The sequence below is a fragment of the Macrosteles quadrilineatus genome, unplaced genomic scaffold (assembly GCF_028750875.1).
Source record: "Macrosteles quadrilineatus isolate MER2022 unplaced genomic scaffold, UCM_ALF_1.0 Scaffold_15__1_contigs__length_3749704, whole genome shotgun sequence".
NCBI lineage: Eukaryota > Metazoa > Arthropoda > Insecta > Hemiptera > Cicadellidae > Macrosteles > Macrosteles quadrilineatus.
Window position 1 is genome coordinate 3,219,064 of NW_026542608.1, and position 144,179 is coordinate 3,363,242.

Consider the following 144,179-nt stretch of genomic DNA (forward strand, 5'->3'; position numbering starts at 1 on the left):
AATTGAGGTGATGCAATACACTTATGTAGGCAGTCGCAGCAGTCGAAGCCGGGCATAGCGCCTAGAGTTTCATGAACGCAAACCGTGCAACGAGTAGCTAAATGAGCCGTAGAGTAAGTGAGCCATCTAATATTTTGAAGAGGGTTCACTTACTCTACAGATCATACTGCCTATGATCTGTAGTGTAAGTGAGCCATCTAATATTTTTCTGCAGGCTCGTATAGTATACGAGCCTATTCCTATAATTTATATTATTCATTATTTTGGCTCGTATACTATACGAGCCGATTCCTGAATTATCAAATAATTCTTACGCTTGGCTCATAGTCACTATGATCTGTAGAGTAAGCGAACCTTCACCTTCATACTGTATTTTTAAATATAATACACGAGGCTCATAGTCACTATGATTTGTAGAGTAAGTGAACCCTCTTCATTTATTTTTTATTTTCGATAGGCTCGTATAGTATACGAGCCTGTAGTGCAAGTGAACCTTCAATATTATTTACAAAGCTCGTATAGACTATGATCTGTAGAGTAAGTGAGCTGTCCCCCAACAAATGTTCCTCGCAAATCAGCCAGAACAAGAAAGCAACGGAAAAGACTGGACTTATGAATCAAATTTAGTGGGGAAGAAACTGTTGTATCTCTATGTTTCAAATGCTATGCATTTAATAATTTAATCATCTGTTAATTTCCAAAATGTGATTCAATTAATGTAAATAAACCAGTGACAAAATAAGGCTCATTTTCAACTTACATTTATTTAACTATTTATTTCAATATATAATAAAACTTACAATACAACACCATGCGTATGCGACCTATGGTAATAGCTTATTCCCTATATGGGAAATTCGCTAAAAGGTTGGCAATGCCTTGATATTTTTATGTTTTGTTCTACCCACACAGTCTAACATAAATTATTAAGTGAATAATTATCGTGCAAGCTACCTCAAGTATTCAAATGCCTCTCAATTTGTCATTAACCCACCACATTACTGTCATTAAAAGATGGAACTCCAATGTCACCGATACTGGAGCCCTATTTTTGAAATGGTTGACTGTTGAGTTGAGTGTCGAGTCATTCTATTTCCAATCGTTTCGTATTTTTGAAACGATTGACGGTGGACTTATACAACCAAAACTACTCAACACCTATCGAGCTGTTGAGTGGAGGTTGACTGCACTTTCTTCTTCCTCTCTTTCGGCAAAAAAATACTCTTTTTGAGTCGACGCCATATTGTTTTGTTATTGCTTTAATTTACTAATTGCGATTTAGAGGTTATGTATTTGTTGTCAATGTCTTAGCACCCAATACTTTATGCGATTGTTAATTTTATTTACTATGTAAATACTAGACTATTTAATCTATTTACTTTGTTATAAGACTATTTAATTTGTTTGAAATACACTAGGCATACTAATTGAACTTATTAAAAGATAATTATTGTTATTAGACCTATGATTTAAGGTATTAAAGATTGTGGTAGAGAGAAACAATATCATAGTTTGTTTCAATACCATTCACCTAAAAGGGATCAAATTAATTTAAGTTACGATAAGCTTTCAGTGCAATGGCAAATAGCCATAAGCTTTAACCAAAATAAAAACACAATTAAAAATAACATGAAACAAAACGATGAAGAAAACTAAAATAAGGTGATGTGTTCTGAAATAGATACGAAGAAAGCAAATAATAATGTATTTAGGATATGCCTAAACTTATAATGAGCTACACACCATAAAACAAACAAACATCCATAGTAAGTTTTATTTTTAATACTTGTAATTTTATACAGGGTGTCCCGTAACTCTCTGGACACTTGTATATAGCGTTATTCCTTAGGTCAAGACAAACACATTTCACCATAGGAACATGGGTCTGTGGTGTCTAGTTTACCGACTGTCGGTATTTATGTGTTTTTTACAAAAAAACTAATAACTCTTAAACGGTTTCATATACAGCTTTGATATTTTGCAAAAATGTTAATCTTATTAAGACCTACTATCGTTAGAAATTATACTAAAAAATCATTAACCGTTACAAAATGCCGGCCATTAAAAATATTTGATGCCAAATTTCACGAAAACCGTTAGATTTACAAAAAAATTGCAAGTGACAAAAAAGTTTGTAAATTTTATGTAGTTTTCAATGATACCTGATTTGTTAAGATTGAATAAATAATAACAGAGAAACGTGTTGTTTTCTAAATGTATGACCACTTTTCTCCATTTAAACAATGCTAAACAACGTAAAAGGAGTATTAGCATTGTTTAAATGGAGAAAAGCGGTCATACATTTAGAAAACAACACGTTTCTCTGTTATTATTTATCCAATCTTAACAAATCAGGTATCATTAAAAACTACATAAAATTTACAAACTTTTTTGTCTCTTGCAATTTTTTTGTAAAGTTAACGGTTTTCGTGAAATTTGGCATCAAATATTTTAAATGGCCGGCATTTTGTAACGGTTAATGATTTTTTAGTATAATTTCTAACGATAGTAGGTCTTAATAAGATTAACATTTTTGCAAAATATCAAAGCTGTATATGAAACCGTTTAAGAGTTATTAGTTTTTTTGTAAAAAACACATAAATACCGACAGTCGGTAAACTAGACACCACAGACCCATGTTCCTATGGTGAAATGTGTTTGTCTTGACCTAAGGAATAACGCTATATACAAGTGTCCAGAGAGTTACGGGACACCCTGTATAAGGTACTTTTGCAATCACTAAGATTAAGCAAGACATAACCTCAATCTCTCAAGAACGGAGTTGACAGTTTACCTCAGTATCTCGAAATATGGTAGATTGAGATTAGCTTATCCAGATTTTAGAGTAAGAAGAGGTAAAATCGAAGATCACAAAAACTCTGCATTGTGATTGGTTTAAAATGACGTCATCTGAATTTCGGGCGGTCGTATGCTCTACATTTCCAAAACGAGTCACTCAACTAGTGATTTCCAACTCACTTCCAAACTGTTGGATTTAAAAAATACCAAATCCTGTTGTTGGTTGAGTTGAGTGTTGACTATAGAGTCAACTGTCAACGATTTCAAAAATAGGGCCCCTGGTGGTGTGACAACAGGACTGAATTTGACCTGGGGCCCTATTTTTGAAATGGTTGACAGTTGAGTCTACCGTCAACACTCAACTCAACCAACAACAGGATTTGGTATTTTTGAAATCCAACAGGTTGGAAGTGAGTTAGAAATCACTAGTTGAGTGACTTGTTTTGGAAATGTAGGCATACGACCGTACGAAATTCAGATGACGTCATTTTGAACCAATCACAATGCAGAGTTCTTGCGATCTTCGATTTAACCTCTTCTTACTCTAAAATCTGGCAGCTAATCTCAATCTACCATATTTCGAGACACTGAGGTAAACTGTCAACTCCGTTCTTGAGAGATTGAGGTTATGTCTTGCTTAATCTTAGTGATTGCAAAAGTACCTTAATATAAACTTAAGTATTAAAAATAAAATTTACTATGGATGTTTGTTTTAGGGTGTAGCTCATTATAAGTTTAGGCATATCCTAAATACATTATTATTTGCTTTCTTCGTCTCTATTTCAGAACACATCACCTTATTTTAGTTTCCTTCATCGTTTTGTTTCATGTTATTTTTAATTAGTTTTTTTTATTTAGGCTAAAGCTTAAATGGCTATTTGCCCTTGCACTGAAAGCATATCGTAACTTATTAATTTGATCCCTTTATTAGGTGAATGGTATTGAAACAAACTATGATATTGTTTCTCTTTACCACAATCTTTAATACCTTAAATCATAGGTCTAACAACAATAATTATCTTATAATAAGTTAAATTAGTATGCCTAGTCTATTTCAAACATACCAACAAGGATAAAACCCTTGATTAAATAGTCTAGTATTGACACAGTAAATAAATTAAAATGCAATTAATTACAGAAAACAATCGAATAAAGTATTGGGTGCTAAGACATTGACAACAAATACATAACCTCTAAATCGCAATTAGTAATTTTAATTAAAGCAATAGCAATATGGCGTCGACTCAAAAAGAGCAATTTTTGCCGAAAGAGGAAGAAGAAAGTGCAGTCAACCGTCCACTCAACAGCTCAGTAGGTGGTGAGTAGTTTTGGTTGGATAAGTCCACCGTCAATCGTTTCAAAAATACGAAACGATTGGAAATAGAATGACTCAACACACAACTCAACAGTCAACCATTTCAAAAATAGGGCCCCTGGTCCGTTCTGGGTCCAGGCGCAGCCATGCGGATAATTTCAGGGGTACGACATTAGGGGTGAGGTTTATAATGTCCAAATTTCACAAACTCCAACGTCTAAAATATTAAATAAACAGTGTGTTTCATAACCTCCAAACTTCATAAACTCCAAAACTATAACTTTCAAATAAGCACAGTTTCACAATGTCCAAATTTCACAAACTCCAACTTTTAAATATCAAATAAACAGAGCGGTTCATAACCTCCAAGTTTCATAAGCTCCAACGGTACAGTCTCTGCCATAAGTCAATCGAATTGGCGGGATACCGAGGCGGACGGGCCGAATGAACCACTCTGTTTTACACAAACATACATTCACTCAACCTGCTCTGCTACACTTATTTGTTAACATACAAATTTCAAATTGATACATTATTTTTCTGGAAAAACCAGTGCTCATTACTATGTAGCTAGTTTTTACCTTAACATAATTTTTATAATTTATTTAGGCAAATTAAAACAGATGATTGTTTTTTAACACCATAAAAAACATGAAAAATGTAGTAAGCGAGGACCTTTTTTATTTTTTGGTCAGGGAAAAAATTCCTGCGGCAAAGTTTTAGATCAAAGTATGAATTTTATTTTTTATTTGAAGCTTTTTTTGATACGGAGCCTGCTTGTATCATTTTTAAGCGATTAAAAATTAGGCATAAAATCGCTTGGCGCGGCATTGGCGCTAGGAGTTTGGCCGGCTCAGCATCAGTTTACGGGATATAGAAACTGAGTTTCTAGCATTTAATTATCATTATATTACATCAAATATGTCATTACATTACGAAGAATGGTAACTTAATTTACAGGCATATGTTTGTGCATTTCAATGCTTACCGGTAGTCTATAGTTAACAAAATTCTTTGATATAAATGCTTCCCCGATTGTAATTTCGGAAATTGTCTTCGTGAAATATGAAAAGGCATTTTTATAAAGATGTGGAGATAATTTAAGTTCTTGGTAAAACCCACTGAATTAGCGACCTGGCCCAGTTATTATTTCTACTTTAATTCTCCTTTCGTTAAGGTAAACTAAATTAGTGTAAATGCATCCCTTTGACTAAACTTTTTGAGTCACATATTTGGGGTTAACACATATTTGAGTCACACAGCTGAGTGTTCTTCAATCATAAAATGCACGTATAATCAGTAGTTGAGCGCTGGCGAACGGTGCCTGCTATCTGACTGTGGCAACCACTGTAGAGACTTCTGGCTCAGATTGTACCGTTGGAGGTTATGAAATTTGGACATTATGAACCGCACTGTTTATTTGGTATCTTAACGTTGGAGTTTGTGAAATTTGGACATTGTGAAACAGTGATTATTTGAATGTTATAGATTTGGAGCTTATGAAAATTGGAGGTTATGAACCGCTCTGTTTATTTAATATTTTAAGCGCTGGAGTTTGTGAAATTTGGAGTTTATGAAACGCTCCCGACATTAGGACTGAGGGAGATCTCCCTTGCCGCGTCGGTTTCTTCCCGTTCTCCCGCGGCCAGCTCCCTTGTTCCTGCCCTCTCAGACACACCCGGCTGGTGTATCCCCGGCTGGTTTCGAACCGGAGACCTCCTGAACACCAGTCCGAAACGCTATCAACTATGTCAAGAACACCGCTGAAATAACTTCGTCTCGTTACGGTAATCGTGTTGCCTCAAGAGAAGACATTAGCCACTCACTATGACGACCCACCCTTACCCTTTAGCCATTTGTCCCTCCCATTCCAGTGACCCAGTCCAAGTTCCCACAGGCAAGGATCAGCTGTCCTATTTGGCAGTTGGAAAAAAACTGTCAAGTCAAGTAAGAAGCAGAAGCAAATTATGATGACGGACGGGACGCACAATTTGTTTTTCAGGATTAATTTTGCCAACAGTGTCATTTAAAGGCTTCTGATTGACTATAAAATTAGTTTTGTTTATAGAATAAAATTATAAATGCCTCAAATTCGATTTTATATTTTTTTATTGTGAAATTAAATCGTCATAACCTAACCAAACCATCCAAACGTGCTGACAATGAAAAAATCTAATGAAGGTTTATTAATCGAAAAAATAGTTGTGTTCATAAAATAAAATTATAAATGCCTCAAATCCTATTTTATAATTTTTTAATTATAAAATTAAACTATCATAACCTAACCAAACTAACCAGACTTGCTGATAATGAAACTTGAACTTGAGATAATGAAAAATCGAATGAAGGTTTTATTCGAAAATATGTTTATGTTCATAAAATAAAACTATAAATGGGTCAAATTCAATTTTATAATGTTTTAATTATAAAATTAAACCATCATAACCTAACCAAACCAACCAAACGTGTTGGGGTCTGACTTAGGGGAGGTACGAATGAGGCATTTAGTTCAAAATTCCTCCGTGAACAGCGCTGTAGTAGAGAGCACTTTGGCAATGAAGGTTTACTAATCGCAAAAATAGTTCTGTTCATAAAATAAAATTATAAATGTCTCAAATTCAATTTTATTATTTTTTAATTATAAAATTAAACTATCATAACCTAACCGAACTAACCAAACTTGCTGATAAAGAAATAATATAACAAAAGTTTAGTAATCGGAAAAATAATTAATAATTTATTAAATAAAACTAGAATTTGCTCAATTAAAATTGTATAATGACTTAATAATAAAATTAAACTGTAATAACCGAACCGAACCAACCAAACTTGCTGATAATAAAAAAATCTTGGACAAAAAGTTAATGCTACCAGCAGGATTCGAACCCGGGACATACAGTATATCAGCCCGGCACGCTAACCATTAGACCACCGAGGCCGATGTATACCGACCGTTTTGTTACGGTAATGGCGTTCCCTCAGCTAATAAGAAGCCCACAGCTGTCATCGTAGCCTCTTCTATACCTCCCCTGAGTAAATACCAAACGTGTTGATAATGAAAAAGTCCAATACAAAAAATTGTGCTATAGGTGCCCTGGCCCACTCCTTTGAAGTCTGAGCGCGCCGCCCGGCCCCGCCACCTCCCCTACTTCCCCCCTCGATGACGTAGCTACAAGGACACTCGCGGACCACGTGGCTGCTACCCGGCTTATTAGTCGCGTTTCTCACCGCGTTCTGTCATGTGTGTGTTACAGTTTTATAGTAGTGTTGTTGGTGATAGTGTGTGGTGAAATGTGAGTTGTACTCTAATTGTTTACGATGGTTGTTAATTGTTCTGTAGCAACGTGCGCAAATTATCAAAGAAAAACTAATGGTGTTGTTTATCACACATTTCCTAAAGATCCAGCGATCAGTTCTATTTGGGAAATTAAATGCAAAAGGGCAGATCCTATAAATAAAAACAATGCTAGGATTTGTAGTGACCACTTTCTTCCTAGTGATTATGAGGACGATATGAAAAACAGACTCCTTGGCTTGCCACAAAAAAAGATTTTGAAAAAGGGTGCTGTTCCATCGATCAACTTAAATAGGACGAGTGACGAAGACCACCATGAAAACTTAAGGTATGAAAGACACAACAATCGTATAATTAAGAAAGCAGCTTTAGATCGCTTAAAAACGTTAAGCCCTAAAAAACCTAGATTGGAACATGTTGAATCAATGACAGAAGATATTGAAAGTAATTCTATTAATGTAAGTAGTAAAAGTATTAACACATCATGTAGTCAAGAGAACATCACTGATTGTTTAAATTGTTTAGAAAAACAAAAAAAGATTGAAGCCATTGAAAGTGAATTGCTCGCACTAAAAAGCGAACTACAAAAAGCTAAACAAAAAATTAAAGTAAATGCAAAAAAATTTAAAAGGTTAATGACAACTAAAACTAATTTGAAAATGGCCTTAACCAAGCAAAAAAACATTTCAGTAAAAAGTTCGAAATGTAATAAACAGTGTCATTCATTTTTTAACAATGCTAAAAAGATCTTTACTGCAAACCAAATAAAAGCTGTTGTTAGTAAAAAAAGTACAGTGAAGTGGAACTCTGATGACATTTCTAGAGCTATAGTTTTAAGAGCTCTCAATCAGAAGACCTATGAATTTTTAAGGAAAAAAATGAACTTCCCCTTGCCTTCACCATCAACTTTAAAAAGATGGTGTTCAAAGTTTCAATGTGATCCTGGTCTTTTGACTAATGTTTTAGAACTTATGTCTAAAAGCTCAGAAACAATGACTGACCTTGAAAGAACGTGCATTTTAAGCTTCGATGAAATGCACATCGATAGTAAAATTTGTTACCACGCAGGTTTCGACCAAGCTCTAGGACCCTTCTCAAGAGTCCAGGTTGTTCTGGCAAGAGGCTTAGTATCCCCCTGGAAACAACCTGTTTACTACTCTTTTGATACAACGATGAATAAAGATATATTGTTTAATATAATACAAGAATTAGAAACAAGTAATATACGGGTTGTTGCTGTTGTATCCGATTTAGGGGGCTGCAATACCTTGTACAAAGAGTTAAAAATATGCGTTGACAATAACTCTTTTGTAAACCCTGCTTGTGCATCTCGAAACATTTACGTTTTTGCAGACATGCCTCATTATTTTAAATTAATGAGAAATCACTTATTGGACAGCGGCTTAAAGTTAGGGGACGGAACTGAAATAAAAGTAAGTTTACTTACTGATTTGTTAGAGAAAGACAAAGGTGAAATAAGGCTATGCCATAAACTCAAACCGGAGTTTCTAGCTTTAAAGGGAAATGCAAGGCAAAAAGTCGGCCCTGCTAAAGCAGTATTCTCACACACAGTGGCTAAGGCTATATTGGTGCTGTTAGGTAATAATAAGGCTTCAGATTTCTTCGATTTAATGGACCAATTTTTCGATCTCATGAACAGCAAAAGATTGTATGGGAATAACCCTATGAATTTCGCCTTTGGCATTGATGAAAATGTTTTTAGAGATCAGAAGAAAATATTAGCAGAAGTTGAACAAACAATTTCAACAATGAGGGTCATTGGAAAGAAGAACATCCTTCCTTTCCAAAAAGGGATTCTCATGTCCATCTCCTCACTTCTGAAACTTCACGAAGATCTAAAAGAAATTGGCTTGAAACACATTTTAACCGTGAGACTAACACAGGATGTATTAGAAAGCTTGTTTGGGCAACTGAGGGGAATGGGAAGATTTAACGACCATCCAACTGCCACAGAAGTAACATACAGGATTAAACAACTGTTACTTTCTAATAAATTACCTAAGCCATCTCCCAAGTCGAACCAGCTTGTTGAGGATGATAAGACATCAACTAGCACTTACCTAACAGCTGAATTGTTAGACTCTGCTTTCAGTGCTAAAGAAGCCGATGAAGAAGCCGATAAGCAAGTAACTCCTCTTGATGAACCTCAGCAGGTCAAAATCACAGAAACGGTTGATGAACCATTTGATGAAGACGAAAGTTTTTCTGCTGACGACTTCCCTATTGGCCAAGAAAAGGACTGGGCTGAACAAGAAGCTATTAATTATATTGCAGGATACGTAGCGTTCAAAGTCAAACACCTTGACCCAAGCTTGGGAACTGTTACAAGAAGTCTTCTACCGCAGAATTCAACCCTGGAGAAAAGCTGGGTATCATCTATTTCTCGTGGAGGTAAAAGCTTTAATTTACTAAATTAATAAATAATGATTAATTTTAGCGAATTTCCCGTATAGGAAATTAGCTGTTTTGTTATTAACGTAGTGGTTAATAACACTTTATTTACTTGTACTTTACATATGCTGGCATTTGAAATTCGCTGATTATTCATGTTTACTGCGAGTATGAATATTTTTAGTTATAACTCGTTACAGTTTAACCTAATTCCACAAATGTAATTGTCATATTTTTTAGCCTCTCCGTAACTGACACACACAAAACATATTTTGTAATTATTAGTTAATTAATTAATTATCTTGTAATAACTAATACTTATTGACTCTTGGTTTTTATTTAAAAAAACAACTTCAAGTATAACTTACCTTGAGTACAGATTAATTACATACATAAATTGAGATGGAAATTAAAAAATGCATAGTTGCGACTGAAAAAATACAACATGTAACTGAAACGGGTCATTATATTTCAGGTCTTACGGAACCATCAGATGGATGGAAGAAGCAAGTGATGCTATTTGAAAATGATTTCAAAATGCAACATGGCAGTGGCCTTGACAGGGAAAGAAAAGTAGTGGCAAGATTCGAACAAGTATTAAAAGAAAAGTATCCCAGTGTCTGCCCGATGGCAATTAAACTCTATGCTAAATTAAGGACTATAATTAGGATTAGGCATCTGAATAGACTGAATAAAGTAGTAGACAATAGAAAAAGTACACAAAAAATGTCAAAATGGGTACAATCAGGGAACAAAACACCAAAGTAATTATTTTGTAAGTTGTTTACCGTATTTTATTACATTTATGTAAATTAAAAATATTCACAGCACCAATGCCAATGTTTTTATTTTTCAGCCATGTTTGCCTTAGAATATTATGTATCCTATTTGTCGGTGTTTAATACATGAGGACAAAAGTTGTTATTCTTCATGAGCTATCTAATGTATACTGAGAAAATATCATTAAACTAAAATAATATTATAAGTAAATGAATATAGCAATGTACCCTTTTGGAATATACTGTTACTTATTACATATAACCGTATGTTATGAATTTAAATCACATTATGAAATTGTAATACAACTGAAGGATTTTACAGTATTACAATACACTTTCCGTTGTAGGCATTATACTAGTTAGATTTGATCTATTTTATTACTGTAAATCTTAAATGTATTTTAGAAAAACATTTATTAAGTTATATCTATTAAAAATATTTATAATAATATGTTAAGTCAATTGTTGTCGCAAAACAATATGCGGCAAAACGCGGTACGGCCGGCCGTGCGTCGCCCCGGGACAGCAGTTAAATGAAGTTTTGTGTTTTCATTGCATTACTGATCGAACCAGCAGTTTTATAAAAAAATGTTTGCAATAAAAGTTGTAGATAATTTAATTATCTACAACTTTCTCGCTGAAAGTTTGTCTCTACCTCAAAAATAAAAAAAGTTTACGCTTACTTACATTTTCATGTCACACGTTTAAAAATAGGTAAGTATTTCTTGTTATTACAAATCACAGACATTATTAAACCAAAATATATTTGCACCGTTGGAATCGTCAATTCATGCAGAATAGAAATATATAAGTTTGATTCTAATTCCATTAACGTAGAGAGCTGCAGGACAGTGTATTTGCAACGCAAACGCAATACCAGGCGCTGCGTGCTGGCGGCGTGTGGCATCGTTCCTTCTCATGACGTCACGGGGGGGGGGAGGGGCTGGGAGGGGCTGGAGTCACTTTTCTCTGCTCCGTGGGCTAGCCCTTGTTGGTTAGTCCTGGATTCGAACCCAGATCCTTCGGAATATCAGCCCAGCTCTCCATCCACTACACCACCGAGGCCGTTGACGTCGATCCGTATCGTTGCGGTAATGATATTCCCTCAGCCAATCAGAAGCCTCAAAATAATACTGTAGGCAACACTAACCCTGAAATAAAAATTCAGCGGACGGCACGGAATGAGTCACATAACCTCTTACCGTAATATTATTATTTATTTTTATTAGCCTAGTCTACAGTCAGGATTTTATCTTATGCTCCTTTTTGTACTGACAAATAGCATATTATGCAAACTTATTAAGTTTGATCGATGGCAACGATGTATAAGTTAAGATGTTTTCTTAATGTGAATGTCAGCATTGTATTCGCTTAGGCCATTTTCTTTTTTAATGCAGCCAAAAACGTACTTAGTGATTGAGTTGGGATTTATTTATTTACATTTGCCCCAGTAGATAACCTTGTGATACTTCTTTGAAATGTCTCACAATCCGGTAAGTAATATAAGCATGGCTTAACTTTGGTTAGTTTGGTTAGTATCATGTAATGAGCATAGATACGGTAGGTCAACCATCGACGTTCAACATCGATGGTAACATTTATATCAATGATGTCAACCATCGATGTAATTAAATTACCGATAGCATCATTGCAAAAACATAAACGATACTTAAATACTTTGGTTATTGTTACTGACCAAGGGCAACATGTCCCTTAGACAGGACTGTTAAGGGGACTGTGACTGCCTATCTTATATAATGTTATCTATGCTACATATCTAGAGAACTATGACAGGTAGAGCCTTAATTTTTTTTTTATTTTAAAGGCCATATGTTTATCTAGTTCCTCCTAGAAGATTTAACCCTCCGAGTGTCCATAGTTTAGGCCTTAATGTCCACCTATTTTTGGCCCCTTTGCAAGGTTTTATTAAAACGGATCTGAGAAGCTTAAAACAATGTTAATTCTAATGTTCTATATACCATTTTGTTTGGAAAATCATGGGCTTCAATATTATATATAAAACATAAGGAACATTTTTTCAAAAAAAAAAATTTTAGGTAAAAAAAAAATATAATTTCGAAAATTTTCAAAAAAAAATAAGTTCGCGCTCAATGAAATTGTATAAATTATAGGCCTATAAATATTTGAAAATAGCCACTTTGTTCTAAATTTAATGAGGATTACAAATATATAATCATATAGCGAGGTAAGTTATCAAATAAATAAGTTATGAGCGAAAAACGGATTTCAGTACATAGCGTTTAGCTAAGAATGCATAGCCTAACCATAGCTAGGAATCTGGCTGATAATTTACATCAATATCACTACCTACTTCTTCAGGATCATCAACCAGCACTTCAAAACCACTTAAATCTTCTTATAATGCACCACGTATATCACTACTTTTGATTTTTAACACTAAAACAATGATAAACGTAATAAAACACATCAGTCATCGGTCCGGGGGAACCTAGCTGTTTACAAATACACGCACGTCAGCTGTCTGCTACAATATTTTCGGAACTAAAATGAATAGCGCTTAGAGACAGACCTCTGGAGAAAGCTTAGAATATTACGGAAAGAACGATACCTAACTCGATCCAGTTCAATCCGATTCAGTCAGTCATAGAGCCTTCGCCGTAAACGATGTTTGTGCGTCTTAAAAGCGACGCGTGACCCTACACAAAGTGTGTTGTGCGTCGTTTTTATGACGCGTGACACTCGGAGGGTTAAAAAATATATTTACACCAAGTGTTTTTTTTTTAATTTTCAAAAAATTACAATTTTTTTCCTAGAAATTTAGTACAAAAAATTTTTTTTACGACTCGTGGGTGTGATAAATCAAAATCCTTCTGGGAGGAACTAGTATATTAAGTATTAAATATGTGGTAAAAATTTGGATACTCTAGTCCTACAGATAGCTGAGAAAAGTGACATCAAAGTTATAAAAAGCTAACTTACAGGAATCGCAGAAAACGTAGGCCCATGTGCAAGATAACTAAACAATGTTTTGTTACTATGAGACCAGGTAACTTAAAAACATTTTCTTTTATTTTTTTTACTAACTTCCAGTCAAGCTAGGAAAAAAATAATTATACCGTTGTAATCAGAATATTTTAATTAATAATAAAAGACCAAAAAATAAAAATGTCAATTGTTGATAATTTTTACGGTCACAGTCCCCTTAACCCTCCGAAGTCCGAGTGTCCCTTGTTTTGGCCTTAATGTCTGCCTATTTTTTGCTCATTTGCAAGGTTATATTAAAACGGATCTGAGAAGCTTGAAAACAATGTTAATTATACTGTTCTATATGCCATTTTGTTTGGGAAATCATGGGCTTCAATATTATACATAGAACATAAGGAACATTTGTTTCAAAAAAAATTTTTAGGTAAAAAAAATATTTTGGAAAACTAAAAAAAAAAAAAATAGGCCTAGGTTCGCGCTCAATGAAATTGTATAAATTATAGGCCTATAAATATTTGAAAATAGCCACTTTGCTCTAAATTTTATGAGGATTACAAATATATAATAATAGGAAGGAAGTAGATTTGCAAATAAATAAGTTATGGGCAAAAAACAGATTTCAGTATAGCGTTTAGCTAAGAATGCATAGGCCTAGCCTAACCATAGCTAAGAATCTGGCTGATAATTTACATCAATATCACTACCTACTTCTTCAGGATCATCAACCAGCCCTTCAAAATCACTTAAATCTTCTTATAATGCACCACGTAACTTATAACTTATAACTACTTTTGATTTTTAACACTAAAACAATGATAAACGTAATAAAACACATCAGTCATCGGTCCGAGGTTATCCAAGCTGTTTACAAATACGCACGTCAGCTGTCTGCTACAATATTTTCGGAACTAAAATGAATAGAGCTTAGAGACAGACCTCCGGAGAAAGCTCTGAATCTGTCAAATAAAACGATACCTAACTCGATCCAGTTCAATCCGATTTTGTCAGTCATAGAGCCTTCGCCGTAAACAGAGTTTATGAGTCGCTGCAGTGAAACAAAACACTACACAAAGTGTGTTATGTGTCGCTGCAGCGACAAATAACACTCGGAGGGTTAAGCCATAGAGCGCTAATTTTGTAGGGGAGTTGTTGTTACATCTTATCAGTTACAAGACTCATACAGTATCATGTTTCGTGACTTTAATCAATAGTCCATAGGCCTATATGGCTAATGGCAACTAAGGGACTTGCCTTGCAATTAACAAATAAATGGGGGTACACTTCCATATCTGTTGGCACAAACAACTGAATGAAAATATTGATTGATATATTGATTATTCGATATATTGATTGGTTAGGCCTAGTTAGGTAAGGTTAACCTAATCAACTAACCAAACAAATTAAACAATCCAATAATCATATTAGGCCTGTGACTCATTCGGTTATTTGTGCCAACAGATATGGAAGTGTAGCTATCAGGATGTTACTGTACTACTGATAGTCGTAGTACAGCTCATTACATACAAGCTGGCACTTGGCCGATCACTACTAGTATCTAGTTCAAAAACATTATGTCCCGTTATATGGTTTGCACCAAATATCCTCGCGACCCATATGAAGGCACCCAAGTAGCCTACATTTACAAGGGGAGTCAACCCCGTGAGGCAGCAGAAATGTTTGCAGCCCGGTCTTTTCCCTACCTCCACCCTCCTCCCGCATACACTGCCCGCGCTCTGCCAAGTGCCAGCTTAGATGTCACGAGCTGTACTTACTAGTGCGAATGTTAATCCACACCAGGGAGTATCGATCGCATCCACAGATCATGCCTATAAATATCCATAATTCTTGACCTCCAAGTATCTGGATTACAGGACGATGTCACGGTCCCAGTCAATTAAAACATCAATATTACAAGTGTTATTAGACATATTTTTTGTATTTTCAGGTGTTTGGTTATGTTGGCTTAGGAAACACGCAGTCTCGCCAGTCGCCGGCATGTTCGCCGGTCGCTGGCTTGCAATTAATTGCAGCACTAGCAGTTCAACGCCAAATTCTCGTCTATTATTCCTCCTCCGCAACTCGCGCGGTCCACCGATACCTACCGTACTCCCTACGACTGCCCGTGCATCCATCTGCCTGCGGATAGCATCTATTTTTCATTGTGTGATTAATTTAAGCACATTTGCGACAAAGCTTAGCAATAAATTATACAGGGTGTTCAATAAGGGTGGGGGACATATTTTTCCTAGTGATTCCTTGGGTAAAAATAAAGAGAAAATCAAGAATAATTTTTTTCCAAAATCGCTTTGTTAACCAGATATCCACCATTTTGTATTTTTTACATAAACATTTTTGCATTTTAATGTTTTTAACTCATTTTTATGAAACTTGGTATGCATGTTAGGTAGAAGAGACCCGTGTTAGAAAAAAAGTTCATCTAGATTCAACCTACAATTTCAAAATGGTGGCCGTTTAAAACTTTTAAACTTAAATTATTCAAAACTGGCTGGTTTTATGAAAATATTCCAAATACAATTTTGTTTAGAATTTTTAATTATCTATCAAACGACACCAAGTTCAAAAAGATCAAATAAGAATTAGCTGAAATATTAAGATTTTCAGTTGTAAAAGGGGCAAACCTGACTATCTTCTGCCTTATTCTACCCCATTTTATCGATACAAGTTTTAGCAATAAATTGTATTCAGTGTGTAGTACTGTAATAGAGCGGAGCGAAGCAAAGCTCGTTGGGATCGGCTTCAATACAAACTTCCATAGACACCAAACAAAAACACAATCACTCAAAATGGCTCAACATATTTTAGCCAAACTTTCCAAGATGCTTTGTTTCCACAAATTGGAATTCGGAAGATTTAAAACAACTAGTTAACCGCCCGTGCTCTGCCACGGGAATATTGTCAGCAATAAAAGAAATAATAATTAACAAATACTGTTTCTCTTTGTATTTTATTTAGGGGTTGTTTAATTTTTTAGGCCTACGTGAAATAGAACTGATAGTTTGCATGTATAAACTATTTTATGTTAATCAATATCAAACCGATATATTATTTTAACCAAATGAATGTTTTATATTAATTCGAGTTTCATTTAAAAAATTAATAGTATACGAACTGGGCAATGCTGATAACCTAGTAAGCAGCCATTTATGCTATTTATTTAGATAATTTTCTCAAGTATATTCCTATATTTGTCGTTTTTTTTTTCATTAAATTTGTTGTATGGAATAAAGATAGTCACTTAGCCTACATGTAAATCACGCATCAGCAGTTGGTCGCATTTCACGAATCTTTGACCCATACTGTGAGTAAAAGCTGTGTTTACGTCGTATATATAAAGTTGTGCATACTTTGATCAATGTTAGAGGGTATTAACGGTCCAATTTGATGGAAAAGGAGTCGTGGATTTTAAAACTATATAGACTACCACTACCAGAAAGATGTTGATTCAAGTGAGACTTAGAACTGGCCATTACAAATGCAGATTTGTATTATATTTTACTCAAATAGTTTTTTGTCTCTTTTGACCCTTAATACTTTTTTTATAGTCGCTGTTGATAAGATTTTCCATAAACTCAAAATGTTGATAAGGAGTTCATTTTACCCTCCCCCTTGTGACAACATAAGGAAAAAATATTTGTGTCCCAGTTAGTCTGTTCTGACTCAAAATTCATAGCTTTGCAGTGTTGACAAATCCAATCCAACGACCACAATTCAAAAAATTGGTATTTTTTAGAAGGGACTTCCAGAGCACATTTAACACCATCACTGCTCTTTACCTTTTTAGTTCGTTGGTTCTCTACATGTTTTTTCGTTCTGTATGTCTCTTTACGCCCGGTTAATGATTGCCTTTTCTTTTTCTTTTTGTACTTTCCACATCCTGGGGTGAATGATAAAGTTTTATAGCGCTATAATGACCCGAGTCAACATTGCCATTAAACATCAAGTCAGATACTTCTTCGCCAGAACCGAAATCGTAAGTCACAGTTTCTCAAGCAACTTCCCTGTGTAGGCCTACTCGAAAAAATATAGTTAGGGTATAGTTCACTGATAAATTGTAGTTCCAAATATCAAAGCGTACTCGCCATCTCGAGAAGGTAAAATTTGGACGTCGAACACTGATCTTGAGTAAGATTAATCACTTACGATTTAAAATGTTTGTATGTTTACCAATCATTAGCAATTATCTGTACAACTTGCAAGCGGATTTCCCTATGATTGTTCTGGTGGCTATAGAGAATAAATTATATTGATCAAAACAATAAGTTTCCATCCCCTACTATGGGTATTATTTCACATTCCATACTCAAACTTAAACTCAATTACCACTTTCCTTCAGATCACTTTGCAGGAAAACTAAAACATTTCAAAAATAAGTTAACAAATACACTTTCCTTGATGAAAATCGTGTGTTTACAAACAGAAACTCCAAGTTTAATAATTGCATACTGAATGTTTGGTTATAAAAATAATAACAAATGTCTGACAAACATTAAACAGCTGACGAATAATTTATAAACTGTGTATTATATTCTTTGATAAGAATTGTATTGACTTGACCTTTAAAGGGCTGTAGGTCGTAGCCCTTAGAAAAAACGTAAATTCTAAGGAAGTTCGGCAAATCTACACACTATCCCCTTTAATTTGAGACATAAATCTTGTAGATCGGTCCAGTAATTACTGAGAAAACAGTGTTACAACTGTGTATTAAATACATAATAGACTAGTTAGCCGCCCGTGCTCCGCCACGGGAATATTGTCAAATCAAATAAAATCAAATCAAAATCATGTTTATTTCAGTAAGTAAATACATCGTTACAATACTTTGCCAGTAAAAATTTCATAGTTATGCAATGATATAAATAAATAAAATAATATACTAACATAGTCATTAAATATAAAAAGCCTCTCACATAGGCTACTACCCGTGCGTGAGAGATTTCCGCTATCAGGAAATAATAATATTAGAAATTAAAAAAAAATAGATAAAATAAAAGACATAATAATTAACAAATACTGTTTATCTTTGTATTTTATTTAGGGACTGCTTTTTTATATGAAGTAGAACGGATAGTTGGGCCTGTATAAACTATTTATGTTAATCAAACCAATAGTTTAACCAAATGAATGTTTTAAATTAATTCGAGTTACATTTGAAAAATAAATGGTGTATGAACTGCACAATGCTGATAACCTAACAAGCTACTTATGCTATGGAGATAATTTGTTAATGCATATTCCTACATTCGTTGTTTTCTTGTTCATTACATTCGTTGTGCGGAATAAAGATAGTAATTTAAATCACGCATCAGCAGTTGGCTGCATTTCACGGATCTTTGACCCATTCTGCGAGTAACAGCTACACGTATACGTCGTATAGGCTATAATATAAAGTTGGGCATACTTTGGTTCAATGTTAGAGGGTATTAACGAATCCGATGGTAAACGGAGCCCTGGATCTTAAAATTATATAGACTACCAGAATGATGATTATTCTAAGTGAGACTTATAAACTCACCATTGCAAATGCAGAGTTGTAAGATCTTATATTATTTAAATAGTTTTTTTTTGTTTCTTTTCCTACTTTATTAATAGCCTATGTAGTCCATGTTGATAAGATTTTCAATGAACTCAGAATGTCGATAAGGAGCTAATTTTAGGCTACCTTCCCCTTGTGACAATATAAGGAGAAAATACTTGTGTCGTGTCCCTGTTAGTCTGTTCTGACTCTAAATTCATAGATTTGCAGTAGCAACAAATCCAATCTAATTCAAAAGAGTTGGCGTTTTTTTACGAACTTCCAGAGCACATTTAACACCATCACTGTTATTTACTTTTTAATTCCATGGTTCTCCACGTTTTTTTTTCGTTCTGGTTGTCTCTTTACGCACAGTTTCCACCTTTTCTTTTTCTTTTGTACTTTTCACACCCTGAGGATTATGATAAAATGATCAAATGTATATCACTGTAATGACCCGAGTCAAATTTGCCTTTAAACATCAAATCACACACTTTTTTCGCCAGAACCGAAATCGTAAGTCACAGTTTCTCAAGCAACTTCCCTGTGTGCCTACTGGAAAAAATAGTTAGGGTATAATTCACTGATAAATTTAGTTCTACATATCCAGAATACTCGCCATCTCGAGAAGGTAAAGATTGGTACTACTGAACGCCAAACACTAATCTTAAGATTCATCATCACCTACGATAAAATGTTTGTATGTTTCCCACTCATTAACAATTATCTGCACAACTTGCAAGTGGATTTCCCCAGGATTGTTCTGGTGGGATAAATGATTTTGATCGGAACAAACAGTTTCCGTCCTCTACTTTCGGTATTATTTCACGTTCCATCCATACCCTAACTGAAACTCAATTACCACTTTCATTTGGATCATTTTGCATGAAAAGTAACACATATTTCTAAAATACAAATTTATATTGTAGTTACACGTATTCGTAATCGCCATCTCCAGAAGGTAAAGTTTGGTACTGCTTAACGCCAAACACTTACCTTGAGTTATATTGATCACCTATGATAAAATGTTTGTATGTTTCCCACACATTAGCAATTTTCTACACAACCTGCAAGCGGATTTCACTATGATTGTTCTGGTGGCCGTAGGGAATAAATTATATTGATCGGAATAAACAGTTTTCGTCCCCTACTTTGGGTATTATTTCACTTTCCATACTCAAACCTAAAACCAATTAGCACTTTCCTTCAAATCAGTTCGCAGGAAAACTAATACAGTATACGAAAATACAAAATTTACACCAAAACATAGGCTACAAATATTGTTTAAATAACACATTTTGGTATAATAAGTTAACAAATACACTTTTCCTTGATCGACATCGTGTCTGTTTTTAACAGGAACTTCTAGATTAATAATTACATACCGAAAGTGAGGTTATAAAAATAATAACAAATGTCTGGCAAACATTAAACAGCTGACAAATCATTTATAAACTGTGTAATATAATCTTCAATAAGAATTGTATTGACTCGACCTTTGAAGGGATGTAGTGCTTAGCCCTTAGAAAAAACGTAAATTCTACGTAAGTTCGGCAAATCTATGCATTACATCCTTTAATTTGAGACATGCATCTTGTAGATCGGTCCAGTAATAACTGAGAAAACAGTGTTACAATTGTGTATTAAATATATAGATTTAAATTTTTGATAATCTATATAAATAAATTACAGTTTTGTTTGTACATTGCGTAGAATCATGCAGTTTTTGGTTATTTTTACGTTTGATAGCCTAAGAAAGCCGAAACGAGTCTTCTAAATTTCTGTCTGTCTGTCTGTTTTTCTGTCATCGTGTCCATTCTGTCTGGACTCCAAAATGTAAGTTTTTTACTATGTAAAAGATAAAACATTAAGCAAAAATTTTTTTATCAAACCATCATGAATTTTTAAAGCTTTACGTTGTTAACGTATAGTACATTTTTTTCATTTTCGTGAAAACAATAAATACTATTAGTAAAAATGGCAATGATAAATATTTGAAGTGAATAACTATTGTACATTATTACCAATCTAATTTGTCTTTAGTACTTCGTTTCATAATTTATGCCGTAATTTCAACACCGTTTCGAGTCATTTTCGGACTCTAAGCAAAGCAAATGTCATTCCCTATGGCATTTTCACTTCACGATAAGTAGGCATAAATACGATTATCTCAAAATTGGACGACACTATCAAACATTTCAAATAATTATTTTGTAAGTACTTTGCTTTGGTTGGTTAAAGCGTAGAAAATCCCCTAATTCTATTCTGTATTTGTGTGTGTGTATGTCTGTTGGTTACGCATTAATGTCCTTATTTCTCAGCGTTTCGTGGAAAAGTCAAGAGCAGCAGTTTTAAATAAATAGGTACAGTATTCTCAAATCAACACTTTTACTAGGCTATTATGCATGTTGTCGTATTATCTATCTATCTTCTATATTATTAACTAGCTGTTGTACCCGTGCTTTGCAACGGGAAGAGGACACAAAATAGAAACATTTTAATCTTAACATCTGTTGCATATAATAGTTACACATCCGCCAACGCTTTTAGAAACAAAATTAAACTTGTATGGCCTTAATAGAAATGTTTACGTTATGACTTTTAAATCTGGTAAGTAGTGGATACCACCATTTTGGTTTTGGTTAATTTTAAATCTTGTGTAGGCTGATATGAGAAAAACTGACCAAATCTTCGAATAAAACTTTCACATACATGATTTACCTTCATCTCCCTTAGTTACAAATCTTTTTATTTATTATTGACATTTTAAATTTTAATTTTAAAGTTGCAAAAACACTAATTATTAAATTGAAATGAACATTTTTAAATTTCACTCTTCTTCATATTAAATCACAAAAAATCCTTCCATCTTCATTTTCTTCACTCACAATAAATCATTACTAAGTCAGCTGTTTTAAACTTTAGAAATATTGTTGTGCCTTATCAATACAGTCTTTTGAAATATTAAAGAAACTATATATATCTATACAATAACAAATTTTCAACAAATAATTTAGCATTAAAGACAGCAGACAAAACTAATATGATTATCAAAGCATTAAAAAAAAAAAAAATTATAGCAAACACAGTATATGTTTCCAGGGCCGTCGCGTGGGTGGGGCGACCAGGGCGACCGCCCTGGGCTCCGCGGTCAGGGGGCGCCGCGGCAAAAGTAATGCAACAAATTTAAAAAAGTTAGGTGCACATAACGTATTTTGGAAAGTTATGCATAACCACGAATACTAGTTCTATTATTCGTGTGTGTAACTGAATGTTGAATATTACGTTGTATGCCTTTATCGAACAAAATTAATATTATTTGATACCAATCACTTTATAATTTGCGATATTTTCCAAATTAAATATCAATATAGTATTGAATTAAATTCAGTAATAATAGCCTAAACAACCAACTCCACTGTGGAGTTAAAAGCTCTGTCCCAACTTAATTATCTTAATATATTGCAATGTCTTGATTATCTTAATATTGCAATGTTGCTGTTCGCGGTGTTGCTCTGTACACGCAGCAGCCGTATTCTATTTTTAATTCACCCGACCGGCCGACGGTCGACCTTGGGAACCACCCCTACCCCAAAATTATTATTCTACTCTACAAAAATATCAACAAACAACTTAATATACAAACCAGTTCTTTTTAATCAGTTCCATCATCCATTTCCTTTACATTTTCACTCTTACCATTAAGTAAACATAGTAACAGATATTTCATTGATTTTAGAAACAAAAGAACACTGTGTACTGCATAGTTTTATGATATTTTCCTTGGTTTAATCAGTGGTGTGGCAAAACACAAATAATAAATTTATCAAATTTTATTTGATAAATTTATTATTAATGTGTTTATATACATATAATTATTAATTATAAATGTCTTACATGAGTAAATGTGAACTGAAAGCTATGTTAAGATAAAATAAGAGTAATTTGTATTACCATTTGATAATTAAATACAGTTGCACATATACAACAGATTTTAGCACACAAAAATGACGTCCAATTTAGTGCTGACCGTGGCAAAGGAGGAATTGAATTGACAAATTTTATCCTGATAATTTCTGGATCCAAGCCTCACAGCCCTGTTTTCAGATTGGGAGTTTCCAATAACTTCCTGAAAGTATGGCGAATTCCGCAAATGAGGTAAACAAACCTTTCATTTAAGACAACAAAGAGTAAAAATTTAACTGTCTCAGCCAGTCTTTTCTTGCTTAAAACTAAGCCACCACAATGTAAAAATTTAACCCATTGGGGAAGGAATTAATGCGCTACCTGCATCACCCTCTGTCGGCAATTAATTTTACCGAATTTGTAGACTTTTACTCTAACTGCTATAGAAAGAAAACCTTCTTAGGTAATAAATTAATAATTCTTTCACCCCTTGAACGGTAAAATTGTCTACAGAAAAGTGGTAATTGGATAGTCAAAGTTCTAAACCAAAAAATATATGTATATAAAGAGTATAAAAATAAAAATTTTAAAAACAATATTTTGAAAGTAAACTTGATATACAAATTCCAAGATTAATCCAGACACCAAATAACACTACTATTATAAAGGTCAATCGATTCCCTACGTAGAAAAATAAAAAGGTGTGTCCTTTTATAAGTAATAACATTTTTTTTAAATTGTTTGTTTACCTTATCGCAGCTGATTTTTAGTGATATGTAGTTTCCATGGCAACACAAAATTGTTTGTTATTCGCTAAAGTATATGAGTAAATACGCAAATCAAGAAGCAAGATATTTATAAGCATTATAATAGTAAGAAGAAACAAAAAGGGCAAAAAATAATAATAACAAAATAACAAATGGCGCTGCCTAGCGGTGACACGAGCGGCTCTCGTAAGTCGGCCGCCGGGCCTGCAGCGGCCGTACGAGTAACGCTCGTAAGTCGGCGCCAATGGGTTAACGTTCATTTGTCCGAGATTGGATGAATCACCACGGCGGTACTGCCACTCTGTATCCGTCAAATTGGGAGGTTGGTGCAAGCGGTCACGTTTGTGTTCCCTCCAGCCACTCACAGTTCTTAGTCTTACTGGTGGCATTTAGTTTTAAATTTAGATAAAATACAAAAGTTAACCAATCAACAGAAAACACTACAAAGGAATTTTGATACATATTGTAAATAACATTCTTTGTTTGAAGTTCATTGTTGGTGATGGTGAGTTAATGTTGTTCAAAGGTTTATTGCGGACATTTTCCATCACGATTGTAAAAAAACAATACACATCGTTTTGGGATCTGGAATCTGATCCCGTCGTCAGGTGAAAAAACTTAACTAACACATTACAACCATTATTATTAGGTTGGGTGTTTGTGTATTGTTAGTTGTAATGTGTTAGTTAAGTTTTTACTGTCCGCAATAAACCTTTGAACAACGTAAATTACATGATAATATGGTACTGTAACGGGTAACTGCCCTGTGAATAATCACTTTCAAACATTCACTTAATCACACCGAACTGTAACCAAAACTAGCCTACATGATAATTCAGTAAAATACGATGTAAGGTAGATAAATTAAACTTTTACAAACAATTTGTTGTCAGGTCTTGCTAGGAAACTCTTTATATTTATGAACCAGACTTAGTTAACAGATGTTTGAATAAAAATATAAAATTCCGGCTTTGCTCTGGAAGTAATAAGTCCTGCAGTCTGTGGTTAAACTTAAAAACTATCTCAAACTACGTCCATATGTTTAGTTGTAAACAAAGGGAATTGAGTTTGATGGTTTGATCTAATGTCAACAGATAGCGCCACCGTTCCCAAACTTTAGCCCTTAACTGTACTTAAGTGATGCCCTTTCTTAATATCCTGAGACGTATTTGCACATCTACGTGCAAATGTCCGCCAAGCCGTTATCGAGTTATGACTGTGAAAAGAAAACTGCTTGCGTATTAATATATAGATAAACTAACCACATTATTGTGTGAATTATTATATTTAATTTAATTGGATCAGCTGTCTTAAATTGTGAAATATGCAATTTGGCAGTTCTTCTTGTTTACATTGAAATGTCAAAGCAAATGTAAACATTGTGAGTATTCTCATTGCAGCCATGAAGACCAATCAATATTTACTTTTAAAATCCTCACCTCAGAACTTTTAAAGCCAAAGGGGCCTATTGTCAGTATCGAAATATGAATAGTCGTATAATGGTCCTTGGTATGGTAGCTATATTTTTGTAAAATTTAAGCCCAGTTGGTTCAGTAGTTCTTGCACCTATTAGTAACATTACAGACAGAGACCATTAGATTTTTATATAATAGTATAGATATAGAAGTATAGATACGCTACATGAAACTTTGTGAACAATAATGCTTTTTTGTTTTAAGATTTAACCCCACATATTGCATACCAAAATGTTCTCCTAGGTGTGGAGATTTGCAAACTGACCTTACTGAAAAATTCCCTTGGGCTCTGCCCCAGTGGCTTTTAAAGCTCCCATGTTATTCTTATGAAGAACGTATTTGTTTACATTAAGATCAACTGGATAATTCAATCGCTGTTAATATTTTAGTTGCAATTTAAGGAAACTTGTGCTACAACAATCATAGTCATAACAAGTCATAACATAATTATATGGCACTAGTGTACCTGTTGCTCGAATTCGAGCAATTGCATTACAGGTGACTCAAAGATTATGGAAATACTCACAATCTACACAACAGTTAGATATAATCAAAATATTTTGTAAATATCTTATCTTTTTCAAAAAGCTGATCTTGTTTTTTTAGTGTTTTCTACAAATTTTTCCCTCTCATAGTCGCATTAGGTTGTCTATGATAACGATTATAAATGAAAAAAAAACATTATTTCTATTTCTTCTACTTGGTTGTGTTCTATGACTTTTTCTATGTTTCCATTGTTTACAAATCGGTTATTTCAATGATGGCTCAAGATATGTAGAACAGTGTTCATTAAGTTTTATTTTTAGCCTATATCAAATTGTCCAGGATTTCTCACTCTTTTCCACTCTATACACCAACCCAAGTTTCGTCTACAGATGCAATATGCCAACGAATATCACCTACGTACAATCTCCAAGAAGTGGTAAAAAAGGCAGAAACCAACCCATACAATAGATATAAGTTAACTCCAAAAGAAAAGAGTTACTGTGATAATAGCATTTTCCACTGATTTGGTAATAGAACATTATATTGCAAAACATGACACGATGCAGAAGAAAATCCATTTTAAAATCAGAAAAACCGAATGCAAATACTGTACTTCATTTTGACAAATTCAATAAATCACAATTTAAGTATTAACAGCTGTTTCATTAAAAAGTAGTGTAGAATTATGCATATGGTCGTAATGTAAACAAATATGGAGGCAACTTTAAAAGCTTCTGGGGCAGAGCCCCAAGGGAATTGACCTCGTTCCTCTTTTGATGGCTCATCTACAGACCAAGACCTTTCTTTAGAGACCCCTACCAAGTTTCTACGCCCAGCCGTTCTCTTAAATTAGCTGTGACAAAAACGCCGTTTTCCTCCATAAGAATAACATGGGATGGGAATTCAAAGGCCACTGGGGCAGGGCCCCAAGGGAATTCACCATGTTTCTCTTTTGATGGCTCATCTACAGACCAAGACCTTTCTTTAGACACCTGTACCGAGTTTCTACGCCCAGCCGTTCTTTCAAAATAGCTGTGACAAAGAAAAACAGTTTCAAATTAATATATAGATTACTTTTTTCACCAAGCATTACTTTTTCCAACTTAATGAAAAATGCTTGTTTTATTTTGACGATTCAGTTTAATGCCATACAACTGTTTAAAAACACTTATATCTCGAAAACGGCTTGAGATACGGCAAAACGGTTGAAATTCTGGTATACTACGTGGGTGTCAACTTTTGATTATGAACAATATTACAACATAAAAAAATCAAAAAGTAAAAAAAAAATTTAACATTATTTTATATGGGTACAAATAACAGTTACCACGAAAACTTTCAAAGTCCAGACTTGCTAACACTTCCACACCTCGAAATTTGCTAAGTCTATAAAACTGTTTAAAAACTCTTATATCTCGAAAACGGCTTGAGATACGGCAAAACGGTTGAAATTCTGGCATACTACGTGGGTGTCAACTTTTGATTTTGAACAATATTACAACATAAAAAAATCAAAAAGTCAAAAAAATTTTAACATTATTTTATATGGGTACAAATAACAGTTGCCACGAAAATTTTCAAAGTCCATACTTGTTGACACTTTTCCACACCTCAAAATTGCAAATATAATGGAAATTACAAGTTACATCTTCTAACTTGTAGTCTTGTAGTGCCAGTGCGGTGTTTATTATGAAACCGGTACCTAGCCTGTTCAACTAAATATCCTCATTTCTCAGCTGTTTGTAATGGGATCGTTTAAAACTTAGTGGCGTTGGATAGGGTATTTTAAATGCTAAATAAAAGTGTCCATGACTTTTTTTCATAAAATCAGCAGGTTTTTTTGTAATTAAAGATACAAAGTTTAAAATACCCGTATTTTGAAACAGAAACATATTTTTCAATGATTATTTTTTCTTAAATACATTATAACGTATTAAAACTGTATACCTACCAAGTTTCATAAACATATCTTAAATAGTTTTCGAGAAATATCTCATTCAAAGCGCGTTCATTCAAATTCAAATAGAATCCCACAGCGCCAGCTGAGGAGGAAACGCTTCGTGTCTTCCGCTACAGTGGCGCGGCAATACAGCCGCATCATGAAACAGCGCCTAGCGCAGACCCAGTTGATCGTCTGCATTAAAGTATTATATTGTCTGTGGTCTCGTTTTTAACTCGAAGTGGAATATATATTTTTAATGGATATAATTGTATTTTTTAGTACAGTTATAGTGTATTTCTCAATGTGTTTCCCATGCTCTTTAAACTTTATCTCGCCACAAATAGGTCACTTTTAAATTTAGCAGTAAACTATAGGCTACTTTTATCACACTGGGAAAACTACTTCATCAGACTTTAAAAAATCATCTGATATTTCGTAATCCATTTATTGTTTCTAAGTTAAACACAATACGGCTGTACAATTAATTTTAGTGTAACATTCAGCTAATTGAACATCAACAAACTGTGTTTTGACCTAACCGGGAACTTCAGTTGTAACTTAGGCTGGTTTTATGCACTGCGACAGTCGCGTGTCGTGTGTCACGGCGCGACTCAAGTTCTATTGAGTTAAATGTGAGCAATTATGCACCGCGACAGCGACAAACTGTCGCGTGAGTGAATCTGCTATCTCTAAATACCCGCGACAGGTTTTAGAATCGCAGCTTCAAAAAATGTGTCGCGCGCGGTTCAAGTTCTATTGGATCAAATCGGCACGTTTATGCACCGCGATAGTCGCGGCGCGACAGTAGTATTTTTCATACTCCACGTGGCATATTCTCCATATATTTCTATTGATTAATGTTAATAACTAATATATAAATGAGTCCAACTCTTTATGTTTTTGCTATTCGATCATTGGAAAGCTAAATAAATTTTAACCTAAAGGTTAAGTTTTTAATAGTTGATATAAGTCAAAGAATACAACTATTCTATGGATGTGATCATATATTTCATTTATTTGCAGAAGATAAATATCAATACCGGTACCGGGCTGCCGCCCATGAATGAAACTGTTAGGGACACTGTTTTACAAACCGTTTGTTTTTTCCAATGCTAGGAACATTATGAATGAATGTAACAAAAATAAGTTAGGTGTAAGGCAGGGGTTGAAGAAATTGGTTTTGTTTCACAACATGTAATGCAACCTTTGTACTATATTTAAGCACGATTGTGGGCAGTAAAACCTATTCCTAGAAGTACTGTTTAGTATTATTAACCAAACCCTTTCCTCTTATATGAATTTTAAAACATATACAGAATAACAATAGCACTCAAAATACCTTTTTACTAATAATCGTGTCTTTGCAACATAATACAAATACTCATATTGCCAAAGGAACACGACTAACAATTTGATTTGTAAATTTATTATTCAATTTTTGTTATTGTCTTTACGTTAAATACTTCCTAGGTTTAGTATTTATGACCTTATCAATTACTTGCTCTGAACATTAATACAGTAGACCGTATTAACCGACCTCGTATTAACCGATAATCGGATTATCCGCCTTCGATCGTAAAATAATACAGTTTGTTTTAACCGACCTTGCTTTGAGAGCAGCTCGTTTTAACCGCCGCTTTCTAGGAATCTCGGCATTTCCGCTCCCACGCTGGGCGAACCATACGCTTATCTCCACAGGATATGACTAAGAATAAGTTATTTTGTGTTGATCACAAAAAATATAGCACAGCCTATTGTCAGTTTGTCATCATTGTTCATAGCTCAAGCGCATCTGATCTTTTTGTTATCTGTGCGGCAAATTTATAACATCATAAAGTGTGTTACGATTTTGAGAACTGATTATCTTATCGCTGGAGTAAACAAACAACGCAACTTGTAGGGAGGGCAGGAAGGGGGGTTAACAACTCCAAGGTCAAGATAGTTTTTGTGCCTCGAGCCTCCAATGAGAGGCTATAAATAAACGTCCTGTCTTGTAACAAAATGGTTGCTTGTATCTTCAATTTTGACAAAAGGTTCTGTACCGTATTATGAAGGATTTGTGAAGCATCAATTAATAAATTACAGTACCAAAGTTATTAAAATATGAATTTCATTGACTCTTGCCAGGTATTATAATATATTCCACTGAAAGTAGGCCTATTTGACTTAACCGTGTTTTGTGTTTATTTGTGACTTTTCTATCAATAGGAAAAAGGAGATAAGAGTAGTTTATTTGATAAATAATGCAGTTATGATTTCAAAATAATGATTATATAATTCCAAATGAATAGCACTTCATTATGTTATTATTTTAGGGATTGTCCGTTTTATCCGACCTTTTGAGTTATCCGACCTAGGTCCGGTCCCATTAGGGTCGGTTAAGAGGGGGTCTACTGTATTTGAAATTTCTCATTAATTACCTAACAAAGCAGAGTAAACTATCCCTTGTTACAACCAAACAAAGGGGGATTACTAGTCCCTGTCCCTGTATATATAGTCTAACATTTTATATTTTAATTTACGGTAACATTGTATGTAAATAGTTTACCTAGACGGTGATAATACAGTATTTAGTTATGTTTTACCTGTAATAAAAATGTATTATAACTATTGGTTGTACTCAAAACGTTTCTGGGAGTACTTTAAATGAAAAGATCAGCGGAACCTGGGAGAACGGCCTGCGGCGCGATTGATAAACAACCTCTTTGCGTTACTTATTACTCAATTGCACATGACTAGGAAAATTTTATTTGAAATTGCTTGGTTATATGCTGAAGAAGATCATCTCATTAGCCTAGCTACAATTTTGTCATTAGCTACAAAAATAAAAATAAAATCCTCGCTTAGTAACTTTTTCATGTCAAGGTGTGTTGTTTAACATTTTTAGTAGTTAAAATTCTAATTACGATTTAAATAAGATTATATTTATACTGTCAGATTCTGCAGTTAATGCAGATTCCGAATATATAACTTTAATTGCAGTCAACCTATCGTATGCACGGCCAGGAGCGTATTAACAACCGCGTGCTTGAGGAACTGACATATCTGCGTTGGGTCCCACATAGCGGTGCGGGAAGGTTGCCGAAATGGCGCACTTTCCATCCCACATCTCCTATCTACCCGGTGTTCCAGTTGTTTTATATACTTCGATGGTGATGACTGACAAATCCTTACTAGGTAGAGGGTTTCATTCAATACAAAGGCTTAGTTTGTACGGGTTAACTTACTGACGGCTGGTTTTATGCACAGATATTATGTAGTTGATTTTATGTAGAAATTTAATCCGCCCAGGCTCTTTGGCCGTACGATTAACAGCAAACATAATTGCAGGGCATCTTCATTGTATTGTGCAACAGACGTCAGGCATTCCTAGTTTTGTTGACTTGGGTTGGAGCATTTGTAATGTTCATAAATTTGTGTCGATGGGGGAATTCGGCATTCCCAAAGTACTGTGTCAGCTACAGTAATTGAGACATGGCATTCAAGACTGTCCCTTGATTCCTCTAAATACATTGAGTCAAAAGGGTGTGTTTGTGCTGCTCATCTGTCATCCCACGCTTGAGCACATCCTCAACACTGTTTGAGCTCTTTACTTACCCCCCCCCCCCCCACCCACCACAGAAGTAAAATATGTGTTACCCTAGCATCTGTTTCCCAAAGCAGGACACTGTGCTAAAACCAGCCTCATAGTGACAACTACGTACATCAACTTGTTAGGTACAATTAACTTAAATTCAAGCACTTTCAGTGGTTTAGAAACTGTACATGTGCTTGTTTAATTTGTAACATAAATAGGCTATTTAAAAAAAATTTGATGATAAAAATAGGAAATAAATTGGTTAAATTTGATATACAGTATTTGATTTTAATTTAACTGTTTCATAAAAATTCATTAATTAATTATTGATTTATTGGTATGTGTTATTTCAGGCTGTCCCATATCTTGGTTATATTGGCAGCTGCTTAGTTCCAGGGCATACAATTCGTCTACAAGGCACAGTTCATCCAACTGCCCAGAGGTAAGGCCAGATACAATTAACTACAAAAGCTGAATTCGGGATCAAAATTGATTAGACAAGTTGCTATAGGCCTATATAGCAATTGTGTATTCAGAAATATTAAAGCAGTTTTGCAAATTTACTTATTTTGGTGGCCTTTTTTTAACCTAAGTAGGCCTACTAAAAGACCTTTTCATTTACGTAGGTTTGCGATAAACCTTCAATGTGGCCCAAATGTCAACCCGAGAGATGATGTAGCCCTTCACTTGAGTCCTGACTTCAACAGAAGCTGTGTCATTAGAAACAACATTCTTCACATGAACTGGGGTCCCGAGGAATCCTATGGCCATTTTCCATTTATGAGGGGACAACCCTTTGACATCCTGGTTCTGTGTGAAACTCGTTGTTACAAGGTAGGCCTAACAGTCGTAGTAAAAAAAAACCGTAGTAGCAATATGACACATACTTTCTTTCATTAGCTTGTCAAAAATCTATATCATGGGTAAGTGGTGGAAGTAACTATGATCCATTCATACTTGGCTTAAAATACCTACTTTGTATGGTCGCCGTTTCAATGTAAAGAAAGTATAAAGTCAAAGTATAAAGCACCATCAGAGCATTCCTACACTCAGTGCGCATCTTGGTAACGTAAGCATCATACTTCTCGTACTTTATCTGCAATGGAGTGTTAAAATGAGTGCTGCCCTGCTGCCAGAGCATTTGACCGCCAGTTGTGAGTTGGGCTCAGTGATCAGATTTTTCTTTGAGGAAATTCACATAACAATGAATGTAATCGCCAGATTTGGGATTTTTATTGGAAAGGAATAAAGGTGAAGGTCGATTGAACAGAATGGTCTTCATCTCAACTGCTCAAAAACCATACTTGGGAATAACGAATAGAAGTTCTAACGATTAGCGATATTCATTAGTTTTTCAGCTAACTTCTATCATATTTGTTACTTTTGTTAGTTTTTAAAAAGTACTGGAAATACTCAGGAATGGCTTAAAACTTAAAACAAACCCAAAAAATATTACTGGTCGAACAAAAAAAGATGACATAAAGTTAAACTGTTTAGGATTTGCTGACGATCTGGCTCTTCTAGCTAATAACATCCAAGAAACCAAGCAACAAATAAAATCACTTCAGGAAATAGCCCAAAGCATAGGTCTAAAAATTTCTTTTGAGAAAACTCAAATAATGTTAACAAAACCACCATTGGCTAACAAAATCAAAATTGGAGAACATTGCATCAAAATTGTAGAAAATTTCAAATACTTAGGTGAAGGGTAAGTTTCTACTTATAACATACAATTTTAAAGAAAATCCATCATGGCAAAATAGAATTAATAAATTGATTAAAATGCAACATATTAATAAAAACACATACAACAAAAAATGCCTATCAATAGCAACAAAATTGAAACACTACAAAGCAGTCATATTTCCACAAATAACATATGCAAGTGAAACTATATTTAAAACAACCAACACTGTAGCAATAGATAAAATACTGAAAATAGAAAGAAGAATCATCAGAACATGTATAAACAAAAAATAGCAAACAGATGGAGTTTGGGGACTATGGCCTCAAATAAAACTGTATATAAGGAAATAGAGCCATTGACAAGTATAATTAAAAATAAAAGAATTTAATTCATTAGGCATCTTTTAAGGACACCGGAAAATAGAATAGGCCTAAGCAAGAAAATAATTGACAAGTTGTGGAATATCAAGAGTGACTTTAGGTGGATTACAGAGGTTAAGGAGGGCATGAGAAGGTTGAAAATATCATTAGAAGATTTGCAAAATAAGTCAGAGGCGCTTGCAGTACTCAAAGACAAAAATATCATCCTGCCAATAGGAGCAAACAATCCTTTGTTTTTTAAGCTTTTTCAAGCTATTTTTACAAAAATTTTATTGCTAACAACTTGGCCTAAAACAATAATTTTTAATGAATTGAGTTATTAACTAAACCACAAGGTCCGCAAGTGAGGTAATTATCGTTCACACACAACTCAAAAGTGTGCCCTATTTTAATTTATGTGTGCCCAGCCCGTTTGGACAATATACTACAACAGTGTGCCCTGTTGCCAAATCTCCCTCGCCAACTGTGTATTACAGAGTTGCCGTTTCCAGACGGCAGACGAGAAGCAGCCTACATTGCTCATTCTCGCTTTTCACGCATTTAATGTTCCTTATTTCATTTTGTAAATTCTACTACACCAATATTTCATTTTAAGTTTATGATTTTAAGTTTTTAAATACATGCTATCTTTCTGTGCTAAACTAAGCAAAATTAATGGAGAATTGATAAAGTTGAAAGGTTCCCTATTGATAGACGTGTATTTTCCAGTTTTAAGTAAGTTATATGTAAATTATTGAGACATTTACTTCAAAATTCTGGGGTGGCAAAATACCGGGCTCCACAATTCTGTCACCCCCAAATTACGCCTATGCAAGGAAGAGGGGTTTCGGAAGAAGAAAAAAAACAACGGTCGGAAAGAATGAAGAAGTATTGGGCGGACAAGAAGAAGAGATAGAATTTAAAAAGAACCTGACCATTATATTGACTTAAGTGGTCCAATGCTGGCCATAAAATAATAATAATAATAATCGGGAATGTGAGCTATCATCATACCACATTTAAACCCTGTCGGTTTAGTATTGTCACAAACATACATACAAACATCCATCCATCCATCCATACATCCATACATCCAAACTCTCTCACTTATTAGTAGGATAATGTAATTAGTTGTAAAAAAAACTGACTTGTCATATGTTTACTGGTGATGTATCACAATTATGTAATTTCTGTGTGACGAATAATCATTTTATTTGTGCATTGAAAAATGGCTTTAAAAAAAACTTAAAAAATTGCTTAAAACTTTGATTTGCTTGATCGGTGTAGCCTTCCTAGAATGTCAGTGCTGCAGCAAGTCTCTATTTTTTGTTCGATCCAAAGTAAGGTGTGCAGCTTTTTGATGGTTCCAAACTGGACCCAGCTGTCCTTGATCATCCCAATAAAGAGACCCATCTCATCTCTCCAATAAAAGACCCATCTCATAATAAATGGTCCTGACTAATGAAACAGCTGGTCTTAGTCAGTAACAAAGCTACACAAGACATCACATTCCATCCTACACTCATACATACCTCACTCACATTTGGGTTAAAATACACACTTAAAATATCATCATCATCATCATCATCTGTTAAAGTCTTTGGAACCCACCGGGCACAAAATTTGTGGTGACCAAGTTTTTTTAGGCAACCAACTTCTTTAAAGTTTGGAGAGAATGTTCTATTAGTGTCATAATAAATTGTGAAATGGCGATTTTCACAGAATTCGCCATTGACTTTCCCAACCTGTTCAACAGCCAACATAGGTTTAACACTGCAGTCCTGATTGTGAAATTTGTTCTGGTGCTTTTAGAGTTAATATCTCATTCAGCCCTTTCACTCCTTTGCTGTGAACATCAAATATCTGGCAATCTTATATACTAAAAAACTTTTGCAAAACTTATGACAGCTAGCCTGACCATACCACAAGACCGAATTACACGCGGTTTGTACCAAATGGAAGATATTTACCTGTAGATGTGCAGAATCCCTTTATAAATTAAAATAGGCTAAAAAATAAGCACGAAATATGAATTTGATATTAAAAAAAATTTACATGGGTGTTATGGGTTGCCATGCTGGTGACAAAATAACAACATAATATAAACAGTAAATCTAAACAAATTCCAATCACATGTTTTATTTACAGTGAGGGGTGAAAATAGAGAAGTCTGTACATTACATATTTTTGTTAGAGTTTTCGACAACGGGGCGACCTCTAGGAACCAATATAAAAATAAACTTTTCTTATGGAGATTTAACATGGGGCCAACATTCAAAGCTTAAGACAGCTAGCCTGACCATACTACTGGACCGAATTACACGCGGGTTGTACCAAAAGAAAGGTTATCGGTCCTATATGTGCAGGTTTTATTTGTATTTTTAAGATATATGTTAATTGGGTCAAAAATGGAAATTAAACTTTTCTTATGGATGTTTAACATGGGGCTAATTTTTAAGCTTACGACAGCATACTACTAGACCAATTTACACGTGGTAGGTACCAAATGAAACGTAACTGTCTGTATATTTGCTCATTTTGCTCAGATTTCAGGTATTACTCGACTAAATATTATAAAAACGGAAATTAAAATCTTTATTGACAGTTTAACATGGGGTAAAATTTCAAGTCTAGTGAGAGTAAGATCTAGAGTTCTATTGGAACGATTTGCATGCAAGTCATGTTAAATGAAAGGATATCAGTCCTATACGTGCAGGTTTTATTTGTATTTTGAAGTTATTTATGTTAATTGGGACAAAAATCTTAATTCAACTTTTCTTATGGAGATTTAACATGGGACTAATTCTATATATTAATAGGCAAGCATGTTTATTGAAAACCTTTTTACTCAGCTCCTGTACATAGCGGAAAATCTACGCATACTGTTAGAATTTTCCTGTATATGTGCAGAATCCCATTTTAAACTAAAATAAGCACAAAAAATGAATTAAAAAAAATAACATGGGCCTTATATGGTTTCCCATGTTGGTGACAAAATTACAAAAAAAAAACAAAAAAAAAACAGAAAATCAAAACAAAATGGAAGAAATTCCAATCACATGTTTTATTTACAGCTTGGGGTTAAAATAGAGAAGTTTGCACAATACATACTTTTGGTCGAGTTTTCGACCACGGGGCCAGCTCTAGTAAATGTATATTTGATTTTCATGTTTTGACAACAAAAAATTATCATAGAGCACAACACACAACTGGCCAGATTTGCAAAGACAGCGCTAATTTTAACAATGTACTGCAGACAAAGTACGAGTGATAGATATGATACAAAATCTCCTGTAGCTAAATACGCACTGAGTATAGGAAAGATCTGATGCTAAGATGGAGGCAATACCACTGCCCCAAGTAGCCCTAGTGTGAATCATCTTTTATTTTCTGGGTGGCCCTTGTAATTCATTTAGTATGTTTTACTTAGCCTACCGTGATATATAAAAAAAATTCCTCAAATTTGAGAAAGACCTTTTATTAATATATCGTGTTTATGAATGTAACCATATCTTTTGATTCACATTTGAAAATCATCAGTGTTCCCCTCAACGTACCCCTTTTCGTAGTAAATTTCCCCTGGTCTAGTGCTGGACCTGTTTATATTCCAGACTCCTGATTAACTCTAATAACAAATAACAAACTTAATTTCAGAGGATTTTTTGGAGAAATAGTTAAAGAGTCCAGGAAAAGTCATAAAACATAGCATTGATATTTTGTCCTAATAAAGGACTTCCCCATATTCTTTGAACAAGTCCTATAAATTTTGGCTTTCCTTTCAAATACAATCTTAAAATTTTGTTACACATTGAAATTACAAACAAAAAATCAAATTTGTTAACTAATGATGGTTTATTTGGAACAAAACTGATTTGCAAAAGGCCCTGATGAAAAACAGATGACCGATAGTTTTCATCTGGATGGTAGGTTCATAAGATCTCTTTAGCACGTGGCGACATCATAATGGTTACTTATTAGTGTTACTCATTCATGTGTTCTCTTTTGTTTACAGATTGCTGTAAACGGACAGCATTTTACAGAATTTGAGCATCGCACACCTTGCAATCGAGTGACACATTTGACAGTTGATGGTGATGTCAGTCTAGTGTCAATTGAATATGGCAGCGGTTTAGTTGGAAGCCACATAAACATGCCAATGCCTGGAGCAATGCCAATACCTGGTGTTATGCCTATGCCTGGAGCCATGCCTGCACCGGGCTACGGTATGCCTGTATCTGGTCACATTTCTCCTTCTGGCTATGGATATCCAAAATCACCTTCACCTGGACATTATCCTGTAAGTAATCCATCCCATATATTGTGTAAGAGCTTTTATATGTAGTTTAAGACACTTTAAGACTCATATAAAAAGCTGAATTTTTGTTACAATTTATAATTTTTGCACGTTCCTTTGTAGCAGCCATGTGACGGGTCCTACTTCTTTATAAAGTATTTTTCTGTCATAATTAATAACAAATGTTGCTGTTTAAAAAGGTGGTTTAATTTCTATATATAATATAAACTTACCTAGTAAATTTTAGTTTCTTATTGAAGCATGTTGATTAATAATAAGTAGGAAACTTGAATAAGACTTATGGCCTATATTCCAAATTCCTATACATCACTCAGGTACGGAACTAAAGTAACAGTAACCAAACTCCAATTTACCATGATTTATAACCTAATCTATAAACTTTGTCTAATTGATCCACACATTCCATCCTTATGTTAATCAAAGTTGTGGTCAGTTTTTAGTCAAAATGTTCTGTGATGATGTATATTACTAATTAATTGTTGTCAAACATGTGTACTTTTAACCAAGTCAGACTGATAGACTGATTATTGTTAGCTATAGTATCTTTTATGACTTGTCAACTATCTTAGTAACAAAAAATAAGGTAGTAGAAAATATAATTTTAACAAGTATGTACTCTATGTGACTGGCTCATTCAACTGGTGGTCGGTGGCTCAGTCAGTAGCGTCACAGACTTTGGCCCAAGGCAGCAATGTTGTGGATTCGGGCCCTGGTAACTGCCGCTACTTTTTATCAGTAACATACAGTTCACCTTTTTACTGTACTGGCTCACCCCTTGCGTTGCTGGTTACGTTCCACGCACAGGCCCATAGCCTATGTGGACGGGCAAATGCAAGGTTAAAAAAGCCACCCTCAATTCCCTGAAAACCCTGGTATCCAGGTACCCGAAGGGAGTGATAACTTGTTGACCTTTCCTAACACGTACCGGAAATTCCACACCATCTTAGAGCTGATAACTTATGCGCTTAGTGCTCCAATGGCAGCTTGGCTATCTGACAGGATAACAAAATCCCTTTTCTTGTATCCTCTACTCATGTTGAATTGGGCACACCTTTCAATGGCCTTAACATCAGCCTGAAAAAAAGCTGGGGGAGTGCCCCAATGACTCATTGTATTTGGTTCTTGGCCCAAATACCCTTAATCCGGCTCCCTTATTCGTTTTGGAGCCATCAGTGTACCACCTGATGACATGATTCCCAAATGATTTTAGGGGTTTTCCATTACAACCAAGTTTATTCCCTAGCTCAACAACAAAGTTCTTTTTGAAGTTGTACTTCCTTACCATAGAATCCCTTGGAAGGCACATCAGATACCTTAGACCTGGTGGGAATAACTCACCACAAACACTGGAGGATATGTTTGTGTTTGTGCCATTCTTCTCCATTATAAATAAAGTCTCCCTGTCTATTCTTTCTACCATAATGTGTAGAGGTGTCGAATTCAAAATCACTTTTATGGCCGCAGTTAACTAAATCATCTGCATATCTGATACATCACAAACCCTTCCTGGTTAACTTCCTAAGAAGTTCATCAACCACCAGACTCCAGAGAGAAGGGGGGGGGGGGTAGTTGTAGTAGTAGAGAGAAAGGGGGGGTGCCCCACCTTGAGGACACCCCTTTTCTCTCTTCATTTGATTAATTCTTTCTTCAATGTGTGTTTCCAGTGTTCTTGTCAATAACATATTTCTGATTCATCTGTTTATGGTTCCATCAACCCCTCTTTTTTCTAGCACCTCCCTTATTGCTAAATTAGAGGTATTGTCAAATGCTCCTGTCATGTCCAAAAAGGCAAGTATAGCCTTTTCTTTTCCATCCATTGCTTGCCTGATCACTTTTGTCAGCTCATATAAAGCAGTATCTGTTGATTATCCTGCTCGATATGTGTGTTGCTGGTGATTAAGAGGAGATATCCTCAGCACTTCTCACCTTATATGCTTGTCCACCATCTTCTCCATTGTTTTTAACAGAAAAGAGGTGAGACTTATAGGGTGATAGGACTTTGGATGACTATTATCCTTCTTACCTGCTTTTGGGATGAAGATAACCCTAGCCCTTCTCCTTTTCCTGGGAATATACCCAGGGCTAGACTGCTCTTTAACTTTTAAAAGATAGGGCATGACCTCCCTTTTTATCTCTTGGAGTAGTGCTGGAGGAAAGTTGTCTGTACCAAGGCGACTTGAATGGCTCAAATGAGTTGATAGACCACTCTAACCCACTGCGAGATGATGGACCTCCCAGGATAAACATCTGGGTCATCACTATTTTACGTACATTTAACTTGCATTATTTTTATTTTTTAGCTATCGTAGTTATCCACTTGTCTGAGTCTACTGTAAATCCTTTTTTAATAAAAACTACAGCTTCTCCCCGTTTGACTTCATAAGTATTAATAAAACTATTGATTGGTTAAGTTAAGCTGAAATAAACAAAACAGTAATACAAACAAATAATTACACATAATTTTAATAAGGTAATACAGGTAATACTGTAAATTCAAAGAACAACAAACAAATAAGTACAGCTGAGGTATTTTTAACATTAGGTATATTAAAGGTTCCCTTTAGAAAGGAATTACGACCTTAAAGGGCAATTTATGAAATTCCAAATTATGGATAGTTTTGCGCAAGGTTTCTCGTCATGACGAACATTTTAAGTAAATGGTTCATGGGGGTGTGACTTACAGTTTTCTCAAAAGTTCATGGGTACTTTGAGATTTATATATGGATTGGTGACAGCCGGTCCATGTACATGTTTACCTTTTTTTTTACCATTGTCTAGCTTTTTAAAAACTATTGCTTAGTTGAAATTTTGTGGTTTTTCAGCCAAACCCAGCGTCATATCCTGCTAGTTATCCTACCCAGTATCCTTCTCAGACATCTTTGTATCCGGGCCAGCACCCGGGTATTAACAACAACTTCCCTGCTTACAAAAAACCTTCAGTGTTACAACAAGCTGGGATGGCTGTTGCTGGCACTGCGATTGGGCACAAATTGTTGGGCAAAGTGAGTCTTGTCATCCTTTCAATATGCTTTATGCTTTCGCTTTTGATAAATTTGTCCTACAAGGAAAAAAAACAACAGTACACCCTCTCTTAAACGACCCTCAAGGGACTGGGCTTAAGTCTTATAACCAGAATGATTGGTTAAAAACAGGCAACTACGAAATAATGTAAAAGTACTAAAAAAAATAAAAATGTAATTACAATCTTACTAATATTATAATCTTACTAATATTATAAATGTAAAAAGTTTTGTGTTTGTTTGTTAAAAGTTCAATCACACATTAACTACTATTGGCGGATCAAGCTGAAATTTGGTGTGATGATAGCTTACATTCCCGATTAACATATAGTCATACTCTTATCTCAAAGATCCTTTTGGGCTCCGCCCCAGTGGCTCTGGAGATTCCCATGTTAACCTTATCAGCATCTATAATATTAAAACGTGACAGGGTTTTTTTATTTCACGATTCTGAATCAAACACTTGACGAATTTTCATGATTTTTGTGTTGAAAGAAAGATAATTTTGAGAACTAGGGAATGTCGAAGCCATAATTTTAGTTTAGGGTTTCGGTTTTTTAGAAATTAAGTTTTAATTTTTTTTAAGTCTAGCAGCCGACGCTAACATTCTAGATTAGCTTTTGGTATAAAACGATTTGCTCAACGTAACAGCTGTAAACATTCAGAGTTTGTGACAAAAATTCAGCATTTGGATTGAAATGAAATGACGTACGTAGGGTTAACTTATTTATATTATGTGTAATGTTGTTATAATAATTTATACATTCATTTATTTGCCAAGGGGATGACAGATGATTTAAATATACATTGTAAAATACTTGATGGTCTAATTTATTTTTAGAACAGTCTTAAAAATATTGGGTTTGTTTTAGTGGAATATAATTTGATTGAACTAACAGCTGGATGGATATAAATATTCTATAGAACTATGAGGTTATTTTATTTAGTCATTGATTATAGGGAATAAGTAAGATTAGTAGAGATTAAGTAGATCAAAGAGATAAGTAAGACCATTGCCGTATATGAATCGAGGCTCTGCCCACGAGTCTTCAAAGAAAAGCCTATGCAAATTATTTTAAGGTTTTTTTTTCAGAGATAAACAGATGGATGACATAGATTAGACACGATTTTATCATTGACCTAGGATACTGCAAGTAGACTTTCTATCCTTTTGCAAAATCTAAAACGTTGATCGGGAGCGTTTCATAAACTCCAAATTTCACAAACTACAACGCTTAAAATATTAAATGAACAGAGCGGTTCATAACCTCCAAATTTCATAAGCTCCAAATCTATAACATTCAAATAATCACTGTTTCACAATGTCCAAGTTTCACAAACTCCAACGTTTAAATATTAAATAAACAGAGCGGTTCATAACCTCCAAATTTCATAAGCTCCAAATCTATAACATTCAAATAATCACTGTTTCACAATGTCCAAATTTCACAAACTCCAACGTGAAGATACCAAATAAACAGTGCGGTTCATAATGTCCAAATTTCATAACCTCCAACGGTACAGTCTGAGCCAGAAGTCTCTACAGTGGTTGCCACAGCTTATTAAACGGCCCCAAAACTCAATGTTCCGCTTCAAAATAACTCGACATTTAGCCTACTTAGACTTAAGTTATATGGTTGAAACTTCGTATGAGTGGAGTCAATAAGTCTATGACACTATTGGTTTTAATTAAAAGCTTAAAAGTTAGTATTTTCTATTTTAAATCTTCAAATAAAGTCGGTACTTTTAAATGAGTTTTAAAATATGACATGAAAAAGTTCGTCGGCTGCTACTTTTTTTATTTTTTGGTCAGGTAAGTTAAAAAACGGTGGGTTTTGTAGCTAAAGAATTGAACCTTTTGGATCATATTTTTTAAAATTTTTAGCTGGCGTAGTTTGGTTGTAATTTAAATTGTAATATAGGGGCTACCCGCCGCGCCGCGTGGCGTCATGCGGGCAGATTCTGCCTACAACGTCACTTGTAATACAGTTTAGATACTCAAATTTGGAGCTATACAGGAAAGTTACTAAACTAATTAGAAAAACACGGATTACATATAACTTTTCTTCGTTTTATTCTTTGTATTCATCTAAAAATTAATATTTTTTAGCTCTTTCATAAAAATTAATATGACAGTCAGAATATAAAGGAGAGTTGTATAAAGAGTTTCAGAAATTATCTTGTCACTTTGAAAATTCGTAGATTGTAAACCAAACGTCAGAACTTTATCAAACTTTAATACGATGTAGATACATATATTATAAACAGATTTGTAGCTTTTCAGAATTTTCCTTTCGCCCAAAAAGTTGTTGTTGTTAATTATGTAAACTAACTTTTTCTAAGAAACGGTAAACGCTAGAAAAAAATCAAAAGCGTATTTTGAAGGTCATTGTGTTAGTAACACAAATATTTGTAATACAAAGGCGTATTGTCATGGATACCATTGCTATCAACTAACATTTAATTAGCTGCGCGTGCTACTAGGGCTCATCACAGCCGGCAGCCGCCATCTTGTTGTAGATTAGTGAAAAATACTGGCTTCACGTCGCTCCACGCCTTGGGGTTCGTCCGATAGGTTGCGTCATAATTGCTGCGCAGTGCTGCTGATATTGGCACAACTGTTAATAAGAACTGAATAACTGGCATAACTGAATAAGAATCTGTTACATAATCATATTATAATAACCTACAACTTTATAATAATTAAAATTGGATTTGTAGTGGTAGTCTGTATTATGCATTTGATTGCGGCGAAACCCCAAGTATTATATGTAGTTTGGAGGCCGTGTTTTACATTTTAAACCAAATGTATTCGTAATAATATATTTTTTTCTTATAAGAAAATGCATCTAGTTAATATATAGCCGAGTAATTAAGGAATTACACTATTATTTATCAAAAATCCATACGATTTTCGAAAAAAATAGCTGTACGATGTAGATTTTGTTAAACTTATTATTGTTATAACTTTTTTATTAGTTAAGATACAACTTTTTACCCAATGACCTTTTCTATTGGTAATATTTTTTGGATTAAAACTACGTTTTAACCGATGTCCTATCTCGTACCGTTCTCGACCTATAGTCGTCTCGATGCATAGCGCGTTCCGCCATCTTTGCCCCCCTCCCCCCAAGTTCTCGACCACCTGAAAAGTAGGCGACATGCGTATTTTTTATCACCACGGTCCATATTACAACTATCAGCAAAGATATTTGATATTACTTCTTTGCGACACTCACAAATTAATTCTACTTTCGGTTAAAAAACTACACGAAAAGTCCATTTTTACATATTTTATACAATAACTTGTTTATTTATAGAGATACGACCTCGGACCCAATAACCATTATTGTTGTCCACATTTTTAGAATTCCAACGACGTTTTAACCGATGTTCTATCTTTTACCGTTTTCGAACTATCAGCGTTTTAACGCATAGCGCAAACTGCCATGTTTGCCCCCTCCCCCCCACCTTATCGACCACTTTTGAAATAGGCGACATACGTAATTTTGATCACCTCAGTCCATATTACAATAATCAGCAATAACATTGCGTACTACTTTCATGCATGATCAAACCCCCTCAGCTCCTGAACTAATTGGTCTTATGTGATCGTTGGATCGTATACAGCAAAGCAAGGAGTGAGCTGGTACAGTACAAACCACCCGGCTTAGATACCACCACCATTATACACATGTTTCGATAGAAAATATTTGATCTTTTTTTACTTCTATTATAATTAAGCGTGTTTATCGTAAGTATAGTATTTTGTTTATCGATAACTGCTTATAGACCCAAAACAATACATGAAACCGGGTATCTCAAATAGAACAGGAAACACATTGATTCTTGGAATCTTGCAATTTTTACAATCATCAATACACCGTGCCATCTCCTCGCGAAACTACTGGCTGAGGCTTGATAATTATGTTTCCCACGGCAATAACACTAACTCTGATAAATATCTTTGATAACTGTGGTTCTGAGAAATGAATTTATACAAACAGCCTACCGATCATACCTCTACTAAACCTGCATGCAGGTATGGACGGTGATGTGATACAACTTATCAAGATTCCATTAATAATAATAAAGCGATTGAAGAAGGCTGGTCCCATCGACAAGTAGAAAATGAAACTATAAACAGTGGCAAAGGATGTACAAGTATATTGATGAATTCTTTGAGCGTTAAAATAATATCAACTCAGTAAAAAAAAATTGTTACAATAACATATTAATGTACCAATTAAATATTTAATGCTACAGTATCTAAACACTTGAAACCTTGATGGAGAATCAAATTATTAGTCCAGTGTGGCGGTAAAAAATATACCCTATCATCAACGATCCCGCTGAACATTTAGTGGCAAGCATAAGGGATAAAATCTAAAGTAGGCATATTCTGATAAAATATGTCAATCCAATTATACCATCAACAGTAATACCATTACATAAACTTAAAAAAAGTAGTAGTAAAATTAATTTTCATTGTTTTTTAGTTTAGAAATCCAACTCAAATTATTATAGTGAGAAAGTTTGGATGCATGGATGAATGAATGCATCTACTTGTCTTACTCAAATTATAACACAGTAAGACATATTTTGAGAACACTATCATGAATTTTTTACTCTTTTAGTTGTGTATGTATCATTTGTTCGTGGCATTTTTGCAATGGAAAAAAGTTTTATTACTCGCAGAAAAAAGACTCGTGCATATTCTAGCCAAACAAATAATTCCAAAATTTGTTTCTGTTGCAAGCAATTAAAATCCATTGGGTGTGATTAAAATCCAAAGGTGAACGACGATAGATTTTAATAATATCAATTAGACTCGCTCTGGACACAGCAGTTCGGCCTCGTAGAGGAAGAGCGGCGCGCATGGAAGGGGCGGTGCGGGGTGACAGCGATAACGCCATTTTACCACCAACAATATCTCTCTCTTGACCTTGAGCTCGGTGACAGAGCCTTGCTCCTTGCTAACTTTGAAAAACAGAGATAGAGTAGGTAAAGTTGACTTTTATTATTTAATTTGAAGGGATTGGTGGGCTTTGTGTAGTGTTTTTAAAGATGCTTGGGGTGTAAGATATAATCTAATACCACAGTTAAACTTTTAGACAACTTATACAGGGTGATTTGTACTCAGTGTGACAAAATTTTTTTGGTGTAAGTACAAAGTAAATGAAGTGTGATGATGCATATAAAATGTTCCAAGTCTCAAAATTAGCGTCCCAAAAAATTATTTTATGTTTTTCAAAAATAACCATGTTTTTAAACTTAATACAGCGATTTATCAATTTCCTGTATATGGATTTGAGTAGATAATGTCATTTTCGTGTTCTACATTAAATTTTGAACAAGAATAATAGAAAATGACGGAGGATCAGTCGTAAAAACTCCATTGTAAATAGATTCAAAGATAAAAATTAAGATGTTTGATAAAAATTTTAAAAACAATGGTCTATTGCATTTTTCACACCCTGTATACAAGAAAGTGTCGGAATATGTTAAAAACTGCGCCATTTTATAAGCTTTCAAACGATATGCTACACTATTGAGGTTTATGTCTGCTTATGTACGCTTTAATTGTTTGAAGACTGCAAAGCATGGTGTATTTAACATTTAAAACATAGAAAGTCGGCATGTATTAAGCAAAAGTTGTATTTTTGATTCAGCTTGAACAGTAAAAACAGTAAAAAGTTCCCTGTTTTCTGGTATTCAAACCACTCTTACAAACAAAAAAATATCTAAACCTCAATAGTGTAGCATATGGTTGGAAAGCTTATAAAATGGCGCAGTTTTTAACATATTCCGACACTTTCTTCTATACAGGGTGTGAAAAATGCAATAGACCATTGTTTTTTTAATTTTTATCAAATGTCTTAATTTTTATCTTTGAATTTATTTACAATGGAGTTTTTACAACTGATCCTCCGTCATTTTCCATTATTCTTGTTCAAAATTTAATGTAGAACACGAAAATGACATTATCTACTCAAATCCATATACAGGAAATTGATAAATCGCTGTATTAAGTTTAAAAACATGGTTATTTTTGAAAAAAATAAAATAATTTTTTGGGACGCTAATTTTGAGACTTGGAACATTTGATATGCATCATCACACTTCATTTACTTTGTACTTACATCAAAAAAATTTTGTCACACTGAGTACAAATCACCCTGTATAAGCAACTAATTTCAAAGAGTATTTTTCCCTTGTTTGTGACTTTAGTAATCAATTCAGTCCATCGGTCATTTAATGTCGATAAGGACGGGTACTCTGTTAGTACTGATTAAAATAAAAACTAAATTAGAGGAACCATACTACTCTTGCAGCGTTAAAATAATTATAATATCCAAGAAATGTTCAAATCTATGATATTGATTGAGTAATCCATTATCTTGACTTAGGGCTTCAAACGTTCAATGGCTCAAATTAAAGCCTATAATTTACTGATTATTTTGAGTTTAAAACATAGAAAAAAAAACTTAAATAATACTAGAAGTATTGATTTTAAATCATAGAAAGCCCGTATATAAAGATTCATGTTAAAGAGAATACGAATTTCACAATATATTCTTATATGAACTACATCATGTGAAATGTTCACAAAAATCCAATATTTTCCAAATGTAACACACTGTTACTCATAAACAAGGAAGTAGCTTAATAACAAATTTCAACTTAAAAAAAAGCTTTAATTTGCAATTACATGCTGATATCACAATAAAATACAAGTTGTCAAATAGAAAATACTAAAGTTAATTTTAATAAGGGAAAATATTGGGGATATTTTAAACAGCGGATTTTTGTTTGTTAAAAGAAAATAGTTCATGCTTCCTAAATGTTTTCTCTAAATCTAATAGTGTCTGAGATAGCAACGTTAAAATAAAAACGTTTGAACCACTGCAGTTTCTAATTTTATATTAAGGGTATAATTAAAAAAATACTCGTACAGTAATCAAATAAACAGGGTAACGAATTGAAGGATAGGTACAACTATACTACAGTATAAGCACGCCAAATACGCGTAGGTACAAAGGTACAACTAGACGTGGGTACAACTAGACGTAGGGACCACTAGTCTTAGGGACAACTAGTAGCATCAGTACAAGCTAGGTGACACTACTAGTCGGTGGCATACATGTCTAGTTGTACCTACGTCTAGTTGCGTTGGTTGTGCCTACGTCTAGTTGTCCCTAGGAATCGAGGTACAAGTAGACGGCGGTACAACGAGAGGGCATACATGTCTAGTTGTACCTACGTCTAGTTGCGTTGGTTGTACCTACAACTAGTTGTCCCTAGGTATCGAGGTACAAGTAGACGGCGGTACAACGAGACGCGTTCCCCCGATGGACTAGGGTTGGGACTGATGACTCGCCCAACCAGGCTAGCAGTGCGGAGTGTGGGAACTGTTGTGACAATTAGATTAATGTATCTGCAATCCTAAAATGCTATGGGAAGATAGGGAAACAGGTCCACGACGTAGAAAGTAGTGAAGGAAGTAGTTAAGTGTGGCAGAGCAGAATGAGGGAACCGTTTGTGGCAGGTAGATTTATGTATCTGCAATCCTAATGTGCTATGGGAAGGGAGGGAAATAGTATGATTAACGTACAGAAATCTTGGGCAAATGAAAAAAACGATAAACAAAAACGTGTTTGGAAGCATTTAAGATGTATGCATGATTATACTTAGTCAACTGTAATTTGTACTATACAAATAAGGGAAACATATATTAAGATTTGTACTGTTGGCTATCGTTGAAAGTTGTCACAAAAATCTTGTTAAAAGCTGGTATGTATCGTACAAAACATGTATATTTGGCAAATATTTCGTTATTCAAAATTCGCAAACTGGCTCTTTACTCCTGTTATGGAGTGAGTTACCCAACCATGCTACATATCTCTAAAAATAGTGTTCTCGACTATAATATCGCGCTCAACGTACTAATTTTTATTGACCTTATGGCTACATTATTGATAATATTTGTAATAACCACTGTGAATCAGCGGTTATTATTTGACGTAGGGGTTGAGACCATTATATTTAAATTTGTAAATTGTGTAAATTAGCGCATGATTACGTGTGCCAGGTTCGCTAGTTTTTATTATTTATAAAACATATTTTAGTATTACCAACCAGCTTAAATTGCTTACAACAATTAATAACAAAACTTCAATGCTCTATCAATGAAGTTGTACATTGCGAACACTATGTTTTCAGTTAAAGATGTATTACAGCAGTTCTAATTACATTACCCTAATTACATTATGTTTTGGACTAAAAACCTTTAGTGAAATACCAGCTTTCATTTGAGCTATTCATTATTTACCTAAAGCACACTGCTGACTCACGAATCAACAATAATTATAATCGTTTTAATACTTATCTGCAATCAATGATACGTAAATCAACATTTATTTCATTTTTATTTGTATTTTATTCCATTTATTTTGCTAGGTTAAACAGTAATATCACGAATTTAAGGATACACATTGCAAAGGAATTTTTTCCCGAATTATTTTACTTCCGTGTTTTTTATTGAGAAGTGTCACACAGTTTAATGAAAGTCCATCCTAGTGAATGAGTAGCTGGTGTAAGACACCAAGAGTTTGAGATATCAATCTTTGGTGGGATTCCTGTATTGTGTTTGGTGATTTCAGATAAACTGTGCCTAATTTACAATGAAAAAATGCATCGCATTTAGTAAAACAACAGCAAACATAAGAGCTAGTAATTCTTAAATTAAATTTACTAATTGAAAAAACAACTACTTAGAGATGGAGAACATTATCTCTGGTCTTGATCTACTGAAATACGAGTTAAAGGATTGAATATCGATTTTATTTATGAAAAAAATAAGCGAAATAATTCATGATAAAATTGTTGTTGATTGTGTGATTCTAACAGTAGAGGACGAAGAGTATCTCAACTTGAACATAGTGCGTAGTATCTATGAGCAGATGACTTGGACAATTATATTTAAGTTTTGATATAATATCATACGATAATCAGGAAAAGAACCTGTATCCAAGAGAATAGTAAAAAGATCACGCGCGCGCACTGTTTTAAGTATATTGTGTACATTTGCGACTTTTCGGGTGCTTCATATTTGGCGCCAGAATGTGCCTTGTTGACCTTCATTCTTTTTTTTCTCACGCCCGTCCATAACGGATTTATAGTACATCCGCTTGACTAGTTACTGATATTTTAATTCACTCCATAAAATTCTGCCTTAGTACAGTATTTTGTTGTTCAAAGGTTTATTGCGGACATTTTCCATCACGAAAGTAAAAAACAATACACAACGTTCACTGCGTTCGTTACTGGAAGTACAGTATTTTGTTAACTCGAGACTTCTTTGATTCCTAACAGGACCAAACAGGTGAACAGGACAGTTAGGTGATAGGTCATACTGTCAATATACCTGATTATATAAAAGTGATATCGATAAATAAAATAAACTACAAATGTCATGTTTTATTTCCTGAACCACGAATAGGCAATAACAATACATTAAGAATAAGATAACAGCTGGCTGGAGTGTATGTAATGTATGTAATGTATGTAACGCAACTGCAGGTTTGCTGGGGCGGGGGTATTTTCAATTTAGCATATGTTTACATATGTTTACGAAGTCTACAAAATTATTTTACTTTGTTTACATGTCTTAATATTTCAAGCGTATTATTGTGTTGAAGGAATGTTTAACAATCAATAACCACTTTCACTAATTAATTATGGATTCAATATTAAATGGAGAACTTTGGAACTTTTTTATGGGATTAAATGGAATGGAAAGTTTGCTTTGTTTTTATTTCAAAAACATTATAATGAGATGATATATTCTAAACGTTTCTATAAACATTTGACGCTTACTTTAGTGTTTAATCAATATTTTGTTTAAAGTGGAATGACCTCAACGGCTACTCTGGAACTAACCTGAGAATTAAACTAAAAACGTTTGTAGAGACAATATATTTTTTCACTAAAGCAATTACTATGACAAGTTCCAGTGAGCGGGATTTATTAATTTTGTTTGGAGAAGGTTTTAACTAGGTACATTCTGTTTCTCAAAGGAAAAGGGGTTAAAATCATATAGACTAGCATGCATAGTATGAATAAAGTACAGGGTAAAACCTATAACAATAATATTTTGAGGTAGTTTCCTTTTCTTTATATGCATGTCAATGCTGGAGAAACGTAATTTCGTGATTGGTTTCGACAGATGGGTAATCAAACCCTAACCATGCACTGCAGTGGCAAAAATGTTAGACGTGAGCCGATGATTAGCTTTTTCAAATATAGATGAATATAAACTCGTTAAATGTTTTAAAATAAAATCATAATATATCCATTGAATATAACATGTAACATGTAATACTATCTAACAACTAAATGGCTAAAGAGGATGAAGAAGCAAATAAATAGGTATTGTAATGTGGTCTCAACCATGGTCTCAACTATGAACCCGCTGAACGTTTTAAATAGGCCTATTTCGATAGAATGTAAAGTCAATCGCACTTTTAGCAGGAATTCCACCACATAAACTTAGAATAAGAGTAGTTTCTATTTTTGTTTATATTATTTTGACCAGAACCAAATCTAGGGTAAAGTTTAGTCAAAGGGATGCATTTACACTAATTTAGTTTACCTTAACGAAAGGAGAATAAAAGTAGAAATAATAACTGGGCCAGGTCGCTAATTCAGTGGGTTTTACCAAGAACCTAAATTATCTCCACATCTTTATATGCCTTTTCATATTTCACGAAGACAATTTCCGAAATTACAATCGGGGAAGCATTTATATCAAAGAATTTTGTTAACTATAGACTACCGGTAAGCATTAAAATGCACAAACATACGCCTGTAAATTAAGTTACCATTCTTCGAAATGTAATGACATATTTGATGTAATATAATGATAATTAAATGCTAGAAACTCAGTTTATATATCCCGTAAACTGATGCTGAGCCGGCCAAACTCCTAGCGCCAATGCCGCGCCAAGCGATTTTATGCCTATTTTTAATCGCTTAAAAATGATACAAGCAGGCTCCGTATCAAAAAAAGCTTCAAATAAAAAATAAAATTCATACTTTGATCTAAAACTTTGCCGCAGGAATTTTCTTTCCTGACCAAAAAATAAAAAAGTTCCTCGCTTACTACATTTTTCATGTTTTTTATGGTGTTAAAAAACAATCATCTGTTTTAATTTGCCTAAATAAATTATAAAAATTATGTTAAGGTAAAAACTAGCTATATAGTAATGAGCACTGCAGGGTGTCCACATTCTGGAAAGTCAGGGATAGTCATGGAAAGTCATGGAAAAAAATTATGGTCATTGAAAGTCATGGAAATAGGCAAAAAGTCATGGAAAGTCATGGAAATCCCCAATGATGGATGGATTTCAGGGGACCTTTCAATGCTCTAGTCAGCCGTAACCGCGACTATTGTGGCATTTTTCCAAATTTTTCACAAATGTACAACAATTTCAATTTATACAGTTGTCTTAGTTTATGGGTTTTGAGCTTGTATTAGTTCATTGTTGTACCTATTGTACTCCATTGTTATCTGTTAATATATATTTCAATATTTTCTGTGAAATAACTTGTCTAGGCAGTATTATTCGTTTGTGTACGGTATATTATAATTTTTGAGTTAAGTTCGTGAGTCATGGAAATCAATGGTTAATGGTCATGGAAAGTCAGGGAAATTTATGACAAAATTTCTGTGGACACCCTGCACTGGTTTTTCCAGAAAAATAATATATCAATTTGAAATTTGTATGTTAACAAATAAGTGTAGCAGAGCAGGTTGAGTGAATGTATGTTTGTGTAAAACAGAGAGGTTCATTCGGCCCGTCCGCCTCGGTATCCCGCCAATTCGATTGACTTATGGCAGAGACTGTACCGTTGGAGCTTATGAAACTTGGAGGTTATGAACCGCTCTGTTTATTTGATATTTAAAAGTTGGAGTTTGTGAAATTTGGACATTGTGAATCGGTGATTATTTGAAAATTATAGTTTTGGAGTTTATGAAATTTGGAGGTTATGAAACGCACTGTTTATTTAATATATTATCGTTGGAGTTTGTGAAATTTGGACATTGTGAAACTGTGCTTATTTGAAAGTTATAGTTTTGGAGTTTATGAAGTTTGGAGGTTATGAAACGCACTGTTTATTTAATATTTTAGACGTTGGAGTTTGTGAAATTTGGACATTATGAACCTCACCCCGTTGTTTGGCGTGTGTTCATGTTGTTACATTTGGGTTCACTGATGTAGGCAAAATATTACCTATATATTTTTCAACTAATCTTATAGTTTGAATAAATGAATATGTGAAATTAGGATGTACATAGATTCATTGAGAGTGGGTAATTGTCACAGATATTAGAACGGATAACGGCATGGATAATAGACAGAAAAATTACGTCACTAGCTTGAGCTTACTAGAGTGTTTACTTTTTTAAATTAATTCCTTCCACAGATTACAAGTTCTTTTTTCAAACGAATGATAGTTTATCTAAACATCTGTTTCAAAACAAACTATCTGTTATTGGTTTTACTTTTCTTTGTTTACTAATTTATTTAGCAATTAGTGCTGTAAAATTGATACAAAGGATGACCGGACGATATTTTTAAAAATGTCAGAAATATGTAGGCATGTCAAATTTTTGGTTGCTAAACCAAATGTCAGTTGGTGTAGTAGGTCTCTAGAAAACCGTCCAATAAGCTGCAGGGTGCCAGTAAAAACAAAATTCTTTTCATACCATACCATATTGTCCCAGTAGTACTGTATGGTTCATAAGCTGGGCCGAATGGGCCTTCACCAAAGAAACCTAAAAGCCTTATTGCTATTGCTGGGTTTGAGAATGGAGTGCAAAAAAAAATATACGGACTATTTAAATTTAAAGAAAACGACGGTTGAGATACGAAAGAACCGAGAGCTAAGAGGTATGTTTAAACACCCAGAATAACAGGCACCATAAAACACCATAGGATGAACAGGCTATGCACGGAGGAGAGGATATACATGAACTTTATCAAATGTATTCCAAGAAGTACCACAAGTAAGAGGACCATTTGGAGAACCAAGCAATGCAATACTTCTCACTCAAAGGTATAGAAGAGAATGGAGGCCAACATACTCTTAAGGAGTCAGTGGCCAATGAGGTAAAAGAAGGTAGGCTACTATGTAAGTGATAGTATGCAATGGAAGGTGGTCTGGCTACAGTACTAGATCAGTTACCAGTGTGTGTGAAACGACCGCCAATCTCACTTCAAGTCTTACAAATCAACACAATCACGGTTTTATTGTAAAATTATCGGATTTAAAATGTATATCGTTCGTATGCATAAGGATAAGGCCTATAATTGGATGAAAAAAGGTGGTAACATATTTGTTTACAAGAGTAAAATCCCTATTAAAACTGCCAGAATGTTTCTTTATTCGTGTAAACTAGCTGTTCTGAATTATATTCAGTAATAATCGACTTCTTGATTCCCGTAGGTATTACGGGCCAAAAGCTAGTTCATATTTAAAATGAATTAAAGAATTTTGCCAGCTGTTTCAACCACACAAGTTGGTTCTAGGTTATTCAATAGCATTAAAAAGTTATAGGGATTTTTACCAATAGGGTGTAGCACTATTATTTTTAGCGAATTTCCCATATAGGGAATAAGCTATTACCAGAGTATTCATGGTAAGACCTGGACCCGGGACCAATTTTACTTTTTTGCTTTGAGGTCCTTAGAGGCCAAAAACACCATCCGTTCGAATTCATATATACAGGGTGATTGATATAAGTGTACCAGCTGTTTTATTCAAAAACTATAAGAGATATTGAATTTTTTATTTTAAAAATTGTAGTCAAGTTGAAAAAAAAATATTTTAGCCGCCATTTTTCCAATATGGCCGCCAACTTTGATTTTTCTTATGGAACACCCTGTATTTTATGTATTCCGGTAGAAAATGTAATTTTAGGACAATTTTACTCTTGTGTTTTTTTACATAAACCTAACCGTTTCAAAGATAATAAGGGTTAAGGTTTTAAAATTACGGCATGAGAAAGAGTTTCGATAAAGGCCTAAGCAAGCATGCCAGCTGTTTTATTCGAAAACTATTTGAAATTTCACAGCTTTAACCATTATTATCTTTGAAAAGGTTAGGTTTATGAAAAAAAAACACAAGAGTAAAATTGTCTTAAAATTACATTTTCTACCAGAAAACATCATAAAATACTGGGTGTTCCATAAGAAAAATCCAAGTTGGCAGCCATATAGGAAAAATGGCGGCAAAAATATTTTTTTCGACTTGACTACAATTTAAAAAATACAAAATCCAAGGCACTTACCATTTACAATTTTTTTAATATCTTATAGTTTTTTAATAAAACAGCTCGCACACTTTAGCACACACTAGCAGTTACCTGGCGCGCGTTGCTGCGCTAACAACTATTATTTTAAATAGATGGTAATTTGTTCTTTACAATCTCTTTCTTTATATATGTGGTGATGTGAACATTATCACCTGATAGTGTTTATTATTTGATTTGTTTGTAAATATGGTATTTGTTCTTAACTAAAACATGGTTGTAATTTTGAATGAATAAAAGCCATACTTTTGGTTTACTAAGTCTTTCTTACAACAATTTTATTCATTCATTGATAAACTCAGTTAGTGCTACATTACAATGGAGAAATTCCTTAGACCAGACAAATTAGAAATTGACCCGGAATCTCCAACTGCCTCAGACGAACGGTTACAAACATTTGAAGATTTTCTAACCATGACAGAATTCGTTGAAGACAAGGACAAACTGAATTTACTAACTAATCGATTATCTTTTACGACTTATAGATTTATCAAGGAATCTGAACTTACCAAGACGCGTTGAAATTTCTTAACTCAATTTACATCAAACAAAAGAATCAAATATTCTCAAGATATTTAGTAATGACTAGAAAACAGCAACAAGGTGAGACTATTGAAAATATGTGTCGGAACTGAAACTTTTGAGCCAAGATTGCGTTTTTGAGGGTGTTAATGCGATTCAATACAGGGATCACTACATTCGTGATGCTTTTATCAATGGCTTAGCCTCGTCATACATACGTCAGAGACTATTTGAAAACAAAACTTTAGACCTAGCTGAAGCAGTGAAACAGTCTAGAGCTCTTGAAATGGCTCAAGCTCAAGTCGAGAGCTATCCAAAATCTATGTACGGAATGAAAACTTGTGCAACGAATGAATTGGCAAAGCAAGCTTGTCAGTACGAATTCCAACTACAACAAAAGGAAGGAGCGACTGTGTCTGCTATTAAAAATGTTGATGGCAAGTGTTATTTTTGTGGGCATGACAGACACTCTAGAGATCGCTGTCCAGCCAGAGAAGCAACTTGTGGGAAATGTAACAAGACAGGACATTATGCGAGAGTCTGTAAAAGTAATCCAACTCAAAATTTTAAAGTAAAACAGAAGACGCCTAGTACATCAGCTGCACTAATAGCAACAACACATAATACATCTGTATTGAAGGACTCTACAGTTGAAGCTAAAGTGAATGGCCTGAAAGCAAATTGCTTAATAGACACCGGGAGTACATCAAGCTTTGTAAACTTGAATTTTGTTCAGTTAAACAAAATCAAAATGTACAATGAAAGTGGACAAGTATCACTAGCTGCTTCTAATATGAAATCAAACGTCCACGGGTTTGTTAAAATCAACCTAAATCTGTTGAATCACAATTACAACAATTTTAAGTTGACTGTTTTTGAAGATCTTTGTACTGACGTGCTTATCGGACATGATATCAAGAAACTCCACTCTAATATACAGGTTTGGTTTGGAGGTGAGAAACCTCCTCTGTTGGTGTGCTCCTGTGCCAAAGTTGAACCACCCAAACTATTCTGCAATTTAACTCCAGATTGTAAGCCGATAGCCACAAAATCACGACGTTACTCAGATGAAGACAAAACTGAGAGTTGTTGTACATCAATTTATAAAACAAGAAACTGAAAGACTACAGACTGAGGAGATCATTGAACCTATTTCTTCACCTTGGCGTGCACAAGTGTTGGTTGTTACAAACGACAAAGGGAAGAAGCGACTGTGTGTGGACTATTCGCAAACGATAAACAAATTTACTCTTTTAGAAGCCTATCCCTTACAAACATAGATGAGCTAGTATCCACTGTAGCGCCAAACAAGGTTTTTAGTGCCATTGATCTAAAGCAAGCATACTATCAAATACCAATTTCTGACTAGAGAAGAAGTACACTGCTTTTGAGGCTGCTGGTCGTCTTTTTCAATTCAGAAGAATCCCATTTGGTGTAACCAACGGGGTGGCTTGTTTTCAAAAGACCATGGACCAAATCATTAGAAAAGAAAAACTGAATGTAGTGTATGCCTATCTGGATGATTTGACCGTATGTGGAAATGATCAAAAGGATCATGATGAGAATCTAAGAACACTTTTAGATGCTGTAACTAAGTATGGACTTGTAATCAACAATGAAAAGAGCAAGTTCAACCAGTCTTCAATCACTTTGTTGGGACATTTAGTTTCCCATAACTCCATTCGCCCTGATCCAGATCGGCTAGAATCTCTACTGTCACTTCCTGTGCCCAAAGACCAAGTTTCACTAAAGCGAGTCCTAGGATTTTTCACTCACTATTCAAAATGGATACATCGGGTTTCTGATAAAATAAGAAACCTGACTAAAAAAAAGTCAATTCTTTTCCTTTGTCACAGGAAGCGGTTGCAGATTTTGAAGCCCTCAAACTTGACACTGCAAACTCGGTAATTACTCCTAGGAATGGGCAAGAGCCACTGGTAGTGGAGACTGACGCATCTGACATAGCCGTGGCAGCAACTTTGAGTCAAGATAATCGGCCAATAGCTTTTTTCTCACGGACTCTAAACAAATCTGAGAAGCTGTATTCAGCTGTTGAAAAAGAAACCGTTGCCATTGTCCCTTCAAAAATGGAAACCATTTCTTATCGGAAGAGACTTCAGATTATACACAGATCAGCAAGCTTTATCATTTATTTTTGACAAGAGGCATACAAGCAAAATCAAGAACGACAAAGTTATGAAATGGCGACTAGAGCTAACACCTTATCAATATGAAATAGTGTACCGACCTGGTAGGGAGAATGTAAAAGCAGATACGCTCTCTCGGGCATGTGCGGTTCGCTGGGACAATGTTAAGTTGTTTGAATTACACAAATCTCTCTGCCAACCGGGAGTCACTCGAATGTTTCATTGGATTAGAACTAAAAATCTAAACTACACTCTGGATGATGTAAAAAGGATAACGTCAGCTTGTCAAACATGTGCAGAATTGAAGCCAAGATTTCACCAATTCCAAGGAAAATTGATAAAGGCAACCACTCCCTTCGAACGTCTAAATATTGACTTTAAGGGCCCTCTTCCATCAACAACCAGAAACCGTTACCTTTAACCATGGTGGATGAGTATTCTCGTTTTGTATTTGCTTACCCCTGTAAGGACATTAGTTCAGCAACAGTTATCAAATGTTTTTCAGATCTATTTTTTATGTTTGGAGACCCGTCCTTTGTACATTTAGATAGAGGTTCATCTTTTATGTCACGTGAGCTGACGGACTTTCTTCACAAGTATGGAGTAGCTACAAGTCATACGACACCTTAACCCTAGAGGGAACTCTCAGATTGAACGCTTTAATGGAACAATATGGAGAACCATCCTACTAGCTTTGAAAACCCACAACCTGCCAGTTGCTGCATGGGAAGAAGTATTACAGGAGGCTCTTCACTCAGTCAGATCTCTTTTATGCACTGCGACAAACTGCACACCGCACGAAAGATTCTTTATACATAGCAGAAGAACTACCAATGAAGACTCCTTACCATCTTGGCTATCTGCTCCTGGTCCTGTCCTGCTTAGAAAGTTTGTAAGATCTAATAAATATGATGACCTTGTGGAGCCAGTTCAACTTTTGGAATCAAATTTACAGTTCGCTCTCGTCAGAAGAAGAGATGGGTCAGAATCACAAGTATCCCTGAGACATCTTGCACCCGCTGGCCTACCTCCTGGTGATCTACCTCCTGAAGACAACATTACTGAGAGATATATTGTTGAAAATATAAATTAAGACATTGACCACAATGAAGTTCAAAATGAAACTCAACAAACGGTATCTCAGACCCCAACTTCAAAGACGGCTGTGGGGGAACTACGTCCAAAGAGGAATGTCAAGCCTCCGTCATATCTAAAGGATTAGATATGCTATACCTACCTTGAAAAATAGTGGGGGAGAATGTGGTGATGTGAACATTATCACCTGATAGTATTTATTATTTGATTTGTTTGTCAATATTGTATTTGTTCTTAACTAAAACATGGTTGTAACTTTGAATGAATAAAAGCCATACTTTTGGTTTACTAAGTCTTTCTTACAACAATATATTTATTAGGTGTATAAATATATAGGTTTTTACTTTTTATATTTACATATTTAATACAGTATGGGAGAATTTAATTTAAACGTTGTTGAGTGCACAGGTGTGCTGCGATTGGGGTTTAATATATTTGGACTAAAAAACTATTTGAGTAAAATAGTTTTCTGTGCTGCATTCTGTGGAAACATTGTGGCACTATTCCAAATCATGACTAATACCATAGACTAACCAACACAAGTAGACTTCTCATCCCTTTGTAAATTTTGAAGCACGTTTTTCGTGTCTAGTTCATGTACGTGTCACAAAGGCGCTAGTGTCGACAAAACTTTGTTTCTATTATTTTAGGGTTAATTTCTTGATTTGTGCTTTACTGTTTGGTTATATAACTAGGGGACAAGTTATTGTTTATGATTAGATCGTATTATTTGGTTAAACGAGGTTTTAAATGGCTCTAATAACGGGAAACAAATTGTAAACAAAACACGACCTCTACAGTTGGACGTACAGAACTAACAATAAAATTGGCTTCAGCTGTTCCATAAGGATGAGAAATCTACTAAGGGAGTATGTTTTATCTATGCTAATACAGAATGTTGTGATTATTCAAACCTACAAAAAAGTTGGTGAAAGTAAACATCTGCTTTTAAATTATATTTTATTTGTAAACATTGTAGTTCCAAAAGTCTGATATAGGGCCTTTTTAAACCCTTTGGGGCGGAGTCCTTTTGACTGATCTGTACCAAACGTCACACAAACCATCCTTATAATGCTTACAATCTGTTCAGTGGTTTCAGAGTCCATAACTTACAGAAACACAAAAATACCACAACAGTAAATCTCTAATATATTTTCATATACCATGTAATGTATAATAATTTGAAGATCTTGCAGAAGTAGTACGGGTTTTGTTTGGAACATGTAGTTCTGTTGAATAATGATTTGTCTATAAAAACAAAATTCTAATTAATTACATGAGTAAACAATAATCAACATCTCATTTGATCATGTTTTGCTTTAAATTTTGCAACAATCAAAATTAGATAAATTTACCACCGATGTCTTAATTGACTATCCACACTACTTTAGGTTATCTACAAATCCACTTAAAATGTTTTTTTCAATAATAAGCATTCAGATTTGTCTATATAGAGAATTAGTTACTGTGATAATTTTGTAGTTTTGTTAATCCTTATATATAATTCTGTAAGACAAAATTTTTACCAGAAAATTGTGGACGTCTGGTAATTTTCAGAAAAGTGGAAGGGGTCTTAAATTAAAGGTCTTGTCCCCAGGGACTCGGGAAAAATAGCAGAATTCCCATAAAGCTACCAGAAAACGAGATATAACGTAAAATATCCACTATAAGAAAAGCATGGGGACTGAAAAACATCTGCATTCTAATCAGCTGTTATTTATTTTCAAAGCTTACATTTATTCCGAAAGTCAATGTTGTTAAATAATGTTTCAAAATGAAATGTATTTATTAATTTTTTCCCTTTTTTATAATAAGTGAAGTAACTAGACAGGGTAGGGGAAGACCTGCAAGACGCAGAAGAGTATCCAGGCCTTATGAAAGAAATCCATTAGCTGGTTTACAACCTGCCTTCAGAAGAACGGTGGAAAATAAGTTGAGTGTTTTTTCTCACAATCTAGGTCCTCTTAACAGCACTTGCATGCATTGTGGCGCATTTCACTTCTCAGAGGAGGCCACAAATGGACATTTCAACGCATGTTGCCACAATGGACTCATTAACATGCCACAACCACAAGAAAATGACAAACTAAAAGAACTGTTTTTACATGATTATAACTTCATAAAAAAATATAAGGAAATACAACAGTGCAATGACTTTAGCGTAGCTTTCCGCTACACAAACAGAGATTCCGGGAAATGGGCCTTACTGTTTTAAAATTAGGGGACAAATCCATAGATATATTTCTGACTTACTACAACGAAATGGGCAGTTGCCTTCATATGGACAATTGTATTTCATTGACACATCAGAAGCAACTAATATACGACTCCAACGGAAGGAAAACCAAGATATAAAACAAGAAACACTGTTAATTTTAAGTAACATAAAATTGATAGTTTTAAAAACAAATTTCAAGTATTTGTATTTTTATTTTTTTATTTTTTAGTCTAAATTAGGGGCTATGGCCCCTACAGGCCACTAGTTGTAAATTAATTTCTTTAACATTAAGGGGGTAGATTTGGTTTCAGTTACTTATAATCCATGTAAGTACTGTATTTCATAAAGAAGGTTGGCAGCTCTCTTATTCTTAATATCTGTATGATACTCCTTGGTACAGTTTTAGCTATGGGGCCCATGGTAATGATCTTGTCATTGACGTAACAATGTCAATTCTTTTAGCATCTACTGTCTTTTTCACTCACTGACCTACAGTAGACTCCCTCTTATCCGGACCCCTAGGGGCGAGGCCAGTACGGATTACGGTTTTTTTCGGTTAAACCGACGCTCCCAAAAACTCGTTAAAACGGACCATTTACTGTGATATTCAACTTAAATCTAGGAGAGCATTGTATTTAGACACGTGATCACTGGTCTCAAATCTTTCCCACGAGAACTGTCATTTCAGTACCACCCACTTCCTGCCAATCTAGTCCGGTTACCCCAATGTGCTGATAAAAATTGTCCGGTTAAAGAGATGTCATTTCCGCCGATTGTAGTCCGGTTAAACCGATGTTTGGTTAAAAGGTGTCCGGATAAGAGGGAGTCTACTGTATTGATTGTTTTTGTGTTTAGCAATCCCACTTGTCATCCAAGGGTTAAAGACAACCCATGTGAAATTTACATCAGTTACTGTGTAAAATACTAGCAAGTACAGCATTTCACATAACTGATTAAGACAACCCAAAGATAGTCTTTTGGATTGCAATGGGTTTTAAAATAGAAATTTTAGCTATTGGTTCAACAGTTTTATTCAAGATGGAAGGACAGATGGATATCATCTCATTTTTGTAACTTACACAGCTTAAGCAGGGGTGCCCATCCCCCCCTTAACTCATGACGCAGCCCCCCCCCCCAATCGAGCATCAGCCCCCCCAAAATTAGGTACCCAATAATGTTTCCCCGCCCAGCATTATTTGTAAAACTAAAAGAAGCTTTATACATTTTTTCAGTAATTTAAAATTCAAACCCAGTTAATCTATATTAATAAATTTTTAGTTTTGTCTGTACATTACTCAGAATTATACATATTTAGGTTATTTTAACGTTTTATACATTAAAGAAGTTGGAACATGTCTTATCTCAATTTACGTCCGTCTGTCACGGCCCAGAAGACATTTTACGCAGCCTACTCTAAAGAAAACTATAGTACCAATTATGATTCTAATGGTTTAATTGTATTCACAGGATTGGTGAGAGTGTTCTTAGCCATTAAAATATGGCCTCACTGTTTTGAAAATAAAATAACGGACAATCAAAAACCCAATTTTGAGTGATTTTTTCAAGCTTTTTTTCTCAATGTTTACTATAATACGTCATTTATGTAATACTAATAACCTAAAGAGAACACGGCATATATGAAATTACGAACAGCTGTTTTGATAAGGCCAGGCGCACACAGGCGATTTTGAGTTGCGCAACAGTTGCCCGACTAATCGGGGGACTGTTGCGCAACTCTCTCGGAGACTCTGAAGTCTAGCGACAGTTGAGCTGGAGTGCGCACACAGGCAACTTTTTAGTCGCGGATCTAGTCTTGAGACGTGTTGGAAATACATTCGTAACAGCGTTCCGAATGGATTTCAATGATACAGCCGTAGTATGTGCTTTGTTGCTGAAGTTTCGCGCGCGAAAGAAAAAGAGAAGATACTGGGTTCATCCCATATATATAGTGAGCAACTTGTGAAAGGACAGTTTCAATGACATTAAATATAGTCGGCCTCTTCTCAAACATCCTCATCACGCACACTCATACTTGTAATTTTCTAAAATCTTCACACAACAAGAGAGCAAACACTAGTGACAGTTCTGACCACGAGTAGTTGAACTCCTGGGGTGAGACTGAGCGACACAGCGACTATTTAGTTGCATGTGTGCGCATCTACACTTGTTTCAATGGATACCAAACCTGGAGCGACAGTCCTGCAACAATTCAGTCGCAGAGCAGTCGCTGGCAAATTGGGTCCGGGAACATCGGTTGCAACAGTTGCGCGACTGTCCCCAGACTGTTTCCTTCGTGTGCGCACTCCAATTTAAAACAATGTTGAACATTTTAGTCGGGCAACTGTTGCGCGACTCAAAATCGCCTGTGTGCGCCTGGCCTAAAGATTCCTTTTTCTAGCTTTCACTGATATGTTTACTTACATAAATGTTGTTTACGAATACTGTGTAGGCCTTAACCATTTCCGATCCCGTTTGTAAGAAAATCCAAAACCAAGTGAGATTAATAACAGTGTGGCTTACATAACGGGTTTGATTTGTCACGGGCACTTATATGTAATGTAAATTAAATTAAATAACTAGCCATCATCCAGGTCGGGAACCGGAGATTCTGTGTTTATCAAGTTGTACTTGAATTTTGATTACCGGGAAAATGCCGTGAATCAGTGTTGGACAGGACTGGAAAACTTATCTTTCTATATAAATAAAATTAGAGTTTTATAAGTCACCTCAATTTAAGGCATTTTTTATTGCCAGAATATCTATATAGCATTCGTAACCTCTGCTTAACGAATTGTCTGCGTCTTTCTCTTGCAGTAACGACCCCCTCTCCCTCCCACATAATCGTTTTAGAAACAACACAGCTGCTTTGATGAAAATGAAATGGAGACAACGCTTGCGCGAACAATCGTCTGCTCTGTTTTACACTTCTGTCCACTGTTCGCTATGCTAGAACAGATTTCAGATGATACAACAGCTGGGGAATGATGACGATCGGATATAATGCTTAGTAAAATCAGGGGCGGATCCAGGAATTTGTTGAGGGGGGGGCGCACTTAAGAATTTAAGGAATTTATGAATGGACTTTTTCCGTATACAAATCAAAGATAACGACCGTACAGTGGTTTAAGAACAAAGAAGTAGCCTAGGCCTGCAAAAATGCAGTTAAGTTCAACTTCGGAACCAATTATTTAAACCACAGGTAAGGAAATCTGGTTTCACCAACGAAAACACGTCAAAACTAACGCTGGTTTTATAAACGAAAGTTTAGAGTAAAATCCAGGTGGCGGTGGCAGTGAACTGTCATAATACCGGGCTGTATCGGGAGCAAGTAAACATAACCTAGAAATCAGTGTTTATGAGGTAGTGAAAACAAAACTGAAGACAGCAAGCAGCAAGCTTACAGGAATACAATAGATTCTGATCAAAATAACAACAGAAAGCAAGAATAAATACCAAAACAATTAACATAAGTAAATAAAGGCAAAGCGATGTTGATATAGTATATTTCGTACCAAGGGCCGAAAATGAGGTTTTGCCGGCTCGAGATAGTTTTTAAGTTCGAGACGAAGTCGAGAACTTAAATCGATCGAGAGCTGCAAAACCATTTCGGTCCGTGGTACGAACGCTATTTTTCACCACACTATACCCTATTACCACTATTCACCACTATAATAATGCACACTGATAGTCAACACAACTACAACTTTAAGGTTATGCGAAGAAATAATTTGAGGAATCAGCAAATATAAAAATAAATAGTTGCTAGGCAACGGTGACAATAACACAATTCTATTGCAATGCTATGGATTTTGATTGTGTATTTTACTGTAAAATGTGATTGAGTGATTAGTAACCATGGTAACTTTAAGGCTGTGATTGGGCAATGAGTAGGCCTAAATATGGCAACTTGTTCAATTTGTGTATGAATTGAAGAGAAACCTAATAAAGAACAGAAGAACAAAGAAAAAGAAAAACAAGATTGTTCTCGTTACATTCTTTTTTAAGAATGTTTTTACTATCTCTAAATAAAATTGTACACTTTTTATGGCTTATCCATCAGTTCGTATGTTGTGATACAGCACCTACCGGTAGCCTATCTGTCTATCATGAGCAGTAACTTATAACACTTTCTAAGGTTTAATATTTACGTTATTTATAGCAATGCAGTGTTTGGCTGGTTATTATAGTTGAGTTTGAGTTAGTTTTAATTTTAAACGTTACCGTTTGTACAACTTAACCAAGATAAATGATTTGAAATGTCATTATTGCACAATAATAATGATTGTGCAATATTGAATTTCGTTGATAAAAATGCAAATCGTGTTGTTAATGGCTGTTTACAGCGTTTTAATGGGTTTGTCATCTGTTTTTATACTATTGAATTAACCATATTTTTCATTACCCCCTCCCCCCTATTAACTCAGGGTATCTACAAAATAGTGTAAGGTATTGTAGCCTATGCTACTTGATTGTATTTAAACGAGCTTTATGACAACAAAGCGTTCTGTGCTAAGTCGCGGTGTAGTTTGACGTGTTTGTACCACTTGTTATCTTTATCTATCTCAGCAGTTGAGCTATTCCGTGCCCTCCCTCTTAGTCTCACGTCTTGCTAATCTTGAATAATAACTTCCTACACGAATTCTAAACTATCCTAAAATCCCATTTTAACTAATTGATTTCAATTATATAACTATTGTCATTAATTAACAGACTTTCTATCTAGCGACTTCGTAATATATTTTTGATTGTCGTCACGTTGAACACTGTTGCAATTAACTTTAGCCAACCCCCCCCCATTTGAATTTTTACAGCCCCCCCCAAGAATTTCAATGACGCAGTCTGCGTCACAGCCCCCCCTTGTGGGCACCCCTGGCTTAAGGGTGGACCTCCCTTTGAAGCAAAAACGTGCCTTCTCGACAAACAAATTTTTTCTCAATACAATACAAGCATGGATTTAATCTGCATTTACGCTGATAAAATCACGGAAGTGTTTACCACAAAAGATCGACCAATACGATTTTAATACTATTTAAAGGCTCTTCCAAAAGAAGAGAAATCAGTTAACATTGTAATTTTAACCCCTGAGATGACGTACAGTATGCAAAATATTTTATTCATTGAATGATCAACCATATTTTGTAACTAAGGCAATAGACATTATTGTTTTTACACTTATTACTCATTTAAAAAAAGCTAAAGAGCTAAATGCTTAAAATTTATACTATTTCACTCAATTTGAAAAAAGCAAAAATATATACGTCTAATAACACTTGTAATAATATATTTACACTTATACTGTTGACTTACAAGACGGTAAATACATATAAAAGTTGGTAAGTGGTGATCGATTTTGATTGGACACTCCAATCATCATCAGACCCAATAGGCGAATGACAAGAATGATTGGCGGATGAGGGATTCTTGTCATTCGCCTATTTTTGCTTATTTCAGGTAATTTAATAACACGTACGATGCTGATCAAGAAGCTATTCACTCTATTTATCGCAGTAAGATGAATTAGTGTAAGCCTTGAAAGTAACCGTTGATGTCGAGTTGAGATGGATGGATTAGATTATGTACAAAGTGTAAGTTCTTGTAGAAGTTTTAGTGTGCCATTTCTGTTGCAGAGTGGTGTTGTTGGACCAGCAGTAGCAGGAGGTCTAGCTGGAGCTGCTCTCACTGGTCATCTCAGTCCTGTGAGTATGGTGCTGTTGATAGAGGCTCTCAGCCCTTGGTGGTATATGTGGCCCCCTGGCAGCTCATCCCAGAGAGGCTCCTCTGGTGGTTGGAGCTTAGGTGGCACTGAAATACCCGTGGTATTACTTTAACTCAACTCTTTGTTTTGTTCAATTTGATTGGCAAGTAGACTGAGAAGGATAGGAGACTAAAAAATAATATTATGAGTCTGAGAATCATGAACGTCTCCTCTGGTTGTGGAGAGAGATTGTGAACATCTTACCTGGTCACAGAGACTTCATCATTAGGCCTATCTCTCACGCTTTTGCATTTGCCAACTCTTTGAAACGCTTTTGGGGATCATAAGAATAAAAGCTTAGCTTGAAAAAAAAGTAAGAAACTCCTAAAAGAATTGATCTTTTAAAATCATTTTTCAAGCCATATCCCTTAGGCCCCAAATGAGGCTCCCGTCAGCCATGTACGCTGTTAGAGAAAACATGCTGCCTTGGGTATGCCTACATTAAAGATTTTTGCCATAAATTAATCATTGGTTTATGCTAACACTTAATATTTTTTGTAGAAAAAAGCGTTGAAGAAGCAGAAGAAGGCCCACAAAAAGGCCTTGAAGTATGGTATTCCCTTGGCTGGGGTGGGGCTCGGAGCGTATGCTCTACACAAGATGGGTCATCACCACCATCATCACGGTCACAGCTCTTCTAGCAGCTCGTCCTCCAGCAGCTCCTCCTCCAGTAGTGAAGAAGAGTAGCCTGGCATAACACCATACTCTTGTTGCATTATATTTATTTTATGTTATCCACTGTACATGTTGTAAACAATTTCCTTCAATAAGTCTTTTGAAGTATATTCAATGCAGTCATATTATTTATATTATTTTACTATTAATATTAATACTACTATTAATATTATTTTACTGATGTTAACTCTTTGACTTCAATGGCTCATTGTACTTTGTCAAAACAAAACAGTAACCAATAAGAGGTGTATAAGGTAGGTACGTTTCAAAGGGATGTTTTAAATCACGAAAATAAATCAAACCTTTATATTAAAAAAATAATAATAATAAAATACCAAGTCTTCCTAAATTTTTTTTTATATAGCCATTGTAGGTTGGAAAACGATGAGCAGATTAAAAATGCCAATATTTTTAGTAAATGTGCTGATTTCCTCTTAAAACAATAAACATGTTGTTGCTCCATGTTCATTGACTCTGCAGCCGAGCTAGCATTGGTGCTGTTAATGAAAATATTTACAAAAAAATACAAAGTTTACCTTCATTAAATTATTTATCTTTAGTGTAATTAAAAAGAAGGTTTAAAGTGTCTACTGTAAAATACCAAAATAATTTGACATAATTAATTATTTCAGAGAAAAATTATTCCAAACCATACGTTTAAATTTGCATTTAATATTTATTAGCCTGCTGCAAATAGAAGAGACTTTTACAATACAACTAAAACTATCAAATCATAAAACCTATTTTAAAGACTGATTGTGTAAACAAAACAGGGTTTCTAGAGTCGATTACTCATTTAATACAGTATTATCTGTCCAAAGTTGTGCTCTACATTTGTTATTCATCTATACGTGTATAAATAAAATTACAGTTTTGTCTGTACATTGCTTAGAATCATGCAGTTGTTGGTTATTTTTATGTTTCATAGCCTAAGAAAGCCGAAACGAGTCTTATCTCAATTTCTGTCTGTATGTCTATCTGTTTGTCCATTCTGTGGTTCCGTCTGTAACGCCGAAATGTCATTTTACGCGGCCTACTCCTTGAAAACTAGAGTACAGATCAAGATTCCAATTATTTTTCTATTGGCGAGAGTGTCTTTGGCTATTAAAATACGGCCTAACTACTTTTGAAAAAATATAACGAACCATCAAAAACCCAATTTTGTTAGATTTTTGTCAAGTTTTCTCCTAATGTTTACTATTACATTTTATGAAATGACGAACAGCTGTTTGGATCAATTCTCACTTCTAGCTGTCACTGATATGTTTAATTGTTTACATTACATTTTGTTTACAAATACTGCAACATTTCCAATCACATTTTGTACGCAAATCGAATAATTTTTACGTAGAAACACATCAGTATTTACAACTATAGTTATCATTAGTGCTGCTTCTTATTTCTTATTAAATTTAATTGATGTCTTACTGTATAATTTTTGCGTTTTCTGTCTCTACTCCAAAATGTTAGTTTATGCTATGAAAATGATAAAACATTAGTGAAAGATTTTTTTTTTTTTGTAAACCATAATGAATTTTTAAAGCTTGGCGTTGTTAACGTATAAATATTCTGTGGACTGTGTATTTATTTTTTTATTTATATATTTGCCAACGGATTTACACCAATTTTACATTTTGATTAGGCCTAAAAACGATTATCATAAAATTTGACGATACTATCAAAACTTTCAAATAATTATTTTGTTTGTAATTTGCTTTGGCGCGTAGCAAATCCCCTAATTCAATTCTGTATTTTTTTTGTGTGTATGTCTGTTAGTAACGCATTAATGTCCTAATTTCTCAGTGTTTTGTGGGAAGGACAACCTTTGTTAATGAAAATTTCAACCCGAATAAAGTGTGCAGTAGTGAGGTTGGGGTAGTATTTAACTACTTTTATTCAGTGTGAAAAGTAACTTTCAATTACAGGCCTACCTTAGGGCTATGCCTCATAGATCTATAAAGCAATTCCTTTTATCATAATGATATAAAATATGGACTAACACGATCGGGTGACATTTGATTGCGAAGCATTCATTTTGGCTTTGAAACTGTCAGATATTGTATTTGCGAAGGTTTATATGTATTCATATACAGTAATAGTTTTGCCAGCATATCTGGGAAAATGCACACTAAATATGCAAACCAACTCCAGTTCTGAATATAAGGTTTCAACTTACTACAAGATTCCCGTACGTAGAACGGGCAAACAGCTAGTTTATGGATATTTGGTGAATACATTTTCTTGAATCTGTGCAGAATGGATCACATTGGTCATCCAATGCAAAGCTAACAATGTGGATGGTTTATAAGAGTTGCTACATGTAACAATTAATAAACAAACTTTATTTGAAGAGTAAAATATACCAAATGCGTTATTAATCAAATTCAGTATTTTTTTCTTTCTTTGGTTAGTTACGGTGTAATAAAATCTACATATTTAAAAATATTGCAACTGCACTATAATATTTATCGTAAGTTAAATATGGAAATAAAGACAAGGTCAATGATTGTTACATATTTGAATGTGATTTTAACAACACTTACTAATTGGGCATCTTACTTATTATACTAATACACAAGTAGAATTATAATCTGTGTGGAGAGCCTAAGCTATGGCTGGATTCTACACTCTGTGTTTTTATAATATCTAATTTAACTTTTTTTAGTAAAAGTGTTATTGTTATTGAATGAATGCACATTTTATGTCATGCTGTACTACATTATTATCTTAGGTTATACAAAGGTTATACATATTACCTAAAAATCTTTCTTTGGAAAAAGTACTCAAATTATTTAACAAATCTCATCTTAGATGTTGTTTGTTATTTCTGATTCACATCCTAAAAAACCAATACTTACTCTCCCTTACTCCTGTGGCCATTGAAACCCAAGGCGGTCTTTGGCCTCGCCAACCATGTGCCTCCAGGATCCTCTGTCCTCTGCAAACTCAAGGTCTGCTCCCATACTCCTTCGGGAAAAAAACACTACTAATACAAATAAATGAAAACAAAGTAAATCCCGAAATTCATCAATTAAAAGTCTTGTAAAATGCAGTATTAAGTTTGTTTTATCTTGAAAAATGGTAATTTGTCTTATTTGCTTTAATATTTGATTACTACTAACGGGTGTAGGTTAAGGTTTTGTTTTTCTGCTTTCTGCAGTCAGTGTACATCATGTTGGAAACAGTATTTTTAATAAGATTTTCTTCTTACATTCCAGTTTTGGCTTTTATAACACACTAGTTATTTATATTAATTTTTTCTTGTAAGACCCTTCCCGAACTGTAGGCGGATATATTCACTAGTATCGGGTATATCCGCGGATTATTACGACAGTTAATGTTATATTTGATTGTATATAACATCATTAATCTTCGGAAAACCATCCTTTTATTCAATTGAAGGGTCTGCAGCAAGAAGTTTTCAGCTCCATTTTTAGAATTTTGTGTTAAATTAAGAAAAACTAAATAACACCTTATTTTTTATTGATGCCAAATGACCCCTTAATGATAACTGAGATCTTATACAATCATTAAATATTGTTTTTAGATTCTTATTGTAAATACGATATAATTATATTGTATCTTTAACCGATGTAATAGGAATGTGTTCATGTATTTCTAGAAAACTAGAAGGATAAGAAATTTAATAAAAAAGTAAGAAAAGAACATAAAATTATGTGGGACATAAGTGCTGCATAGGTCAATTATTTACAACATTCTATAAATAAATAAATTATAGATATAAAAAAATACTTTTCCTTCAGTCACCTGGTGCAGCATTTCTTATTTCGTTCAATATTTGGATTTAACCCAACCTAAAAACGTGTTGTACAATGTTTGAAAGACTAATTATTTATATGATTTATAGTAACTTTAGGAAAAAATATATTGTATAACACGAGTGCAAACTGCCTTTTCTACACTCAAGAAACTTTCCACACTCGCCTACGGCTCGTGCAAAAACATTTATCTTGTGTGCAGCAAAGTGTCACTAGTTGCACAAATAACTATTTTAGTTTATATTTAAATAAAATAATTTTCTTGGTTTCTGTATACATAATATAGGCTTTAAATGGTCGAGAATAATGTGTATATACCCACTTCACTCGTGTTTTGGATGTTACTTTTCGCTACACTACAAAGAATAACTATTTTCTTCATTACAAAACTCTTAGAGTTTTTTAGGCTATGCCTTCAATTTAAAGTTAATATTTACTTAAGTTGTTGAAAATTGAAATGGTTGATAAAACAATAACAAATATTTGAAGTTGCTGACAGTGGAAAATTTTCGGTTGTAAATAATGTTACTTTCGGTAGTAAACAACAAAATCATATTTTAAACAGCTGTTGAAAATATGATGTTTCACAGGTTGTAAACACATAACGAAAACAGCTCAACTCATAGTAGGGTAGTGTAGTGAAAAATGATTATTTCCACTGATCTGACACTGACTTCATTAAACAAAATGCTTATTCACAAAACTGGTGAAAGTTACCTGCATAGATTATATCAAATCTTTTGTATTGGAGTTAACCAAAATATTATTGTTAATAAATATAAATATTTTTATAAATGTTTGTGTAATTTAATTTTTATTAAATAACCTCTTATATATTATAAGAACTTTAAAGCAGAATAGTTCTGCTTATTTTTATTAACTCTAGATCTGGCGGTCATTTTTTTCATCAGTGGCGGGTATATTTTGGCCCTTTTGTAGTGGTACCATATATTTTGCCACAGAACATTTATTTGTGAATATAAGTAGGCCGGACACACATGTATACATATTTTCTATTTCAGTGATAAATGTAGGATATAATAATACAAAATATTATTTCCTAGGTGAGTGAGCGTAGCGAACGAGCTCCAACCTAAAGGTGAGTGAGCGTAGCGAACAAACTTTAACCAGGACGTGATTGAGCCATGCGAACGAGATCATCTTGAAAATTAAGAAGTTAAACGGGGCAAAGCCCGCGGGATTATAAATAGTCAAAGGCAAGACAACGTCTGCCGGGTTCAGCTAGTATATATATATATATATATTTATATATGTGTCCGTTAGCGCGATAACTCGAGCAAAAATCATCCGATTTTGATGAAATTTGATACAAACGTGTAAACCTAAGTTTATTCTAATGAGTTCGCGAACCGGCATGATCGGACTATGGGAACAGGGATTTATGGGGGGTTTTTTTTGGTGAAAATTGATTTTTCCCATTTTTGACCCTAAAAACTTAAAATTTAGCATTTTCTTTCCAAACCATTTTGTAGAGCTTAAAAAAGCAAATAATTTAGTATATTGAAGCATTATTATGCGCCTAATAGTTAAGGAGAAAATTCCAAAAAACTTTAAATTTAAAATTCCCATGTTATTTTTATGGAGAATAAGTAAGATGTTGTAGTTTGCTTGTTTATGATCATATTTTGATCAAATTTGGAAAATGCATTCATTTCATACTAAACTATTAATTTAAATTTTTTTTTACTAACATTTTACAAAAAAAAGACACCTTTTTGCCCTCCCTGTTGCAGCAAACCTAAGTACTCGCTAAATTAATGTTAATTAAATAGGGAATAAATGTGATATTTTTAAGGAGACATAATGTTAATTAAATAGGGAATAAATGTGATATTTTTAAGGAGACATTTTAGTGTAAATCCAATCAGGCAAATGGAAATTCGCCTAGCCTGCAGGTTTGCTGCGGTGGAGGTACTATCTAAATGTAAAGGTTGTGTGAAATATGATTCCCTACGTATAAATATCAATGTTTTTTAAATACTGTATTTTTAAATACAGATGTAGAAATTAAATTCTACATACATATATATTTTTTTTAATCTACACAATTTTTTTGTCACCTAGGAAATAATAGAATGCATCAACAGAAAATAAAATGGACACTGTACAAAAGGAAATAAAAGATCTTTCTAAAAATATATAGTTAGTTATATATAGTTCGGCCGCTTAGAAAACGACCTGCGCGCTAATGCTAAACCAATGCTGGAGGAGGTCGTTTTCTAAGCGGCCGACCTATAGTATCCAATAGTCAATGGTTATATGCAGTTGAATTTTAACATTTCTGAGTAATTTACGTTGGAATGTAAAATGTTGAAGGTTTTTTTACAAAAACAAAAATTTTTATGACATTTTTAAAACCAAATAAAATTTTTACAATCAACCTCATAGACTCAGAGGGAAATGTAGGGAATTTTATTGTAGTTCCAGAATATGTATACAATACATATTCAATACAATATTGTATTCAATTTAATTGACAATTGCCGATAACAGCTGTTTTTGTATTCAGGTGACCAAAATTTTCCACCTCCAAAATCTATTTTGAACTCTTAGTTTTAAAAACTATGTTCCTCGCTACATAATACTCACTCAATAATGTTTTATGTATGAAAATGAATCCTCAGAATCTCATCTTTCTAATGGTATAAGATTTATTGCGTTTTAAAACGGTCTTTATATTTTAATAATAGAAAACCCCGACCCATGTTGTCTTGGTCGATAATCGACCAGCGCCACTGAGGACTTGCGTTTTACTGGTCGGAAATCGACCAGCGCCAGATGGAGGGTTAAGAGGCAGTCACAGTCTTATATTTAAATTGTTTTTGGCAATTATAGATTCAATGGTACAGACTGACTAGTAAGACATACCTAACGTAAGATGCCTCCCTTTAACTGATTATGCAAAACACAATATTGTTTTTAATAGACTTATTCTCAATTTTTCTATTCCTTTTTCAAATTGTATTTTTGAACGTGTAAAAGGATTTGTAAACCAAGAACACAACTGTTATTAGACTTGTCATCCTGTCAATGTATTTAAAACAATCCAATGTTGATTTGAATTGTTCATTATATCTTTCAACATAAAAATAAAAGTAAAAACCCTTACTGACTTTAATACATTACAATGAAATGGCGACCATATAAAGTAGGTATTTTAAGCCAAGTGACTGACGGAATGACAGATTCATCACTAATTCACCAACTTCCAGGCTAGTTAGAAGGTGTTATTGTGGATTATGGTAGCTCAGTTGGTAGCCCGATGGACTGAGGCAGCAATGTCATGAGGTCACGACTCGGTAGCTCGACGGACTGAGGCAGCAATGTCATGGGTTCACGTCTTGGTGGATCAGTGAGTAGTGCAACAGACGGAGGCAGCAATGTCATGAGGTCACGTCTCGGTAGCTCGACGGACTGAGGCAACAATGTCATAGGTTCACGTCTCGGTGGCTCAGTAAGTAGTGCAACGGACGGAGGCAGCAATGTCATGAGGTCACGTCTCGGTAGCTCGACGGACTGAAGCAGCAATGTCATGGAGTCACGTCTCAGTAGCTCGACGGACTGAGGCAGCAATGTCATGGAGTCACGTCTCGGTAGCTCGACGGACTGAGGCAGCAATGTCATGGAGTCACGTCTCAGTAGCTCGACGGACTGAGGCAACAATGTCATGGAGTCACGTCTCGGTAGCTCGACGGACTGAGGCAACAATGTCATGGAGTCACGTCTCAGTAGCTTGACGGACTGAGGCAGCAATGTCATGGAGTCACGTCTCAGTAGCTAGACGAACTGAGGCAACAATGTCATGGAGTCACGTCTCGGTAGCTCGACGGACTGAGGCAGCAATGTCATGGAGTCACGTCTCAGTAGCTCGACGGACTGAGGCAACAATGTCATGGAGTCACGTCTCGGTAGCTCGACGGACTGAGGCAGCAATGTCATGGAGTCACGTCTCAGTAGCTCGACGGACTGAGGCAGCAATGTCATGGAGTCACGTCTCGGTAGCTCGACGGACTGAGGCAGCAATGTCATGGAGTCACGTCTCAGTAGCTCGACGGACTGAGGCAGCAATGTCATGGAGTCACGTCTCGGTAGCTCGACGGACTGAGGCAGCAATGTCATGGAGTCACGTCTCAGTAGCTCGACGGACTGAGGCAGCAATGTCATGGAGTCACGTCTCAGTAGCTCGACGGACTGAGGCAGCAATGTCATGGAGTCACGTCTCAGTAGCTCGACGGACTGAGGCAGCAATGTCATGGAGTCGCGTCTCAGTAGCTTGATGGACTGAGGCAGCAATGTCATGGAGTCACGTCTCGGTTGCTCGACGGACTGAGGCAGCAATGTCATGGAGTCACGTCTCAGTAGCTTGATGGACTGAGGCAGCAATGTCATGGAGTCACGTCTCAGTAGCTTGATGCAGTGACGTAGCCAGGGGGGGGTCCTGGGGGTCCGGACCCCCCCCTTCTGGTCTTAAATATAATATTTTTTGTTAAATTAAATGTAGAATTATATAATCGTACTGTATTGACGTTGGGGTTGATTATTTTCAATGCCAAGAGAGTTAAAAAAGACCGTTTTAGGGTCTATATTTTTATAAATTTTCCCGGACCCCCCCCCCCCCCTTTACCTGGACTCCCTGGTCGGTCGACCCCCCTATTTTGAAATCCTGGCTACGTTACTGCTTGATGGACTGAGGCAGCAATGTCATGGAGTCGCGTCTCAGTAGCTTGATGGACTGAGGCAGCAATGTCATGGAGTCACGTCTCGGTTGCTCGACGGACTGAGGCAGCAATGTCATGGAGTCATGTCTCAGTAGCTTGATGGACTGAGGCAGCAATGTCATGGAGTCACGTCTCAGTAGCTTGATGGACTGAGGCAGCAATGTCATGGAGTCACGTCTCAGTAGCTTGATGGACTGAGGCAGCAATGTCATGGAGTCACGTCTCAGTAGCTTGATGGACTGAGGCAGCAATGTCATGGAGTCACGTCTCGGTTGCTCGACGGACTGAGGCAGCAATGTCATGGAGTCACGTCTCAGTAGCTAGACGGACTGAGGCAGCAATGTCATGGAGTCACGCCTCGGTTGCTCGACGGACTGAGGCAGCAATGTCATGGAGTCACGTTTCAGTAGCTTGACGGACAGAGGCAGCAATGTCATGGAGTCACGTCTTGGTGCTTAGTCGGTAGATCGACGGACTGAGGCAGCAATGTCATGGGTTCACGCCTGGGTCTTGCTACTAAACATGTATTTGTCAGTGCAATTCATTCTTGTTTTATCACCGCCTTGTATTTTTGCTACCTTTTGGGTGTAAAGCCCAACTAAAAAATTTTGTCAGAATATTTCCTTAAAAATTATTTTATGTTTATGTACAATATATTTTCTTACATAGTCACAGTAACTGAGAAATATTATTTCAGCATTTATCAAGGGGGGCCAAACCGCAAATCTTTTTTATTCACACTATTTTTTTCCTGATTATTATCTTCTTTTAATTTCCTTTAGATCGATATAACATTCATATATAGATATGTCATTCAGATTTAAGCCCTTTGAAAAAAAAATATAAAAAAATATCGCCACAGATAGTTCTCAGTTTGCGTAGCTTCAAAAGTGGAGGTACCTAGTATACTCATGGCATTTAAAAAAGGAAATGTCATGGAAAAGTGTCAAAGCAGCTGAAAGTATCATGAAGTAGGCTAGATTAGCTAGAAGAAAAAGAAGGCTCATGCAGAAAATGGATGAATAGGCAGCATTATGATCCTCAATATGGACAGGCCTATTTGATGATACAGTATTTTGCCTGTGGTAGGTGCTACAGGGTTGTACTCTGTTTTACAGTTTTTTCTGAAAGTTATACTTTTTTATAACAAAGAGGTACACGTTTTCACTGTCATTTTTGTAACAAACTTTTCAGCTGTTTTATGATGCATACATATTTATATCTCTGGAACTAATTGACTTATAGACTTGAAATTTGTTATACATAATTGTAATGTTATAATTTACATTCAGACCCTTTTACTGTTACATTGCTACTGTAGTGCCTGACTACTTACCTGTATATAAATTTTTATTTTATCAGATGATTTTTATTTGTTTACTAATTCATTTAATTATTATTGTTCACTTTATCTTTTTACTAAATACACATATTTTTACTCTTGTCTAGTATTTGTGAGTTCACAACTTCAATTGGTGACCCCGACGTGATCCGAAATGTCAAACGGAGAACAATCAGTACAAAGAATTCAAGTCAAGATCCCTCCTTTCTGGCACTCAGATCCAGAATTGTGGTTTGCACAAATCGAAACCCAGTTTTCTCTAGCGGGGATCACGGTCGACGAAACTAAGTTCTATTACATCTGCGGTAACCTAGATGCGAAATACGCAGCGGAAGTGAGGGATATCCTCACCAACCCTCCAGCAGAAGAAAAGTACAACAAATTAAAAAAAGAACTTATAAAACGGTTTACCTTGACCCAGGAACAGAAGACGAAACAACTTTTGGAACGAGAAGAGTTAGGTGATCGGAAACCGTCACAGTTCCTGAGGCACATGCGTACTCTAGCCAGAACCATGATACCTGATCCACTACTGAGGTTTCAATGGCTTAGCCATCTTCCTTCAGCAACACAAGCCAACTTGGTAACACAAAAGGCTGCGGACCTCGATACACTGGTGGAGCTTGCGGATGCTGTCCATGAAGTCAGTCCTCACCATCAAGTATCGGAGGCATCCTTATCAGCTCCCTCGATGGAAGAAATGATGGAACGCTTTACAACCATGTTGACATCAAATATTAGAGAAATAACAGAAAAATTTCAACAAGAAATAGCAGGAATCAAAGAAGACATGAGACGTCCAAACTTCCACAAGACATCAGGCACATATCCTCGTAGACGATCATAGCAATGCTCCAAGAATCGATTTGATCGCCATGACGTCTGTTGGTATCACTGGCGGTTCGGCGACGCAGCAACGAAGTGCACCGACCCTTGCAGATTCAAAGGAAGCAGATCGGGAAACGACCCAGGGAGTCTCTAATGGCGACAAGCGACTCCGACCTCACATAAGATAAGATAAGGTAACCAAACAACAATTTCTAGTTGACACGGGAGCTGATGTATGCGTCTACCCTCGTAATATGTTAGATAAAAAAAGACCCAAGACTGACTATACTCTATATGCAGCTAATAATACCGAGATTACGACATATGGTCTTGTATCTTTGCCTTTGGACTTTGGTCTACGCCGTTCATTTGTTTGGCGTTTCACTGTAGCCGATGTATCCAAACCAATAATAGGGGTAGACTTTCTACACTATTATGATCTGCTTGTTGATGTACGACATCAATGTTTAGTTGACCAGTCAACTTTGTTTTTTTCCAAAGGTCAAACTCCTTCAGTTCATTTAGTGAGTAGTGTTAAAACTATTAAGTCTTGTCAACAGACAGTTTTCTCTCAATTACTTCATGAATACCCAAACCTCGCCAGACCTTCAGGTAAACCTGATTGTACTTCCAAACATGACACAGAACATCATATTGAGACAACACCAGGACCTCCGGTGTTCAGTGAACCCCGCCGTCTGGCACCGGATAAGTTTAAACTCGCCAAAAAAGAATTTGAATCCATGGTACAACTAGGTATAGCTAGACCCTCTTCTAGTAGCTGGTCTTCTCCCCTTCACATGGTTCCCAAAAAAGGCGATGAGTGGAGGCTATGTGGAGATTACAGGGCTTTGAATGCTAGAACTATCCCTGATCGGTACCCTGTTCCCCATATTCAAGATTTCTCTCACCAACTTCATGGTAAGACAATATTCACTACCTTAGATCTTGTTAAGGCTTATCACCAGATTCCGGTTGCTGCTGAGGACGTCCACAAGACAGCAATTACTACACCTTTTGGCCTGTTTGAATTCCCTTACACGTCATTTGGACTATGCAACGCTGCTCAAACGTTTCAACGCTTTATAGATGGCGTGCTTAGGGGCTTAGACTTCTGCTACGCTTACATCGACAATATCCTAGTAGCTTCAGAGTCAGAAGAACAACACGTATTACACTTAAAACAGCTCTTTGACCGTTTTTCTACTTATGGGATCCTAATTAACCAGAGTAAGTGTGTTCTAGGAACATCAGTCGTTAACTTTCTAGGGTATGAAGTATCTGGAGAAGGTATCAAACCTTTGCCAGAAAAGGTTAGAGTCATCAACTCATATCCTAAACCTTAAACATTTAAGGAACTAAGGAGGTTTATTGGTATGATAAATTTTTATCGAAGGTTTTTGCCTAACACGGCGGAGCATCAAAGCTTACTAAACGAACTCCTGAAGGCTAATGTGAAGGGAAATTCACCTGTCAACTGGACCACGGCAAGTAACGAAGCATTTGAGGCTTGCAAGCAAAGCCTTAGTAAAGCTGTGATGCTGTCTTACCCTGTACCAGATGCTCAATTGGCCATTTTCTGCGATTCTTCCGCCCATACTGTGGGGTGTGCGTTGCAGCAAAAGATAGGTGATAGCTGGCAGCCGTTGGGGTCAAAAAAATTAACCCCTTGCTGAACAAAATTACAGTACCTACGACAGAGAGTTGACAGCAATATATTTATCAGTAAAGTACTTCAAACATATGTTAGAAGGTAGGCAGTTTACCATTTTCACAGATCACAAACCACTCACTTTTGCATTTAATAAAAAAGCTGACAAATGCTCTCCCCGCCAATTTCGTCACTTGGAATACATTGGACAGTACTCAATGGACATCCGCCACATCTCTGGACAAGGTAATGTGGTAGCTGACACCCTCTCCAGAACTGAGACAATTGCCGTTCCAATGGACTATCAGGCATTAGCAGACTCACAGAGCAAAGATGAAGAGTTAATACGTCACATACAGTCTGAAACTCCGACAGGTCCCAATACCAGGAACACAGGTTTTGCTTTACTGTGACATATCTACTCCCATCACTCGTCCCTTCATCACAAGGCCATTTTGACAAACCGTTTTTAACAGTTTACATAATCTCTCCCACCCAGGTATTAAAGCTTCATTGAAACTTGTCAGTCAACGTTTTGTCTGGCCTTCAATGAACTCTGACTGTCGTCGATGGGCCCGTTCTTGTATGGCATGCCAAAAGTCCAAGATATCACGTCACAACTGGACTCCTGTAGGTATGTTTGCTCCTCCATCTTCCAGGTTTGAGCACATACACGTTGACCTTGTTGGTCCGCTACCTGTCTCCGAAGGTTACAGGTACTGTTTGACCTGTGTTGATCGTTTCTCCAGGTGGCCAGAAGCAGTACCAATCGAAAACATAGAAGCAGAAACAGTAGCACGAGCACTTTTTACCATTTGGATTTCTAGATACGGAACACCACTACGAATTACAACAGATCAAGGTCGGCAATTTGAGTCAAGCCTGTTTAAACACCTAGGAGATTTGTTAGGTTCGACTCGTCTCAGAACAACTTCCTATCACCCATCGTCAAATGGACTAGTTGAACGTTTTCACCGTCAACTGAAGGCAGCCATCAGATGCCACACAACAGCACGATGGACTGAGGTGTTGCCCGTCATACTTTTGGGAATACGGTCAGCATGGCGTGATGATCTACAAGCTTCTTCAGCTGAACTCCTGTATGGTCAACCACTTCGCCTACCTGGAGAGTTCTTTACACTTAGCGATTCCAACCATGAACTTGACCCACAAAGTTTTGCCAAAGATCTGCGTCAACATTTGAACAACTTAAGACCAGTTGATGGAACAAGACATGGAGGTAGGACGCCATTCGTGTTCAAGGATCTCAACACATGCACTCATGTCTTCGTACGTACCGACATTTCTAAGGGTGCACTCGATCCCCCCTACTCAGATCCTTACCTCGTCATTAGAAGATCTGACAAGACTGCAGTTATTCGGATTCGAGGCAATGATGTAACCATTTCAATGGATCGACTTAAGCCAGTCTATTCCTTACAACTCGACCATGATGACACCAGCGTTTCCAGGGGCACCATAACTACTACTCCTCCCTTTTCTCGTTCTGACATTCAACAAAGAGGTACCTTGATATCTAAACCTATTCTGAGATCTACACCATTAACTACGTGCTCTGGGAGGCAAGTTTTACTTTCCAGTACGGTTCCAGGGTTGATTTTTTTCGTGTTTGCTCAACTACACAGCTCAACCACTGGCAAGGGGGTACTGTAGTGCCTGACTGCTTACCTGTATATAAATAGTTATTTTAATAGATGATTTTTATTTGTTCACTAATTCATTCAATTATTATTGTTCACTTTATCTTTTTACTAAATACACGTATTTTTACTCTTGTCTAGTATTTGTGAGTTCACAACTTCACTACTTAAAAAAATATGTCTTTTAAAATTTGTAAATATTTTTGGTGCCTTATAAATTTTTTTTAAGGTATTACTTAATTGAAAATTCTAAAATTGGGACTGTTTACTCATAAAGGGTTGATAATTATAGCCTACAATTTTGAAAGCCTTTGCTCTACACCTTTTGAAGATAATTGTACCTAAAGATAGCAAATTTAGCATTGGCAAGATAGGCAGTTCCCGCTCCCCTTAAATATATCAAACAACATTTTTTGGCCTGAGTCAACATTCCTATAGTACTGTATTTTGGTAGATAGATTGGTTATACAATAACCTACCATTACTCTTAATGACAAAACAGATCGTTGTCAAACTAAATCCATCTATATATTGCCACTGCCAGTGTAACAGTATGGCCAGCATAGTATGGTCGAGTATTGTTTCATCAATTATTCAGAATATTTATAATTACGTTGAAAATCTTGGTAGTGAGAAGCATTTTAGATTCGAGATATTTGTTTAGCTTCTTCAAAATATTTAATTTCAATCATTAAATCTATTGGTAAATGACAGTGAAAATGAGAGGAAAACTCAAACTCACTTATCAAAACATTTTACATTTAACTCTTTTTAGTCGATGCATGTAACCGGTGTTAAAAACAAATTCAACATTTGATAATATTTATCAAGAATGTAGAGCATAAAAGTCACGTAAATGTTTACTTCTTTCGAAAATGAAGGACATTTAAGTACTTATGGTGGTTCATGTAAAGTGTCTTAAATTGATTTCAGACAAACCGTTGGTCCTACATACAATGATGAAATAAAATTATTTCCCAATTAATGACCCCAAGAAATAACTTTAAAATATTTCCAATGTTTTTTGACAGGGTGTCCAAAAACCACTGGGTCACTAGTTTAAATCTCAGAAATATCAAATACATACATATATATCATATTATACATAATTTTAAAGCCATACTAAAAAGAAACATTTTGGTGAAAACAGAACTAAATTATCTTTAGCCGTTTCAAAATGGCGGCCACTTTTTTGAAAAAGTTTTATTTTTATGGAATAACCTGTATTTTTTTTGAAATCGCAGATATATTTACCCTGATTAAAATATCGCATTCCTTATTTGCTAATAAAAAAAGTGGCCGTCATTTTGAAACGGCTAAAGATAATTTAGTTCTATTTTTACCAAAATGTTTTTTAATAGGGCTTTAAAATTATGTATAATATGCTTATATGTTTAAGTTTGATATTTCCGAGATTTGAACTATTGACCATCTGGTTTTTGGACACCCTGTATTCAAAGAAAACATTTTAACGTTATTCCTTGGGGTCGATTTAGTGGGAAATCATTTTATTTCATCGGACCAAGGGTTTGTCTAAAATCAATTTGAGACACCTTTATGTGAACCACCCAACACCACCCTGTATATATACAACACTTACAATGCTTGCTGTTGTTTTCAAAAAATGTCCTATTTTATTAGCTTCAAAGTTAAAAATGCCTTAAATGAGATATTGTTACAACGAGAAAAAGCCAAGGATCGACCTTGGGGGGGGGGGGGGAGCCAACGTTTATCTAAGGTCCAAGGTCGTGGAGGGGGTGAGAGTTGCGCTGTAGACGCTGGGGTAGCCGAGGCGGCGAAGGTGGCAGTATCAGTGAGCGCCTCGTCGCGATGACACCCAGGAACACCCCTTCTGAGATAATAATTAATCGCACAAATATTTATGAAGTTTATAACTTGATGTAGAATGTCAGTAGATGTATGTTCTGCAGTATGCCGACGTATTTTAAAAATAGTATGTTTTCTATGTAATTTTCTAGTTTGATATTTTTTTACACCGGCCTTACCAAACACCGGGATGAGGACTACGGACCCAGACGACACGGAACTAGAAGAGTCGGAGAACCTTCCGCACAAGTTTCTGGAGCAGGTTATCCATTACTTCCACCACGGCACCAAACACAACGGTAGTGTCGACCTGAGAGAGCCACAGCTGAGGTATTCCTTCGTCTCCCTCTACCCTCTGTTTGTGCTCCTATACTCCATGATAGTGACCGTCGGAACACTCTCCAACGGTGTCATGATCTACGTCATATTCCGCGACAGGCTGTACAAGGACCAGACGTTCTGCTACTTCATCAACTTGGCCCTCAGCGACATGGTCAAGTGCATCTTCGTGCTGCCCATCTCGCTCATGGTCATACTAATCCACAACTGGATCTTCGGGAGCTTTCTCTGCTATTTCTTGCCCATGATGCAGGTAGGAACATACGCTTCGATGGATGAAATAATAACTAAGTATTATTATTTTTGTTGAAGACGACGTTGAAAATGTCCGTTCTTGATTAAAAATTCAATTATATTCTAAAATATTACAATAATCTTTGTAAACAATAAATATTCCCACCGCAGCAGGCCTGCAGACTAAGTGAAATTTTATATCTGAATGTATTTTCACTAGTCAGATTTATTTAGATAACATTAGCTTAACGAGCCTACTTAGGTTTGATGCTACAGAGAAGGCAAGGCAATAAAGTGGGTTTTTAGTGAATAATAATTTAGTTTAGTGTGAAATAAATAAACTTCGTAAATTGTTTTTTAAATATGTTCATAAACAAGCAAACTACAATAGTTTACTTACTCTCCATAAGAATAACATAAGAGTTTAAAATTTACATTTTTAAATTTTCTCTCTACCCGTTAAGCGCATAGTAATACTTCAATTATACTAAAACATTTGTTTTTAAACTCTATATTATGGTTGTAAAAGGAATTGCAAAATTGTATGTTTTGGTGGTCAAAAATGCCCCCGTAAAACCCCGTTCACATAGCTCAACCATACTGGTTTGCGAACTCCTTCAAATAAACCTAGGTTTACACGTTTTTACCAAACTTCATTAAACTGATCTTTTTGCTCGAGTTATCGTGCTAACGGACACACACACTGATTATATGAATTTCAACGGATGGTGTTTTTGGACATCAAAACGAAAAATATTAAATCAGCTCCGGGCCCAGGTCTTACCATGAAACCTACGGTAATAGCCTATCCCCTATTTGGGAAGTTCGCTAAAACAGAATATCTTTCTTGTTAGGATAAAAAATTTAAGAAAATCTAGATATTAATTAAATTATATAACATATTCGTAACAATTTTATCTATTTAGATTATGAAATAAGTGCTTAGGCTCTGATCGACTTTTATTATAATTTAACAAAAGAATGGACGAAATGATAAAGGTTTTTACGTACGGTCGTTTAAACTAGCCTTTTCAATTCAGTTATTAGAATTGAACAGATTCACTTAACAGTATTGTTTACTTACTTACAGTATTGTTTTGTTACCCTACAGTGCAAGTTTGGACCAATGAAGTACAAGAATTGAGAGAAAATAAAGTAAAATTAAAATACTTCGATTTTCGAATGTCAACTTATATCAGCTGTTAAGCCCAACTGATTTGGCAATGAAAACATAACCTCTCTTGGAATTTATAAGTATTGATTTTTAGTAATTAAGAATTTGTCTAATTAAAGTAGTGTGCATAACTCGTGTAATTACCCTTCACGACACTCGTTTAAGTTTTTAAGGCACTCGCCAAGGCTCGTACCGGTACCTTAAATGTTGTACTCGTGTCGTTAAGACTATCCTTACGTGATTGGAATACTTTTCTAGTTGTACAAAGTGTCAGGAATTCGAAAAAGTGTCAGGACTTTGTGGGGTTATTAGTCAAACTATAAATTTTGTGGACCAACAAATGTTATCCTAAAAATGTGATAAAGACTCGGCGATAAAAATTAAATAAGATCACTTTTATTCATTGACAACTATATATCAGTTAGACCTAAGCCTACTATCCCGTTCATTTATATAAAGAAAAACTCAATTTAAGAGCTAATAAAAAATAACGTAAACCTACAACACTCACCCAGGTATTATGGCACAAGCCAATAATAAATAAATACGTCCTTCAAAGCCTTTATATTAGTTCTTGAAAATGTTAAATATTATTATTGTTTGTCTCCTAAGCGAATTTCTTGAAGACAAATTAACGTACCTAAACGAGAAAAAAACTTTTACCCTACGTTTTAAATGCAAACAAGCATAATAATTCATTAATAATAAATAAAAAAAAACTAATGGACTAAGGGGACGTTCTGTCTCTATTAAGAAATCGTCGAGGGAGGTTTAGTTATTGGCTGGTTGCTCAGCGGTGTTTACAATAACAAGTAGGTTGGTGTTTGGCATTTAATTCGTTTCTTCTTCATTTTATTTTAGAGCAACACATTTTTATAGCTGCAGATATTTATGAAACATAGTCTATAGGCTAGTTTCGGTTTTCTCTTATGGTAAAATAATCTACCCTTTATTTTCAATTATTATTATTGACAGATTTTTGTTTGCCAAGTTCATAAGATAGGTAAAGATACATTCTTTAAAATGAAATATCTAAGGCTTACCATAAAACAAAGTAATTTGATGAATAAAAAAATACAACTAATATTATTAACACATCAATCTAACAAGTCGAGCAAAACAATACTGTGATGTTGCTATCTTCTATATAATTAATACGCGAACACGACGTTTGTCGGTTAAAGTTGAACTCTTCCAATTTTAACCGATTTGATCCATTGTCGTCTCATTGGAAGGAGCGCGTCGCGTAGATTTGCAAACTGGCCTTACATTTTTGAAAAAGTCCATTGGGCTCTGCCCCCAGTGGCTTTGAAAGTTCCCATGTTATCCTTATGAAGAACATAATTGTTTACATTTCAGCTGTATCAGCTGTGATCAGCTGTATAATTTAATTGATGTTATTATTTTTCAATTTAACGAAACGCATTGGGTACATTTACTGATTTTGTTGAAATTAAATATTTACTACTTTAATTTACATTCGTACATATTACAATTTAAAAAATCAAGAAAGCCTGGTAAATTTGATATATTTTACCAAATAAGAAAAATGAATTGACAGGGTACTGTATTTTTGGTGCAATCATTGAAAGAACCGATATTTTAACTATGAAGAAAGTCATAGAACGCCACCAAGTAGAAGAAATAGAGATGAAACAACCCATTTACTACTTATCGTTATCACCCTATATAATGAAGAACACCTACAATATGAAGATTCCCACAAACAATGAACAAGGATGTTAGCCGAAGTGTTACTATTTTGTAGGAAACACGTTTATTCCCATAAAAATAACATGGGGATCATTTTTAGCCACTTTAAAAAAACCCTGATACATCCCTATACAAATGTCCAACACCATAAACATTACAAATCCACATATATTTTCTAAAACCAACTCTTTTTGCATCGCTCACCTACAAACCCATAATGTTAAATTTTGTTTTTACTTTTTGATTTTTTTATGTTGTAATATTGTTTATAATGAAAAGTTGATACACACAGTACCAGAATTACAACCGTTTTGCCGTATTTCAAGCCGTTTTCTAGATATACGCAATTTTTAGGTGTGCAAGAATGTCAAAAAGTCCGGACTTTGAAAATTTTCGTGGTAACTTTTATTTATACCAATGTAAAATAATGTTTAATTTTTTTACTTTTTTATTTTTTTATGTTGTAATATTGCTTATAATCAAAAGTTGATACTCACTTAGGTTGCCAGAATTTTAACCGTTTTGCCGTATATCAAGCCGTTTTTGAGATATAAGTATTTAAAAACAATTTTATAGATTTTTCGAGGTGTGCAAAAGTGTCAAAAAGTCTGGACTTTGAAAATTTTCGTGGTAACTTTTACAAAACTTTAACAAAACTAACTTTAACTTTAACAAAATTTTAAACATGTTAACAACAATCCCCATGTTAAAGTTGTCGCCAGGTTTTTAATCAAATTTGTCTTAGATGATGTGAGCCACCGACATGTTGCTCTGATCTAAATTACTGATTTCTGCCGAATACACGATGGTTTTTACCAAGTCAAACTGATGGAATGACTTATGAGCTATAGCAACTGTTATGAGTAGTAGATAAAATATGTAGGACATGGTTCTAAAATTAAAACTCACAGTTAAAGATCATTAAGTTTGCTACAGTACAACACCTTTGACTCCAATAATCAATGCTACTACTAAGTTTCGTTTCATACAGCTAGAGATAGTTTTAAGCAAACTGATTCAGCTGTAAATTACCTAAGCCAAAAAGTTAATTACATAAATAAAAAAAAAACTAATATTCACTGAATTTTTCTTTACTTGTGCCAGATGAATATACGAAAAATATACATTGAAGTTAGTTTTTATCAAAATGAAAATGTAGCAGTTAAAGAAGAGACCATCTAAATGATGATAAATACAACGTAAACAATTTTTCTACGTAATTGCTTCTTGAGTTACAAAGTACTTAAGAAGCTTATGAAGTGTCAGAACTTTCCTTTATCTTTCTATTTCCGAGTGATTCTTGGAGAATTACACCATTCAAGAGGGGGGAGGAGGGGATGGTTATAAACACTTTGGATTGAGGGTTGTGTTATTCCGTAAAGACAATTACTGAGACTCACCCCTTCTTCAAATCAAATCAAATCAAATATGCTTTATTCATAAAGTACAGTTTTGTGCATTGAATGGCGTCAACTAACTTAAATCTGTCTTAAATTAATAATTTACAAATTTGCATATCTTGGATCATTATGTACATTAAAAACCAAGAACCAGGAAATGAAAATAATCAAAACTGAATTAATTACTAACGCTAAGAGGGGAGGTGGAACAATACTCTTCCAGGGAATAGAACGCTTTTTCTACTAAATAAAGTTTTAGTTTTCTCATGAAATTCTTCCTGCTTTGTGCATTACCTGATTTCATTAGGAAGATGCTTAAAAAAATTTTATCCTATATAGGATGGTTTTTTTTTTCATAGAATTTTAATTTGTGTTTACTTGAAATAAGGAATTTTTTTATGCCGAGTGTTGTATGGGTGATAATTTGTCTCAGAGGTGTTCAAGCAGTTTTTTGCTAGAATAATTGTGTCGTAAATGAATTGGCCATATAGGCCTACCGTTAAAATTTTCAGTTCTTTGAATTTGTTTTTGGTTGTTTCGTTGTGTTCTAATTTCAAAATTATTCTTATTGCTATTTTTTGAAGTTTAAGTATCCTATCCAAATTTGCTATTGTAGTTGAACCATAAAGGCACAAACCATAGGATAAATGCGAATGGACATTAGCATAATATATGTTTTTTAATGTTTTATGGTTACAAAAATAAGACATTCTAGAGAGTGAATATAGTCCTGAACATAATTTTGAAAGGAGTTTATCAACATGTTCATCCCAGTTTAAATTTTGGTCCACACCTAGAAACTGTGTACTGTGTTTATGTTCAATTTCTTCTGCATTATACATGATATTTGGTTTAATTAACTTTTTGTTTTGATTTGTTTTAAAAGTAAAAAAAATAGTTTTTTTGGATTAAGATTAATTTTTTTTGCTCTAGAAAGTTTCCAATGTTTGCCAATTCAACAAAACTTAAAATTTCAACTTGTTGCACTGACTCAGCCGATACTTTGAGATCTGTATCGTCGCATAAAATAAAGATTGTTCTGAGGCAAACATGAGAGTGCACCACCAGCATCATTTATATAACATGAAAACAACAGGGGGCCAAGGATTGACCCCTGGGGTACCCCACATTTAACCCTTTCAGTTTCAGAAGAAAATGTTGTAATTCTGTTATCATAATTATGTGTGATTTATACAAACTGACAACGATTATTTAGGTATGACTGAAACCATTTTATTGATTTTTTTGTAACCCCTAAAATGAGTAATTTATCTATCAGTTGGGTGTGGTTGACACTATCAAATGCCTTAGTTAGGTCCATGAAAATTCCAATTGTGAACTCCCCTTTATCAACCGATTCAATTGTAGATTCTATGAATGACACTGCTGCTGTAATTACAGATTTTCCAGGCCTAAATCCATGCTGAGTATTGTTTAATAGTTTAAATTCTTCTAAATAATTTAATAACTGACTGTTAACAATTTTTTCATAAATTTTTGATATTACTGGTAGGATCCTGACTGCATCTTCAATGTTGTAAACCTTTAACACCACATCGTCGTAGTTAAAGGAGTAAGATAGTTTGGAATTTCAATTACCTGTGTTCGCCGTTCGATCCTTTTGTATCCTTTACAGGAGATGCATTTCGGCGAATTATATCACCATCATCAGTCCTAATATTAGTTTTTGAACTTTCCCATTACAGGTGCGTCTTGAAGTTTTAGAGACTCATAAATAAACGTCACACTTAACACATTGTCGATTAAAAACTAATAAATGCGCTGTAGGCGAGACCTACTTTCATTTTTTCCTACAGTTACCTAACAATGTACATGTTCTCTCACTGATTTGAGAAAGCAAAGTGGCCAATTCGCTCATCAGTGAGACAATGTTAACATTGTCTCACTCTAATTACTTTGTCTCACTCCAGATTTGCAACGTGAAGGCACGATATAGTGAGCGCGTAACATGCAGGCAACGTCGTATGCGCGCGAAATACGTTGGCAGCACTGGCTGTAAATCAGCTGGTCAGCTGTTGTACTGTTGTATTTGTCACTTCACATTAAATGTTATATTAAAAGTTCACTTCTGTGTAAAAATAGGTTATGTTTCTTCACAAATTTATTTGTTTTATGGTAACTGTATGAAAAGTATAATGTGCAACTCGAGTTCAAAGTACAATTGCCTCACTCGAGAAACCATTCCTCACTCGCCTACGGCTCGTGAGTAAGGGTTTCTCTCGAGTGAGTCAATTGCTCACTTTTCTCACTAGTTGCACAAATAACTATTAACTAGGGAAATGTAGACGCGCGTAGGTCGTGTATCGAGTCTCCACTCACGAGAACAACAACCAAATTAAGATGCAGGTACTTAAGTATATTGAAAATGGTCTTAAAGTTTACCTTTATATCAAACATAATTATTAAAATAATTTCTATATTTATGCAGCACTATAGCAGAATACTATTCGATTACAATACTACAGTACTTGGGTTCTAAATTTCTAGTAGTATTATAAGTATGTGTTGTTCTTCTACTGGTATTCTATGTTTATACAATATTTATTTATGAGATATTTATTGGTTATTTATTGAATTATTTATTGCATGTTTATATTTATATGATTATTTATTTGCCTAGTTATTAGTGAAACCTATTTACCAACCTTGGTTATTTTGCATGTAATTGTATTTTGTAAATGTATTTTTTTGATGTACCCCTTGAGAGAAAATTAATAAAAAGGATGATGATGATGATGATGTGTGTTAAATTATGGTTATAAGCCGTAAAATAAGTACAATCTTAGGACTAAACTCCATGTCAGAGTACCTATTATTTGTGTTGGCGCGCCATAGAATCATTACTAAAATTTGTTACCCACAGTTTACAATACACTACGATAACTGTATTTGCATTCACAGGGTGAACATAAACTCCAAGGGAACACTATTGTATGTTGATCTTTAATCAATCATAAAAAAATCCACGATAATGGCAATTAATAACTTCGTACGGGGTTGGCATATAAGTATAAAATGCTTATTGAAGTTATACACGTGCTTTGTGTTTGCAATGAGGGAGGACACAGTTTCATAAAATTTGCTTCTTTAAATTTACAGTATTCCATAGTATTACACATCTACTATAGCCATAATGTTCTACCACTTCTGATGGAGAAACATAAATTATCAAAAGTTTGCAAAATATCACAAATTAATCATGAACTTAAAAACATAAACATAACTATAAACAAACCTACTTTGACAGTTAGTTCTCATTGCGTATCACAGTTTTTTTTGCTGCTTTCAAATTTTGTCAAATTAGCTGTTTTCATAAATGCAAAAAAATATAGTGCTGCACCCTGTTGGTAAATCTTATAACTTTTTAATGCTTTTCCATATCATAGAACCAATTTTTTTAGTTGAAACAGCAGACTAAATTCTTTATTTCCCTTTAAATATTAATAATACTCATAAGGTTAATATGGGGAAGTAAGAGCCACTGGGGCGGAGCCCGAAAGGACTGTTGAGATAAGAATATGCCTATACAGTATATCGGGAATGTGAGCTATTATCATGCCAAATTTCAGCCCAATCCGTCTAGTAGTTAATGCGTGATCGAACTTCAAACAAACAAACAAACATACACACAAACTTTTACATTTATAATATTAGTAAAATTACAACATAAAAATATTGTTTCAATGTATCAATATCCCACGTTTTTCCTTTCTCGAATGGCCACTAAATAATATTTGCATTAACTGTTTCACGAAAATCAATATCAAATAATTAATTAGCAACTATTAATGCTTATGCAAAAATACCTATCATTTTGTATGAAACATCTATCCATATATCTATCTACATATATATATATATATACAGGGTGTCTCACGAGAGGTGTCTCAAATTGATTACGGAAAAACGGCTTAACGTACAAAGATGAAATAATATTATTTCCTGCTAAATCGACCCCAAGGAATAACGTAAAAATACTAGAGAACCCGTGCGGCTCAATGAGCCGCATAGTATGAAACATAACGCCGAGGAAAACATTATGCTTAAATTCGAGTAACTTTAGTTACATCTTAGAGTTGTTTGAAAACTTGTTAGAAACTAATTTTAAATATCTATTGGCGTCGTCAAGGTTCATCTACATTGTTTCTGCTCTCAGTTTTAACTGATAAATTCTAATGAATGCTAAACGATCTGCCTCAACTCAAGTTAACATGTTGCAACAAAGCTTTTCCAGCATTGAGAATTGAAGAACACTGTTACCTTACTGATAACCGTGTTAAGTAATTTAAGTATGGTCATTTTATTTCTTTGATTTGAGACATCCCCCTGATCAAATGAATTTTCTCCGTAGAGTAACCTGAAAAGTGGGGTGATATCAACAATTTCATGTGCTCAATTTTTTTACCCACAAACTCTGGGTTACCAACTGGACAGCTATAATCTGCTTTGAATAGGCTAAGGCAGCAACACCATTGAAAGTTAGTGAACGTATTTTAACGTGTTGTCTGTCAGTGCCCCGCATCAGAACGTTCTCACGTTGTTCAGTGCAGTTTCTCTTAATTCCTGTCCCAAAGTTTTGAAAGTATGTATACATTTGTCGAAATAGGTTGGATAACTCTTGTAGCTATAATATTTGGATAGCAATTTTAATTTTCTCCTTTTGAACAGCGTATATTATTTGCCTTTCCTGAATCATAAAAATAAACTTGACCGTAACTACTCGATCGTTCAATACATAACCACTAATTCCTTCACTTATGTATGGTCTAATATTTCCACTAAAACTTTCAATAGCAAATGAGTTTTTGAAACTTCTTATTTTTTACTTGAAATGTCTGGATTGTGTTGGTGAATTCACTCAAAAAACTTTGTATAAGTTTGTCCAAGGAACTGGCAACATAACATAGTAGTAAACAATCCATTTACGTTTTTCCCAATTGAAGAAGAGAGTGTAATACAAAAGTTTACGATAAAAACATAAGGTAGCCAAGATTTGGTATAATCTTACTACTTCACTTATACTTATTATAGTCAAGGAATTATTATAGTTTCTACTAAATGTTTTGAAATATCTCAATCTGTCAGTGTCTGAAGTAAACATTTCTTGCATGCATTCATTTGATCTTACATTAGGCAAGTTTACTTTCCCACCGTGACAACACTATGAGCTTCGTATATTTTTCCACTTCCAAAGTAAGTTGCATAGCAGAACTGGCAAATATTATTCATCTTACCAAGTGAATATGTATCTGGATGGGTATCTGTTGGACCAGGTCTCTCTTTTTCTACTCTCCTCATACGCACAAAATATCTTATTATTAATTGTGTCCTCCTCCCGTGTTCAATATTTCTTCTTTGAACTTGAGGCATTTTCAGTTTTTCCAACAAAACTGATTAACTGTGTAACTTGGTCTTAACCTACTGAAAATACAAACATCAATATTTACTCCCAAAAAGCTAATGAGTTGATTTTTATAAACAGCTGTTTTTAGCGAATCTATATATATAAAAGGCAAAGCCCTCACTGACTCACTCACTCACTCACTCATCACTAATTCTCCCACTTCCCATTTACCTAGGAGGCTGAAATTTGGTACACTGATTCTTTAGGCATTAAATAGGAAAACTAAGTGGTTTTTATTCTGATCGGGCTCTCGGGCCCCGCCCCAGTGGCTCTGGAGTTTCCCATGTTAACCTTATGAGTACTCATATTTAAATGGAATTAATGTATCTTAACAGCTGTTTCAATTAAACAAGTTGGTTCTGTTCTATGATGTGCAATAGCATTAAAGTTACAAGGATTACCAACAGGGTTCAGCACTATTATTCTTTTTTAAATTTATGACAACAGCTAATTTGCAACCAAAAGGTGAGTGAGCGTAGCGAACGAACTTCAACTCGGAGGCGAGTTAGCGTAGCGAACGAGCTAACCTGAAGGCAAGTGAGCGCAGCGAACGAGCTCCAACCTAAAGGTGAGTGAGCGTAGTGAACAAACTTCAACCAGGACGTGATTGAGCCATGCGAACGAGCTCACTTATGAAGTAAAACGGGGCAAAGCCCGCGGGTACAGCTAGTTTCCCATATAGGGAATAAGCTATTACCGTAGTACTCATGGTAAGACCTGGACCCGGGACCGATTTTTTTTTCGTTTTGAGGTCCCTAGAGGCCAAAAACACCATCCGTTCAAATTCATATATATATATATATATATATTTATATATATATATGTGTCCGTTAGCGCGATAACTCGAGCAAAAATGATCCGATTTTGATTAAATTTGGTACAAACGTGTAAACCTACGTTTATTCGAACGAGTTCGCGAACCAGCATGATCGGACCATGGGAACGGGGGTTTATGGGGGGTTTTATGGGGTAAAAATGGGTTTTTCCCATTTTTGACCCAAAAAACATAAAATTTTGCAATTTCTTTCTAAACTATTTTGTAGAGCTTAGAAAAACAAACAATTTAGTATATTGAAGCGTTATAATGCGCCTAATGGTTACGGAGAAAATTCCAAAAAATTGCAAATTTAAAATTCCCATGTTATTCTTATGGAGAACAAGTAAACTGTTGTAGTTTGCTTGTTTATTAACATATTTTTCCCAAATTTGGAACATGTTTTTATTTCTTACTAACAATTAACATTTTACATAAAAAACACTTTTACCCTCCCTGTTGCAGCAAACCTAAGTATGTGTTAAACTGATTCTATTTAAATAGGGATAAATGTGATATTTTTAAGGAGACATTTTAGTGTAAATCCAATCAGGCAAATGGAAATTCGCTTAGTCTGCAGGTTTGCTGCGGCGGGGGTATTTTGTTTTTAAATTTGTTCTATGTATTCCTTATGGGGAAAACCTGACCTTTGAGAGGGTCTCATGCCCTTAAGAGCAGGAATTTTAAAACTCTAAAACCTTATTCCAAAACTACATATTGAGACGAATCTTTTGACACCTCAAACGTTGAAATTGGTTCACAAATAAGGGAGGAGTTGCGTTAACAAAAAACGGCTTCACGTATTATATATATAGATTTTTAACTTTTTCCCAATACAGGGTGTGCCAAAAACTAAGGGTCACTAGTTCGAATCTCGGAATTTTCAAATGTAAACATATGCCATTTTATACATAATTTTAAAAGCATTTGATATACAAAAATTTTGGCGAAAACAGAAATTAGTTATCTTTTTCCATTTCAAAATGACGGCAGTTTTTTTTGGAAAAAATCTATATTTTTTTAATCCTCTGTGTATCCTATACCAATGCATTTATCCCTTCTCCGGTTGAATTTTCTTACTTGTTATGAAATTAGCTTTACTTTGATATGCTACAAGTAACGGTTTTTTGAAATAATAAAAATTCCAAAAAAAATTATTTTTGAAAATTTGCAGATGCCCATTTTTCAAAAATTTCTATGAAGGGTTTATCATGAGTTAATAATAACTTCAATTACTAAAAATATGTTAATCGTAAGATAAATTTGAGAATTTAGACGCTAGTATAATTAATCAAAAATAGCCTGCCAATAACTTTATTCTACAGCTATAATATGTTGTTATTTCTATAATTACGATTCCTTATCATAAGATAACATCAACAATCATTCTTCGAACAACTTTAAGGCCCCGTTTAAGGCCCGTACACACCGGCGCGGGAACGGGAGCGGGAACGATTTTAATTCCAAGAATTTCCCGCGCGGGCAGCGTGTACCATTGCGGGATATGAAACCAATCACACCGGCGCGGTCTGCGGGAAGCGGGCACGAGGCGGGAACGGGAACACTACGGTTTCCCGCGCTTCCCGCAGCATGCAGCGTTTGCAGCGCTTCCCGCGCCAGTATTATTGCGGAAAGAAACTGAACTAATCGGTTTCCACCTGTCTGCTGTGTGGTACAACAACAACAACACCATGTCGTGCATAACTGAACATTTGCTTGAAGTTGTATATACGTATCCTGTGTTGTATGACCTCAATCACAAAGACTACAAGAATATTAGGAAGAAGGACAAGATTTGGGAGGACATTGGGAAGACACTAAATACATCTGGTAAGTACAATAGTAGTCGATGTTTTAATGGGTGCTGCATGTATGTGTTCTGTAGTTTATTGAATTTCACCCAATTGGGGCATGAATTGGGGCATGAGAGTGTGGTACTCTCCAAATGCTAGCCTTCCTTTATTTATGTCATGCACCCAAAGTTTTTTCGCCTGTTCGTCTTCTAATACAGCAAGCAAAAGTAGGGCTTCTTCTTCATCAGACGATGACATGGTAAGTAAATAAAATAAAAACTAATTACAATATTTCACAAAACTTGACTCGAATCACTGGACTACACACCTTGGCATGGCCACTCACTGCGGTGTACTGGCTCCCGCTTCCCGTCTGGTAGCCGCACCTGTGTGGAAGCACGAGTTCCCGCCACGATCTTCCCGCGCAAAAATCGCATCTAAAATTCCAGGAACTGAACCGTTACCGCTCCCGCTCCCGTTCCCGCGCCGGTGTGTACGGGCCTTTATGCACCAAGTGCGGGAGCGGTGCGATAGCGGGCCCGCTCCCGCTGTAAATGAGTCTGTTTATGCACGAAGAGCGATAGCGGTAGCGGTTGGTTAAAGGAGAATGGAAGGGGGACACAGTCTTGCCAACTCAAACTCTGCCAAATAATTAACACAACTATTTGTCCTAAGTGTACGTGCGCGTGGGTCAAGTTGGCAACCCTGGCTTCAGCCCAAGCAACCGCTGCGATTCCTAACTACACAGCGGGCGAATTATAAATCGCAGCGGGAGGTCAACCGCTATCGCTATCGCTCTTGGTGCATAAACAGCCCCATTTAACTCAATGGTGTTAGAAATCGCTCCCGCTGTCGCTACCGCTACCGCACTTGGTGCATAAACGGGGCCTAATCTTTTCAGTTTAACGTTTATTCCAACCAATCGCTAAAAATTTATTTGCCATTTTCATTTGGTTTACCACATTCGGATGACTCGCTACAGGGCTAGCTAGCAAACAGCATACAGCTTGCTTGACAGCTAACTGCTAAGAGCGCTACCCACGGTGAAGGTTTGAATTAAGTAATGACGTCATCGTTCCTCCCCGCTCCCCACCACGACTGTTGCTCCGGTGAACCGACTCGTTGCTCTGAGTATCTAGACGCTAGTGCAGTTTAACTAACTAAAAAATAAATGTTCAACAATTAAATTAAAAAAAAAAAAATTGTGACTGTGATAAAGAATAGAAAAGCCAGAATGAACTGAAAGAAAAAGCATGCTAGTAAATTATTTTAACAAAAAAGAAAGTGTTACTATGAAAATTACAATTAAATTCAAGAAAATTACCAGGTATATAACATTTTTGTATTATCCAAGATTCAAGAAGAACCAACAGTATATAGTGAGAGTGATATTTATTTTCTGTAAACAAAACAAATACAGTCCACTCGTTTAAAAATTAAACACTATTTTTAATCATCTATTTTAACCATTAAGCTAACTTATTCAATAAACAATTATCAAATTTTCATGACGAATTAAAAGACGTTACAGTTGACCAACTTCCAAAGGTGTTGCCGCTATATTCAACGCAAATGATAGTTGACCAGTTGGTAACCCAGAGTTTGTTATTATGGAAAATCTATTCTAGTTTTCTTGCGAAGTAAAGGAGAACGTTGAGGGTTAATGGAAGTTGCATTCATTGATGCGTGATCTCTTCTTCATCTTGATGAATCTTTACCAATCTTTAACTTTTTCATGAATGGCATCTTTACCAACGCGGTCGACTTGTAATGTATTACATTTTTCAAAGACGCTAAACGTATCTGATGATAATCTGCGGAGCCCATCTGTACGTGAAGAATGGTCCATTTAAGGTTATTGTCGAAGTAAAGTAGATGATCTATATCAGTGACAAAGCTAACATATAGTTATTCTATGCGCAATCTTCACTCATCTACCTCTGGAACATTAAAGTTTGACCTAAATGACACAATTTAACGGTGGGAGAGAATTATTTTATTCGGGCTGCTTTACTGTTGTTGGAAAAAACTCAAGAGATTGATTCGTTCGCTGTAATGTCAGGCTTTTAAATAAATTGGTGGCTTTTAATTGCTCATGGTGGGGTATTAATTGCTTAGGTACCAACACAACACGATGTAGCCAATCCATTCAATAAAGTCCTTTGTCAGTATTTACGTTAGTGGCATTCCATTTTAGCAGAAAAGTAAACGCTTCTAATAGAAAGCTTCGTATGCCAGCTAAATTAAATCAAGTTAAATTCAATTTCTGTTACACAAATTTCACTTCCACACACACATTTCACCTTCAACGTTTACTTTATTGCATTCTACTCTTATTTTGGGGGTTTTCATTAGAAATTAACTGATCTGGAACCATAACGTCAATGATTCGTGATAGGGAAGAGTGGACAGTGTCCTATCTCTTCATGAGCTTATTATTAGTATTTTCACGACTTTAACGTTGAAAATAGCTGGTAAACTGTAAAATAGATCCAAAAACCCGCAAGCCCCTTGTAATGGTTTGCGTGTTCCAGGACATACCAATGCATGTCTCGATGCTCACCTATCTTCTGATCGCCTTCGACAGGTTTCGCTACCTGCAGGACCCCACCAAGGCCAGGATACCCGCCTTCGTCATGGCTACAGGCTCCTGGCTGATGGCCCTGTGTATCGTGCTGCCTTATCCTATATACACCACCTACGTCGACCTCGGGGTCAGTACGATTCTCTTATCAAACATATTGTTAAATTTTCCTAAGTAACAGAGTTGGGACTTAGTCTGCACAAAAAATAATGTAAATACATTAGAGTCATGGTGGACACCAAAACGAACCAGGCTATGGATACGCTATATTAACTATTTATAACACTTAATTTAATAAATCGTATTTTATGACATTAAACACTAGACTACGAAGTTGGTTCATTTATCATACAATTAACTACATACAGACGTAGGCTAAATGGGTTCAAAAAATTGCAGACATTTGGGAAGGAGTATCTGGAGGGTGTGGGTATCTGCGCGGTCAACCTGGCCGACGATATGCAAGAGTATGTACGGGGGCTCTTCTTTGCCATGTAAGTATTATGATAAATAATGTTTATTAGTTTTTTGTGAAATGAAACAATGACAAATACACAGCTTACAACGATTTGAAAGGTCAATTTATCAAACGGTTTTAAATAATGTGGCAGGATCCTAATTTTGTTTCAATTAGATGTGAATTAGAGACTTTAAACTAAATAACTATTCACTGTATATCAACCATACGCAATTTTGTTTTAAATTAAATAGTTATGCTCTAGCTGTAGGGTTAATAAATACACACTTTTATATGTAACATCATTTTAATTGTAGCAATGATGACAACTTACGTAAAAGTGTAATAAAAACATTATTTATTGTCTAGGTACGTGCTACCACTGACGACTATCGCATACCTCTACGTGCGGATGTCACGTGAAATTGAAGTAAAAGAGGGTCCACTGGCAGTGATTATGTACGAGGCTCGGTCCCGGACCAACTCCAACGGCAGCCCAAGGAGTGTCAGGTACAGGTATAGCTCAGTAATAATCATCTATATTGCTAGTCTCACACCAATTTGACTTAGCCCTGCAGGTAAGTCTCAACTAAATGATTATTGATTTACTAAATAATAATGTACATAGTCATATTATCGTCTCACTTTAATAATAGCAGTTTGTCATGGATGGATGTAATTTATATTAATTTGAACAACTAGGTTTATAACAATTTAATATTAGTAGTCAATAGTATCCCATTGTCAACATAAACATACTTTTTGACATAATTTAGTTTTATTTTAATTTAATGTTAAGCAGAAGGATCACTTCGATAAATTTGTCGTTATCATTATTGACAGAAAAGGAATATAATGTAAAATAACCGGGAGATTGCTAGATTTTATCGAATTCATTGGAAAATAAATATATCGTATATTTAAAACAAATGTTGTGTAACTTTCAGCCAGGGACAAGCTCACTTTAGGTACAGGTCCCCGACTGCTAACTTTGACCTATACGAAAACGAGTTGGATATTAAAAAGGAGAAGAAAGTCCAACAATATCTTATCACGATGGTGACGGTGTTTGGCATCTGCCTTTGCCCTCTCATGGTTCTTAGGTAAGCTCATTATTATGCTCATTGTTAAGCTGCATGGAAATTATCACATTGCCAAGCTCTTAATACACAAATAGATATTACTAAACAACGATTGATATGTTTATGAAAAATAATTATAGTTCTATATAAATAAGGAAGACTATGAGTATGTTTTCATTGGATTGTAGCTAGATGGAGGGGGGTGACTTCAACTTAACTTTAACTAATTTATGATATATTTAAGTAGATATGGTTACGATACTTTATAGGCTACGTCAAGATGTCAAAGCTGGCAGAAAAAGGACCATATAAAAGGAAAGGAGGCAAAAATGTTCATAGAAGTCTCCTTTCAGGCAGCAACCTTTCCTCAAAGATAAATGCAGTCTATAAATAATTGGGACAAGCTCCCCAGGTGCGTTAAACCAACTACACTGACCATCCTTCTATGGTGTTGTTGTACACACATATGCATCACTACTTCTCGTGGCATTAACCTTAAGAGAGGTGGTTATATAAAACCACATCAAAATTTTCTTAAAAGTTGTGGAATATTTTTTTTATAAGAGGAGTAAAGGTTTTGATTTGAAACTGCGAAACATATTATAGTTCCCCATCAGTATTACCAAAGATTATGCTACGCAAATAATCCATTATATAATTATAATATATACAATTATAATAATTATATACAACGATCCGAATCTAAAATCTATATTTTATATCTTATGTTCTACATTTTCTTCAAAGCTCAGTTGCAAACGGCACTTAAAAAAAAAACACCAATAATGTGACGAGATAATACGTAGTTTGAAATCAAATGCCGATCTGTGTAGATAAATGTTCTTCCTACAAACTATGTTTAAAAAGGTCAAGTGAATGGTTAGGTAATAGTTGACTAACCATACATTCCTCATCGTGAGTTAGTAGCAAGATATTGCGTGAGTCTAGAAATCCGGAAGCAAACTTTGTGTACGAAAATTCCAAAAACAGAAAAGTGAGAAAAGTCGACGAACTTACAAACAGTCACTAATTGAGCGGAGCGAGCGAAGCTCTTATACGTCGACTCTTATGCATTTCGTAATACGCAAACTCCTCCTAGACGGCTGAATCAATCGTTTTCAAATTTTGCATGGTGATAAAGACCATATTGGTGAGTGCCAACATCTATATGGCGTTAAAAAGTCTCTCAGGAATCCGCCCCACTGGGTCTCAAAGTTTCAATGTAATCCTTATGGAAGCAGTATTTGACACATAGACAAAGACCTATGATCAGCTGTTGACTTTTGAATGCAGTAGATAAAGAAATAGCTGATAGCATTATTCCACAGATATTAGAACAGAAAAGGTATGGATCAATATAATCAAATGCCGACACTAGCTTGAGGTCCGTGACGTTTGAAGTGGGGAAGTAGTAAAAATGAGCAGTCTGGAGCATGGAAACTGTTTATGATGATTAGATTAAGGTATCTGCATTCCTAAAATTAAATGGGAAGGGAGGAAAACAGGTCCGCGACGTAGGAAGTGGTGAAGGAAGTAGTCAAGGCGAGCTGTCTGGAGTGTGGAAATTGTTTATGACGATTACATTAAGGTACTGTATCTGCATTCCTAAAATTCTATGGGATGGGAGGAAAACAGGTCCGCGACAGGAAGTGGTGAAGGAAGTAGTAAAAGGCGAGCAGTCTGGAGTGAGGAAACTGTTTATGACGATTAGATTAAGGTATCTGCAATCCTAAAATGCTATGGGAAGGGAGGGAAACAGGTCCGCGACGTAGGAAGTGGTGAAGGAAGTAGTAAAGGCGAGCAGTCCGGACTGTGGGAACTGTTTGTGACCATTAGATTAAGGTATCTGCAATCCTAAAATGCCATGGGAAGGGAGGAAACAGGTCCGTGACGTAGGAAGTGGTGAAGGAAGTAGTCAAGGCGAGCTGTCCGGAGTGTGGGAACTGTTTGTGGCGATTAGATTAAGGTATCTGCAATCCTAAAATGCTATGGGAAGGGAGGAAAACAGGTCCGCGACGTAGGAAGTGGTGAAGGAAGTAGTCAAGGCGAGCTGTCCGGAGTGTGGGAACTGTTTATGACGATTAGATTAAGGTATCTGCAACCCTAAACTGCTACGGAAAGGGAGGGAAACAGGTCCGCGATGTACGAAGTAGTAAAGGCGAGTTGTTCGGAGTGTGGGTTCTGTTTATGACGATTATATTTAGGTATCTACAATCTTGAAATGCTATGGGAAGAGAGGGAAACAGGTCTGCGACGTAGAAAGAGGTGAAAGAAGTAGTAAGGTGAGCAGTGTGGAGTGTGGGAACTGGAAACCGTTTGTAGCAGTTTTAATGTATCTGCAATGTTGAAATGCTATGAGAAGGGAAGGAAGCATGCCTACTACATAGGAAATGGTGAAAGAAGTAGTAAAGGCTAGCAGTACGGAGTGTGGGAATGTTTGTTGCAATTAGAATAACGTATCTAAAATACTAAAATGCTATGGAAAATGATGAATACAGGTCAACGACGTAGGAAGTGGCTTAGGAAGTAATAAAGTATGAGCATCAGCATAGTGTGAGATCCGTCTGTGGCAGTTAGATTAATGTATCTTCAATACTAAAATGCTATGAGAAGGGAAGGAAACAGGCCCCACGACGTGGGAAGTGGTGAAGGAAGTAGTAAAGGCTGGCAGTGCAGTGTGGGGGAACCGTTTGGGCAGTTAGATAAATGAATCTCTAATACTTAAATGCTATGAGAAAGGAAGGAAACAGGTCTATGACGTAGTAAATAGTGAAGAAGTAGTAAGGCTAGCAGTGCAGAGTGTGGGAACTGTCTTTGGCAATTACATTTATGTATTTGCAATTCTAAAATGCTATGGGAAGAGAGGGAAACAAGTCCACGACGTAGGGAGTGGTGAAGAAGTAGTAAAGGTGAGCAGTGTTGAGTTTGGGAATGGGGATTAATGTAACTGCAATGCTAAAAGCTACGGGAAGAGACTGTAGACTGTATGTTAAAATGATTACGAAGCACGAATCGATACATATTTTCGATACATGCAATCGTTGAATCGTTTGCAATCGAAATCTACAAGTGAGTTGACAACAGCTGGTTTTTACTCCATAGAGGCTAAAAACTATTTTTACTCCCTAAATATTAAAAATGCTACTTTAGACCCGCAACGCATGCATTAAAATCTACTGTTTTTGCTTCAGTATGACAAAAACAATATAATATGAACCCTTGATTACTCCGCTCAATTTTGTGGATGCCTCCGCGAACGCCACCTAGTTATTAAAACTTGTAAGAATTATACATTTCTAAATTGTTAAGGGTTCTCTAAATGTACGTTAAAATTCAATGCAGAGAAACTAGTATAACATTGTAAGGTTATTAGTTATTATATCACTGTGACTGCAATTTTTGAAGATTCTTATTAATTTGTGTTTATATTAGTAACCCTTTAGTATCGTTTAGCTCTTTGTTACGTGGTCACTTTAATTTTGAAGTTGATAACTGCCATTTTTGTAAAAAGATAAAGTTATGGTACATTAATGACAGCTGTGTGCTTTCAAACTAGAGATACGATGACCGACGGGTCGGCGAGCGCGTTGCGTACAGGCAAGTTAATTCCGAGCACGCGAACATTACCGAACTCACCCGAACTTAAATGGTAATGCAGATCGAGACTTGACACAGCGCCTCTGTGAAGGTGGCCCCGTCTAAAAACGACTTGGCACAAAATTGCCGTAAGGTGCAATATCTAGGTATTACCTAGAAAAGTTGCTAAAGAAATACTCAGCTGTGCAACGTCTTAATCACGAAAGCAAGGTTGGAGATAAAAATAAAAACACCGATAACTTTTACATTATTAATGTCATGGACAAATTTGGTCACACCTTAGCACGACACTGTATTTGTCATACCTTAGCTAGAGCATGGCAAAACATGCTTCATGAAAAAAAACGAAAAGAAAAAAAACAAAGATGGAGGTCTCTAGACGAACACTGTTATTAGTTTGGAAAACCTACGTCATGGATAACCTTCCTCTTAACTTAACACACCACTCTAGAGTTTAAACTACAGAGTATGGTGAAGTTATGGTAAATGTTAGAAAAGAAAGTGAGCCTGAGGACCACCAGTGTTACCACCTGGATACCAGTGTTATCGTATGCAGTTGTTTTTCGTGTATTGTTCATCACCATATTTAACTCTCTGATCCTCCTTTTGTTGCAGATTAGCAAAGATGGCCGTGGCGGAGACGTACGAGAACACCGGCCACTTTGACCTGACGTACGTGACGTTCGTGTGGGTGGCCTTCCTCCCAACCTGCACAACTCCGCTCCTGTTCATCTATTGGCGAATGAATAAGTAAGTGTTGTTACTGTTGTTCTAGATAGCATTAGGAAATTTATGCCACTAGTAAACGCCAAATTTCGATATTCGTTCCATCCTACATTCTTAGAATTTGGAAATACAACTTGAATAAATAGAGCTAGAAATTTCATTCCCAAGTTTAAGTTCCATCCAGGTTGAGAACACAAATGAACCTAGTCGAATTGCACCTCCGACAAAGTATGTTCCTGTAAAGACTAATAAACTCACGTTTACATTAATTGTGCAACAAAACCTAACTGAAAGAACAATTTTTTTTTTACTGCAGTATCTTTTAAATCACGTAAATAACCTCAAGTTAGGAAGATAATTTTGGCTGTAGCACATTTTGCGACTGGTTCATTCAAATTATTACTATTTGAAAAGTAAATATCACACATCTGCTCCCTTATGGATGAAAAGGTTATAAGGTTATTATTATAATCGCGCTACTATTACGATTAAATATGATATCGCACTCGACTATTAGAAAACTACTTATTAGGGCTAGTGACCAGAACAGGTAGTGTCGTCTTTACTAACCTGGGTCTATACTCGAACTGCCGTCCGTCTCCTCGTCTAGAGTGGGGTTGGCTTCTTATCACTAGAGGGCAAAGTTCGTCTATTGTCTGTCTTACACTAATATAACTAAATCCTTCTTCTACTTTACTACACTCCTCCCAACCAAATAAAAATTCTTCTTACACAAAATATTTACAAAAAACATGGAGGAGTCCTCTTGTCACATTTAGAGGTCTAGTTTCCGAGGCGCTCTAATGACAAGGTTAGAGCGACGGATGATTGGGCTTCCTTGAAGATTTTCTCTGACTTCAGGTGATTGTCGGGTCTTGGGAGGTGAGCTTGATTTTGCAGGTGAATTTTGCTGGCCGATGTTGGAAGGGTTATCCTTGGGCGATTTGTAAAGTTCTCTTGGGAATTGTAACAGCACATCATCCTCCTCTTCTTCCACTGAGAGATCAGCACGCAAATGGTCAACATGGACAAATCTTGTAAATCCATCTACCTTGACAATGTATGTAACTGGGCTCCTTATTTTGATTACAATACCCGGTTGCCACTTTACCTTTTCATTACGTACGGTTTTGACGTAAACTCTGTCATTGACAGAAAATGCTCGACAATTTCCTCTGTGGATGTTGGCACTTCTCACCATCCCTTCCTGTTTTGATAACATTTGTTCAGCCAGATGAGGTTTCAATAAATTTAGATGAGTTCTGGGTTTAAATTTGAAGATGATTTCTGAAGGTGCCAGGTTTGTTATTGAGTGTGGAGTGTTTCTATAAGTGAATAGAAATGAATCAATCCGATGTTGAAGTGAAAGAGCTTGATTATGTTTGGTGTCGTGCAACATCTGCCGTAGGAAGGTGTTTTTTACAGTCTGCACTGCCCTCTCAGCAAGACCATTTGAAGCTGGGTGGTATGGGGGAGATAAGACATGATGAACTCCGTTTGAGTGTAAGAACTCTTTAAACTCCTGTGAGGTGAATTGTGGTCCCCCGTCTGTAACTACAGTAGCCGGTAGGCCAAATGTTGCAAAACAGCTCCTTAGTTTCTCAATCGTCTGTCGTGACGTTGTTGTTGGCATATGGAAAACCTCTAGCCACTTAGAAAAACCATCCACCACTATCAAAAACTCTTTACCCTCAAAAGAGGCAAAATCTAAGTGAAGTCTCTGCCAACTGTGTTTTGGCCAAGCCCAAGGTTGTAACGGGGCAAGTTGGGCGCAATTACGTGTCTTCTGACAGACGCCACAGTCTTTGACCACACTTTCAATGTCGGCGTCCATTCCGGGCCAAAATACAAAACTTCTAGCTAGCACCTTCATGCGCGACTCGCCTGGATGTTCAGAGTGAAGCAAAATCAAAATTTCCTTCCGATGAGGTGGTGGTATGACAACCCTACATCCCCACAACAAACATCCTTGCTCAACGGACAGTTGTGAACTTTTAGAGAAATACGGTTTCAAGTTCTCATCTGAAACATAATGAGGCCAACCATTTGATGTGAAATCCAGAACCTTTGAAAGTATCGGATCAAATTTAGTAGCTGTTGCTATCTCCTTGGAGGTGATTGGAAGTTCGGATGTGGATGAGAAGAATGATATTTCGCCCTCTACTTCGGGAAGTTCACAAGGAAGCCTAGACAACGCATCTGCGTTGGATCTATCCGTGCCCTTACGGTATCTAATTTCGTAGTCATACGCTGCAAGAGTCAGCGCCCACCTTTGAATCCTGGCGTCAGCAAGCGTTGGGATTCCTTTTGCCGAACCAAACAAAAATATGAGTGGTCTATGGTCGGTCACTAGAACAAATCTCCTTCCATACAGAAAATTGTGAAACTTTTTTACACCGTACACAATTGCTAATGCCTCTTTCTCTATTTGGCTGTACTTCACCTCGCTTTTTGACAAACTCCTTGATGAGAAGGCGATTGGTCTTTCGGTGCCATCAGGTAGGGAATGGGCTAGAACACACCCAACCCCGTAGCTGAAACTGTCTGTAGTCACTACAATATCTAACTCTGGGTTAAAAGGCATTAGGACGTCATCTTTCAACAGGAGAGTTTTACATTTTAAAAAGGCCTCTTCACATGGTTTGTCCCAGACCCATTTAGCATTGGTTTCTAAAAGCTTGTACAAGGGGTGGAGCAAAGTTGAAAGGTTTGGAAGACATTTTCCATAGAAATTCACTAACCCTAGGAACGACCTCAATTGAGTGACATTTTCTGGACGTGGAGCATTAGTAATAGCTTTAGTAAGCTCCTCTGTTTGGTGAATACCCTGATCGTCTATGCGATAGCCTAGGAAAATCAGACTCTTCTGAAAAAATTCACTTTTTGATGTGTTAACCTTAACCCCATAAAAATTTAGGCGTTTTAGGACTTCCTCTACTCTTACTTTCATATCCTGAAAAGTTTTGCTATATATCAAAATGTCATCAAGGTAGCACACAGTGCCATTTAAACTACTTAAAATTTTATCCATGGTTGCCTGAAACAACGCCCCTGCGCTAGTAATCCCATAGGGCAGGCGTGCGTACCTAAACAATCCCTTGTGGGTGTTGATAGTCAGTAATTCTTGGGAGTTTTCCCCCACCTTCAGTTGACTGTAAGCTGCAGTCAAGTCCAACTTTGAAAATAATTTGGAACCTGAAATTTTGGCAAAAATGTCATCAGGATTTGGCAACGGATAACGGTCCGTTCGAAGCCAGGGGTTAAGGGTAGATTTAAAATCTCCGCATAACCGTACATTTCCATTTGGTTTGCGAACCACAACAATAGGAGAACACCATTCTGTCTGGGTAACAGGATAAATTATCCCATTTTTCTCTAGATCGTTTAACTCAGCCTCGACAGCGTTACGCAAGGCGTAAGGAACGTTTCGCGCTTTGCAGAAAATCGGAGTGGCGTTTTCTTTGAGCACCAACTCCACAGTCATATCTTTTATCTCTCCAATAGAATTATCAAACACAGATGCATAACTCTTCTTTAAACTATTTACAACATCATAAATTGGAGCAGTCTTACCGTTCAGCAGGTAAGCTTCACCATCACCCAGATCACGGTTGCGTCCGATACTGTTCCAGTCCAGTTGCAGTTTGGATAACCAATTGCGTCCCAGAAGCGTTGGCTGTCGATTTCCCATGCCTTCGACGACCACGACTGGCAGATCCAGGCGTTCGTCTTTCCCAGATTTAACATGTGTCTGGAACTTTCCAAGTACATTAATACTCTCACCTGTGTAGGTTTTAAGTTTTACATCACATTTCTCAAGTTGTGATTCGACTTTATGGAAATTTTTGAAATAAACATTATCGGGCATTACCGGCACTACCGCCCCCGTGTCAACAACCATCTCAATTGGTGTGTTGTTGATGATCAGAGTAGTCACAATACTAAGAACAAGGGCTACCATTAGCGTATGCTATATTATGTAATCTAAGTCATCGTCATAGTTTAGGCCTACTTTCCCAACATGATTTTCATCTTCACTGTCGGATTCACAAACATTGACACGACCCGTGGGTCTGTTATATTTCTTATAAGGAGGTTTAGATCCATTTAGGTCTTTCCTATTTGACCTACACATGTTCGATAGGTGCCCTTTTCTCTGACAAGAAAAACAAGTAAAATCAACATACGGACAAGTATTTACATCATGTAGTTTACCACAACGGTAACATTTCTGTTTGTAATAACCTTTATTTTCCTCCCCAACTTTATTTTCTAACTTGGATTTGAATGGTTTGTGTTTTTGCCATGCACCTTTATTTACACTACCAGAAGGCCTAACATAACCTATTTCACCTGAATGTCTCTCAGGATGCAAAGATTTTACATTACTGTCAGCATTTTCAATCACTAATGCTAGCTCTAGTGCCTTAGGAAACGTTAGGTTGTCCCCCTCGGCCAACAATTTACTCTGTATAGTAGCTGATCTTAGGCCACATAAAAACCTGTCTCTAAGGGCTTCATCTAAAAAATTATCGAATTTACAAGAGGCAGCTTGTTTCTTAAGCTTAATTGCATAGTCTGTGATAGACTCTCCTTCCTTTTGTGCCCTTTTATTGAACAAAAACCGTTCGTAGGCTACGTTGATTCTAGGCTTGTAATGGTCCCCTAGACTATGATTGCATTCTTATAGTCACTTTCGCTAACCTTTGTGGGATGAAGTAGGTCTTTTAGTGTCGTATATAGGCCAGGGCCCATAATAGAAATGAAATAAGCCAACTTATCCTCATCCTTGATGCTGTTGATCTTGAAGAAGTTGTTCAGTCTCTCGGAGTAATTCTCGAACGTCTCCACTTCTTCGTTAAATTCACTAACTTTCCCGATGAGCTGCTTAGCCATATCGAAATATTAATATGAAACCAACTTTTCTAAAGTTACATAGTCTATTACCACCGAAATAAAACATTCAAGTTCGTGAAACCACGTTTTTTCCTTTCACGATGAAACAAGTCGTTTTCCGTTTTCCTCAAAGTTCAACCGGCACGCTCCCCTTCCACTTCCACCATGAACACGAACGTTCGTTCCAAGTTCCAATTCCAAGTTGCAGTTCCCACAATTTAAACTCGTTCCGTTCCAGTTGCAGCCGACCTACACATCACTTCGGAACGGGTATTCGCAATGAGCTATGGTAATAACTTGCAGAACGGTTGTTGGAATGGAGCGGAAAAATAAAATATCAGGAGTAGGAAGAAGCACGACTTTGAATAACAGTTACTTTGGAACGGTTACACCACGGCACACGCCACTAATTTTCATGCACACTTTTATCAAACATGAAAATCCGAAAATAATAAAGTACCTCGATTTTCACTGAAACCGAAAACACGCAAGTTCTTTGCAAACCTCGTCGCCACTATTATAATCGCGCTACTATTACGATTAAATATGATATCGCACTCGACTATTAGAAAACTACTTATTAGGGCTAGTGACCAGAACAGGTAGTGTCGTCTTTACTAACCTTGGTCTATACTCGAACTGCCGTCCGTCTCCTCGTCTAGAGTGGGGTTGGCTTCTTATCACTAGAGGGCAAAGTTCGTCTATTGTCTGTCTTACACTAATATAACTAAATCCTTCTTCTACTTTACTACAGTTATAGATTATAAAAGATTATAACAGGTTATACAGGGTGTCAAAATCCGGAACTGGCTATACATAACCATATTCGACGTACAAAAATAAATCGAAAATGTTCAGTAAATTTTTTGAATACAACTTCGTTTAGCCGCCATCCGCCATTTATTTTTAGCGAATTTCCCATATAGGGAATAAGCTATTACCGTAGTACTCATGGTAAGACCTGGACCCGGGACCGATTTTTTTTTCGTTTTGAGGTCCCTAGAGGCCAAAAACACCATCCGTTCAAATTCATATATATATATATATATATATATATATATATTTATATATATATATATTTATATATATATATATTTATATATATATATATGTGTCCGTTAGCGCGATAACTCGAGCAAAAATGATCCGATTTTGATGAAATTTGCTACAAACGTGTAAACCTACGTTTATTCGAACGAGTTCGCGAACCAGCATGATCGGACCATGGGAACAGGGGTTTATGGGGGCTTTTATGGGGTAAAAATGGGTTTTTCCTATTTTTGACACAAAAAACATAAAATTTTGAAATTTCTTTCCAAACTATTTTGTAGAGCTTAAAAAAACAAATAATTTAGTATATTGAAGCGTTATAATGCGCCTAATGGTTACGGAGAAAATTCCAAAAAATTGTTAATTTAAAATTCCCATGTTATTCTTATGGAGAATAAGTAAACCGTTGTAGTGTGCTTGTTTATTAACATATTTTGCCCAAATTTGGAAAATGTTTTTATTTCTTACTAACTATTAACATTTTACATAAAAAACACTTTTACCCTCCCTGTTGCAGCAAACCTAAGTATGTGTTAAACTGATTCTATTTAAATAGGGAATAAAAGTGATATTTTTAAGGAGACATTTTAGTCTAAATCCAATCAGGCAAATGGAAATTCGCTTAGTCTGCAGGTTTGCTGCGGCGGGGGTATTACTTAACAATTTATATTTTCGTTAATGTATCAAGTAAAAAATTGCTATTGGGATTTACAGGATAAATGTCCGAATACAAAAAAAATATTTTCCCCTTCTTTTATTTTCAAAATGGCGGCCACTTTAAATTTTTAAACTTAAATTACAAAATAATTGCTGAATTTATGAAAAATGCCAGGAACACTTTTATTTAGAAATTTTATTTCCCTATCCAACGATATCAAGTTCAAATAGATCGAGTAAGAAATAGCTGAAATATTATGGTTTTTAATTGTAAAATGGGGCAAACCTGACTTTCTTAACCTTATTCTACCCCATTTTACAACTTAATCGTAATATTTCAGCTATGTTCGAGAAAAAAATATATACTGAACGTTTTCGATTTATTTTTGTATGTAGAATATGGTTATGTAGTTCCGTATTTTTCAACGAGTATATATTTTTTAAGAACGGCCGTAGGTGTCTACATTCTTCAATAAAACATATTCCTGGTTTATTATTTTGTGTTTTGCATAGGTCGACCAAGGAGCGGTTGCGGGGATACCTGAGACTGAGCAACCGCCACTTGCGACGTAACTGCGAGTCTCCTCCAGATCACCGACGTGGTGACGTCATGACTCGCCTGGGGATGGACTCTGGCCGCAACAGCGAGGGAACCCTCAGTACGACGCCGGTTATCAACAACTCCTGATCACCGCTACTGGCCCGCAGCATTAGGGCCACCTGAACCGCTTAACAGACAACGCTGGACTGCGAGGTATCAAACAATAACTAAACGAATAAAGGCATAATATATTTTATATCATATTACTCTTTAACATAAAGGTTCAGTATCCTTAAAGTTTCAGATGAAAATATTCCTGTTCAAAATGTATAGGATTATCATGTTAAGTACAAAAGTAGATTAAAATAATTGTTTAGTAATATAAACCTAAAGCTGTCTCTTAACATAGGTACGATAAGAATATTAATCATTAGTATTCAGTGTTTTTTCATTAAGTTATGTACCATATGTACCATGGGCCAAATTTAGTTGCCGGTGGTGTAATGAAACATCACTATGTTTTTGGTTAGCACAATCGATATAAACGTAAAAATAATAAGTTTTCGACTAATCCTTAAAAATATGTTGGATTTTGGAAGGACAAAGGGGTCACTATGGCGAGGGCTGATATATTGACGGTGCGATGTATTTGTGTTAGGAATGTACAAGTCAAGGTCGTGCCATCTCTATCGTTGATCGATCGTGTGGAATTGTCAATTTACCCACTGTTGGCTAAAATAAGGGGTGAAATGTTTAAAGGTTTAATATAGCTCATAACGATGTACAACTTGATGATGTATTAGTTTGCGTTATTAAGGGATGAATAATTAAAAACAGTCAACTCTTAGATAGGAATTTAGAGTAATTTTATTTCAAAATATCATTGTTCTATATTCTCAGATTATTAAAATTTGAAATTAAATATCTCTTATAGGAATGCAAAATAAAAAAAATAATACAATACTAATTAATGTAATACCCCCCCCCCCTTACCCCCCGCCTTATTAAGCCTGCAGACTAGCAAAATTCCATGTTGCCTGATTTGATTTACTCTATCTACTATAAATTTCTTAGTTATTCCCTATTAAAAATATCACTAGTTAACAAGTACATACTGTACTTAGGTTTTTTGCTACAGGGAAGGTAATACAGTGTTTTTACATTGGAATGTTAATAGTTTTAAAATTTTCCAAATTTGACCAAAGAATGTTCATAAACAAGCAGACTAAAACAGTTTACCTTTTCTCCATTAGAATAACATAGGATTTTGAAATATACAGTTGTTTTGCGATTTTTTCACTAACCATTAGGTGCACACCTGAAATCGATCCCGGGTTCAGGTCTTACCATGAGACCTGCGGTAATAACCCATTCCCTAAATGGTAAGTTCGTTAAAACTTAAACCTATAAATGTTTAAAGTTAATAAACTCAGAAGAGACATTTTCTGAGAAAGCTTGATTGAAGAACTGACTATTTTCGATCGTAGGCTACTAAGATTTGCTAAATACGACTGCCGAGTATGAAGTAGTGGTTTGTTAAGTACGAAGTTATCTAAGTAGATGTTCGAATCACGTAGAAGAGGGAATAACACAGAACAAAACCGAATACACCACTGGTCAATACACATTAAAACATTCATGACTGGGTCATTGTAGTGTTGTCTGGGTCACTCAATGAGTTCATTTCTGCTGACCGAATACAGTTTAATGGTTAGTATTTCAAAATAACGTCACGCTCAGTGTATGAAAATAATGTGTCTTTGAATTAAATGACACACGAATATGTCTTCGAACTTTCAACGTTTACTAACGTTGTGTCCGGTACGAGATCCTCACTTGTGCATAGATTTGATCTGTAGTGTAAAGCGGACAAGGACGGGGTCTACGCGCGGCCACTAAATAAAATCCTGTTCATTGGCAACAGGTATACCCCATATCCAACCACGTTCGTTATTTGACAAACTCTATACTGCTAAATTTAAGCCAATTATGTAATCAAAATGACAGATTATTGGTGAAAAAATTGACAATATGGGACCCTCTGGGTTAAAATACAATCCCAATCCTCTGGGATTGGGGGAAACAAGTAATACATGATATATGATTCAGTCACGGGATATTTTATAAATAAAACAATCAATTAATTATATGTGCTCAATAAAATATTCTGCTAGTGTGAACTCTGATTACAGGCACGAGAGTGTGTGGAAGAGAGCACTGGCTGGTCCCATGACCGCCTGAGCCCGAGCATGGGACCACCCTGAGGAATGACCTGAATAGACATTGTCAATCAAACCGGTTCGATACTGTCTATAAAAAAACAAAGTGTTTAATAGTGATGTCTCAAGCTCAACATGATGTTTATGTATTTTTATATGTAATTTATATTAGCTACGCATAAAATGTGTTTATTGTTGCATAAGTGGTTTACCACTGTTTTTACAAAGTAGAACTATCATTATTGTTGATGAAGTATGTGCTACAAGAACCAAAGAAATATACAATAATTACAGATAAAATGAATTATCTAAATGTTTGAGATTAAAGAGATACGTGTATTCACTTCGTAGTCATTAATCCTGTACTAAGTTTTTAAAATATTTTATCAAGAAAATCACATTGGAACTACATTATGTATGCCACTTACTTTCATTGTAAAGTAATTTACAATTAGTTTTCACAATTTATTTTATACAATACTAGCAGAATACCCGTACTTCGCATGGGGTTGGCGTAGAAGTATAAAATGCTTATAGCAGTTATACTTGTGCTTTGCGTTTGCAATGGAAGAGGACACGGTTTGAGAACATTTGGTTCTTTTAATTTACTATGCTATAGTATAACACATACATCATAGCCATAATGCTCTACCACTACACCTAAACAAAAAAAGTAAATTATCGAATATTCGAACAATATAAAAAACTTATTTATATATTAGTAACTGTAAACATTCCTACTTTGACAGTTCTCATTTTGTATCACAGCTTTTTGTTGCTGCTTGGTTCAAATTAGCTGTTGTCATAAAAAATGCAAAAGAAATTAATGGTGCTGCACCCTGTTTGTTAAGCTGAATTACCTTATAACTTTTTTAATGATATTGAACATCATAGAACCAACTTGTGTAGTTGTAGTTGGTAAATCAGATGACTAAATTCTTTAATTCCTTTTAAATATGAATACTTATAAGGTTAACATGGGAAAGTCCACAGTCTCTGGGGTGGAGCCCGAAAGGATTTTTGAGATAAGACTGAATATGTCTATATGCTATAATCGGGAATGTGAGCTATCATCATACCAAATTTAAGCCCAATCCGACCAGTAGTTAATGCGTGATTGAACTTCAAGCAAAAAAAACAAATATACATACATTCAAACAAACAAAAAACAAACAAACAAACACTCAAACTTTCACATTTATAATATTACAATGATAACAGTCTCGTGTGGTCTCGTGGATGGGCAGCCTAATTAAAGTCACTTCGGTTTACCTGCTCTACAGAGTATATCATTATTGTAAATTTATATTATGTCCTAATGGTCTGTAAGTCATTTTTACTTTTGAGTAAAAAAAATAAATAAATTGATGGAGCTACTAACTTTCAAACTAACTTTAAGAGAATGACAAAGCAATTATCTTAAACAAACATCATACTAAAGTGTAATATCATAACATACCCTCGTAGAGAAGTAAATCGCTGGTGGAGAAACCTTTGGTGACCTGTGCCGGAAATTAAAACACCTACGGAGACCTTGATATTAAAACTTCATGAGGATATATGTTATTTTCCTTTAAAATAAAAAAAAATACATATACGAAATTCGCAATAACATACGTATCTAGCTGTCACACAACCTTTGTGAAAGGGGTGAAAATATCCAATGGAATATGCTAGAGGACTCAATATTAATAACAACGATTAACAGTGGAATCACTATTGGTATCAATATTACTAGAATACTCTATTTGTATCAATGGTTACTTTTTTGAGGGAGGAGTTTAAAATCCATTTACACACACTGAGAGGCTCAATCCCATTCTCACGGCTGCGTCTCGAAAGCCACGAATGTCCATGGCTATAAGCTGGGGAACGAAAGCCACGACAATTAGTGAAGGGTCGAAAAGGTTTAAAACCTGGGGACGTAAGCCACGACTGCGAGCCTGGTAGATTGCTGTCAGGGTGGCAGCTCACAGGGAGAACGGGAAATTTAATCTCCCTGTTATTTATGCGTCGCAAGCAAATTTGTCAGTTCAATCTGAATCCCCCGTGCTATAAAGGTTAGAAATAGACCTTTGAGCTATAGTACTGTTTGTTATTTTATTTTACTGCCTGGTTATCGTTAGTGAACTGTAGTTGTTCACTCATACAAATGCAATAATTAATTTCAAACAAATAATAACTCGGGATAAGCCATTGCCGTAGATCGTGCGGTAAAACCTAAACTCTAAACCGTCATGGTGGACAGCAAGCTCAGCTGGCGAGACCAGATCACCCGTACGGTGGACAAGGCCGCTAAAATGGTTTCTTCCTTTAGTCGGTTAATGGCCAATGTCGGAGGTTCGCGGTCCAGCCGCAGAAGGCTGATGATGTCTGCGGTCCAGTCCGTGCTCCTGTACGGTGCGGATGCTGGAGTCATCCCCGTCAAACTTTTGGCGGCGGAGAGGAAGGCAATTTATCAGCGCCTTGGGAGGACCAGGCAAGAATTGAGGAACGCACCCGGACCTTCCAGCTGTGTCAGGAGAGCTGGAAACAGGAGACAAGGGGGCTCTGGACCAGGCGACTGATACAACAGGTCCAACCTTGGGTTAATCGGCGGTGCGGAGAGGTGAACTTCTACCTCACCCAATTTCTGACGGGTCACGGCTTTTTTTCATTCATTCCCGACTTTTTTTAACTGCCAGCATTGGGAAAGGCCCCGCCTAGATGCTCAACAGTTCGTAGGACTGCTGTCGGTGGACACGGTCATACCTCATACCGATGATGATGGAGGGTGAGGACAATTGGACCTGTGTGTCACTTTACATCCAGGGTGTTCTCCGCGCCAAGAAGCTTGACCTCAACCGGGATGCGGTGTAGGTAAAAAAATAAATAATGCCAGAAACGGTGCGAGCCCTGTGGGCTTAGGTCACATGTTGGCCTGACTTGAAGTAATGTGACAAACAATTCCAGTTCTGTGTCCAACAGAGTAGAGGGGGTTTTTTAGTGAGTAGTCTGTGATCTCAGGAGTCTCACACTACAGGCTGGCTACCCTTGTGCGTAAAAGCATTTTCCCTCCTCACCCTAAAAAAAAATAAAAAAAATAAAAAAGAGCCCTAAACAGTTGCAGGCTCTCTTCAAATTTCCAGTAAATGGTTTTATTAAAACTTGATGTCTTGCATATACATTTCTCTACAAAAACATTGAAAAATGTTGCAATTCACTTCAACAGCTTATAGGTTGACATAATAAACAAAAAACATGAACTACTATTATACAGCAATTGCATGATTTTTACATTTTTAGTAGGTACGCTTTAAGAAGAAATGAACGGGATTGCACATATCAACAACTTCTAATCTTTTTTCTTGAGCATCCAGTCCCAAAAATAACTCCGCACAATCTTCTCTGGCCTTCAGCTTTGAATGTTTAGGCAAAACTGATGCAGTGATGCGAAATCCTAAATGTGCCGAAAAGTAAGGGTGACGCAGCATTCTTATGACTAATTCCATGATACCTCCCTCCATGCGTTCCATTTGTAATCGGGTGTCAACAACCCTAAACTATGATGTTACCAACCCCCGTAAAAATATTACACGCACTGGTATACTGTATAGTACTGGTTCTTTAAAGTAAAATTAATGCATAAATTTATGGTTCAACCCAAACTATGTTAACCACATTCGCCAGATCGTGTATGCAGATGCTTAAGAACGGCTGGTACTGAATTTGCCTTCTTCATCGAAAGAATAATTTTCCGATACTTAACTTGATTTCTGATCAGAATTTACAAAAAATCGGTTTTTATTTTTTTAATTATTAATGTGCACATTTGTATAACCATGCTATAGTGATACATAGTGAGCAATATAGCAACATAACTGTGTGTAGGATGTGACAATCAAACATGCAAAAATATTGACGGGGTTTTATTGGTTACCTAATACTTATGAATAAATGTAATTGTTTGGATTTTTGAAATAAAATACCAATAATAGTCGCAGTTATTGTTTAACAAAAGTAGTGATAGAAATATACCACATCACTTATTGAATTCAACATTACAACATGTAAAACTAAACGTGTATTGGACTTCCGTGCTGACGTAAAACCTTGTATAACTTAAGTTTTAAGTTTAACTTTTATCGTTAAATAATCATATCTTCCATAATGCTCAATACAATAAGGGGTTTTCGTCATAATAAAGCAAAAACACCCATATTTATACATCATGCGTTGCGGGTCTAAAGTAACATTTTTATTCCATAGCGATTAAAAATAATTTGTTGCAAAAAGTTGTGAATTTGGATTGTGACAACGTATAAAATCAAAATTATTTATCGATTGATTAATTAGGTAAAGATTTAGCCTATTGTTGCATTGTTGACAGTAGCTAGACACATCGATGGTACTGTATAATGTACTAGCAGAGTACCCGTCCTTCGTACGGGGTTGGAATATAAGTATAAAATATTTATTGCAGTTATGCTCATAAGCTTCTGTTTGCAAGAGGGGAAGGACACAGTTTGACAACATTTGCTTCTTTAAACTTAAGGTATACTATAGTATTACACATCTACCTTAGCCATAATGTTCTACAACTAAAAATATATTACAAAAAAATCGCAAAATATCACAAATTATTCATGAAATTAAAAACATATACCACACTGTAATCAATCCTTCTTTGACAGTTCTCATTGCGTATCGCAGTTTTTTGTTTTAAATTACGAGTATACAGTATTAGCTGTTTTCATAAATGCAAAAAAAAAATTGTGCTGCACTCTGTTGGTAAATCTTATAACTTTTTAATACTTTTGCAAATCACAGAACAAACCTTTTTATTTGAAACAGCTTACTAAATTATTTTATTCCCTTTAAATATGAATACTCGTAAGGTTAACATAGGAAACTACACACCCACTGGGGTGGAGCCCGAAATGATTTTTGAGATAAGAATATGCCTATATGTTAATCAGGAATGTAAGCTATAATTATGCAAAATTTCAGCCCAATCCGTCCAGTAGTTAATGCGTGATTGAACTTCGAGCAAACAAACAAACACACAAACTTTCATATTTATAATATTAGTTAGATTGTAAACATCACAATCTTAATACAAGAAATGATTTAACCAACTTTCTATACAGTAAATTATTTACGTTAGCAGTATTGAAAACAAGTGGGAAGTACAATAAGGATTTTCGTCAATATTCGTCAGCCTATGGTCAATCATGTAAATTAGTCGTACTCATAAGCACGTAAAAACCCCCCTACGCTTTTGATCTGATTGGATATCGTTCATATTGGATCAACAATACATACAAATTTAACATAACCTATTGGTATTTTACATATTGTTTTAACAATAAATACAAATTTGTATTTGATATTGATTCAACAGGAAAAGAAACAGACAGCAAAAGAATCAACTAAGTTATTAACAGTCACAATATACATGGAATATGTTATTGGGGTTACATTTGTCTGCTCCTTCATTATTTTTAGCTCTTACAACTGTATTTGAAAATTCATCGAAACCTCATCAAACAGCTTTAGCAAAATATTTGCGTCCATCCCTGCATATTATAATTAACATGTTCATGTAAGAGATTCCCGTTTCTCCCTCGCCCCTCCCAACTACCTGGCCCGCCGTCGTGGCTTTCGTTCCCAGGATTAAAACTTCTCAAACCCTCGCTAATTGCCGTGGCTTAAGTCCCCCCAGCTTATAGAGATAAACATTCGTGGCTTTCATCCTGCGTCCATTCTCACTGCCAGCGTGACAACGACATTTACATGGCTACAGGGTTGGAGATCGTACATTGGCAGAAGTGACTCTCAAGGCTCCTCGACGCTGAACGTGGGAAAGCCGGTCACGGAAGACGCGCCTCTCACAGCACATGGGCACAGACCTCAGCACTTTACAAGAACACTGATTAGGCAGCAGGCACCAGTAGGCGGCGTTGGCAGGAATGGGGACCGTCGACGTTTGGCATAAGCCTACTAAGGGCAGCGACTTTGTCAACGGCTCGCTTGATTTGCTCAACGAAAGACTTTATTGAGCGGAGCGAAGCGAAGCGAGCGAAGCTCTTATACTACACTCCTGCTTTTGTTTTACAAATCCTCCTCCTGAACGGCTGAAGCGATCTGCACCAAATTTAGCACAATCATAGTAACCGACCATGGGAAGGTATAAATCTGAAATGGTACAAATCGGACCACAGGGCTTTTCTCTACGTGAATTCAAACTTTTGGAAATTTAACATGGGCCTTATGGGTTAATTGGTTGCCATGACATTATTTGCGAGATAACAATAAAAAGGTAAACAAGAGTCGCAACATATGTTAGTCAACGAATCATCTAAATAGCATATTACAAATACCGTACAGAGAAAAAGGGAAGAACAATCGGATTAATATCATTGAGTATAATTTACTACAAAATGAAATACCAATAATTATGGTCGGCGGAATAAGGCTGATGCACCCTTGACTTTAAATAATCCAAATAGCCATTCCATTTATGTGAACCAAATCTAGGCCTACGTACAATTGACTTTGGATACTGCAAGTAGACATTCCATTGACGTGAACCCGACGTATCATTGACTTTGGATACCGCAAGTAAACAATTCGTATCATTAACTTGGAATACTGCAAATAGACATTCGACATTCCATTTATGTAAACCGTCAATGGCGTACCATTGACTTTGGATGATGCAAATAGGCATTTTATTTATCCGAACCAAATGTATCATTGGCATTGGATACTGTAATTAGACATTTATGAGAACCAGATGAAACATATGCTTTAGTTTCTGCAATTAGACAATTCATTTGCGTGAACCAGACTTATAATTGACTTTGAATACTGCAAATAGACATTCCATTTAAGTGAACCAAATGTACCATTGACATTGGATCTGCAAGTATTTAATCTCATTTGCGAGGAACAGATGTAAAATTGACTTTAAAAAAGTATTGGATTAATATGCTAGCTCCGCTCAATATTGCAAGCATACAACTGCATTGCACACCTAGTACTTTATACTTTCCTATGAAACGGCGACCATACAAAGTAGGTATTTTAATGATATTTAGACATCTTCCTGACAGTCACCACCAAGGTATTTGACATTAGGCTTGGTCTCCAGTTGGACAGGTCCCACCTGTACTGAAAGGCCAGTGGCAATCCAAGACCAAAGATTGGCTTAGAATTAGATTGGTTTGGAAAGTTGGTTATCTTGGACTTTCCGACTGCCAGTGATAATCCGTGATCCCGCATCCACTTGTTGACTCGAAGCATCACTACTCCGAGTTTTAGCTTCACCATTTACATCTTCCTCTTTGACGTTTCTGTCTGCTGCCTGAGCAGCGACGTCGTCGGCCTATTTAGCCTATTTCGAGTTTGGTCTCTCTGCCATTTCGAGTCTTGGCAGCTCCATTCCCTGTGCATCTCCAGAAGTGATGGACATACGACGCTGACCTCCAGTAGTGTCAAATGCTAGCAACACACGGTCCAAATGGTAGGACACAGTCATTCGCAGGAGGTAGGAAGGAACGCGGAACGTATGCTCGGGCGCCCGTAGCATGACGTGCCACCTGGCGGAGTTGAACGCGTTTGTCACTTCAAGAGTGGGGAAGAGAACCAAGTGGGGCAACCAGTGGTTTAGGTCCTTCATACTCTGCAAATCTTTAACTAAAAGGGTTGGTTTTTGGGTAGTGAATACACATGCTCGTGAATAAAGCCATTTTCATCCAAATTGACAATCAATGCCTATATAAAATATGACAACCCTAACAAATGGAAAATGCTTCTTTTCAAATATAACATAAGATAATATGCAGCAGAATCACATTATGTCTGTTGGTATTTCTAGTGATTAACCTGCTATTAATTATTGATATAATTATTAACTTTTATCTATTGTTATTACTAACCTATGACAGTAACAATATACAGCGATGAACCTACTCTAGAAACGTTTATACCGATATAACGCTCGCGTAACGATATTACAACTACTGTAACGGTTCCTCCTTTACCGATCTATTAATATGATTCCTCGAGTAACTTCTGCTAACCATAGCGATTTTGAACGCTTAACAACCACTTTGACCTCAAATATGAGAGAAATAGCGGACAAATTTCAAAAAGAAATATCAGTAATTAATAAAGGCATGAGACGTCCAAATTTACACAAGACATCGGATACATATCCTGGTAGAAGATCATGGCAACGCTCCAAGAATCGATTTGATCACCATGACGTCTGTTATTATCACTGGTGGTTCAGAGACGCAGCAACGAAGTGCACCAACCCTTGCAGATTCAAAAGAAGCAGTTTGGAAAACTATCAAGGGAGTCACTAATGGCGACAAGCGACTCTAACCTCACATGTTCCCGTCGCCTATTTGTCACCGATAAGGTAACCAAATAACAATTTCTAGTTGACACGGGAGATTTAGATGCGTATACCCTCGCAATATGTTAGATAAAAAAAGAACCAAGACTGACGATACTCCGTATGCAGCTAACAATACTGAGATTGCAACATATGGTCATAGATAAACATGTGTTGCTTAGTCTATGATATTATTTAGTAACATTGCCTTTGGACTTTGGTCTACGCCACTCATTAGTATGGGGTTTCATCATAGCCGATTACCAAACCAATAATAGAGATAGACTTTTACACCATTGTGATCTGCTTGTTGCTGTTTAGTTGACCAGTCAACTTCTTTTTTTCCAAACGTCAGACTCCTTTAGGTCATTTTGGTGAGTTGTGTTAAAACTAAGACTTACTTCAGGAATACCCAAACCTCACCAGGCCTGCAGGTCAACCTGATTGTGCTTCACCAGGACTGAAACACAACACCAGGACCTCCGGTAGTAAGCCCCGCCGCCTGGCACTGGCCAAGTTTAAACTCGCCAAAAATGAATTTGGATCCAAGGTACAACTAGGTGGAGCTCTTTTAGTAGCTGGCCTTCTCCTCTTCACATGGTTCCCAAAAAAAGGCGATGAGTGGAGGCCATGTGGTATATATATTGTATATATATGAATTTGAACGGATGGTGTTTTTGGCCTCTAGGGACCTCAAAACGAAAAAGCAAATCGGTCCCGGGTCCAGGTCTTACCATGAGTACTACGGTAATAGCTTATTCCCTATATGGGAGATTCGCTTGAAGGAAATTATCAAACATTCACACAATATCACAAATTATGTATTAAATCAAAAACATAAATATTACTGTAAACAATCCTACTTTGACAGCTCTCATTGTGCATCACAGCTTTTTGATGCTGCTTACTTCAAATTAGCTTTTATCATATTTGCAAAAGACGTAATAGTGATGCACCCTGTTGGTAAACCTTATAACTTTTTTAAATATCATAAAACCAACTTGTTTGGACGAATCAGCTGGCAAAATAATTAAAATCCTTTTAAAATATGAATACCCATAAGGTTAACACGGGAATTTCCAGAGCCACTGGGGCATAGCCTAATACCCCCGCCGCAGCAAACCTGCCGTCTAAGCGAATTTCCATTTGGCCGAATTGATTTTCAATTGATCTATTTAAATAACATTATTAGGTTTAACGAGTACCTAGGTTTGCTGCTACAAGGAAACTAATAAAGTAGTGTGTTTATAGTAAAATATTGATAGCTTACTATAAAATAAATAAATTTGCCAAGTTTGATCAAAATATATCCATAAACAAGCAAACTACAACATTTTACAATATTCTCCATAAGAATAACATGGGAATTTTAAATTTCCCATTTTTTTAGTTTTCTCCGTAACCAATAACCGTACAAAAACACTTTGATATACTGAATTGTTTGTTTTTTTTAAGCTCTTTAAGAAGGTTTAGAGAAAAATTGGGAAATTTTGTGTTTTGAGGGTAAAAAGTGAGAAAAACCAATTTTTACCCCATAAAACCCCCCATAAAACCCTGTTCCCATGGTCCGATCATGCTGGATCGCGAACTCATTCAAGTTTATCCCGCCTTACACCTTCAAACCAAATTTCATCAAAATCGGATAAAAATTACTCAAGTTATCGTGTTCACGGACACATATATATATATATAAATCTATATATATATATACCTATATATATATACATATATAAAAATTTGAACGAATGGTGTTTTTGGCCTCTGGGGACATTAAAATGAAAAAGTAAATCGGTCCCGGGCCTAAGTCTTACCATGAGACCTACGGTAATAGCTACTTCCCTATAGGGAAATTCGCTAAAAGGAGTTTTGAGATAACAATATGCCTATATGTTAATCGGGAATGTGAGCTATCATCACCCCAAGTTTCAGCCCAATCCGACCAGTGTTTTTCGTGTTTACCTGTCACAAACATCCATACAAAAAAGTAAACTTTCTCATTTATAATATTAGTAGGATTTAGTTAATCAACAAGGATTATGGGTTTAGCTTTGAGTACCAGGTAAACACAATCCTAATTTAAAGGCGAATGATAAGCAAATAATAGATACATCGGGGTTTGCAGTACAGTATAGCAGATACACAGTAACATCCATTATTCACAGTAGATCTGCTTTTATCTCACAAGAGGAGCTTAATTAAAGCAATAAATACTCCACCGGATACCCCGGCGGATATGCGCCGATTCAAACGCTGCAAACTTCAAACTTCATCCGACAATAATTATTCAAACCTCAATCCTCAGAATGGTTACTGTAACGAAAACAATGAAAAGCGAAATATTATTTTACTTCGAATTTCAAGACAACGGTTTAATTTTACTTCGAAATGCCAGAAAGGTATTTACGATCCTTAGAATCTGTTAATTCCAGTTGTTGTCTGTGCGTTATGCAGGTATAACATTTGAATTGCACGCCAGGTATCATATCCTCGTCATGATTGTTGTATCATTGACTATTGGATGTTGTATCTAAATTTAATAAAATGGCAATAAAATGTGTAAACATTAACTGGACTTATACAACTGAACTAACAACATAAATAAAAGTACAATAATCCCCCCTCCCATGAGCTGATTATGAAATTTGCAGAGCTGAAGTTGTGTTGTAAAATGTAAATACTTATCCTTGACATTGCATCTACATTCTATTTCATAATTTGTAGTTTTTATTTTCAATGTGTAAAACTACCTTAAGACTGGAACCTCTTTAACCGCCGTTTTATTACACCTCGTGTTTTCTTCAGATTATGTAGCAGTTGTTCAGTAATTCTTCAATTTTCTCGTCGCAAATATAGTATTTGAAAATAACAAGTACACTAGTTAACTTAAACTAGACGTTCCATCCCCATGTTAGAGTTGTCTCTAGTTGTTTAATAACAATCATCGTAGTTGATGTGAGCCACCGACGGATTGTACTAATCAAAATTACGAATTTCTGTCGAACACAACCCTTTTTTACCGAATCAAACCATTTTAGTATTTTAGATACGTTAATCTAATTGCCAAAAACATTCCCACACTCCGTACTGCTAGCTTTTACTACTTCTTTCACCATTTCCTATGTCGTGGGCATGCTTCCATCCCTTATCATTGCATTTTAGCATTGCAGATACATTGAAACTGCTACAAACGGTTTCCAGTTCCCACACTCCACACTGCTCACCTTACTACTTCTTTCACCTCTTCCTACGTCGCGGATCTGTTTCCCTCTCCTCCCATAGCATTTTAAGATTGTAGATACCTAAATCTAATCGTCATAAACAGATCCCACACTCCGAACAACTCGCCTTTACTACTTCCTTCACCACTTCCTACAACGCGGACCTGTTTCCCTCCCTTTCAGTAGCATTTTAGGATTGCAGATACCTTAATCTAATCGTCACGAACAGTTCCCTCAGTCCGGACTGCTTGCCTTTACTACTTCCTTCACCACTTCCTACGTCACGGACCTGTTTTCCTCCTTTCCTATAGCATTTTAGGATTGCAGATACCTTAATATAACGGTCACAAACAGTTCCCACAGTCCGGACTGCTTGCCTTTACTACTTCCTTCAACACTTCCTACTTCATGGACCTGTTTCCCTCCTGTTCCCTCGTAAGAAGAGGTGGTGTCTGTGTGTGTGTGTGTGTTTGTATGAGATAATCTCAAAAACTACTGAACCAACTGGGCTCAAATTGCACACAAATGAAGCTACAGCTCCGAGGATAGCATCATAGGATTGCAAATACCTTAATCTAATGGTCTCAAACAGATCCCACACCCCGAACAGCTCGCCTTGACTACTTCCTTCACCACCTCCTACGTCGTGGACCTGTTTCCTCCCTTCCCATGGAATCTTAGGAATGCAGATACCTTAATCTAATCGTCATAAACAGTTTCCAAACTCCGGACTGCTCGCCTTTACTACTTCCTTCACCACTTCCCACGTCGCGAACCTGTTTTCCTCCCTTCTCATAGAATTTTAGGACTGCAGATACCTTAATCTAATCGTCATAAACAGTTTCCAAACTCCAGACTGCTCGCCTTTACTACTTCCTTCACCACTTCCTACGTCGCATACCTGTTTTCCTCCCTTCCCATAGAATTTTAGGAATGCAGATACCTTAATCTAATCGTCATAAACAGTTTCCACACTCCAAACTGTTCGCCTTTACTACTTCCTTCACCTCTTCCTACGTCGCGGACCTGTTTTCCTCCCTTCTCATAGAATTTTAGGAACGCAGATACCTTAATCTAATCGTCATAAACAGTTTCCACACTCCAGACTGCTCACCTTTACTACTTCCTTAACCACTTCATGCGTCACGGACCTCAAGCTAGTGTCGTCATTTGATTATATTATTTATGATCCATACCGTTTCTGTTCTAATATCTGTGGAATAATGATATCAGCTATTTCTTTATCTACTGCATTTAAAAGTCAACAGCTGATCATATGTCTTTGTTTATATGTCAAATACTGCTTCCATAAGGATTACATTGAAACTTTGAAACCCAGTGGGGTGGATTCCTGAGAGACTTTTTTAACGCCATATAGATGTTGGCACTCACCGATATGGTCTTTATCACCATGCAAAAGTTGAAAACGATTGATTCAGCCGTCTAGGAGGAGTTTGCGTATTACGAAATGCATAAGAGTCGACGTATAAGAGCTTCGCTCGCTTCACTCGCTCCGCTCAAAAAAGTCCAATGAACTAAGTGCATGGTAATCATTTGGGAATCATTAGCTATCTATCTATCTATCTAAATATATAAAAGGCAAAGCCCTCACTGACTGACTGACTCACTCACTCACTCACTCACTCACTCATCACTAATTCTCCCACTTCCCATTTACCTAGGAGGCTGAAATTCGGTACACTGATTCTTTGGGCATTAAATAGGAAAACTAAGTGGTTTTTATTCTGATCGGGCTTTCGGGCTCCGCCCCAGTGGCTCTGGAGTTTCCCATGTTAACCTTATGATTTTTCACATTTAAAAGGAATTAATGAATCTTAACAGCTGTTTCAATTAAACGAGTTGGTTCTGTTCTATGATGTTCAATAGCATTAAAGTTACAAGGATTACCAACAGGGTGCAGCACTATTATTATTTTTGTTATTTATGACAACAGCTAATTTGCAACCAAAAGGTGAATGAGCGTAGCGAACGAGCTAACCTGAAGGCAAGTGAACGCAGCGAACGAGCTCCAACCTAAAGCACGGGTCACACTAGGCTGGCATCAGCGGCGAATTGAAAGAAGCCGCGACTGTCAGCTTTAATGTGACCACAAAATTCGCAGCTGACACTGAGCTGACTCAGCCTGGATTGGTGAGCCGGTGATGCTGGTGCCAGCTGCTGATCACCAGCGGCTGGCGAACAGCCTAGTGTGACCCGTGCTTAAAGGTGAGTGAGCGTAGCGAACGAACTTTGACCAGGACGTGATTGAGCAAGCGAATACTTATGAAGTTAAACGGGGCAAAGCCCGTGGGTACAGCTATATAGTACTATTATAAAGAAGAGGTGGTGTCTGTGTGTGTGTGTGTTTGTATGAGATAATCTCAAAAACTACTGAACCAACTGGGCTCAAATTGCACACAAATGAAGCTACAGCTCCGAGGATACATATATAACTATTCCCGCTTCGATATTGTCCTAGGGCTCTGCCCCGTGGGCTTTCAAAAATTTGAGGTGAGAGTTTTAAAAGTAAATATTGATTGGGGGTATCCGTGGTAACAAACGGGGCCAATTCAGCTTGTAGTCCTTGTTCTTCGAGTTTTTCGATTAACTTTTTGTAAGCCGAGTCCTTTGCATTTCTATTTAATATAGTCTGCAGTCGACGCGTCCCACAGACATGGATAATTTCTAAATGTATCTAGAAAGGTAATTATGTCCCTACCTGACCACTTGTTACTGTCAACCATGATCAATAATCGCATAAATACAAAGAAAATACAGTCGAACCCAACCAACACTGCAAAACAAACTGGATGCGTATTAATTCACCAGCCGCTTGTTAGCTACTAGGTGTTCACATTGGCTGTCTGGCGCCAGCGAGGAGATCACGTGACTGCTAGCGGAGGGTAGGCAGCGCTCAAAAGTTAAACATGTTCAACTTCTGATTGTGGCTGGTAAACACCAGCCCGCTGGCATTTACCAGCCGCTAGTGCTGGGTCAGACTAGGCTGCTTGCTGGCAATATTCGGCAATATTAACAGCGGCTGCTTAGTAGCGGCTGCTAAACAGCCTAGTGTGACCGCGGCTTTTAATGTGACCACAAAATTCGCAGCTGACACTGAGCTGACTCAGCCTGGATTGGTGAGCCGGTGATGCTGGTGCCAGCTGCTGATCACCAGCGGCTGGCGAACAGCCTAGTGTGACTCGTGCTTAAAGGTGAGTGAGCGTAGCGAACGAACTTTGACCAGGACGTGATTGAGCAAGCGAATACTTATGAAGTTAAACGGGGCAAAGCCCGTGGGTACAGCTATATATATAGTACTATTATAAAGAAGAGGTGGTGTCTGTGTGTGTGTGTGTTTGTATGAGATAATCTCAAAAACTACTGAACCAACTGGGCTCAAATTGCACACAAATGAAGCTACAGCTCCGAGGATACATATATAACTATTCCCGCTTCGATATTGTCCTAGGGCTCTGCCCCGTGGGCTTTCAAAAATTTGAGGTGAGAGTTTTAAAAGTAAATATTGATTGGGGGTATCCGTGGTAACAAAGAACAAACCTACAAAGTTTAAAAATGTAAAAAGCAGAACTAACTGTTAAATGAATTTTGATTTCACAATTCCACACAGCTGGTTCAAACATATTAAATACTGCACGAATATTAGTACAGAGAGGGTAGGGATTATAAATTTAAAATAATGATGTCACTTTCCCGAATGTAAACATTATTTAAAATTACTTAAATGGAACTGTTAAACCATATTTCAATGTAATTTCATTAGTATATGATTCTTTTAGTTACTTCATTTGTTTATGTTTATGACCTATTATACTGAGTCTGTTCTAATATTTGTGAAATGCTGTAATAATATTTTACAGGGAATAATTCGTTGTAAAATAAATCATTCATATAGGATTTATATAGGAAATAATTAAGATTCTATAATCATTGCCGTATCGACCTAGGCCATTATCCTGAGTTTTATGAGGTTTATCTTTTTGATTTATTTTTTTGTAAACAGTAATATAACCCCACTGCCGCAGAAAATCTATAGACTGAGCGAATTTCCATTTGCCTGATTATAATTTCACTGAAATATGTTAGGAAATTACCCTACTTTCCATATTTATTTCTATTTTCCAATTGTTTTTCTATTTTTCGGTTTGGAATTCAACAATATAAAAAAACAATAATTCCAAACCGAAAAATAGAAAAACTATTGGAAAATAGAAATAAATATGGAAAGTAGGGTAATTTCCTAACATATTGTGATAGCTTTTTGTTTACAGTGCAAACCATGAAATGCATTCCTTTATTATACCTTAAAATCTATCATCGTAGGTAGCCTAAATAAGTATTCACAGTATCAGTTAACAAAAACTTACTATTATCAAGTCATGTATAGTACTGTTAAATTTTGTTTCTAAATGAAATGGTAGGAGTGAAACCATTTTGCATTTTCAAAGATCCAACATTGTCTCTTTTGCATACTGACCCCGTTGCAAGGCACAAAGCTGCTAGCAAACAAATAGTTAGCGCTGGTTTGCAGAAGCTGTTCAAATGGCGATACTAATTGTGACCAACGGGATAGATTTATTTAGTATCTTATATGAATTAGAGTTAATCATGTACTACCACAAAGTATTCTTTCTACATCAATTACAATTTCATAATACCCCCACCACAGCAAACCTGCAGCCAAAGCAAATTTCCATTTGTGTGATTTTATTTTCAATTAAATCTAATTCAATAACATTGGGTTTAACGAGTACCTAGGTTTGCTGCCCACAGGGAGGGTAACGAAGTGTGATTTTAAGGAAAATATTATTAGCGTAGTATGAACAAATAAATTTGCCAAGTTTGATAAAAATCTATCCATAAACAAGCAATATTACAACAGTATACTTATCCTACTAATATTATAAGTAAGAAAGTTTGGATGTACGGATGTATGGATGAATGTATGGATGGATGGATGGATGGATGGATGTTTGTGATAGGTAAACGCGAAAAATACTAATCCGACAAGGTTGAAATTTGGTATGATGATAGCTGGCATTCCCGATTAACAAGGCGGGGACACACTTGTCATACACCCTTCCGATCCGACTCCGATCATACTGCGGTACGACTGTCGGACAGGGAAATGGTACATAACATTGAACGCGGTTGTTCACACCTCTCCGACACGCGTCATGTCATACTCCGATCCTACTCCGATTTTGGTTCCGATCACGCACCGACACTGCAGTCTATTTGTTTGTCGGATGCAGGACGGGTTGTTTCTAGACTAGTTGCTTGTACAAATTTTTATTTTTATTGTGTTTAAACTTCTATTTTGCTCAAAATGAGCTCTGTAAAAGCAGAGGAGCTGATCGAGGAAGTGCGCAAGCATCCAGTGTTGTACGACCAGTCCACGGAGCTGTACCGGAACGCGGAACACAAAGAACAGATCTGGAAAAGAGTGGCAAAGGAATTAAATGTCGAAGGTAAGACCTAATTTAGTTTAGGGACATTTTAAAAATAAACCTTAACCTGGTAAATAGGCATGGCACACATGTGGCGTGGTAAATTTAGTTTGGTAAAGAAATGTGTTGCATCACTGGCCACTGCGTAGTTAACTTCACTGTCTACAGGAACAAATGTTGTTTTTTTAGTTCACTTGAATCACTTGTTCTCCTAGTGACATATTCTTACATCAAAAATCCTTTCATGCTCCGCCCCAGTGGCTCTGGCTCTGGAGTTTCTCATGTAAACCTCATGAGTATTCATATTTAAAGAAATTAAAGAATTTTGTCAGCCGATTCAACTTCACAAGTTGGTTCTATGATATTAAATAGCATTAAAAAGTTATGAGTCTTACCAATAGGGTGCAGCACTATTATGTTTTTGCATTTATGACCACAGCTAATTTGAACCAACTAGCAACAGAAAGTTATGGTACACAATGAGAACTTAACTTTTTCCCATGGTTTAGGTGCAGTCGTAGAACATTAGGGCTATGGTAGATGTGTGCTAAACTATAGGGTACCGTATAAATTAAAAGACCAAATTTTCTTAAACCGTGTCCTCTCCCATAACTGCAATAAGCTAATAAGCATTTATACTTACATGCCAACCCCGTACGAAGGACGGGTACTCTGCTAGTTCTATATATAATTCAGTTTTAAAAATCTTTGTACAACTAAATCTAGAGTTCTACTGGACCGATTTTATTAATTAATGGGTCGTTGGAAAGCTTAATGCGTGTAGATTTGCAAATAATTATGAAAGTTTGTTTTTGTCATGATTTATGGTAAAAAAACATGTTTTCCATAAGAAATACATTAAAAAGGGTGTTTTCGCACTTTTTATTTGTGTGCGACTTTTGGCTGCCTTTTTTGAGTATATTCAAGAAGTGCATTGGTATCAATTTGTAGGAAATTTAATTCTCTTTCAGAATTTCACCTTCCACTTTGGTCGATTTCCTCACCATTTAAAAGTTATTTTCAAAAAAGCTAAGCAACCTGCGAAATTATAGTAATGAAAAAATGCGGAGTTAGGGATATTTTTGTTAAACTTTGTACAACTAAATCTAGACTTCTACTAGACCGATTTTGTTAATTAATGGGTCATTGGAAAGCCTAAATTACGTAGATTTGCAAATAATTATGAAAGTGTGATTTTATTAAATATTTGTGGGGAAAAAATAAAAATAACAAAAATACATTAAAAACTGTATTTTTCACGTTTCTGTTTTCAAGTTTCTATTTGTAGCCAGATTATGTCTGCCTTTATTAAGTATTTTCAAGAAATGCATAGTGGTTGTTTGTAGTAAATTGTATTATCTTTCAGAATATTATATACAATTTAGTCGATTTCCCCTCCATTAAAAAGTTATTGGCAATAAGCTAAGTGACCTCGAAATTTATAGTGGTGAGAAAATACTTAAGTAGATATATTTTTGTTAAACTTTGTACAACTAAATCTAGACTTCTACTAAACCGATTTTGTTTCTTAATGGATCGTTAGAAAGCCTAACTCGTGTAGATTTGCAAATAATTATGAAAGTTTGATTCTATTACATATTTGAGGTGAAAAAAGAGAAAAAAAAACAATAATAATTTAAAACGCCTTTTTCCAAATTTATATATCTAATTTTATATTTGTAGCCAACTTTAGGCTGCCTGTATAGAGCATTTTCAAGATATGCACAAAATTAATTTGTAGGAAATTTTATTCTCTATCAGAATATTATCTTCCTTTTTGGTCGATTTCCTCCCCATTTCAAAGTTATTTGCAAAAATGTTATGCAACCTCCCAATTTATAGTGGGAAGAAAATACTGAATTAATGATGTTGTCGTTAAACTTTGTGCAATTAAATCTACAGTTCTACTAAACCGATTTTATCAATCGGTTAATAGGTCATTGTAAATCCTAATTCATGTAGATTTGCAAATGATTATGAAGGTTTGATTTTTTAAGATTTACTAGGTGAAACCCGTCAAAGTAGACAGTTACTATTAAGGTTTCAAGCAATATCGTTTGACTATAAATCGATGAAAAATAACTCGATTTGTTGAACAATTTCAGTTGTTCGTGATTTAGCAATGTGCCTTAGGCACGTCCGATCGTAATAATCAATCATTCAAATGGAAGCTGGTATTTCACTGAAGGTTCTTAGGTCAAAACAAATAGGATAACGTACTGTAATTAGAGTTGAGTAAATATATCTAAAACTAAATTCCATATCCAAGAAATAATTAAATTTGTGTTTTCTGATTAAGCGATACAGTATCTTGAACTTAAATGATTAAAACTATCAATATCCCAAATGAAAGCCTTTATTTCTAGAAGTATTTAAAGACCAAGATATATAAAATAACTTAAATAAAAATATAGTTGCCTATCATTTATTGCAAATAAGTACTAAAACGATTATAATTATTGTTGATTCGTGATTCAGCAGTGTGTTGTAGGTAGATCTAAATAATCAATAGTGCAAATGAAAGCTGGTATTTCACTAAAGATTTTTAGACCACTAAATATAGCGTAATGTAATTAAAGTTAAAACAAATTTAACTCCCATAAGAAATGTACAGGGAGGCAGTTTGTGTAGGCCTATAGCTCGAAATATACGTCACCATGAATGCCGATGCTTGATGGCAAATCTATGATGCGTCCTTACCTTTAGTTTAAGGCCAAAATTATGAAAATCGGTCGGGTAGAAGAGCTTACCCGTCTCGGAAAAGAAAAAAAAACAATAATTTTTATATATGGCAATTAATAATTGATGCATAATCTAATCATACGAAACATGTGTTAATAATTTAACAGCATATTGTCATTTAATTGATTTTTCTTTGAAATGTTGTTGTTAACAATTTTCATTTGTGTTTAAAGTGTGCTCCTTATGTTAAGTGTGTGATTCCAAATGTTATGTGCTTAATCTGTACCATTAATACTAGTGAGTAAAGGGGTGTATGGATTTCATAACCATTGATGACTGGAGGAACATCCTCATTCTCTTTGCTCTCTGCAACACGTATTGTGTAGGACAGCAGTTGCAACAATCACACTCTCAATCCTGTCCAGGTTTAATCGAATTCCAAGTCAGAGTATGGGAAATCCACGTTTCCATACTCCGTAACTTCTCTCAATGGGATTTCTTGTCCTGGTTGACTGCCTCCTGGAAGAGATTTTCCTCAGGAGTAGTGACACTGTCTAATGGTGTTACCAAGTAGTTAGTGCAGGCATAACTACTGTCTCCGATCAATAAATTACTACCGTAGCTTCCGTTCTCGAAATTATGCCTGATACGAGATGATTTGCGAGTCATGAGTAGATCCTGGCCATCAAGCCACAATGTTCCTTATGATTAGTTCACTGTCACACACACTTTAAACATTTATAGAGAAAATTCCCATTCGATTTCTATTCAGTTCAGCATTATCTCCTCCGGGCAATTGGATTTTAATGCGAGTACAGTCTAAGGCTCCAACGCAATTTGGGAACCGGGCTTTCTTATAAAATCAATTCTTTATTCTGCCTAATACTTCCTGATCTGCTGGCAAATGAATGGCTTCAGAGCTTAATCGTGCTATTGCTGCGGATACTTGCTTATCAGTGTATCCCACTCAGCTCTCCTACAGTTATGGGAAAGATGCCAGAAGCATAAAATCTAAGACAGATAAGAAGCTAAGACAGATGGGCAGGTGACACAGCACGATTCTTGGTAGTTTTTGTCGATATTTGATCCTGAGTCAACTCCAAAACTAGATTTGCCGTCCTTTTATGCATCTGAACCTATGAAAAAAAAATCAAACTCGTCCCATTTTTCAAAGTGATCGACTCGGTCTCTTATTTTTGTTGGTCCTCTAGTTCTGGGCAAGGTTATATTAAAATTGTCTTCCTCACACTCATTGAATATTTCTATAAAATCTTCCGTTGGTAACGATAATAATTGTGCAAAGGAGTATGAGGGATAGGGTTGGTGTTTAAGGTCAAATAAGTTTATTTTCATTCAATAATTTTTCTGATATTGAATAGGCCTAGGCTAAAATTGTTAACAAAAACTAGGCTATAATATGAAAAAGCTGAATAGAATAAAAAAGGCCAACTTTAAGGACTCCAATAGGACAATATAGCCTACATTCAGTTCATGTTTCAATCATACTTTATAAACTAAACTTAGTTTTTCCGTATTTATTTGAAATAACAGTAATATTAAGGTTATGTGTAAATGAGTTTCAGTTTTAATAAATACTTTATAAATCAAACATAGCTTTTCCGTATTTATTTTAAATAATAGAACTAATTAGGTTATGCGTGAATTTTAAATCTAAGTTCTTAAATATTGTTGTCAACGGTTTCAAGAGGTCAATCAAAATCAGGTTATTATTACTCTCTCTTTAGTCAGGTTGGGTAGCAGGAAAATATTTCAGCTCTGGCAGACAGGCTGCAATTTTAGGTGGTTATAGTATACAAGTTTCTGAACCTAAAACCGCCCAGACCCCAATTTTTAAGGACCTCGGTCGTCCGTATTGACGTCATCAAAATGGCGGCCGTAAGAGGATGCTGGGTCCCCATGAATTGGCTATAACGGCCGAATGCCTGAACCGATTTTCATGAAATTTGGCACACAAGTGCTTGAATACATTATGTCGGCCTGGGTTGAAAATAGTCAAGTTTCATAAAGTCATTTCAAAATGGCGGCCATTCAAAACTAAAAAAATTATGAGGAAAATAATTGTGAATTGTTTTATACAGGGTGAGATTTAAATGAGTTCCCCCTCTACTTTTTTATACTTTTCTTAAGATATCAACTCCGAACCACGTCAGATAATTGTAGAGTAGCGATGACTTCATTTCGACTAGTTTTTATTTTATCCGTTTTTTGTTATCAAGCTTTCTTGATAAAATATAACAATTATTTTTATTTAAAATGTCAATATTTCAAAAACCAAACATGACAATGAAAAACGGATTGCGGCATTAAATTTATCATAAAAAAGTAGTTCAAAATGATGGGTCACAACACCACTTTCATATTTAAAATAATTTATCACATTTCAAAATGGCGGATCCAAGATGGCGGCTGAAAAAATACATCCGTCATAACCGAGTTAAAATAGGTCAACAATGAATGGGTGTGTCCGCTTATCTTTATCTAGCACTATTTTGAGATTATGGCCTTAGTTTGTAAATGCACAATGTTATAATGGACTAAGAATAAAGTTATAAAAAGTTCTCATAACTTTAGAATGGATCAACATTTTTTAAAACGGATTGCAGCAGCGTATTCAGCGTAAAGGTTTTGTTTGAAACGGTGGGTCACAACCCTATCTTTACTTTTGAAAAAATAGCTTTGTTTCCAAAATGGCGGATCCAAGATGGCGGCCAAAAATGTAAACCCAGCCAAAATAAAGTTCTTGCTACTCTACAATGATCTGACATGGTTCTAAGTTGATATCTTAAAAATGTATAAAAAAGTAGGGGGGGGACTCTTTTAAAACTCTCCCTGTATAAAACAATTCACAATTATTTTCCTCATAATTTTTTATAGTTTTGATCAGCCGCCATTTTGAAATGACTTGATAAAACTTGACCATTTTCAACCCAGGCCGAGATAATGTATTCAAGCACTTGTGTGCCAAATTTCATGAAAATCGGTTCAGGCATTCGGTCGTTATAGCCAATTCATGGGGACCCAGCATCCTCTTACGGCCGCCATTTTGATGACGTCATTACGGACGACCGAGGTCCTTAAAAATTGGGGTCTGGGCGGTTTTAGGTTCAGAAACTTGTATACTATAACCACCTAAAATTGCAGCCTGTCTGCCAGAACTGAAATATTCTGCCACTATATGCAGCTATACGACCCCACTACTTGGTTTAACCCATAGATCTGCAGTTAACCGGCCTCCCCCAGGAGGGTTAACTTAAACCTAGTTTAAACGGAGAATTTATTTTGGGGAAAGTGAATTTGAGGTTAAACTAGAGTTTAAACCGCGATCAGAGTTAAACTTGATTTGGGGAAAGCGGCCCAGTAGATTTGTCATCCTTATGGATCAGCTGAATAAAATGTTATTGTTAGTTCGGTCTGGTGCCGCTAGTGTAGTTTAGTTAATTAAAACATCGTTTAACCAAATAAAAAATCTAAATATAAAATAACTTTTACCAAACAAATTATATAACCAAACAATAAAACGAAAATCATAAAACAACAAAAACAAAATTTCGTCAACACTAGCATCCGCGGACACGGACACTAAGGGCGGGTTTCTGAGTCAGGGATTTATAAGTCCAGAACTAGGCTAGTCATGGATTAAAATTAGTCATGTACTAAAAATTCACTTTCTGAGTCAAGGATTAAGGACACACGGACTAATTTAACGCGGGTACTTAGTTTAGTCAGAGATTAAAAGAGCTCATGATTTTCAAGGGAAATGTAGGGTAATTTGTGCCGCCGTGCTGGCAACACTGTCAGTTTGATGTGCCCACTGCTCTGAAATAGTAAACAAAACATGAAAACAACGATCTCGGTCAAACCACTAGTCAAACCTTGGTTTTGAGGTTATATCTGTTTTAATTCATTTATCATTGTAATATATTTTATTATTATTATAAACTAGTTGTTTCGTAAAATTTTAAAGTTAGGATTGGTGTTTCATCCTATTTTTTTTTAAGTTAATTGTATAAATAAGTTAAAATGAATACTAGGCCAGCCCTATCATTATAGATCTGGATGACTTTCTGATGAGTGATTTAAGACAAGGAAATTATAAAGCGGTGTATGAACAAAATTAACATATTTTAAGAAACTTAATACTAAATGATGAATGTATGAAATGAAATATTACAACTTTTATGAGAAAAAGGTCTCTGGATGAGGTCTGCACAAGATAAACCCCTAAACTATTTACAAATATATTTACAAACTATTTAAAACTTTATTTAGTATTTTATTTTATTCTCTTATATTTTATTATCTCACAGAGTTTTTTGAAAATCTATACATATCCTTGAATTCATCCTCACTTAAGTCATCAAATGGATTGTTTTCCCGCTCACGACGAATTCGCGGCCCACGAAAACGGTAAAAATCATGATAATCACCTTCAACTTTAACACACAAAAATGGCTTAGGTTAAAAGTGGACAACTAAAATTAATCCTACCCATATGCAGGATTAAAATCTATCTTGTTTTAGTCCGTGGACTAAAGCATAATTTCTTTAGTTCAGAATTAAAAACTAGTTCTTGACTAAGATTAGTCGCTGACTTATAAGTACTCGAATCAGAAAGATATTTTTCTTAGTCCAGTACTAAAATGAGCTTTAGTCTAAGACTAGCGCTAATACCTGACTCAGAAACCCGCCCTAATAGACTTAAACATAATCTTCACAGTTAACAATGGGATAAGAAGTCTACTTGTGTTGGCTAGTCTATGGTTACTATCTAACATAGATCTTTTGTGCCAAGCACCAATAATTAAAATCCTATTGATTGAGTGAGGCAAAAAACACGTTCTGATTTTAATAGAAACATTGTACCCTCTCGTCTACCCATCTCACTCTGAAAACTATGAAACTATTTGACAGTATAACCTATTTACGTTAAGTATTTATTTTGTTCATAGGCCTGTGTAAATATTGAACAGAAAATCACTATATTGGAAGAGCAAATTAGATAAATAAGCAATCTTTTGTTGTTGAGGGAGAGCTGGGAAAAAGCATTTACGCATACAGGTGGCAGGCCTGTAGCGTGGGACTCCAACGGGTTTAACACAAATACTACCCAATAAATACCTCCTTTACTCTTCGGTCACTAGCCTGGGAACTTTTGCCGCACTTCGTCAGAACTAACCAAATTTTCCTACGTCCGAAGGGCTTACTCCGTGTCTATCCGTTCATTTCTTACACGACCTTGACTGCGATCCGATGTAGATAGTTTCCTCGTCGACTTGAGACATAATATTCCGGACAAAATGCGATCAGCAGTCCTCACCCTCCAGCAAGGTCAGATAAATACGTTAGATAATTAAATAAGATAAATAAATCAGATGAGTAATATATTATTCCTAAAATCGTAATAGGTCTTCATAATATCAAACCGCCAACTTAAACTTGAACTTAAACTTCAGGACCTCCAACTTTTAAAATAAACAACAATGACTTTGATCTAAAAGGACAAAGAACTAACTTATTTTGTTTCCAGCTAAGAAGCTCAAAAACGTTCGTAAGCAGTTTTTAACTTAATTGACTACATGAACCAACGTCATATTAAAACAAATTTTGAATGATGGCCACCAATATACTCTTACAAAAAAAGTGACTTCTTATTTAGGGTTGGGTTTCAACTGGTGAGTCATGGTTGCATCAACAATATGTAGACAGTCCGGACTTGTTCAGTGAGGTTACATTCTGTAATTATTACTTTATATTAAAATATGTCCAAAATAATGGCACCAACAACATTGTTCACCAAAACAATATGTGGCTAGATTTTAACAGATTTAAGAGGCGTGGAACTAAATAAATGAAAGCTTATGGCAATATTAAACACTTATTCCAATACAGTTCAAATCCAAAATGCATACATTTTTAGAACCAAAAGGGAAGATTTTCCTAATGATATAGAAACTGGAGGTATAAACTAAAAAAGAGTTAGGTACGATAGATATCAAAACTCCAAGAAATACGAATAAAAAAAAACACTCCCCCTTTGCTGGCAAATGTAACAGAAGCTGTTTTTATAAAAGAAGAATCCGCCATCTGCAGTAATGTTGAGGTTACATTCCTCACTATAACGAATGATACGATGTTATTTGGAGGCCTCAAGGTATATTTTAATGCATAATCTCACAATCACCTGTACTGAAACTGTTGACTATATTTGATATATTCATGAGATACTAGTGTCCCTGTTGCTCGAATTCGAGCAATTGCCAAGTATTACAGGCGTGTTTTTAAAACGAATAACAGTCATAATTAATTTCTGATGACTTTAAAAGATTCGACTCAAAGATTATGGAAATACTCATGATGTACATAACAGTTCGATGATATAATCACAATTTCTTGTAAATATCTTATCATTTTTCAAAAGCTGATCTTGTTTTTAGTGTTTTCTACAAATAGCCTTACTCATAGCCGCATTAGGTTGTCCATAATAACGATTATAAATTCTAAAAAAAAAAACATTTTTTTATTTATTTTCCTTGGTGGTGTTTTATGACTTTCCTATGTTTCCATAGTTTGCAAATCGGCTCTTTTAATGATAAATAAGAAATGCAGTACAGTGTTAATTCAGTTTTCTTTTTAGTATATCAATTTATCCAGGTTCTCTCGATTTTTCCCATTGTAAAATTTACACCAATACAAATTCAAATAGTAAGTACTAGCTGAACCCGGCAGACGTTGTCTTGCCTTTGACTATTTATAATTTAAGTACCGTAACGTTTAATTGTCTTATTGTATATGAAGTGCTTATAACTAAATTAAAATACGGACGACAACTAATGAAACACATATAGTACAAAGGATGACCGATTCTTTATTATTGCTTTTATATTAATGCTAGTGGGTAGACAATATTTTTGGTCTTTCTATTCGGCTAAATCACGTCCTGGTTGAAGTCCGTTCGCTACGCTCACTCACCCTTAGGTTGGAGCTCGTTCGCTACGCTCACTCTACTTTAGGTTGGAGCTCGTTCGCTACGCTCACTCACCTTTAGGTTGGAGCTCGTTCGCCGCGCTCACTTGCCTTCATGTTAGCTCGTTCGCTACGCTCACTTGCATTTAGGTTAGCTCGTTCACTACGCTAACTCACCTCCATGTTGAAGTTCGTTCGCTATGCTCACTCACCTTTTGGTTGCAAATTAGCTGTTGTCATAAATGTAAAAGAAATAATAGTGCTGCACCCTGTTGGTAATCCTTGTAACTTTAATGCTATTGAACATCATAGAACAGAACCAACTTGTTTAATTGAAACAGCTGTTAAGATTCATTAATTCCATTTCTCATAAGGTTAACATGGGAAACTCCAGAGCCACTGGGGTGGAGCCGATTGGACGGATCACGAAATTGATGGTGTATAAACCTATTCCATGAAATTCTACACGTATGTACCAAGTTTCGTGGCAATCGGTTAAGCGGTGTCTGAGTTTATCACTGCCAAACAAATATATATATATATATATATATATATATATACATATATATATATACAGGGTGATCAACTCAAGGAGGCCACCATTGGGATATCGGAAACGGTAAGAATTAGAGAAAACTTTAAATGGGGGACATTCCTTTATTTTTTGTGGCAGTTAAAAATATGATTTTATTTCTTTGAAATTCAGCCGCCATTTTCCAAAATGGCGGCCAACTTTGAAATTTGTTATGGAACACCCTATATTTAATGATGTTTTCGGATAGAACAGGCAATTTAAAAACTTTTTTATTCTTGACATTTTTTCGATAAACTAACTCGTTTAGGAGTTACAGCCTATTGAAAAATGACTTCCGGTGTACATTTTACATCATGTAGCTCCTAAACAAGTGGGTTTAGAGCGAAAATGCGAAAAGTAAATAAGTCAAATAAGTCTTAAAATTGCATCCACATTCCAAAAAGACCATAAAATACACAGTTTTCCACTTTTCAAGTTTGCCGCCATTTTGGAAAATGGCCGCCATTTTTGAAATAATAGAATTAATAGTTTTAACGAATTTTATGGTCTTTTTGGAATGTGGATGCAATTTTAAGACTTATTTGACTTATTTACTTTTCGCATTTTCGCTCTAAACCCACTTGTTTAGGAGCTACATGATGTAAAATGTACACCGGAAGTCATTTTTCAATAGGCTGTAACTCCTAAACGAGTTAGTTTATCGAAAAAATGTCAAGAATAAAAAAGTTTTTAAATTGCCTGTTCTATCCGAAAACATCATTAAATATAGGGTTTTCCATAACAAATTTCAAAGTTGGCCGCCATTTTGGAAAATGGCGGCTGAATTTCAAAGAAATAAAATCATATTTTTAACTGCCACAAAAAATAAAGGAATGTCCCCCATTTAAAGTTTTCTCTAATTCTTACCGTTTCCGATATGCCAATGGTGGCCTCCTTGAGTTGATCACCCTGTATATACAAACATCCTCTTTTATACTTATAGATTTAATTTCAACCAAGTCATTAAATGTTTGTAGCAAACTTATTAAATTAGGAAACTTATTGACTGTTTACAATTAACATATGTTCTTCTTCTCACTTTTAATTTCTGACAACAGCTGGAGTTTCATAAACAATTTTTGTTTCCCATGTAAATCTTATGGAGAAATACGAAACTTTAAAGAGCCCAGGGCCTCACTCTTTAATTATTTCTCTAAAATGAAAGTTTCCTGCACAACTTCACGTTACGCTCTTTCCAATGGACTACTTAACCATGGAACTACTTAACCGATTGACATGTTTTTGGTATAATTATGATACCAAAAACATGTCAATCGGTTAAGTAATTAGGGAGGAGTAATTGCCACAAAAAACCTGCTTGCGTATTAAATAAGTATAGATTACCAATATTGCACTGTATTACATTTATCTGTATGGTTGACATCGCTTGATTCATGTTTCATATTTGGATTTATTTGTTTAAAATATTGCCAAGTTTACAAATTTCCATACCATAGTATAAACTTAAAACTAAGGTAAACAATTAATTATAAATCTAAAATCTTTGTTTTACAATCGAATTAATGTGTTCATGAGTACGTATTAAAATATGAAAAGTGCAATTCTTACTTAGACTTCGTACTTTAGACTTACAATAAAAACTATGAAAACACGACGTATGATATTAGCTGCTTTAATCTTCTGTGGCAAAACAAGTAATAAACTATGTATTTTTAAACATTGCAATTTGTTTGGTCAGCTTTCTGAATGAGAGCTGATGGTAATTTACGTTCGGTGAGGACTGAGTAGGTGGCGTTGTAGAACAGCTGTTGTTGAGTAACCGTCGAGAGAGACCTGTTGCGACTAAGAAGCCACACCGTATCTGAAATAAAGTAAAGAATTTGAATTGATTAGTTTGCTTTATAAATCTAAGGGTATATTTAAAAACTATGCCAATGATTGCACTGATAATCTAAAAAAATTTGGTGGACTAAACTTTTAATCGCATTAACATCTTAATATGAAAAGTTCGGAGCTATCCACATCACAGAGAATCTCAATTAAGTGTTAGTGGTTATGGATATCTTAAAAAATGAAAAAAAATAAGTTTACGACGTACAAACATTTATACAACTCTGCATGCATCCTAGTTTACCAGTTAATTTGCTGAGATAATTGATATTGGTAAGATATTATACTTGATTTTACGAGAGAGCCAGGCAAGTGACCATGGGATTGCATCGCAGCTGGACCAGCTTATTGTGCACACGATATTATACTTGATTTTAGATTTCTTTCAGTGTTATAAAGCTACAAATTTAAAATCTAGCCGAAAATATTGAATGTGACTTCAGTGCTATTACAGAGTTGCACAGGCATTACTGAACTGTACTTTAACTGAACATTTAAATTATAATGTCACAAAAAAACCAAAGCAGTATTAAATTTTATGCTTTGAACTTTCGTTTGGATATTGTAGAAAACGTATTAGACTTTGATCGAAGGTATGCTACAACCCAAAAAAGTGTACATGTAGCGAGCGATATAAAAATAAATATTTTATGTTGGTAATACAAGGTTTATCAAAATAAAATATACTTGATTTTCTTCTTGATAATGACTAGAAGGCTAGGAATATTGTTAAAAAATGATCACTTACAATGATGAAATAGAAACAAGAAGTTTTCACAAGTATAAACGACGGAGTACGTGTTGTAGTCGGTGTCCAACACCCAGTAGGGGCCGTTCACAGTCAACCCTGCAACAGTTACAGTTCGGCCAAAACTTCTGTGCGCGTGGACGGGTCGCTACTAGCCGAAACGGGTACCGGACCGGCTATTGGCAGTGCTGGGGGTAGGGTCGAGTGAGTAGCAAGACTAAAATGTTTTCACAAAAGTACACCCACCAACTCCCCTCGTCTAGACTCGACCAGATCTGGTCGCGCCGGTCGCGCGCACAGAAGCTTTGGTCCGATAT

The 144,179-nt window shown here is 35.7% G+C and overlaps 4 protein-coding genes across 7 annotated transcripts in view; 3 read left to right on the plus strand and 1 right to left on the minus strand.

The window, feature by feature from the left end:
* Positions 1–11,773: 11,773 nt before the first annotated feature.
* Positions 11,774–67,538, plus strand: LOC129005059 (galectin-9-like). Of its 3 annotated transcripts, none has more exons than XM_054433840.1 (7): positions 11,774–12,093; positions 31,607–31,695; positions 31,880–32,087; positions 37,312–37,596; positions 40,437–40,616; positions 66,621–66,689; positions 67,250–67,538. In XM_054433840.1, exons 1-7 carry the CDS (start codon positions 12,079–12,081, stop codon positions 67,433–67,435), a joined length of 1,032 nt encoding a protein of 343 aa, XP_054289815.1. In that variant the 5' UTR covers positions 11,774–12,078; the 3' UTR covers positions 67,436–67,538. The 3 variants fall into 3 exon arrangements, with proteins under 3 accessions (XP_054289815.1, XP_054289814.1, XP_054289816.1); XM_054433839.1 differs by lacking the exon at positions 11,774–12,093 and adding an exon at positions 23,223–23,258; XM_054433841.1 differs by lacking the exons at positions 11,774–12,093; positions 40,437–40,616 and adding an exon at positions 23,223–23,258.
* Positions 67,539–77,437: 9,899 nt separating this feature from the next.
* On the plus strand, positions 77,438–78,130 carry LOC129005086 (uncharacterized). Its single transcript, XM_054433879.1, has one exon. It carries the CDS (start codon positions 77,438–77,440, stop codon positions 78,128–78,130), a length of 693 nt encoding a protein of 230 aa, XP_054289854.1.
* Positions 78,131–83,231: 5,101 nt separating this feature from the next.
* On the plus strand, positions 83,232–114,224 carry LOC129005058 (prolactin-releasing peptide receptor-like). Of its 2 annotated transcripts, XR_008491793.1 has the most exons (8): positions 83,232–83,842; positions 98,677–98,856; positions 99,126–99,220; positions 99,553–99,693; positions 100,131–100,286; positions 104,478–104,612; positions 111,705–111,945; positions 113,925–114,224. XR_008491793.1 is itself a non-coding variant. In XM_054433838.1 (7 exons), exons 1-7 carry the CDS (start codon positions 83,441–83,443, stop codon positions 111,877–111,879), a joined length of 1,284 nt encoding a protein of 427 aa, XP_054289813.1. In that variant the 5' UTR covers positions 83,232–83,440; the 3' UTR covers positions 111,880–112,021. The 2 variants fall into 2 exon arrangements, 1 of the variants encoding a protein (XP_054289813.1); XM_054433838.1 differs by lacking the exon at positions 113,925–114,224 and having other exon boundaries at positions 111,705–112,021.
* Positions 114,225–142,880: 28,656 nt separating this feature from the next.
* Positions 142,881–144,179, minus strand: part of LOC129005087 (apolipoprotein D-like) — an 11,114-nt gene continuing 9,815 nt past the window's right edge. The window contains exons 5-6 of the mRNA XM_054433880.1: positions 143,863–143,961; positions 142,881–143,085 (exon numbers count right to left, since the gene is read on the minus strand). Of these exons, the coding sequence (XP_054289855.1) occupies positions 142,937–143,085; positions 143,863–143,961 (248 nt within the window). The 3' untranslated portion in view covers positions 142,881–142,936. The remainder of the gene's footprint in view (positions 143,086–143,862; positions 143,962–144,179) is intronic.

What these genes read in the sequence shown, in the direction of transcription:
- LOC129005086 (XM_054433879.1), top strand. Translation starts at nt 77,438, where the DNA reads ATGTCAAACGGAGAACAATCAGTACAAAGAATTCAAGTCAAGATCCCT.
- LOC129005059 (XM_054433839.1), top strand. Translation starts at nt 23,238, where the DNA reads ATGGCGAATTCCGCAAATGAG. An exon ending in TGGCGAATTCCGCAAATGAG is followed by an intron (nt 23,259 to 31,606) that starts GTAAACAAACCT and finishes GTGTTATTTCAG; the next exon opens with GCTGTCCCATATCTTGGTTA. An exon ending in CTTCACCTGGACATTATCCT is followed by an intron (nt 37,597 to 40,436) that starts GTAAGTAATCCA and finishes GTGGTTTTTCAG; the next exon opens with CCAAACCCAGCGTCATATCC.
- LOC129005058 (XM_054433838.1), top strand. Translation starts at nt 83,441, where the DNA reads ATGAGGACTACGGACCCAGACGACACGGAACTAGAAGAGTCGGAGAAC. An exon ending in CGGGGGCTCTTCTTTGCCAT is followed by an intron (nt 99,221 to 99,552) that starts GTAAGTATTATG and finishes TTTATTGTCTAG; the next exon opens with GTACGTGCTACCACTGACGA. An exon ending in ATCTATTGGCGAATGAATAA is followed by an intron (nt 104,613 to 111,704) that starts GTAAGTGTTGTT and finishes TGTTTTGCATAG; the next exon opens with GTCGACCAAGGAGCGGTTGC.